Source organism: Oncorhynchus kisutch, linkage group LG30 (genome assembly GCF_002021735.2).
Source record: "Oncorhynchus kisutch isolate 150728-3 linkage group LG30, Okis_V2, whole genome shotgun sequence".
Taxonomy (NCBI): Eukaryota; Metazoa; Chordata; class Actinopteri; order Salmoniformes; family Salmonidae; genus Oncorhynchus; species Oncorhynchus kisutch.
This window is the reverse complement of record NC_034203.2, coordinates 29,842,436-29,986,614: the sequence shown is the minus strand read 5'-3', so window position 1 is coordinate 29,986,614 and position 144,179 is coordinate 29,842,436. Positions and strand designations below refer to the sequence as shown.

At 43.5% G+C, this 144,179-nt stretch overlaps 3 protein-coding genes across 7 annotated transcripts in view; all 3 read right to left on the bottom strand.

The window, feature by feature from the left end:
* LOC116358565 (variant surface antigen E-like) overlaps positions 1-1,935 on the bottom strand; it is a 2,898-nt gene extending 963 nt beyond the window's left edge. Inside the window, exons 1-2 of the mRNA XM_031809791.1 lie at positions 1,236-1,935; positions 1-160 (exon numbers count right to left, since the gene is read on the bottom strand). The exon at positions 1-160 is cut by the window's left edge and continues 963 nt beyond it. Coding sequence (XP_031665651.1) covers positions 135-160; positions 1,236-1,824 — 615 coding nt within the window. The 5' untranslated portion in view covers positions 1,825-1,935 and the 3' untranslated portion in view covers positions 1-134. The remainder of the gene's footprint in view (positions 161-1,235) is intronic.
* A 15,625-nt stretch (positions 1,936-17,560) lies between these two features.
* Positions 17,561-26,055, bottom strand: LOC109874972 (GATA-binding factor 6-B-like). Of its 3 annotated transcripts, none has more exons than XM_020467060.2 (7): positions 25,949-26,055; positions 24,109-25,050; positions 23,105-23,271; positions 22,279-22,404; positions 21,842-21,929; positions 21,640-21,734; positions 17,561-20,361 (listed from the first exon to the last, which is right to left on the bottom strand). In XM_020467060.2, exons 2-7 carry the CDS (start codon positions 24,992-24,994, stop codon positions 20,188-20,190), a joined length of 1,536 nt encoding a protein of 511 aa, XP_020322649.1. In that variant the 5' UTR covers positions 24,995-25,050; positions 25,949-26,055; the 3' UTR covers positions 17,561-20,187. The 3 variants fall into 3 exon arrangements, with proteins under 3 accessions (XP_020322649.1, XP_020322650.1, XP_031666410.1); XM_020467061.2 differs by having other exon boundaries at positions 25,953-26,026; XM_031810550.1 differs by lacking the exon at positions 25,949-26,055 and adding an exon at positions 25,305-25,632.
* Positions 26,056-56,721: 30,666 nt separating this feature from the next.
* On the bottom strand, positions 56,722-136,963 carry LOC109875120 (E3 ubiquitin-protein ligase mib1). 3 transcript variants are annotated; one of them, XM_020467328.2, is made up of 22 exons: positions 135,932-136,963; positions 134,944-135,115; positions 123,742-123,871; positions 119,641-119,745; positions 115,503-115,569; positions 114,819-115,023; positions 114,417-114,603; positions 111,962-112,106; positions 111,640-111,773; positions 103,183-103,290; positions 102,536-102,733; positions 102,142-102,293; positions 67,571-67,703; positions 66,935-67,021; positions 66,409-66,567; positions 64,731-64,912; positions 64,375-64,564; positions 63,917-63,995; positions 63,511-63,663; positions 62,361-62,438; positions 61,715-61,815; positions 56,722-59,435 (listed from the first exon to the last, which is right to left on the bottom strand). In XM_020467328.2, exons 1-22 carry the CDS (start codon positions 136,158-136,160, stop codon positions 59,295-59,297), a joined length of 3,135 nt encoding a protein of 1,044 aa, XP_020322917.1. In that variant the 5' UTR covers positions 136,161-136,963; the 3' UTR covers positions 56,722-59,294. The 3 variants fall into 3 exon arrangements, with proteins under 3 accessions (XP_020322917.1, XP_020322918.1, XP_031665598.1); XM_020467329.2 differs by having other exon boundaries at positions 62,361-62,435; XM_031809738.1 differs by having other exon boundaries at positions 63,577-63,663.
* Between the last annotated feature and the right edge of the window lie 7,216 nt (positions 136,964-144,179).

Genomic DNA, 144,179 nt, shown 5'->3' with positions numbered 1-144,179 from the left:
TCTGATACAGAGCCTGAAAGAATGTGTCAGTCCCTACTGCAGAACTAACATGTGAATTAGGTCAAAATACAGACTTTCTGAAGCTGAAATCCTCCATTAAAGTCCATTTTAACTGGCCCTGCCCTGGTTGGTCTTCACTTTCTCCTCCTTTCCGGTTTCCCTGTGAAAAACAGAGGGTGAGGCAGGCGGGAGGTGAGTTTCAGTTCAGAGTTGAAAAGGGTAATGTTGGAAAACACTGGCAGGTATTCAGCAGGAAAGTAGGCTACAGAGCATTTACGATAACATTGGAGTTGACTTTTTGCCCTTGAACGCTACGCTGTAGATTTACTGTAATTAGAACTGTTGCAGCAGAAAGGGGAGAGGAAGACAAAGTGTGTGTCTGCTGTCAAGGTCGATTTGTCAGGTGCTGGCTGCATGGGGGAGAGAGTCAATGCTTTGTGCAGCAACTCACTTGGCAACAAAGCTACAGTGTAGCAGAATGTGTTGTGAATATCAGGCAGCATATCCGTGAGCATTAGCTGAAGTCATGTTGTGGCGCTGCACTGTGTTTGCAGTGAGTGAGAGGGAGCCAGCCATCATGGCTGCCTAATGGTAATAATGGAAGAATTCACTGGAATTTTGTTTTCATAAAAGAAGACAGGAAAAGCGTAACAGAGGAGGGAATAAATCAGGAGGTTTTTTTTGCTAAACATGTAACAATAAACAGTCAGAGATTGATGGTGGATGATGGGCCTGACTAAGGCTTGTACCAGCTAACCCTGGCATAGGGCAGTGGGCAGTGGCCATCTCAGACAAGCTGCACCAGACTTCTCACAAATTCCCACACTACGCAGGCTAGAAACAGGAAGAAATGACAGAAATATTTTCCCTGTGATCAAACATTGTTGATCTTTACATTAACACAACCTGATGCTATCTGATTCGGACCGGGTGGTACAAAATAATTGAACGTGCTGAAATTAGAGACTATTTTAAGGGTATTTCCTCTGTTTCCAGCATTGTGGCAGATTGGCTTAATTGAAGAGAGAAAAACAGGAAGCTTTAAAGTCACTATATAATTCATTGGCAGGCCCAGCCAAAGGGTCTGCGCTGGTCAGTCTTTCCAGGGTTCAAGGGAGGGATTGAGTTGTGTTCTCTACTGCCAGAGTAGAGACTGTTTCTTGACATCATTGAAAGAGAATTAACAGAGTGTTCATTTGAATGTCAAATTTAGTCATTCTATTTCTCTGATTCACCTCTCAGGCCCTGGGCAGCCCAGAGATTCCTCTCTCCTCTCAGGTCCTGGGCAGTGGGGTTCTTCTCTGGTTCATCTCTCAGGTCCTGGGCAGCGGGGTTCTTCTCTGGTTCATCTCTCAGGTCGTGGGCAGTGGGGTTCTTCTCTGATTCACCTCTCAGGTCCTGGGCAGCGGGGTTCTTCTCTGGTTCATCTCTCAGGTCCTGGGCAGTGGGGTTCTTCTCTGGTTCACCTCTAAGGTCCTGGGCAGCGGGGTTCTTCTCTGGTTCACCTCTCAGGTCCTGGGCAGCGGGGTTCTTCTCTGATTCACCTCTCAGGCCCTGGGCAGCGGTGTTCTTCTCTGGTTCACCTCTCAGGCCCTGGGCAGCGGGGTTCTTCTCTGATTCACCTCTCAGGTCCTGGGCAGTGGGGTTCTTCTCTGGTTCACCTCTCAGGTCCTGGGCAGTGGGGTTCTTCTCTGGTTCACCTCTCAGGTCCTGGGCAGCGGGGTTCTTCTCTGGTTCACCTCTCAGGTCCTGGGCAGCGGGGTTCTTCTCTCGTTCACCTCTCAGGTCCTGGGCAGCGGGGTTCTTCTCTGATTCACCTCTCATGCCCTGGGCAGCCCAGAGATTCCTCTCTCCTCTCAGAGCCCCAACAACATCCTACAGCTATCTGGAACTTCAAATGAAAATTTATAGCGTTTCAAGCCTTCAGTGAGCCAAATTATGTTTAGAGCGAAAGAGAGTGAGAGCCTGGCCCTGCATTGGCTTAATAGCAGGAAGGAGGGTCTGGTATCCCACTAGACTACGTAGCCTGTACTTGACCTGAGTGGCTAGGGCTGTGACTCCACACAGAATATCTACAGACTGAGACATGGAGCCAGAGGACTGATACCAGCCAGGAAGAGGGACGTGTTTTTCACCCACTTCATATGAGGTTAAACACACACACATGCACATTATGGACACATACACACGGATGCGCACGTACGTACACACACTGTGAAGACGTGGGAATGGGTTGACCATCCTTACTTATCCTCCTCACATTGTTCTCTATCTGTCTCTCACCGGATGGTGTGTTTGCACTGCTGCTGGTAGGACCTTGTTCAGATAAGATGCCTTTATTTACATATCAGAAGTGAAAGCACTGGAAAGCCATGATGCTGGCATGTAATAAAGGAAAATAAGTGTGGAACAGTGGACAGGTTGAAAGAGATGAACATTTTATAGTAATATCTTAGACAACTTAACGGTTATAACGGTCTAAGAATACATGTCAACATAATATTGTTTATGTAAAGAGTTATACATTCTTGTAGGCCTATATACGGTGAGCTCCAAAATATTGGGACAGTAACCATTTTGTTGTTGTTTTGGCTCTGTTCTCCAGCACTTTGGATTTGAAATGATACAGTGACTATGAGGTTAAAGTGCAGACTGTCAGCTTTAATTTGAGGGTATTTTCATCCATATCGGGTGGAGTGTTTAGAAATTACAACACCTTTTGTACATAGTCCCCCCATTTTAGGGGACCAAATGTATTAGGACAAATTAATTTATGCGTATTAAAGTAGTACAACATTTAGTATTTGGACCCAAATTCCTAGCACGCAATGACTACATCAAGTTTCTGCCTCTACAAACTTGTTGGATGCATTTGCTGTTTGTTTTGGATGTGTTTTAGATTATTTTGTGCCCAATAGAAATGAATGGTAAATAACATGTCATTTTGGAGTCCCTTTTATTGTAAATAAGAATAGAATGTTTCTAAACACGTCTACATTAATGTTGATGTTACCATGATTACAGATAATCCTCAATGAATCATGAATAATGATGAGTGAGAAAGTTACTGAGGCAAAAGAATTGTCACTGTCCCAATACTTTTGGAACTCACCATAAATTACCTCAAGAGTATGATTGCCAACTGCTCACTCGTCACCACACTAGAATTAGTCTCCCCCATTAAAAGAATGACAGGCATGTTGTTGACACGTAGCTAATTGATTAAAATGTCTCCGCTACGATTTCATATTGTTTTTTAAAGGCCTGGGCTTTGACAGAAATACTTGGGGAAGTATTGCATTTGGCTGCGAGCTGGGTTTCCCATACACACAAGCGCTGAACTTAATTCTAAACCCCTTTGGACGCCAGGCTGACTGTTGAGCTAGTGAGAGAGGAGAGATAGCTGTGACCCGACTCTGAACTCACAAGAATCTTGTATTATGCCTTCCTCTAGGACAGAAAATACTGAAATGAGTTTCATGATTTAAGGGATAGGTTTCAAAGTACTAGCTAGGTTGTTTATTGAGACAAGGAAGAGAACACTCTCAGTCAGAGAGCTTGAGCCATTAGTAGTGACTTTTCCATTGGGGAAGAGAACAGTCTCAGTCAGAGAGCTTGAGCCATTAGTAGTGACTTTTCCATTGGGGAAGAGAACAGTCTCAGTCAGAGAGCTTGAGCCATTAGTAGTGACTTTTCCATTAGGAACGATAGACTAAACTTTCTTTGTTGTGGGGGAATAAATGATCATTTGACAGTCACATTTTGTCAGGCTTTTGTCAATTTTGAGGCAGGAGAACCCTCCCACTCCTTTTGTAAACCACATATTAATCACTGTTAAGCTCAATAATTGATCTGGTTTGGAAGCAGCATCAGTGGACAGAAATATATGTATTCCTCTGTGCTTCTGGGTCAAATGTCAGGATAGAAGGACAACCCTTTACATGCAAATTAAATAACGGCAGGTTCCTATTCTGCCCATGCTGAATATTTTTTTTTAACATAATGTTTATTAGAAGTAGTTGGGAAAGCTGAATCACATATTCATTACATTTAAAAACATGTGTTGTGTCCAGAAAGTAAAGTCCCCTTCACAATGACCTGATGTGGTTAACTGTGCAATGCCAGATCAGTATTGACACGTTTCTTTGGGTACCTGGTGAGAGAACAAAAGGGTTGGAGTTGGACAAACACTTGGTAAGCATGACCAATCTCTTCTCTGCTAGAAATAGGAGTTAATCTTTAGTTCTATTGTTGTGATCAGAGTTCTCAAACAGAACAGGCCTTTTTAATGCAGCAAGGGATAGTCAAAATGAATACCTTCTAATCTACTGTGCTGCACCTAGTACACAATAATAAAGCATGTTATATTTAGGTGCTATAACCTTCAGTGTTATATCAGCACAAAAGCTGTTATTTATGATAAAATAATCAGGTACAGTTGGAATAACTGAAAGAGGAGATTACTAATGGATTTATACTTCAGGGTTAGGGTTGAGATTAGGGTTGGTTCTGAGCCAGGACTGCGACATGAGTCTACGGTTAGGGTAAGGATTGGGGTTAGAGCTGAGCCAGTACTGCGAAATGAGTCTAGGGTTAGGGTAAGGATTGGGGTTAGAGTTGAGCCAGCACTGCGACATGAGTCTAGGGTTAGGGTAAGGATTAGGGTTAGAGTTGAGCCAGCACTGCGACATGAGTCTACGGTTAGGGTAAGGATTGGGGTTAGAGCTGAGCCAGTACTGCGACATGAGTCTAGGGTTAGGGTAAGGATTGGGGTTAGAGCTGAGCCAGTACTGCGACATGAGTCTAGGGTTAGGGTAAGGATTGGGGTTAGAGTTGAGCCAGCACTGCGACATGAGTCTAGGGTTAGGGTAAGGATTGGGGTTAGAGTTGAGCCAGCACTGTGACATGAGTCTACGGTTAGGGTAAGGATTGGGGTTAGAGCTGAGCCAGCACTGCGACATGAGTCTAGGGTTAGGGTAAGGATTAGGGTTGAGGTTATTCTTATTTTTTATTTAACCTTGATTTAACTAGGGAAGTCAGTTAAGAACAAATTCTTATTTACAATGACGGCCTACCCCGGCCAAACCCGGATGCCGTTGGGCCAATTGTGCACCGCCCTACGGGACTCCCAATCATGGCCGGATGTGATGCAGCCTGGATTCGAATGAGGTACTGCAGTGATGACTCATGCACTGAGATGCAGTGTCTTAGACCACTGCGCCACTCAGGAGCAGGTTAGGGTTGAGCCAGCACTGCGGCACGAGTCTGGGGTTAGGGTTAGGGTTGAGGTTAGGGTTAGGGTTGGGTTGAGCCAGCACTGTAACATGAGTCTAGGGTAAGGGTTAGGGTTGCAGTTAGCGTTGCAGCTGTAGGGATATTTGAATACCATTCTAGCATAAGGGTTAGGGTTAAGAATAGGATTAGGGTTGAGCCAGTATGTGGAGCCAACCGTAACCCCACGCCTAACCCTCATATACAGTATATAGTGGTCATATTGGCTCATACAGTGCATTTGTAAAGTATTCAGACCCCTTCCCTTTTTCCATATTTTGTTACATTACAGCCTTACTCTAAAATTGATTTTATTATGTTTCATTATTAATCTACACACAATACCCCGTAACGACAAAGGGAAAACAGGTTAATAGACATTTTATCAAATGTATTAGAAATAAAAAAAACAGAAATAACTTAGTTACTTAAGTATTCAGACCTTTTCCTATGAGACTCGAAACTGAGCTCAAGTGCATCCTGTTTCTATTGATCATCCTAGAGATTCTATAACTTCATTGGAGTCCACCTGTGGTAAATTCAATTTACCACAGGTTAAAAAAAAAACGTCTTGCTCCCGGACAAGCTAAGCACCTTCTTTGCCCGCTTTGAGGACAACACAGTGCCACCGACACGGTCCGCTCCCAAGGACTGTGGGCTCTCGTTCTCTGTGGTCGATGCGAGTAAGACATTTAGCGTGTTAACCCTCATAAGGCTGTCTGTCCAGACGGTATCCCTAGCCACGTCCTCAGAGCATGCGCAGACCAGCTGGCTGGAGTGTTTACAGACATATTCAATCTCTCCCTATCCTGGTCTGCTGTCCCCACTTGCTTCGAAATGTCCACCATTTTTCCTGTACCCAAGAAAGCAAAGGTAACTGAACTAAATGACTATCGCCCCATAGCACTCACTTCTGTCATCATGAAGTGCTTTGAGAGGCTAGTTAAGGATCATATCACCTCCACATTACCTGACACCCTGGACCCACTTCAGTTTGCATACCGCCCCAATAGATCCACAAATGACGCAATCGCCATTGCACTGCACACTGCCCTATCCCATCTGGACAAGAGGAATACCTATGCAACAATGCTGTTCACTGACTATAGATTAGCCTTCAACACCATAGTATCCTCCAAGCTCATCATTATGTCATGAATGTCCTGTGAGGATCCGAATGGGTCAGATCAGCTTGGCAATGGATTTCAATAACCAGATCCCCTTTCACCCACAGAGAGGGGGAGGAGGGAACTAGGCCGGGTTGACAGTTCACGCCTTGTTGTAAATGAAAGGAGAAGACTCTCTCTCCCCCTCCAGTTTAACCAAAGGAATGTTCTTTGTTAACAGACTTTTACGCCGAAACACGTTCAAAAAGTGAATACTGGAACAGTATTTCTAACCTAAAAATGTGAGGAATGGTCAGATGGGATCTAAAGAATAATCGTGTCATATGGTCGTTATTTTGTGATGTCATTAAAAAGGTTATAAAGGAAAAACTGTAACTTGAAAAATATACACTACATGTACGAAGTCTCCATCCTTAACGTTGTATATGAAATATGAAAAATGATTAAGTCTTTTTGTTAAGATATGAATGTGATTTTAGGAGCCATAAGAGATAATTGTCTCCTATAAACTTTGCATAGTAAGTAGCCATGCCCCGAGTGAGGTCAGAGTGCGTGTCAGCCTGACGGAACTGTCCCCTCGACCAGAGTGCATAAAAGGATTGGTAAAGAAATTAACATTTAGACCAGAAAAACGTGACCCGGTAGCTACACGTTTGAAATGGTTGGAACTTTGAACGTCAACACGAGGTGAATAAAATAAACTCACCTCCCAGACCAGGAAAGACAGGTAGCTGCAGCCCATGTCTAAATTGGTTTGAGCTCTAAATATCAACACGAGGAAGAGGCGAGAAGCTCACCTCTCAGACAATCACTGGTATAGCTGATTAGCTGTCTTCAGAAAAGTATCTAGAAAAGCAAATGTATGTGGGACCACTGTACTACTCTTCTCAAATCACCGTAGTATGCTACTCTCGTCACCCAATGGGAACCATCGACACAGCTGGCTAGCCTATCTTCAAAGGAGCATCGTCCAGAGTAAACAACAGACCATTTCGGACAGGTGTGCCGCTGGTTCCGACAGAGATAAACGGCGAACGAAGGCATTCACACTTACATAAATTCATTATTTCTTACATCAAACGGGCGGCTGTTCGTGTGTAAAGTATATGATTACTGTGAGAATCGTTTCTAAAATGTATGAATGATGAGTGTCTCTTTCTCTCTTTCTCTCTCTCTACCTCTCAATGTCGTTGTGTAAAAAGCCACCATATTTTGTCAGTCCGCTAGGGACCTTTTCCTAATGTATTACGTGTGTATGTTTATTCTGTGATATAATTTAGTTAGCTACTAAATAAATAATTAAACCAATTTGTATAGTACTGAATCATAAGTAAGGCTGGGGTTTTCACAGATCCAAGGAGGTTACGACTGTTCAGAATGATGATATGATAAGTGATTAATACATTACCGATCACATCCATAAAATAGTCAAAGACCTTTAGAGTTTAATTTGGGAGATGGCAACTCGTTAAACAACCGCTCTCGCGGTGCCCCGAATTCCTAATGAGTTAATTGTGAAATGATTAATTTAATCAGGTAACAATTAGACATAATTAGTTGATTAGATAAATAACAGTCATCAGATTAATGAAAGTAAAGTCACAACAATTAAGCTCGGGGCCCTGGGTCTGTGCTCCGCCCTGTGCAACTGAGTCCTGGACTTCCTTACAGGCCAGCCCCAGGTGGTGAAGATAGGAAACAACACCTCCACTACGCTGATCCTTAACACAGGGTGGCTGCTCAGCTCCCTCCTGCACTCACCCATGACTGCATGGCCACGCACGACGACAAAACAATAATAGGCATGATTACAACAATGACGAGACAGCCTACAGGGAGGAGGTGAGGGCCTTGTTGGAGCAGTGCCAGGAAAATAACCTCTCCCTCAAGGTCAACAAAATGCAGTAGCTGATCGTGGACTTCAGGAGATAACAGAGAGAGCACTCCTCTATTCACATCAACGGGGCTGCAGTGGAGAAGGTGAATAGCTTAAAGTTCCTCGACGTACACATCACTGACAATCTGAAATGGTCCACCCACACAGACCGTGTGGTGAAGTAGGCGCAACAGCACCTCTTCAACCTCAGGAGGCTGAAGAAATTTTTCTTGGCTCCGAAGACCCTCACAAACTTTTACAGATGTACAATTGAGAGCATCCTGTCGGGCTGTATTACCGCCTGGTACGCCAACTTCACCGCCCACAACTGCAGGGCTCTCCAGAGGGTGGTGTTGTCTGCCCAGCGCATCACCAGGGGCACACTGCCTGCCCTCTAAGACACTTACAGCACCCGGTGTCACAGGACGGCCAAAATATCATCAAGGACAACAACCACACAAGCCACGGCCTGTTCACCCCGCTATCATCCAGAAGGCGAGGGTCAGTACAGGTTCATCAAAGCTGGGACCGAGAGACTGAAAAACAGCTTCTTTCTCAAGGCCATCAGACTGTTAAATAGCCATCACTAGCCGGGTACCACCTGGTGACTCACAACTGCATGTTAGAGGCTGCTGCCCTATGTAAATAGACATGGAACATTGGTCACTTTAATAATGTTTACATACTGTTTTACTCATTTCATATGTAGATACTGTATTCTACTGTATTTTAGTCAATGCCACTCAGAAATTACTCCTGCTAATATTTATATATTTCTTAGTTCCATTATTTTACTTTTAGATTTGTGTGAATTGTTAGATATTACTGCACTGTTGGAGCTAGGAACACAAGCATTTCGCTACACCTGCAAAAACATCTGCTAAATATGTGTACTATTTTATTGCTATTAGTGCTATTTTAGTGCTATTTTATTTTATTTTTGATTGGACGTGATTTGGAAAGGCACACACCTGTCTATGTAAAGTCCCACAGTTGACAGTGCATGTCAGAGCAAAAACCAAGCCATGAGGACGAAGGAATTGTCCGTAGAGCTCCGAGACAGGATTGTGTCGAAGCACAGATCTGGGGAAGGGTACCAAAAAATATCTGCAGAATTGAAGGTCCCCAAGAACACTGTGGTCTCCATCATTCTTAAATGGAAGAAGTTTGGAAGCACCAAAACGTTTCTTAGAGATGGCCGCCCGGCCAAACTGAGCAATCGGGGGAGAAGTACCTTGGTCAGGGAGATGATCAAGGACCCGATAGTCACTCTCTCAGAACATGAGAAACAAGATTCTCCGGTCTGATGAAACCAAGATTGAACTCTTTGGCCTGAATGCCAAGTGTCACGTCTGGAGGAAACCTGGCACCACCCCTACAGTGAAGCATGGTGGTGGCAGCATCATGTTGTGGGGATGTTTTTCAGCGGCAGGGACTGGGAGACTTGTCAGGATCAAGGGAAAGATGAACTTAGCAAAGTACAGAGAGATCCTTGATGAAAACTTGCTCCAGAGCGCTAAGGACCTGGGGTGAAGGCTCACCTTCCAACAGGACAATGACCCTAAGCAAACAGCCAAGACAAAACAGGAGTGTTTTTGGCAAGTCTCTGAATGTCATTGAGCGGCCCAGCCAGAGCCTGGACTTGAACCCAATCGAACATATCTGGAGAGACCTGAAAATAGCTCTGCAGCGATGCTCCCCATTCAACCTGACAGAGCTCAAGAGGATGTCACGTTCTGACCTTAGTTCCTTTGTTATGTCTTTGTTTTAGGTTGGTCAGGGCGTGAGTTGGGGTGGGTAGTCTATGTTATTTTTTCTATGTGTTTGGCCTAGTATGGTTTTCAATCAGAGGCAGGTGTCGTTCATTGTCTCTGATTGAGAATCATACTTAGGTAGCCTTTTCCCACCTGTGTTTTGTGGGTGATTATTTTTTGTTTAGTGTGTTTTGCACCTGACGGAGCTGTTTCGTTTTTTCACGTTGTTCTTTTTGTATTTCAGTGTTCAGTAATAAAACATCCTGAACACATACCACGCTGCGCATTGGTCCGATATTTCATACTCGTCGTCAGACGACGAAGACAACCGTTACAGAGGATCTGCAGAGAAGAATGGTCGAAACTCCCCAAATACAGGTGTGCCAAGCTTGTATTATCATACCCAAGAAGGCTCAAGGCTTTAATCACAGCCAAAAGTGCTTCAACAAAGTACTGAGTAAAGGGTCTGAATATTTATGCAATGTGATATTTCCGTTTTCTTTTTTTCTACATTTGCAAAAATGTAAAAAAAAACTGTTTTTGCTTTGTCATTATGATTGATGAGGCGGGAAACGATTTAATCGATTGTAGAATGGGGCGGCAGGGTAGCCTAGTGGTTAGAGCGTTGGACTAGTAACCGGAAGATTGCAAGTTCAAACCCCTGAGCTGACAAGGTACAAATCTGTCATTCTGCCCCTGAACAGGCAGTTAACCCACTGTTCCTAGGCCGTCATTGAAAATAAGAATTTGTTCTTAACTGACTTGCCTAGTTAAATAAAGGTAAAATAAAAGAATAAGGCTGTAACGTAACAAAATGTCAATGGGTCTGAATATTTTCTGAATGCACTGTATTTGTAATTACTGCATACATTTGAGCATGTTATATGTAAGCAACTGTTTTAGAACTATAGCGTTGTTAGACTCATGGAAGTCTGAGTCACTTCCACCTATCCTTCCATGCAGGGTCAGGGGGGTCACGGTTGTCAGTTATGACTGATTCTCACTCTTCCTCTCTCCTGGCAGAAAGGGCTTGTTCTCTTGCCCTTCCTCCATTCTCAGCCTCCGAGTACATCTCCTCCCATAACGACTGGTTCCTACTACTTCCTCGCATTCCTCACAGTAAAAGAATGAACAAACAAAAAACAGAAAGACAGAAAAGAGAAAACACTATCAGGCGGGCTAGGGTCGCTGGCGAGGAAGGTGGGCTAGGGTCGCTGGCAAGGAAGGTGGGCTAGGGTCGCTGGCGAGGAAGGTGGGCTAGGGTCGCTGGCAAGGAAGGTGGGCTAGGGTCGCTGGCGAGGAAGGTGGGCTAGGGTCGCTGGCGAGGAAGGTGGGCTAGGGTCGCTGGTGAGGAAGGTGGGCTAGGGTCGCTGGCGAGGAAGGTGGGCTAGGGTCGCTGGCGAGGAAGGTGGGCTAGGGTCGCTGGCGAGGAAGGTGGGCTAAGGTCGCTGGCAAGGAAGGTGGGCTAAGGTCGCTGGCGAGGAAGGTGGGCTAGGGTCGCTGGCGAGGAAGGCGGGCTAAGGTCGCTGGCGAGGAAGGTGGGCTAAGGTCGCTGGCGAGGAAGGTGGGCTAGGGTCGCTGGCGAGGAAGGCGGGCTAGGGTCGCTGGCGAGGAAGGTGGGCTAGGGTCGCTGGCGAGGAAGGTGGGCTAAGGTCGCTGGCGAGGAAGGTGGCTAGGGTCGCTGGCGAGGAAGGCGGGCTAGGGTCGCTGGCGAGGAAGGCGGGCTAGGGTCGCTGGCGAGGAAGGTGGGCTAAGGTCGCTGGCGAGGAAGGTGGGCTAGGGTCGCTGGCGAGGAAGGCGGGCTAGGGTCGCTGGTGAGGAAGGTGGGCTAGGGTCGCTGGTGAGGAAGGCGGGCTAGGGTCGCTGGTGAGGAAGGTGGGCTAGGGTCGCTGGCGAGGAAGGTGGGCTAGGGTCGCTGGCGAGGAAGGCGGGCTAGGGTCGTTGGCGAGGAAGGTGGGCTAGGGTCGCTGGCGAGGAAGGTGGGCTAAGGTCGCTGGCGAGGAAGGTGGGCTAGGGTCGCTGGCGAGGAAGGCGGGCTAGGGTCGCTGGCGAGGAAGGCGGGCTAGGGTCGCTGGCGAGGAAGGTGGGCTAGGGTCGCTGGCGAGGAAGGCGGGCTAGGGTCGCTGGCGAGGAAGGCGGGCTAGGGTCGCTGGCGAGGAAGGCGGGCTAGGATCGCTGGCGAGGAAGGGTCAACTCAACTCACACTCTGTGATAGTGTATAGCTATCTCGCTCAAATAATTATATGATAAAGAATCCCTATGGTAAGAGAATTTGAATTAGAGCGAATCTCGTGACTTATTATCATCATCCATATGCAATGGGAGCATTTCTCCAATATCAAGTGAAATTATTTGATGATGAATAATCATTGTTTATGAAGAACTTTATACTAAGGACTTAAGACCATCTAGTAGGCTTTGATGTGTAGTCCCAGCTTCCTGTGAGTAAGTCAGTAAGAGTGTATGTCTGGTGACTGCTGATGGATTGTTTTATGTGTTTTGTTTTGTATTATTACTGTTATTCCCACCACTGAAACAGCTGTGAAAAGATCCAAATACCTTGAGAGTGAAGAAGGCTATGACATTGAGTATGAGAAGTATCAAACACTCAGCAAAACACCACTAGGCAGAATATGTTTTTAATCATTTCAAACTATGCCCCTCGCTTGCTCTCCCTCTCTCTCTATTTAATTAAATTATCTCTCTCTCTCTCTCTGTCTTTATTTATCTCTCTCAATTCAATTATCTCTGTCTCTTTTCTCTCTGTCTTTTCTCTCTCTCTCAATTCAATTATCTCTCTCTCTCTTTGTCTTTCTCTTTCTCAATTCAAATGTTTTCTTTCTCGCTATCAATTAAATTCTCTCTCTCTCTCTCTGTCACTCTCTCTCTCTCAATTTTCTCTGTCTTTATTGCTCTCTCTCAATTCAATTATCTCTCTGTCTGTTTTCTATCTGTCTTTTCTCTCTCTCAATTCAATTATCTATCTCTCTTTGTCTTTCTCTCTCAATTCAATTCTCTCCGTCTTTCTCTCTCTCAATTCAATTATCTCTCTTTGTCCCTTTTCTATCTGTCTTTTCTCTTTCTCTCAATTCAATTATCTCTCTGTCTCTTTTCTATCTGTCTTTTCTCTTTCTCTCAATTCAATTATCTATCTCTCTTTGTCTTTCTCTCTCAATTCAAATCTCTCCGTCTTTCTCTCTCTCAATTCAATTATCTCTCTTTGTCTCTTTTCTATCTGTCTTTTCTCTTTCTCTCAATTAAATCTCTCTCTCTATCTCTCTCCTCTCTGTCTTTCTCTCTCTCTCAATTCAATTATCTGTCCTCTCTCTCAATTCAATTCTCTCAGTCTTTCTCTCTCTCAATTAAATCTCTCTCTCAATTCTCTCTCTGTCTTTATTTATCTCTCTCAATTCAATTATCTCTGTCTATTTTCTCTGTCTTTTCTCTTTCTCTCAATTCAATTATCTCTCTCTCTCTTTGTCTTTCTTTCTCTCAATTCAAATCTGTCTTACTCGCTCTCAATTAAATTCTCTCTCTCTCTCTCTCTCTCTCTCTCTATTTAATTATTTTCTCTCTCTCTCCCTCTCTGTCACTCTCTCTCTCAATTCAAATCTCTCTATCTCTCTCCTCTGTCTTTCTCTCTCTCAAAATTCAATTCTCTGTCCTCTCAATTCAATTCTCTCAGTCTCTCTCTCTCTCTATCTCTCTCTCTCTCGGTGGGTCTGCTGAGGAAACCCAAAAGGGCTGAGTCAGAGATCCCATCTCTTCCGGAGTCAGACAGGGCCATGCAGGCCAAGCCAGGGCAGGGCAGAGCCAAGCGGAGGGAGCTCCCCTTTGAAAACCCTGTCTGTGGAAAGATCAACCAGCAACTCCTGGGGGAGTCACTGTGCTGTCCTAGTCCTGCCCAAACAGCCCCATGGGCTGGGGCCTGGCTGGGGTCATATTTATTAGGCACCAAATGGAAGAAAACGGACTAAGACAGGAACGAATTGCCTGGATTTACTGCTTGTTTTAGTGTTCCATTGAAAACAGTTTGCTACGGTGTGGCCTAATGACGATTACCCAGGCATGCAGCCTCTATGTCCCAATGTAGCTCTACTCTGCTGTGCTGCTGACTGTTTACCTTGGCCCCAGCCCTCCCGCCAAAGGACTTTCAACTCAGCAGCGCTGCCCTCGAGAGTGACACCCTCTCTCTTACTCACTGTCTAAATAAAGCAGTTTTAGGCGTCAGTCGCAGTTTGTCTGTGTCGCTCTCTTGCCTCTCTCTGCCTCTCTTGCCTCTCTCTGCCTCTCTCTGCCTTTATGTATCTCTCTCTCTTGCCTCTCTCTGCCTCTCTCTGCTTCTCTCTGCCTTTATATATCTCTCTCTCTTGCCTCTCTCTGCCTCTCTCTGCCTCTCTCTGCCTTTATGTATCTCTCTCTTGCCTCTCTCTGCCTCTCTCTGCCTTTATGTATATCTCTCTCTTGCCTCTCTCTGCCTCTCTCTGCCTTTATGTATCTCTCTCTTGCCTCTCTCTGCCTCTCTCTGCTTTTATGTATCTCTCTCTCTGCCTCTCTCTGACTTTATGTATCTCTCTCTCTTGCCTCTCTCTGCCTCTCTCTGCCTCTCTCTGCCTTTATGTATCTCTCTCTCTTGTGTCTCTCTGCCTTTATGTATCTCTCTCTCTTGCGTCTCTCTGCCTCTCTCTGCCTCTCTCTGCCTTTATGTATCTCTCTCTCTTGCATCTCTCTGCCTCTCTCTGCCTTTATGTATCTCTCTCTTGCCTCTCTCTGCCTCTCTCTGCCTTTATGTATCTCTCTCTCTTGCGTCTCTCTGCCTCTCTCTGCCTCTCTCTGCCTTTATGTATCTCTCTCTCTTGCCTCTCTCTGCCTCTCTCTGCCTTTATGTATCTCTCTCTTGCCTCTCTCTGCCTCTCTCTGCCTTTATGTATCTCTCTCTTTTGCCTCTCTCTGCCTCTCTCTGCCTCTCTCTGCCTTTATGTATCTCTCTCTCTTGCCTCTCTCTGCCTCTCTCTGCCTCTCTCTGCCTTTATGTATCTCTCTCTCTTGCGTCTCTCTGCCTTTATGTATCTCTCTCTCTTGCGTCTCTCTGCCTTTATGTATCTCTCTCTCTTGCCTCTCTCTGCCTCTCTCTGCCTTTATGTATCTCTCTCTTGCGTCTCTCTGCCTCTCTCTGCCTTTATGTATCTCTCTCTCTTGCGTCTCTCTGCCTCTCTCTGCCTTTATGTATCTCTCTCTCTTGCCTCTCTCTGCCTCTCTCTGCTTCTCTCTGCCTTTATATATCTCTCTCTCTTGCCTCTCTCTGCCTCTCTCTGCCTCTCTCTGCCTTTATGTATCTCTCTCTTGCCTCTCTCTGCCTCTCTCTGCCTTTATGTATATCTCTCTCTTGCCTCTCTCTGCCTCTCTCTGCCTTTATGTATCTCTCTCTTGCCTCTCTCTGCCTCTCTCTGCTTTTATGTATCTCTCTCTCTGCCTCTCTCTGACTTTATGTATCTCTCTCTCTTGCCTCTCTCTGCCTCTCTCTGCCTTTATGTATCTCTCTCTCTTGTGTCTCTCTGCCTTTATGTATCTCTCTCTCTTGCGTCTCTCTGCCTTTATGTATCTCTCTCTCTTGCCTCTCTCTGCCTCTCTCTGCCTCTCTGCCTTTATGTATCTCTCTCTCTTGCATCTCTCTGCCTCTCTCTGCCTTTATGTATCTCTCTCTTGCCTCTCTCTGCCTCTCTCTGCCTTTATGTATCTCTCTCTCTTGCGTCTCTCTGCCTCTCTCTGCCTCTCTCTGCCTTTATGTATCTCTCTCTCTTGCCTCTCTCTGCCTCTCTCTGCCTTTATGTATCTCTCTCTTGCCTCTCTCTGCCTCTCTCTGCCTTTATGTATCTCTCTCTTTTGCCTCTCTCTGCCTCTCTCTGCCTCTCTCTGCCTTTATGTATCTCTCTCTCTTGCCTCTCTCTGCCTCTCTCTGCCTCTCTCTGCCTTTATGTATCTCTCTCTCTTGCGTCTCTCTGCCTTTATGTATCTCTCTCTCTTGCGTCTCTCTGCCTTTATGTATCTCTCTCTCTTGCCTCTCTCTGCCTCTCTCTGCCTTTATGTATCTCTCTCTCTTGCGTCTCTCTGCCTCTCTCTGCCTTTATGTATCTCTCTCTTGCCTCTCTCTGCCTCTCTCTGCCTTTATGTATCTCTCTCTCTTTCTGTCCATTCAACATAACCTTATCTATGTTACTCCATAGTATCTGCTAAGTGACAAATACATCAGCCTATTGCACCATTCACCAAACTCCTAAAATAAGTTTGAGGCTTTGCTTTGTATCACTTGTCAGTTTTTACTACTGATCTTCTCAGCTACAGATCATTTATGGTGAAATAACGTAGGGGGAATGTTGTCATGCATATGACACCCACCCAACCTTAGCTTTGCGGTAAGAGTGGTGGGCCAGTAACCGAAAGGTCGCTAGTTTGAATCTCAGAGCCGGATGAGGTGAAAAATCTGTTGTGTCCTTTAGCAAAGCTCTTAACCATAATTGCTCCATGGTCGCTGCTGATAATGGGTGACCCTAGCAGTGACCCCACTCTCTGAGGGTGTCTCAAGGAGAGTTGGGATATGCAAAAAAAAAAAACATTTCCAATTCACACGTGTATAATGCACACTTGTACATGTGTGAAACAAGACAAATATAAGCCCCATTATTTATTATTATTTTGCACATGAATTCAGGCACGAGTAACAAATGGGAGGAGGACCTCAGTGATGTAATGTGTTGTGAATTCTCCCTCAAAGTATCATGGATACCTTGAAGATATTACCAGCCTGGAACCACTTCATAAATTGATAGACCTATACATATTTTGGTTCTTATTTTAGGTTTCACTCTAGGTTTGATTTTCATATCTGAAGGAAGGTTTGTAATTCGTCTCGGTTGCAGCAGAGCCTATCTTAATAATGTTTGTGTGAGGTCGTCTCTGTTAACATGAATGATGCTTAACAACTACACTTTAAACCAAGACTAGGGGCAAATGAAGCCTGCAGACACGCCAACTCCTTGGGCATAAAATACAAGCGGTGTAAAGTTGGTGACATAATCAAAATAATGGATTAGAATTGTTTTAAATCTACACTGGTCTGCTCAAACGAGTAACATGCAAGGGGACACGTAGGTCAAACCAATTGATATTTTCTTGTACTAAAATTGAAATGACAATGTTGATAATCAACAACATTCATCCCCAAAGGTGTATCTGGTTGATGTGCAGTACAGCCAGTAGGAACACAGCTACACTGACACTCATAAACTCTCCAACATCAACATGTCCAAGTGCAGACAGATAACCTAAAGCTCAGGGATAAATCTAGCCATCTCTAAAATGTTGTTGTCTACCAACGGTATCTTTTCCAAGCTATATTCACTTAAATATCCTTCACACGGTGACAGGTACTCTGTGCAGGTGGAAAGGATACGCTTGGTTTAAACACACATTGAAGACACTGGTGAATCCATTGTAGTGGGTGTATATAAAGGAAAAGGCATAATAAACTGTTGTTGTGTAAGAGGAATGGCTAACTTTAATACAGAATGAGAAAACAACTAGAAAAACTGTCTGGAGATACAAATCACTCAGGGATCCATTACTACTGTCTTTCCAACAGCTTCTCATTACATATTTCTCTTTAAAACTTCAAAATAGTTATATGTACCTTTACAGCACATGAACCCTTAAAATGATATTTGCTGCAAACCTTGGCACAGTATACACTACCAACGATGACAACCACAGTGTGTTGATTTCCTTCAAATATTCTAAGACAGGAGCAATTATTCCAAATCCACATTGATATCATCAGAAGAATTTGTTTCAGAGATTTAAATAAGATCATTAAAAACTATATCAGGAATAAAACAACCAACCAAAGAAATACAAATATCCAAACAAAAAAGTAGGGGAAAACAAAGCTATTAATAAACTTGATATTTCAAAAAAATAAATAAGTTCAGAAAAGAAAACAATTACCAGGCCCTGATTCAGCTGAAGAACCCTGATGGTGAAACTGAAATGCAGTTTAAACGGCAGTTTCACAATAACCTACTAACTCATCAGATTCATTCCACTGAAATGGACATTTCCCAGGGAGCTAGAGGAATTTTTCTGGCCTCAAAATGGATCTACTTAGAGTTCTGGCAAACGAGACGCCGTTCACACCCCTACTGGAGGAGAGGGACACGTACAGTATGTTCTGTGTAATGAATGGGAAAGTCATAATTCTACTTAGAACGTTGAAAGTCAGGAAAATGTACTGTAGACCTTTTGAGTAAAAATACAAGGGCAAATTGTATTAGACCAAAATCAACAGTGATTTGTCATATAAGGTCATTATGTCTTGAAAGCTGTGAAAGGTTGTTTTCAAGCTACATATATGGCATATTTTTTTTCACATCACTGAATCATAAATGGCATACTTCACTCTGTTCAGATTATTCTCCATACAGCTCCAATACATCTCAAACTACAGTTTCCTCACCATGGAGTCAATGTGTGACATTCCTCTCATTGACAAATGTTGCTTTATGACATCGTCTACAACAGGTTGTACAGATGTAGGATCTTCATTGGATCACTCTTTTGTTGCTGAGAATTTTCTGCAAAGCAGGAAATGCAAACTTGTAGTGGTTTTGAGTTTTAAAAAGTCTTCTAAAGTTTGTAATTTCCACTTTTACATTTCAGAAATGATTTTCCCTAACGAAAAATGTATCAACCCCTACAAAAATGTCCATTCATTATAATCCACATAATAATTCAAATTTCCAGTTGCTGCAAGATTACTTTCCTGCTGTAGCAAACTGGCTCAAATTAAGATCCTACATCTGTAAGAACAGCCATTCCTCTTTTATCAACTGAAAACTTACCAGGGGCAATTTATTAATTCCACCTCTATTTCTCCATGTAGTGACATTAAATTAATCTATGTTGACCTTTTCATTTTATTTCTGTCAAATTTTCTCATGAAAATCACATGCATGTATGCAACCGTAAATGTATACAGTTTATATCAGTTAGGTAGTCTTTGTTGCAGACAGAAGATATTGCAGCAGTCCTCTTTTACAGTTTAGTATCGTAACAAAAAGATGCATCTAGAAAATGATTGTGGGTGCCATTTGTTCAAACAGTACTTAGCTAGCTATTGTACATGTGTCAAAAAGTTTGCAAAAATGTCCTAAACATTTTTTGTCCTCACCTTAGAAAAAACAGCTTCTACCAATTTCTTCCAAAATAGTACCATAAATTAACAGTATTTTAATTTCATCTGTAGGATTTGATTATTTAAGAATTGAGTAAATAATTAAAAACAAAAATTGACTGACATAGGATGTCACAGTCTTTGATACCCTGTTTAAAACCATAAGAGTTTCAGTCAGATAGGCCTACAGTAAGAGCTATCAGTGGAAAAACATATTTGCAATAACTAACAACTACTAACTCATCAAGAGAGAAATAAATGAACAATCATATTTAAAATGAAGACATAAGAAATGTTTTTCTTTCAGTTCTACTCTATGTCCATATCTTTATTTAACAATCATACTCATGTTTTCAACAATGGAAGATTAATAAATACTTTATCTTGATTCAGGGAGGTTGTCTTGGTAACTTGATAGCTTGATTCCAGTTGCAAAAAAATATATAATATAAATGTCCTTCGTATGGATAGTGCTTTTATCAAGCACTAATATCCAATTAACCGCTTTTGTCTTGAGTGGGGGAATCCATAGCATTATGTACAGGTTTCTTCATTTCAAACAACAAAGAACATTTGATCCACCTCCATATCTGAGAGAGAGAGATATTGAGTACACACACAGCAGGTCGGTCCAGAAAGCATTTCAACTGCAGATTAACAAGAAGGCATCACCTCTCACTTATTTCCCTTTGTGTTAAGGCACTAAGGTTTTCCCATATCATTCTGGAAATCAATCCCAAATATTCCACAGACATTTCAAACTTTGCAGGGGTGTGAAGGGGCAAAAAGGCTGTCTCTGTCCAACAGTTGTTAGCTGGGAAGTAGGAAACAGGCCAAGAGCCATCGAGGCACTGAATACTTCCACCACTCAGCAGCAGGACATCCAGAGAGAGAGAGGCTAGTGCGTTGAGTCCCGTCCCCCAGCTCGGTGACTCAGGCCAGGGCCATGGGGCACCAGGGCTCCCCTCTGACAGAGCCGGCTACGTCTGCAGACTGGGTGAGGCCCACACGGGTGTAGAGGCCGTCCTGGCCTGGGTACTTGACCACGGCAGAGCCACCAGAGCCAGCTGAGCCCTCCACCGGGCCACTCAGTACAGGGGACTGAACCTGGAATAGGACAGAGAGATGTTAGTCAGATTCAGGAGAAAGGTTTTCTATAGTCACAGCCAGGGCTTATCAACGATAAAGCTTCATCTGTTACTGCTAAGATGGATATATATACAGTGGATATACTGTATGCGGTGGATGTTCTCATTATTATATAGCATGTGTCAAGTGATTGGGGTGGCAGGGTAGCCTAGTGGTTAGAGCGTTGGACTAGTAACCGGAAGGTTGCAAGTTCAAATCTCCGAGCTGACAAGGTACAAATCTGTCGTTCTGCCCCTGAACAGGTTAACCCACTGTTCCTAGGCCGTCATTGAAAATAAGAATTTGTTCTTAACTGACTTGCCTAGTTAAATAAAGGTCAAATTTAAATTTTAAAAATATATATATAACAGACACATATAATTAATTAAATGTACTTGTTGGAAGTAAGCCTATAATAGTGTCTTATTTGGAAAAAAATCAGAGACTACAATGTTTTACAACACAATTCCAAAGAGCATCATCTTTGAAAAATGTAGACCACCTCCCAGAACCTAGTAGAGGCCTTTAAATACCTCTGATGACACTATATACAGTAGATTACACCCCACATATTGTATGATTCAATACGTATGAATCCAATACTATGAGTCCAATATTATTGCTATTACGAACATATCAGATAAAGGTTTATTATTAGCCTGCCTGTATGTCCTATATTTAAGCAATAAGGCCCGAGGGAGTGTGGTATATGGCGAATATACCATGGCTAAGGGCTGTTCTTATGCCTGGACACAGTCCTTAGCCGTGTTATATTGGCCATATACCACAAACCCCAAGGTGCCTTATTGCTATTATAAACTGGTTACCAATGTAATTAGAGCAGTAAAAATACATGTTTGTCATACCCGCGGTATATGGTCTGCTATACCACGGCTGTCAGCCAATCAGCATTCAGGAATTTAACCAACCAGTTTATAATAGTTAACAATATCGAATCAAAATAATAAATGAGTGCAATAAATAAAACGATGAAGCCCCTACAACAAGGTTTTAGATATGTTTTCGTTTGAAAGGCAACGTGGGTCTATTCGACCAAAACCGTGGACCCATATTTGACGCTAACTGAGAATTGGCTGAAGAATTTCCTTACACAATGTATTACACAAGACAGGTGTCAGTTGGCCTGCATGGGACAACATTACCTTAAAACGAGTACGTTTGTACAATATACGGGGCCCGCCTAACCCACACCTGAATATTATTTTTCAAATCGAATAGGCGAAATCATCTTCTTACCCCTGGCACCTGCGTGTTTGGAGAGCTGTTCTTCGAATCTTCAGAGTTGGAAGAAGACGTGGACGTCGGAGTCATGGCGACTGAATTACTAGTCCCTGTGGTAAAATTATAATTCATTATAAATAGGACCTTAACAGCGAAGCATTTCAATGAGAGAGAGAGAAAGACTGTGTGTCATGAGGTTAAAATAGAGGTTGCTTACCTGAGGATCCCTTGGTTTTGTTCAAAGTTTTAGGTTTTCTTTTCCTCGTCTGAATTCCCTCTTTCTTCATTGCGAGGGGCCGAGGTACCTGCAAAAATAAAGAATACATTAATCTTAGTCATGAAATTGTTGGGCGGCGTTCTCTGTCTTGTTAATTTGCTAAACGTTTTGTCAATGTCGACCAAAAATAAAACTAATTTGTAAATTTTCCTTTAAATCTATACTTCATTAACAACTATTATAATTAATTGGACACACTGAATAAACGGATTGTGCTTTAATATTGCTCTCGATATTCAGTGAACAATTAAGCACGGCAATTACGCACGTGCTAGTTACAATACCACGTGCTAGTTACAATACCGCCTGCTAGTTGTAGAACATTACATTTAAAAATCAGTGCCAACTTGTGACATAATGTGAAGATTGTGTCTTACTCCATGTAATTTTGTGTAGAGCCCACATGCGTTGCACACCGGTTCTCCCTCTGCGTTTCTGCGCCATAAGGTGGTTGTGCTCGTCTGACAGTTGGCACAGGAGAGGCCGATTCGCCGGGATGATGACTGGGGAAAGGCAATACATAAACAACAATAAACACACTGGTACATAAAGATTAAAAGCTATGATTAAGCAACGGTGAGTTATAAAAGTGAGATGCAGATATGTCTCAAATCGAGACTAGGCTACGTGACTAATGGAATCTTTGACTGTGATCCAATCCCTTATAATGAATCACTGTATTTTAAGAGCACGGATTCTCCTCTCTTATGACTATATTTATATTATCTGCACTAATTTCCTAACAATAATATTGGTCGTATTCATGTCATCCATTTACAGTAACAGACTTATTTACGTGAATTTCATTGGCAGAGAGTTTGTGGAATCAAGGCATCACTCGTTTGTTAGTGTGCGTAGCCTAATAACTGCGTGATGGCGCTAGGGAAATGTGTCTGAACATTTTCTTTTTCATATTTCATTAATATATTAACAAAATCATTCTGTCTGTCATATAGGTAATTTAATTTGTTGACCCTGATTAAATTACCTATATGACAGCCAGATTTATCTTGTTAATATATAAATGCTGGCCGAACGGAGGGTACAATACAATGGTCCTCCATTTTAGTGAATTGTTGGTAAAATAAAATCCCTATTATTTAGAGAGATATAGGGATCTTTGCCGATAACCTTAAGCCATTGTTTTAAATAAATAGACAGGAAATGTAGTGACTAAGTAGTCCCTGAGCATGTGTTGCTTACCATCCGCTTCTGTGGTTTAATTAATGGCCGGCTGAGTCCATTCATTTTGCTGTACAGGCCGCAGGCGTTGCAGAGAAAGTGGCCCGTGCCATCGCGTCTCCAGAGCGGCGTGGAGATGGAGCCGCAGTTGACACATTCCCTGCTCTCTCCCAGGTCGTCGAGAATATCTGCGGGAAAACAGACAGGCAAAACACCAATCACTTACATGACACTTCAGAGAGGCGCTTGGTCATAAAAGAGCCGTGATTTTTCGTAGGTTTAATTGAGCACATACCTTAAAATATGTAATTGTCTGTTGTAAATTTGTTGGATCCTTTGATGGTAGTTCAGCATTATTTTCCAAATGAGGTCTAGTCTAGGCCTATGAATGTGATATTAGGCCTATACATTCAATACACAAGGAGACTGCTCTTTTGTCTATATTTTAGCTATTTATGTTTGACGTATTGGGTTACTTTTATAAACTCCAATTGTTTCGATAGCCTACTAGTTTTTTTATGCGCAGTCGGAGGATGTAATCTAAAATGTATTTATTTTATTTACACCAATGAAAATGTCAAAAAAGGATATGCTTAGAAGTCGATATATAAAAGTTTCGATATCAGGGATATGCTTAATCTTCAATTCATACCACAAATGAATTGATAATAGCTTAGTTATAATAACTAACCTTCTTAATTTTCTATTCTTAATAGGAAGCAATTTAACGTTCTTTACCATTACTATAACAATTTAGACGTATTTAATCTGTGATAACAATCTCTTTAACTCACTTGAATGTGAACTTATTCGGTCTACTAAACTGTTGTCATCGTAAATGATCATCATATTGCTACACCCAAGCTCTCGTTGCTTTTAAATGTTTTTAAATGGTTATTTGAATGATTGTGCATGCGTAAAACGTTGGTAACCAACAATTATTCAATAGATAAAATAAAGTTGTCACATTGAAGTCCATATCATTAATCATCTTTCATCGATAATATTTGGAATAGAAGGCCTACCTCCGTTAGGTCCTCGAATCGTCAAGGGCGCACCTCTGCTTTGCAAAGTGTGCAACATGGTGTTATCAAACGGTCCTCCGGGCCAAGGCGAGGACAACTGGGATAGCTGCGGTCCAACATACTGGGAGTAGGGGCTGGTGTAGGATCCACTGAGAGGGCGTGAGAGACCGTACTGGTCTCGACTGCCCACATTCAGCGGATTACTGTAGCCGTTATCCCTGGGAATCCCGTTGTTAATGGGCGGACTTGGAGGGTAGTGGAAACGGTTGGAGGTATGAGGACTCCCGGTGCTGTAGGAGGGACTCTCCGGAGTAGACTGTGACCAGACTGAGTGGCTGGTGACCGCATGACTGGGCTGAGACGACCCACTGGCTTGCAAATAAGGAAGGCTGGGTATCATGGGTCCCACCCGCGAGCTCGGTACATACACTGGAGAATTGGGGTTGGAGTGCATATAGCCCCCAGAGGGCGAGTCGTACCCCGCCTGGCTCTGGTGGGCCGCCGCAATGGCTAGTGTTTGATACATGTCGCTGGGGTCAACGATAAGGCCCCCCTTGTGGTGCGGGTGCGCTCCACTGGAAATGATGAGTTTATTGCCCTGGTCTAAATCTGTGAACAGAGTGATGTCCTCAGTGTTGTTGTGATGGTGCCCGTGTCCGAACTGAACGTAGGAGTGTAGAGATGATCTGCCTGGCCCTTCCGCGCGCCGGTGTCCCACTGTGTCAATTTGATCGCTTGGCAGCGGTGACCTGAGCCCCTCCGAGTCGTGCGCGTGGCTGTCCCTCCTACCCTGCCCGCCGTGTAAGTAACTCTGTTCAGCCGGTGACCCGGGGCTGCTGGACACTTCTCGCTTGACCATGGACCAGATGTTTTCGCCCAGGTCCATCCAGGATCACTTTCCATACACCGTAGGACTAGAAAATCGTGAGGGTGTTGTCTGCCCTGGGAATGAGAGAGAAGACATTGTCATCAATATCAAGGCTAAAAGGGTCTATCTTACTGGACATTGTTAACTTAAAACAGGCTCTTGAGCTTCATGCAAATACAATTAGAGTGTAACTACGTCTGGTATCATAAAGGATCTGTAAGGCGAGGCAATCAAATCGTATTACAATCTCTACTACTTTTACAAGAGATTTGTGCCAAAGATTTAGCCTACATTTCAATTACATAATATACATAAACCATGGTGTTACCTTTCATGCGATACTATTGATTTGCAAGAAACATGTCCTCCCCATGATAATAATATCATATCATGGCTTGCCCTCTGAGAAACTACGCAACACAAACCTAACATTGCCCTTGATGTGAGGCTTGGTTTCATTTTGAAACGTGTTGGCTTAATTTTGAGAACACGACACAAAATTATAGCCGGGCTAAAGGCTACTTAACACACAAGACTCGATCCTCTCTATGAAAACTATATGATGGGTATGGACTTCTAGACAATATATTTTTGGTAATAGCGCCTACGGCATTAATCCATTAGACATGTAAGCACAGCGCGCGCTCTGACCGGAGGAGTTGAATCTCTCCGTGTCAAAACCCTGTCCTCCCCTCTCGAGATATAGCCTCTTCATAATTACTAAAAAAAACACACGGTTACAGATAGGAAACAAAACGCAATTTGTCTTTGGCGCAAAAAGATAACCGCTTGATAAGACGCATAACAGATAAGACCCAATAGGCACGGTAATCGAGACAAAACCATTTGGGTTCTGCGCAGCTGGCACCAGGAGTAAGAGCACTGAAACCAGATGTTTTACCAGATGTTTAACCAAGACTGGACTGAAAAATATAAAACAGAACAGGAGAGGAGCGAATATTCACCACATACCTACTAGTTCTGTGCCATCCGTCGCTCGTTGAAGTTTCCAATAGTGTGTGGTTCGTAGCTGGTCTCGGGGAAGATAGGAATGAAAGTGTTACTGCGCTCGTGATGAGGTTTTTAGAGAGGAGGCGCTTCTCGAGGTTGTAGTTGAAATCTGAGGGCGTTCTCTGATTGGATTTCAGTTGAGCAAACAGATCAACTCAATGGGGGTGCTGTACTCTTTGAAATATTTGATCATGTCTAAAACTGTAAATGCAATCAATTCGACGTTTTAAAGCAGTATATGGACTTTTTCTGTTTAAATAAAATCGACGTATTCAAACAGTATATTTCAGAGAAATATTCAGAGAAAAGCTAGTTTTGGCAGTGCACTTTTGTTTACTCACAAAATATTTAAATAACTATTATAATAAGTGCGTTTAATTCAGAGAAAAAAAATCTGGATTTTTCATAATTGACGTCAAGCCTGTTTTCAAAGGGTATTGTGGAAAAATTGTTAATTGTTATAATGTAGAATGATAGGCCTACTATAATTAGTGAGGCTCTGATAGGTTAATTTTAATCATGATAGTTGTCGTCATAAATCTAAGTAGCCTAACATATATTATTCAGAATGTGTTTACAAGTAGGTTATCTGTTCCAGCATAAATTGTAATAATGCAAGATGTTAGAACTATCTAAAAAAAACTGTTGGCATCGAATACAGAGTAAAAAAAAAACATAATTATATGTAAAAACTTGAATCAATTAAAAAAGTGAAATATTAAATAGCTTTATCAACTGCACCATATAACTAACATTGTTTGATATAAAATATTATTATTAGAAAATAAATGGCCCTTAAATACAAACCCCGGGAAATAGGCTATAGGAAAATATAGCAATATTTTAACGTTGGCTTGTTTTGTTTATTTATTCTCCATTTCGGAGTTATGTTAGGGCAGACCATTCACTAATTAGTTTATTTAGAGCTGAGACGCCATCATTTGGAATTAAATGGGTTGAGCCTCAAAGAAGCACAAACTCTCAGCACGCATCTGTTGTTGCAGAGAGGATTTAGTTTGAACTGGTGACGATTCATTCAGTTGGAATATACATTGGCTCAGTGAAATGATCAAAAGTGACGAGGTGTCAATTGAATCATTCATTTACTAGTCTTCTGTATCTTCCAGGGGTTAACAAACAGGCCCGTCGTTCGTCAACCTGGGAAGAATTCAACTGGTATTTCTTTCTATTTACATTTTGTCTGGATAACACTCATAGGCGATACCCGTTTCAGGGTAAATTGTAGGTCACCATTTCGTTGCACAGAGAGAGAGGAGAGCCACGTGTCATTGCAATATTATCTATTCTCTGTTTGACTCCTCTTGTAAAATGAGCTCAAACAATGGCCATTCTTCTTTTACTTTAGATTTTTAACAACTAATAAGTGTTCCAACTCCCAGTTGGATAATACTCATCTTATCAAATCAGAGCCCATAGCTATTTGTCCTTCACTTGTTATTTGCATTCCTTTCACTTTTCGTTGCTTTGCAAAGGGCAAACCTAGGTAGTATTTTAGAAACGTTGTCTATAGAGAGGTATAAGCAACTGCATACCTGTAAAATATATATCAGAACTATGCCTATTAGTTTAATGCGCCATGGATTGATTGGTAGCTCCTCGTGTGTAAAAGGGATAGCACGAACATCTATGTTCTAGGCCTAGGGGCTAGGCTATACTTTAAAAAAAGACAGAATATATAAAAATGGATAGTGGAACATCGAGTAAACAGTCGCTACTGTCTCGGCTGGACATTGGGAGGCCAAGGCAGGCAGACAGTTGTCAGGGAGGTGCGAGAATACATAATCCTGGTTTTACTGTCTGTTCCAATCCGACTTGACGAATGAGGTGTTTTCGCTGTGAAGCCATGACATGAAGTGTGTCTCTCCGACAGTTACCTGTGACGAATCACCACCGGGAAAGTGGCAGGACGCCGCTCAGTCTCAGCCTTTCTATCTTCACACTGTCCAGACAGGGCCTGACCGGGAAGACCGTTTACAATCAACAATAAATAGTCTATATAGCTAACATGGCAATTTAGAACGAATAGTTTATTGTCACTTTACTTGTTAATCTGTCATTCATTAGCCTACACATGTAGAATCATTTAAGGTTTATTATCATTTAATGGCGTCGTCATTAGGACTAGATATATTCGGATTACCTCGCCAAGTTTATAATATTTAATAATAATAATAACTTTTGAAAAGAATGTCCATTATTATTAGTAGTGGTAGTACTAGCTATGATAATTAATGTAATTTAACATTTTTTAGATTTCTTTATTGATTTTCAATATGGCCGTATCTTCAGTCGTATCTCAATCATGTTTGTCTGTTTCATTGCATAATCACCCTCTCTTCTTTAGGTGGCATTTATGTACTGACTTGATATGATTATCTCCTACTACTCGCGTTCTGTTATACTGAAAGACGAGTTTCCTATTATAAAGCAACTATGTACGCCTATTTGAAGAATCATGAAATTATTCCGATAAAAATGAACATGCATTTCATTACACCAATGTATAATAATATATAACAAAAGCCATATTCCTTAACGTTAATATGGAAAGGTTTAGATGCATAATTGTGCGAACCATTTCTGGCAATTATCCATAAATCTACTGCACATCTCTGGCCAAAGAGCCTACGCTTCTTTCTTTCTTACTGTGCGTCATGGTGCATAGGCCCAGTAGTGTTGTGGTCAATGCCCCCAGCTTCCCCAGAGAAATGCAATTCGATATGCAGCTTTAGCTCTATATTTATTATTATTTAGTGGGTATATAATAGGCCTATTCATGTAATGGCAAAAGTTATACTTTAATTGATTTGTCACAATACAAATATCAGCTAAGTTCTTAAAGCCCCCTTGCAGTCTTTGTAATTTTATTTTTAAATCATCACTGTATGTCTAATAAATCACTGTGTGTGTTTATTTAATGAAAATAACTCAGAAATATATTTTTATAATTTATTTCCTGAGCCACCTTTGGCCCTTGGAATGCTCAGTCTGATCATGTGGGAGTTAGGAAACAAATGTGAAGATATTTACATACACATCCTTGATTGGCTGACAGGATGGTTTAGAGCCCATCCCTTTACCCAGATGAACAGTCGTTGGTCTATTATAATCAGATCACATGGTGATGCTATGATTTGGGTCAAAGTTCCATCCCACCTGAACAGGCTGAAATTCCAGGCATTTTTTTCCCAACAGCTTTTACAAAAAAAGGGCATTATCATCATTTTCACAATTCCCGAGTGCCACACAGTGTGGAAATATCATCAAAACAACAGGTAAATCACTTTTTAAACTGCACTTGCCCTTTAACATTAGTTTTAGGTTGTTTCATACACAACGCCTTTCAAAGGTAGGCCGACTAATAATTTATGGTATTATTGAATGGCGTTGAGTCGGTGGTGTAATAATGTCAACAAAGGTGCGAGTTTATGATGAATGAGGAACAATCAGCGATTTGTAAAACATGTCTACCTTGTAGCATTGACTTGCCTAGATAAATAAAGGTTAAATAAATAAAAATAGCATTCAGACATTTAGTCTAGCCTACTCAATTATTTACCTCTGTCTCAATTGCTTCTCAATAGACTGATTAGATCAAGTGGAGTTGTTTTTTCTGTGCTAGCAAATTGGACGAAAATGTTGCAGTTAGTTATTGATGTTTTGTAGAATTGTATTTTAATTGCTAGTAGCAATCTTGTTGAATCCCAAGTCTTTGCCAAGACTGTTATGCTATGACTTTTTAGGTATCGTATAATGTCAATATTCAATTTGATAATCCAGACATATACATTAGAATTATAATAACATTTATTATTATTATTATGATGCTATTACAACAATGATTATGACAACAATAAGATACATGTATCTAGAGGGAATGCAACAAATGTAATACAGCATTTTATCATTACCTTTTGAGTGTGCATTTAATCTCACAAAAGGGTGATAAAAATACAAGATAACGATAAGCAACGGAAGCAATGGGATTTCTCGTTGTAAGTTCCTCTTTCTCGAAATTACTGGACAATTTCTCTCTCGCATTTTGGGAGGTTTGAGAATTCTGCTGGCAGTAAGCTCATTCAATCAAAAGAATGAGACACGCATAGCCTAATGTAAAGAAAATGCTTTATGGCATTAATCGAGATAATCCACAGACGTTAATTGAATATGAGTAGAAAATAAAATGCTATTTAATTTTTATTTTTTTCTCGAAGAAAACCCCATAGTTTGATTAAATCCAAATGACATAATTAATGCCCGCTTATTATGGCTAATTGTTTGCAATTATACTAACTAGCCTATTGAATATTGCAAAAACGAAGAGTGAAAATTAATTCAATCAACATTTTACCTTTATTTAACTAGGCAAGTTAGTTAATGAACACATTCTTATTTTCAATGACGACCACGTGATCAGCAGGTTCTCCCCTCCTCTTGACTGTGGCTGGCAGATATACACATAGTTCTTCTAAGCTTTTTTTAATCTAACCTTTTATTCAATCAGGCAAGTCAGTTAAGAACAATGAATGCCTACCCCTGCCGAACCCCTGCCCAACTACGCTGGGCACCGCCCTATGGGACTCCCAATCACTGCCGGTCGTGATACAGCCTGGATTTGAACCAGGGTGTCTGTAGTGACTCCTTTAGCACTGAGATGCAGCGCCTTAGACCACTGTGCCACCCGGGAGCTATTCAAGTTATTGTCAATATTTCTAGTCAAGTTATGCTGCCATCTTTACATGTACATTTTTCTCATGTGTCATGATGTGTCATGCCCTGACCTTAGAGCCTTTTTATATCTCTATTTGGTTTGGTCAGGGTGTGATGTGGGGTGGGCATTCTATGTTTTGTTTCTATGATTTTGTGTTTCTATGTTTTGGCTGGGTATGGTTCTCAATCAGAGACAGCTGTCTATCGTTGTCTCTGATTGGGAACCATACTTAGGTAGCCCTTTTCCCCTCCTTTCTTTGTGGGAAGTTGACTTTGTTTGTGGCACATAGCCCTTAAGCGTCACGGTTGTTTTTGTATTGTTTTTGTCGGCGTCATCCGAATAAAAAGGAATATGTACGCTCACCACTCTGCACTTTGGTCCAGTTCTTCCTTCAATGACGGCCGTGACATGATGTTAAGACTCAAGACAAATAAATACTGGTCTTCCACATTTGGAAGACAAGTATTCACATTATATTTTAGCCCTGGAGTGTACTATAAAACAAAACATTTCATTTGGCATGTTTAATATGGCTGATAAATGATTGTTAATGAACTGACCAATGACCTTTATGACATAATATGCAGTGTGATAACGCCATTGACAATTTATTGCCTAAAACTGATATCTAACCTCCCATGTCACATACACAGAGCATAGTATCCCCTTTCCTTATTCAGATTCACAGTTACTACAGTGTATAGGTCTGACTCTATGTAAATAGTTTGGACATTGGGAGGAAGAGCTGTGATTTGTTCTGGGAGCCAAATAAAACTCTGTGTCCCATTATGGAGGCTGTGAAAGTCATTTCCTGTATTTGATTAATCTCTTCACTGCCTCTGCAGGATTTGGGGATTTAAAAAAATGAAATTACCTATTTACACATGCTTTATGGAAGGCAGGCACAGCACAATTACGTTTTATGCCTGAGAGTGAGTGAGTGCCTGCCTGCCTGCCTGCCTGCCTGCCCGCCAGCCCGCCTGCCCGCCTGCCCGCCTGCCCGCCTGCCTGCCCGCCCTCGTGGAGTGGAGTTGTTACTATATGGCCAAGCTGCTAAGTCAAAATGGACTTTATTGTGACAATGAATTGAAAAGTAGCGTTTAGGGCTTAATTTAAAGTTAGGATAAGGCATACATTTAGCAGTGTGGATTAAGGTTAGGGATAGTTTTATAATAAACATTTTAAGAGAGAAATTGTAGAACTTCCAGCTTTGCAGCTTGGCTAGTTAGTGACAACTCCCACGGGGGCTGCCCCAGTGGCTGCTGGGATGTGGTGGGTGAGCGTCAGATTGAGGGCTGGGAGGCTGTTTGGAGTGGTAGATGATTAAGCGAGGCAGGCATGTGTGTAAAAGCAACCTTTGTCATTTTGACAGTGTGAACTGTCCTTGCTGCTTTCCAGGGCTCGCCCATGAAACGGAACGCCCTTACCTGTCCGATTGCGAATGTGTCTAAGAGTGTGTGTGTGTGTGTGTGTGTGAGAGAGAGAGAGAGAGTAAGAGTAAGAGGCCAGGAGATTGGTGGCAAGCTAGCTGCGCTGGCTAACAACTTCCCCGGAATTATTGCACAGCCACAGCCAGTCAGCTACACCCTAGCTGGGTCATGTGATGAACCACTGTCTATACAGCGTTTCTCAAACTCGGTCCTCGGGACCCCAAGGGGTGCACGGTTAGTTTTTTGCCCTAACACTACACAGCTGATTCAAATAATCAAAGCTTAATGGTGAGTTGATCATTTGAATCAGCTGTGTTGTGCTAGGGCAAAAAACTAAACGTGCACAAACTTGGCGTCCACAGAACCAAATTTGAGAAACACTTGTCTATGACCAACTACACTCCTCTCCATCTAATTGTACTGAAAAAGAAGGGAGTGTTAGCTGAGCTTAGTGCTGTATTTATGACTCTAGGGGATTTGTGTCACATAGCAAAGTCGTAAAAAACATGGACATAAAAGAAGCAAGTTAAACAGTATGGCCCAATAGGGGAAAAGGAGAACTATTCAAATTCAGACAAACCAGTCTTGCATCAGACAGTGAGGGAAACAGCCAGTCTGTAGTAGTGTCTCCATACATATCAGTCTATCGTAGCGATGGCGTCACAAGTTGGTGACATGGGTGTGTTTGACCCAGTTGCCTCTCATGTCTTGACCTTGGCCCTGTTAATTAATTGGGTTGTATATAATCATAATGATGACATACAGGGTAGATAGGAGTTACAGACGAGCCAGCAACTATATGAGATACTGTGTAGATATTATCTTACAGATGTAAGATCTTAATTTGATCACCCTGTTGCAGGAGAACTTTCCTGCAATGCAGGACATTTAAAACGTGTAGTGTATTCAAGGTTTTAAAAGGCTTCTGAAGTTGGTAATTTCCACTTTAAAATTTCAGGCTTGAAGAATGTATCAACCCCTACAAAAATGTCCATTAATTATAATCTACATTATAATTCACATTTCCTGTTGATGCAGGCACATTTTTCTGCTGTAGCAAAATGGCTCAAATTAAGATGCTGCATCTGCATGCTTATAATAATGTGTAACTTCCAAATGTATATCTGATTATGTAATGTAGGTTAACTCAATGGAGAAAGTGATGATGCATTTTAGTTTGCTTACTTAATTATGATTTTGTCAATTTTACACCTGCCAAAAAGAGGTCACAAAATTGGGCTTAACTGGGGCCAAACTATTCTCCATGACTTCTTTCTTAACCAGCATTTCTTGGGTCACCCCAGTGTAGATCTTAACTCATTTTTTTGCATTTCCTCTCATGTCCTCATAAAGCAAACAAGGACTTGATCGTTCCGTGTAGTTGGAGGAGGGACAGTAGCCTCGCAAACCGCCTGATGTCACAGCTTGTAATCAGACTGGTAATTACGAGGCTAGAGGGACAGGGTATGACACACAAATAAATCTAGTCTGACAGACAATTAGATATGTCTATGTGAATCACTGGTCTTGTCACGGACAAAACTTGACATGGTGACAGAGGTTACTTACGGCTGAAGCTAATCATATAACACGCATTGGTGTAGATTTATAATGGTAGATAGTCATTTCAAGTTGGATGCACATATTTGTTGCAAAGTGAATTTATCTGGGATTGTAGTCTGCATGGTGGCATACCATCTCCAGATATGGTGGTGTTTCTTCTAGCTCTACCTTTCTCTCTCTCTCTCTTGGTTCCTGCCCCTCTAACCTTGTCAGTATGGGGGGCTAGCTCCAGTGGTGGAGGTCCGTGGACATCCAGTTCCTCACAAGCCCAGGCCAGAGAGCTCCTCATGGTATAATCCTCCAAGGATGGGCCCCAGATGAGCCCTCCATCCGACATCCATGTGACTCAAGTGTTTAAAAAGCCATTAGACAACCTAACCAAATAAGCCTGTGTATAATTCAACACTCACACAAATTGAAAGCAATAAGAATGTAAGCACTGTCATTTTGAAGGTTTACAATTTTGAGGGCGGGGGTTAGAATGGGAGACTGGCCGATCCAGTCCAGCACTTACCTGATAGGGCAGCAAGTACCATAGTAGCCAAGCACCAATGAACTAAGAAATCACATTAAAATGATAATTTCCAGTAATAACCCATGAATTACTAATCATTTTTCAGCTGGACACACTTTAAATGAACACTTTGTATTGGGTCTGTGAAATCACAGCTAATAGAGGTTTGGTTTTCCAAGCCCTAGCAACACGGTGTTATTATTTTCACGTTTAACATCCCCGTCATCACCATCCTGTTAGCGCGCCAGCCAGAGCCAGTCCCCCTTTGTGTTTTGTCTTAGCAGAAGGTCAGGTTTCCAGAGCACACTGTGACTTTCCCTGAATCAGCTGTTTTGAGGTTCAGCACGCCAGAGAAAAAGAGCAGCCTTGACAGAGGTGACATCATTAGATAGTGATGGTCTGGGTTGTAGTTGTGTGTGTGTGTGTGTGGGGGGGGGGTCGAGAGTGGATAGGCCGAGAGACAGAGGCAGACCGACACAGGTGCAGAGGAGATGAGCAGCTGCAGATTCAGACCTTGCCATACACAGTGCTCTCGGCTGGTATCAAGGCCTGGGCATTGTATTGTATTATACCTGGTGGATCTACTGCTCATTTGTGAGATACTGTAGGAGAGGGGAGTGAGATTAATGAACTATCCACTTGTCCATTGTTAATTGTTGTGGTTGTAGTGCAGAAAGTGTACATACCTGTATTGTACCTAAATCAGGTGGATTACGGAGATTTGTGTTGCAATTGAAATAGCTGGGGAAAATCTCAGAATCTCAAAGCCTGAAAGAGTAAAAGTATGTAGTACCATAGCTGACATTAGCACCAAATTGGTATTTGGTGTTGTGAGTAAAGCCAATACTTAGTATTAGAGTAAAGCCAATAACATTTTACAAACACTGATGACCAATCCAATTGTAACAAATTGCAAAACTCAAAGGTTTTGCCCTCTTTCACTATTCTGTTGAAATGCAAAACCCTAGCCAAGAGCCTTGACCTTCTCCACAGACATTCACAGAATCACTTTCTTTGTTTCCCCTAGAAAATGTATTCAAATGTGTGTGAAGCTGTTTGAGTGTATAGAACAAACAAGGGCCCGGCAGAACTGATAACATCTGGCTACTGAAAATACAGCAGAGTTCACCCAGCCAAACATGGCCGCCATCACGTGGCGACGTTTCCCCTCGTCATTCCATGACCGTATGACCTCGCCTGAGACACCTCAAACGGCTGCACTATGCATGCACATACAGACACACACACACACAGACGTCTACCCTTCCACACACATGAAAATATAAAACATTCATTCCAACTATCCACATGACTGCAAGGGGTTCTTCCTCCTTACCTCTTTACTTTACCCCCAGTCGCCCAGACAACAAAAACATTGAGGTGCTAATTCAGTCCAGTTTATGGCGTGATAGAGTCTTTGTTTGACTGAAAAGAGTCAACATATGCATTCTACATGCTCCAATTATACTTTTTATCAGATCTCCATCAAACAGACCAATCATCCACCTTCCTTTGTGCCTACGTCTCCATCCTCAGTGTGCTGTACCAGGCAGAGCCATAGCGCCCACAGCTCCCTCTGTTTGTCCGGAACTGTTTGCTCATGGTGGGAGCATTATACCTGCAGCCTGGTTATGGTCCCTACCTACACTACAGGAGAAAAGACATGCAATGACTCCAGGTCTGACTGAAAAACAATATATCACCTCCATTCCACTTCATCGTAACTGATTGGTTTTTAAATTCACAGTCCTTCCCTTTAAAACTGTTCTTTTCTGATTTCACAAGGTTGGGACTGGGGCCTCAGTATAACATGTCTCATTGTATATAGCCATAACATAAATACCATGCAAAGTCAACACTTTAAAAGTTGACTTGAAGCACTGGCCCAACGCTCTTAACCGCTAGGCTACCTGCCTGCAAATGTGTCAGGAAAACATGGTACTGTATGTGTAAAGACAGACTTATTAGAAAATTATATAAATGATTAAAAAAATGATCCTCATGGCCAATATTTAATACAGTTTCATTTATTTCCTGGATTGAACAGAATAGCAACTGAATTAACATTTTGTGAGGTTATATACTTATATACTAAGGTTATATACTTATTGAGTCAGGAAAGAGGAAGACATCACAAACCAGTTCTAAGATCTGGATCATGGAAAATACTAATTATCTCAAAACTATCCATTTTGCTTTGTAGTCCTAAACCCTTGATTATCATCATGGTCCTCTTTTTCAATTCATTCAATGTTTTTTCACCACTTTTTCAGAAGAAAGTAAGCTCTTAATGGTAAACATAAAGAATTAAAAGGTGCCCGTAGAGCATGTTTAAGGCCCTTGGGAGAGGCATTGCTGTTTTTCTCTTCTTCTATATAAATAAATAAAAACACCATGGAAGGGGTATTTCACCAAAATTACAAATGTACCACATTTTATTGATATCTAGCAAGTTGTTTCCTGCCTTTGTGTGTCAGAATAATATATCAGTTTACTCATCCAGAGCTAAGCTTTAGCAATGTTGCTAGTTCTCCATAGGTTATTGTGTATTTTTCATTTTAGGGAACTATCACTTTAAGAAAGAAGATTCACTTCAAAAACATTTCTGAGATCTGGGATGTGAAAACTTTGATGCTCAATATCTCAGAACTATGCTTGGCGCAGATAGAACCTTATAGTTCCAACGTCTCTAAAACCATCCATTTTTGAGTACTTCCATTAATATTCTCTCGTCCACTGATCCACTACCCAGGACTCTTGTTTGACACCCCACCTCTCCTTACACCCCCCTCCCCTACCACTTACCACTTACCACTCTCCCCCTATCCCCCCACCCCCCTACCACCCTCCACAAAGACAAACCTTGGGCATTGTGTGTGATTTGTTTTGATAGACCCAGGTATACAGCCTAGAGGTGCTGACTCACGTAGATAAATGTTTAGAGAACAAGAGAGAACACACAGCTCAGACTCACAGAGCATCTAGATGATCCAGGCGCTGGGGACGAGGAGTGTGTGCGTGTCTACTAAGCTCCAACAACACAGCATGGAACTAGATTACCAAGCCCTGATAATGATGGGAACTGACGGGATAAGAGGAAAATGACAGCATTTATCTGAAATGCTGCTCTTTGACATCCTGATGTGTCCTAGACTGTCCATAACAAGTTGGATAATAGTTAGGATAATGACATATCCGTCGCAACACGTGGGATCAAATGTTATCAATGTTGAGATGATAAGAAGGTGAGTCAAAATCACACTTTATTCCAAAATTAGTATCAAATAATGACTGGCAAAACATGTTACAAAGACCAGGAATAAAAAATACATTGGAGGCACTAATCTTGAGATCTGCTTGAAGTGTTAAAACTATGTTTTCTAAAAGTGATAGATATTATTATTTTTTTTTACAAAGGAGCGGTTTATAGCAAACACATCCCTGTTAACCAGTAAATTGTTTAACAGGGATGCTAACCAATTCACTGGTTGAAATGTCTAAGAACGTCAACAAGCAGAAAAGTTTCTATATTTACGGCACCTGTGTGAGGCTGATAACTCCCAGGGTTGCTATAGGCTAATAAATCATTGACCTCACCTCTCTCCACAGCCAACTGTTGGGAGATGTTGACTAGAACAACAACACATTCTCTCCTCTGGCCCACTTCAAAGCTGCATCACCTAGGAACAATGGGTAAAGATGTAATGACGGTAGGTAGTTCTGAGAAAGTGCTTGTTTGTCCCACTACAGCGTACCAACACTGGTATTCAAGAGAGACATGCTTTCCAAGAATAAAGAGATGGGTTCCGTATAGGTTACCAGCAAGTATATGGCTTATGGCTTGAAGCAAATCAACCAAATACACAAAAAAAACTCCTCATATTTTGTGACTAGATGTTGTAGCAAGTCCATTACAACACAGTGAGAGAGGCAGGTTAATTTAGCTCACAAAAGAAAGTGTGCATTATTTGATAGAGTCCAACTGTATGACACATACACAGTTCAGATGTTGGATCTTAATTTGACTAGTATTGCTGCAACAACTGGATTTGAACGTTTAGTCTATAATGTTGCTTGAGCGGTGATTAGGCTATTAGCTGGCCAAAATTTGGCAACATGAAAAGCGCAATACTGCTCATCTTCATTTCCTGCAGTGCAGGAAATGTGTCAGCAACAAAATACTGATCAAATTAAAATCCTACTGTATCTGTGTGACACATGAACATTGGCCTTCCAGTCGATTACTTCAACCTTTCATCATCTGACACTGACATGTCTCGCCATACATGTGCTACAGTGTCGTGTATCATAGGTTCCCCAGGGAACAGACTTTTGCCCCGGAGGAAAGCACCAGAGGCACTAAATGTCAACCAGGGCTTCCTACACTTTGCACAAGTCATTTTTACGCTTTAGCGTTTTATGGTGCACAGGATAAGAGTCACTTTGAAGGTTGCTCATAGGTTCCAGTCAGTGAAAGACTGGAAAGATGGAGCGAGTCAGAGGACGGGTTAGAGGGGAGGGGAGAAGGAGGGTATAGGGAAGTGAGGAAGAGAGAGTAAGAGCGAGAACGAGAGAAAGACAGAGAGACAGAGAGAATAAAAGAGGCCGGGCCCAAATGGAAGGTTATGCATATACACTTCTGCTCCCTGTAGGGAGAAGTTCCTACTGGATAACATGACTTGTGTGTGGAGGACCCACCGATGCCATGCTGCACAGGTGAGCAAGAGTCCCAAGAACAAGAGGCGTCAATCAGTAACGTGGTTATAGGGCTGTGTTAATAGTTAACACGGCCACTAGACATGTGTCCCTGGTCCAAGCACCTGCAGACCCTTTTTACAGGCATAATCCATGGCAAAAACAAATACTCTATGCTTATTGGACACATTAACAATGCATGTATCACCTTGTTCCACACTCCACAGGCCTCTCAACAGGTGGTTGGGGCATTAATTTTAGGAGTCCTACTAGTGACTTATTATACTGTGGAATTCACACAGCTCCAATAGTGACTTATCATACTGTGGTATTCACACAGCTCCAATAGTGACTTATTATTCTGTGGTATTCACACAGCTCCAATAGTGACTTATTATACTGTGGTATTCACACAACTCCAATAGTGACGTATTATACTGTGGTATTCACACAGCTCCAATAGTGACTTATTATACTGTGGTATTCACACAACTCCAATAGTGACGTATTATACTGTGGTATTCACACAGCTCCAATAGTGACTTATTATACTGTGGTATTCACACAGCTCCAATAGTGACTTATTATACTGTGGTATTCACACAGCTCCAATAGTGACTTATTATACTGTGGTATTCATACATCTCCAATAGTGACTTATTATACTGTGGTATTCACACAGCTCCAATAGTGACTTATTATACTGTGGTATTCACACAGCTCCAATAGTGACTTATCATATTGTGGTATTCACACAGCTCCAATAGTGACTTATTATACTGTGGTATTCACACAGCTCCAATAGTGACTTATCATATTGTGGTATTCACACAGCTCCAATAGTGACTTATTATACTGTGGAATTCACACAGCTCCAATAGTGACTTATTATACTGTGGTATTCACACAGCTCCAATAGTGACTTATTATACTGTGGTATTCACACAGCTCCAATAGTGACTTATTATACTGTGGTATTCACACAGCTCCAATAGTGACTTATTATATTGTAGTATTCACACAGCTCCAATAGTGACTTATTATACTGTGGTATTCACACAGCTCCAATAGTGACTTATTATACTGTGGTATTCACACAGCTCCAATAGTGACTTATTATACTGTGGTATTCACACAGCTCCAATAGTGACTTATTATACTGTGGAATTCACACAGCTCCAATAGTGACTTATTATACTGTGGTATTCACACAGCTCCAATAGTGACTTATTATACTGTGGTATTCACACAGCTCCAATAGTGACTTATTATACTGTGGTATTCACACAGCTCCAATAGTGACTTATTATATTGTAGTATTCACACAGCTCCAATAGTGACTTATTATACTGTGGTATTCACACAGCTCCAATAGTGACTTATCATATTGTGGTATTCACACAGCTCCAATAGTGACTTATTATACTGTGGTATTCACACAGCTCCATTAGTGACTTATTATACTGTGGTATTCACACAGCTCCAATAGTGACTTATTATACTGTGGTATTCACACAGCTCCAATAGTGACTTATTCTACTGTGGCATTCACACAGCTCTAATAGTGACTTATTATATTGTGGTATTCACACATAAAGTGCTGTCTGTGGCATCCAGGCAGGCCTATTAGACTTCCAGGGTCAGAGGAACAGGAGTATGGGCGATCTATCCCCGCCTGGCTCCGCTCCCCCAAGACAGCCTTGTGGCTCCACACAGAAAGAGGCTCAATCCTTGACAGACACCTTTGCTAGATTCTGATCAGCATAGAACTGGAGCTGCTCCCCCTCATCTTACTACACCATCACATACACATACAGAAACAAACACACTTGCACATTTGCATGCACATACGCTCTCACACACAAACACACGCACACACCTCCATTCCAGCTTGTTTACCTTGATACACATGTCCGTCAGAATCCAAACTCAGGTCAGGATAACCTCATGGTGAACCATAAGCTCCATCTCCTGTTGTGACCTCCCTCACCCCGCCTCAAACCCCCGACAAGCTTGCCCCCCCCCCTCCCTCCAATACTGTTCGCACATTATGTCCACCTCACAAATGTTTCTTTATATATTTCATCCAAGCTTTTGGAAGCCAGACAGATGGATTCAGATTTCAAAGTCCTAGAGCCTTAATATGAACATAATCGCAACATTTAAAGAGTGTTAAAGCAATGTAAAATACATGTTAAAGCAATATTGAAGTATTGGTAATGTCTCCATGCAGCCAGCCAGGCAGATGGAGGTGTGTGCACAGTGCAAACAGACCCTTGTACCCAGGAGGGTAAAGAAAAAGCACTCGGCACAGCGAAAATCTGGGTTAATGTCGGTTTCTCGTGCTAAATTGTTTTTTGATAAGGGAATATCTAGAGATAAGTGTTGTCACTATCCTATCTGCAAAGCGGAAGCTATCTCGATAAATACTCTGTAATCTGTAATCCAATACTGGCTGTATTAGGAGTCTGCTGGACTTGTTGGGACACATGTAGTAGATTTTGGTCAAATAAAATAACAGGGTATTATTTCCGACACTTTAAGAGCTCGTAGTGTGACGCTTTCACAACCCTTCACTATATCAGCAGTGACTATCATCTGTACTTTACAGTCAGCGTTGGGTTTGTTGACATTTGTTGACTTGCTCATTGCCCCGAGGTTGTGGCGTCGAGCCATTGGGCTGAAAGTGAAACAAAACCCCAAATTGTGTCTAAGTGTAGCTCCAAACAGTTCACACAAAGTAGCGTGGTGGGAAGATGCACGGGCCCTAAGGTGAGGCTGTATAGTGACTAACAGCCTCATTTGAGACCATCTCAAGGATAGATATGTAGGACAAGGCCTCGTTGTACCAGACAGTGTGAGATAGAGGGCGAGTGAGCGAGAGGGACAGAAACAGCGAGAGCGGCATCATGATAGGACCACCTGGTATAGAGCTGCTGGCCCAGTCTACAGAATGTACCACATCATTTAGACCCAAACATACAGTCTATGGAATGGAGACAGGGCTCTTCACAAGTCCTCTATGCCAGCCCTAGCAATGGAAACACAGCTCCCACAAAATAACATCAGAGCTTACATTCAAATAATCACTGGCAACAAACACACTGCTGCTGAAGTGGAAAAAACCTATTAGAGAGCCTGGGTGACTGTGGACCATGGATCCAATGACTGCATGGATCCCACTAAACCAGCATTTAGACTAGAATGCTCTCTACAGTGCTGCCACAATGAGATGGATATAATACATGTACAGTGAAGGAAAGAAGTATTTGACCCCCTCTCAATCTGAAAGATTTCTGTCTCCCAGTTGTCTTTTATACAGGTAACGAGCTGAGATTAGGAGCACACTCTTAAAGGGAGTGCTCCTAATCTCAGTTTGTTACCTGTATAAAAGACACCTGTCCACAGAAGCAATCCATCAATCATATTCCAAACTCTCCACCATGGCCAAGTCCAAAGAGCTCTCCAAAGATGTAGAAGATTGTAGACCTACACAAGGAATGGGCTATTAGACCATCGCCAAGCAGCTTGGTGAGAAGGTGACAACAGTTGGTGAGATTACTAGCAAATGGAAGAAACACAAAAGAACAGTCAATCTCCCTCGGCCTGGGGCTCCATGCAAGATCTCACCCCGTGGAGTTGCAATGATCATGAGAACGGTGAGGATTCAGCCCAGAACTACACGGGAGGATCTTGTCAATGATCTCAAGGCAGCTGGGACCATAGTCACCAAGAAAACAATTGGTAACACACTACGCCGTGGACTGAAATCCTGCAGCGCCCGCAAGGTCCCCCTGCTCAAGAAAGCACATATACATGCCCGTCTGAAGTTTGCCAATGAACTTCTGAATGATTCAGAAATGTTGTGGTCAGATGAGACCTAAATGGAGCTCTTTGGCATCAACTCAACTCGCTGTGTTTGGAGGAGGAGGAATGCTGCCTATGACCCCAAGAACATCATCCCCACCGTCAAACATGGAGGTGGAAACATTATGCTTTGGGGGTGTTTTTCTGCTAAGGGGACAGGACAACTTCAACGCATCAAAGGGACGATGGACGGGGCCATGTACCATCAAATCTTGGGTGAGAAGCTCCTTCCCTCAGCCAGGGCATTGAAAATGGGTCGTGGATGGGTATTCCAGCATGACAATGGCCCAAAACACACGGCCAAGGCAACAAAGGAGTGGCTCAAGAAGAAGCACATTAAGGTCCTGGAGTGGCCTAGCCAGTCTCCAGACCTTAATCCCATAGAAAATCTGTGGAGGGAGCTGAAGGTTTGAGTTGCCAAACGTCAGCCTCGAAACCTTAATGACTTGGAGAAGATCTGCAAAGAGGAGTGGGACAAAATCCCTCCTGAGATGTGTGCCAACCTGGTGGCCAACTACAAGAAACATCTAACCTCTGTGATTGCCAACAAGGGTTTTGCCACCAAGTACTAAGTCATGTTTTGCAGAGGGGTCAAATAATTATTTCCTTCATTAAAATGCAAATTAATTTCTAACATTTTTTACATGTGTTTTTCTGGATTTTTTTGTTGTTATGCTGTCTCTCACTGTTCAAATAAACCTACCATTAAAATTATAGACTGATCATTTCTTTGTCAGTGAGCAAACATACAAAATCAGCAGGGGATCAAATACTTTTCTCCCTCACTGTACATACAACCAGATCTCCTTACCTGGTTGAATATGCATAACATGCCCTTAGTTATAGTGCCTTCAGAAAGTATTCACACTCCATTACGTTTTCCACATTTTATTGCGTTACAACCTGAATTTAAAATGGATGAAATTTCAATTTTGTGTGACTGATCTACACACATTACTCATTATGTCAAAGTGGAATTACGTTTTTTACACATTTTTACAAATTAATAAAAAAACGAAAATCTGAAATGTCTTCATTTAATAAGTATTCAACCCTGTTGTTATGGCAAGGCTAAATAACGTCAGGAGTACAAATTTGCTTAACAAGTCAAGTAATAGGTTGCATGCTCCCGAGTAGCGCAGCGGTCTAAGGCACTGCATCTCAGTGCTAGAGGCTTCACTACAGACCCTGGTTCAATCCCGGGCTGTATCACAACCGGCCGTGATCAGGTGTCCCACAGGGCGGCACACAATTTGCCCTGCGTTGTCCGGGTTAGGGCAGGGTTTGGCCAGGGTAGGCCATCATTGTAAAACAAGAATTTGTTCTTAACTGAATTGCCTAGTTAAATATAACTATTAATTAAACTTTGGATGGTGTATCAAAACACCCAGTCAAATCAAAGATACAGGCATCCTTCCTAACTCAGTTGACGGAGAGGAAGGAAAACGCTAAGTGATTTCACCATTAGGTCAATGGTGATTTTAAACCAGTTACAGTATTAAATGGCTGTGATAGGAGAGAACTGAGGATGGAACAACAACATTGTAGTTACTCCACAATACTAACCTAATTGACAGAGTGAAAAGAAGGAAACCTGTACAGAAATCCAACACAACACTGAGTACCACTCTTCACATTTTCAAGCATGGTGGTGACTGCGTCATGTTATGGGTATTGTTATCATCGGCAAGGACTTGGGAGTTTTTGTAGGAGAAAAAGAAAAGGAATTAGAGCTAAGCACAGTCCTAGAGGAAATCCTGGTTCAGTCTGCTTTCCACCAGACACTGGGAGACATGTCCACCTTTCATCAGGACAATAACCTAAAACACAAGGTCAAATATACACTGGAGTTACTAACCAAGATGACATTGAATGTTCCTGAGTGGCCTAGTTACAGTTTTGACTTAAATCGGCATGAAAATATATGGCAAGACATGAAAATGATTGTCTAGAAAAGATCAACAACCAACTTCAGAGGTTGAAGAATTGTTTAAAGAATAATGGGCAAATATTGTACTATCCAGGTTTGTAAAGATCTTAGAGAATCACCTAGAAATACTCACAGCTGTAATCACTGCCAAAGGTGATCCTAACGTATTGACTCCGGGTAGAATACTTATCTAATGAAGATACAGTGCACCTGGAAAGTATTCACACCCCACGACTTTTCCCACATTCTGTTGCGTTACAGCCTTATCTTAAAATTGTTTTGTTTTTCTTCATCAATCTACACACAATACCCTGTAATGACAAAGCAAAAACAGGATTTTAGAAATGTTGGCAGATTTATTGCAAATAAAAAACTGAAATATCACATTTACATAAGTATTCAGACCATTTACTCAGTACTTTCTTGAAGCACTAACTACAGCCTCGAGCCTTCTTGGGTATGACGCTACAAGCTTGGCACACCGGTATTTGGGGAGTTTCTCCCATTCTTCTCTGCAGATCCGATCAAGCTCTGTCAGGTTGGATGGGGAGCGTCACTGCACAGCTATTTTCAGGTCTCTCCAGAGATGTTCAATCAGGTTCAAGTCCGGGCTCTGGTTGGGACACTCAAGGACATTCAGAGACTTGTCCCGAAACCTCTCCTTAGTTGTCTTGGCTGTGTGTTAATGGTTGTTGTCTTGTTGGAAGGTGAATCCTTGCCCCAGTCTGAGATCCTGAGTGCTCTGGAGCAGGTTTCCATCAAGAATCTCTCTGTAGTTTTCTCTGTTCATCTTTCCCTCAATCCTGATGAGTCTCCCAGTCCCTGCTGCTGAAAAACATCCCCACAGCATGATGCTGCCACCACCATGCTTTACTGTAGGGATGGTGCTAGGTTTCTTCCAGACGTGACGCTTGGCATTCAGGCCAAATAATTCAATTCTTGCATTCATAAGACCAGAGAATCTTGTTCCTCATGGTCAGAGAGTCTGTAGGTGCCTTGGTGGTTCTAAACTTCTTCCATTTAATAATGATGGAGGCCACTGTGTTCTTGAGGGACCTTCAATGCTGCAGACATTTTTTGGTACCCTTCCCCAGATCTGTGCCTCGACACAACCCTGTCTCGGAGCTCTACGGACAATTCCATCAACCTCATGGCTTGGTTTTTGGTCTGACGTCCACTGTCAACTGTGGGACCTCATATAGACAGGTGTGTGCCTTTCCAAATCATGTCCCATCAATTGAATTTACCACAGGTGGACTCCAATCATTGCAAGGAAGATCAATGGAAACAGGATGCACCTGAGCTCAATTTCAAGTCTCATAGCAAAGGGTCTGAATATTTCTGAAAATAAGTTATTTCTCTTTTTATTTTTAATACATTTGCTAAAATGACAAAAAACCTGCAATGTATATTAGTATTTTATGTTCCATAACGTTCCCTTTACAAAAATAAATTTTTATTCCACAGAGTATTTTGTGTAGATCGTTGACAAAAAAAGACAATTAAATCCATTTTAATCCTACTTTGGAACGCAACAACATGTGGAAAAGGCAAAGGGGTGTGAATAGTTTCTGAAGGCACTGTATATAACAGTTACAGGAGTATATATATTATTACATAGATTAGAGGAATATGAGTATTACCAAAGGCAAATGTTTTGTCTGTGGGTCTGCAGGTTTAGAGTTATGCCAGTAAACAGTGACCTAATGCTAAGCATTACTGTAGACTAAAGAGCAGTGGACTGGTCTCTCCCCTGCCCCCTGGCTGCCCTCTGGCTGCCCCCTAACCTGTACGATCCAGGGGCTTTGTGTAAAGTAAACTGTCTGTCATAGTGACCTCCAACAGAGAGAGAGCTGTCTGTCTGTGGTCATCATGGGTCTCGTCCCCCCCACCCAAACAGGGTTCAGTAACGGGAAGGGGCCCCCTCCACCAGTCAGTTCCAGCCAGTCAGCCAGCATTAGCCAGAGACCCACACCACCAGCCACCCAGCCCCAGTCATTCAGGACCCTAGCCTGGCCTGCACTGTGTCCTAGCCAGCATGGCCTGGTCTGAATCTAGCCTGGCGTCTCGTCGCCTCTCCGTCTCCTCCATGGAGACAGCCTATCAGGGGCTCACGTCATCCGTCTCCTGGACCCGATGGGCAGGGAAACCTGGGCGGATAACAGCCAGGCCCTATCAGTGGGGATGCCTATTTTAAGTGGATGCTCTCTCTCGCTCTCTCTCAGAGTTGTTTTAAAGCAGCTAAAGCGTTGTTGCCAACCAGTTATCTGTCTGGAAGAGAAAATGATATATATATTTTTCTTTAGGTTGACAAACATACAGACACACAGTTTACCAGACAGATTCTGACGTATCTCGGGATAACTACAATTTGGGAAGCCAGTTCCGACACTGAAAGAAAGGGGAGCAAGTAAGGGCAACCTAGCTTGATTGTTTGGGGTCATTTCCCCCGTAAATAACCCGTGAACTATACAGCACCAAGGGTGAAAAATTACACATGGAAATGTGCAAAGCTGACGTGCGCTGCTGTCCAAACCAGGTGGTGTATTCTCAGGGTATGTGGCAATCTGGCCTTCAGTGCTGGAAAATAGAACTGTATACACTTTTCGACATGTCACACAGACAGTGGAGCCCCGTTCAGTTTCAGAACTGGGAAAGGAACAATGGAGAAAGAAAATGCAACAAAGACACTCAGTCAGTTGAGTGTGAAACAAACAACAGTTCCTCTCAGGCAGCTGCAGCAGCAGCAGGTGCTCAGAGTCCTCCCCTCCACCACGCTGTAACCTTGAAGGGAATAGACAGGAATGCTGCCTGCTGGCCGCGCTATCTGAGGAGAGAAATACTGACTGCAAATGCTTTTTTTCTGTGGGTGTGAGGGAGGGGGGGGAGAGAGAGAGAGAGAGAGAGAGAGAGAGAGAGAGAGAGAGAGAGAGAGAGAGAGAGAGAGAGAGAGAGAGAGAGAGAGGACTAGTCAATATTCCAGAGTCCATCAGAGGAACCAGGTTTTTGTGTGTGTGTCGGTAGGTCTATGTGAAACCACACTGTGACCCCTGAAAAAAAAAGTTAATGTCTAACTTCTTTATCTCTCTTTTACAGCCAAGGGTTGTACCCCGAATCAATACACGATGCACAAATATCTCAGAGTTCAGTGTTCTGAACAGAGAGATAGAGAAGTAGGTGATGACGAGAGCCTGAGATTTCCCCATCCGTAGACCACCTGGAAAAAAGGCTCATGTAGAACAGACCTATGATACAGTGTGAATGCAGATTAAGGTCAGACCGTTTAACTCAAAGAGTTGAAAAAGAGTAGGAAAGCAGAAGTCCCTAAAAGGCCAAGCATGCAGTAGAATCATGATTTCACCATGTGCAGGCTGCGTTTCATTGTTATACGGTTTTCCACTGAAAAATCATTCAGTGCAACAGATACTATTCATTGTGAAATGTAACGTTAAAGCAATGAACATTGGATTCAGATATGTTGAAATATTCATAGTCCACAGAGCTTACTCTATAAAATTAAGAAAAACAAAAAAACCTTTACATTATCACACCACAGTGAGTTGACAGAATTAAATGCAGGAATTTTTTCCAATATATTTTGAGCAAGATTATGTGAATCCATATACATCATGATCATTTCTACTTTTGGGGGGTAAAATTCACAACAACAAAAAACACATAATAAATGAAAAACATCCTATGTTATACAGGGAAAGAATACACAAAATAAACACATCATAAATGCAAAGAGGCTCACTCAAAAGTATTTCGTTTTTGTTGCGATGTAACACAGTGCAGGTATGGATCTTGCATCCAACAACAGACCATAGCTACATATAATGTGGTGCATTCTATCTAACCTTCTAATGCTTTTCTCTGGGTTAAAAGTGGAGTGTGATGAAACTGCTCTTATTCACAATGTACCGGTACCACCACTGTGCTAATAACCTGTATGTGTTGTTTGAGAGGCACACCATGATTGGTTCAAGCCAACTGTTGATTAATCACAACTCCTCCATTGTTCTAATGACTTGCAGATCTAATCACCACGATGGAGAAGATAGAGTGACAGTTTGTGTGATGGCTACTCTCTCTGTCTCAGTGTCACCCGATTACACCACAGCTATTTGTTCTGGCTTGTATTTACATTACGACACAAAAATTTGATTGTGCTGAAATGTTCTGCAATATAATGTGATTGTTTTTTAAAGTTTCCTTAGTTGTTTTCCCTCGTGGGATGTGTTTACTACCAACCGGACTCCTCCGCCTGTTCTGTTACTGCTCTTGCCGGAGAAATGCAGTGTTGAATAAACCTATTCCCCTACTTCACACACCTCTAACCTTTTTCATTATTCAACTACATTCTCTTTCTTAATAAACTATATTTTCTCGAATACTTATTTACATAAAAATGGGTACAAAACATTGGAACATGTGCGCTTTCCATGACAGACTGACCAGGTGAATCCAAGTGAAAGCTTGAAGCAGAGAGTGAATGGGCAAGACAAAAGATTGAAATGCCTTGGAAACGGGGTATAGTAGAAGGTGCTAGGCGCACCGGTTTGAGTGTGCCAAGAGCTGCAACGTTGCTAACTTTTTCACACTCAACAGTTTCCTGTGTTTTTCAAGAATGGTCCACCACCCAAAAGACATCCAGACAACTTGACACAACTGTGGGAAACATTGGAGCCAACATGGGCAGGAAGCATTGGAGTCAACATGGGCAGGAAGCATTGGATTCAACATGGGCAGGAAGCATTGGAGTCAACATGGGCAGGAAGCATTGGAGTCAACATGGGCAGGAAGCATTGGAGTCAACATGGGCAGGAAGCATTGGAGTCAACATGGGCAGGAAGCATTGGAGTCAACATGGGCAGGAAGCATTGGAGTCAACATGGGCAGGAAGCATTGGAGTCAACATGGGCAGGAAGCATTGGAGTCAACATGGGCAGGAAGCATTGGAGTCAACATGGGCAGGAAGCATTGGAGTCAACATGGGCAGGAAGCATTGGAGTCAACATGGGCAGGAAGCATTGGAGTCAACATGGGCCATCATCCCTGAGGAAAGCTTTCAACGCCTTGAGGCTGTTCTGAGGGCAAAAGTGTGTGCAACTCAATATTAGCAAGGTGTTCCTAACGTTTTGTACACACAGTGTATAAATATGGTTATAACATGGTGGTACAGCATTTATAGCCTATCTGTATTCTCAGAAGTCTCTCTTCAATCTCTCTCTGCATCAAAAACACTTGAGGCTCTTTAGTTTACTGCCCAGCCAAAGGTTGCACTTCCAGAGCTTTATAGAATTATTAAGTAAGCAATTATGATAACCCACTGTTTCAAAGATAATACAATGATAAGGTTCTGCCAAAGTCCCACTGTAGAGTAGTTTGCTCTATAACACTGTTTTCCCTCTACAGAGGCCATACTGTCCTCTCCTCTTTCAGGTCGAGTGTTTGTTTTGATTTCTGTTGAGTATGAAATGTCCCCCGATAGAGGCATGGTAAAAACCTCTGCCATCCACACTTTGTAATGACCCCGCTTAGCTAGTGCTAGTGGCATTTTATCAGAGCTCATAAACCTTGAATGACTATATATTGATAAAGACTGTTTAAAGTGTCATCTGAACGATAACATTTGCACTGTAAATGTGACCCTACAGGCTTGGGCTCTCAGTACTCCAATCAGGCTGTGGTGGTGATAAGCATGGTGCGTGTAGTGGGCCACAGCCATACACATCAATAAGGTCAAAAGTTACACAACCTTTTGTGGGGATTTATATATACAGCTGAGGAGGCTGCAAGGGAGCTTGTGATGCAATGTGGATTCTCTATGTCAATTCATCGCAAAATGTATATCATTTATTTGCCTCACAACATGAGTTCTGCAAAAAATATATAAATAATGTGGTGAGAAATATTATATGTAAAAATCATTTAAAAAAATTATAAAGCTACAACAAGTTGAAGAGAAAAGAGAGAAAGGTAACCCTTTATTTTAAAGCCTGGTATTTACAAGGCAGTTACTTAGAAAGGACTTGTTAAAACAGTAGCTACCTAATAAGTGCATAGCAATTACACTTTGCTTTCTTTGAGATTCATTGACACAAGCGTCACTATGTACCTTTTGGTACCAGGTAGTTACCAATTATGTTGACATCTTCGCTGAAAGATGGGGAATCATGAACATTTAATGAGGGTTACTGGGATTTCATTATTAAATGTAGAAACCTATAGAAAGATTCTGATTGGCCAATTTTCACACACACCCTATGAGAACAATACAGGCTATCTGCCATCGATAACGAATCATGAATAAATACATCATGCAACAATATCAGTCCCCCAAAAAGATAAGTATTAATAATACTGTAGTATGATATAAACTGTGGACACTGTGCAGTATTGCACAGCGCTAACGCGGTTAGCGTTGGCCAGTAACTGAAAGGTTGCTGGTTCGAATCCCTGAGCCGACTAGGTGAAAAATCGGTCTGTGCCTGTAACGGTCTTCTTCATCCTCTGACGAGGAGTAGTAGGAAGGATCGGAGGACCAATGATCAGCGTGGTAAGTGTTTATGATACTTTTAATAGAACACAGAAAAATACAAAATAACGTGAAATAACAAAACCCGAAACAGTTCCGTGTGGAACACAGAGACACAGAAAATAATCACCCACAAAGCAAGGGTGAAAACAGGCTGCCTAAGTATGGTTCTCAATCAGGGACAACGATTGACAGCTGCCTCTGATTGAGAACCATACCAGGCCAAACACAGAAATACCAACTCATAGAAAAACAAACATAGACAACCCACCCAACTCACGCCATGACCATACTAAAACAAAGACAATAACAAAAAGAACTAAGGTCAGAACGTGACAGTGCCCTTGAGCAAGGCACTTGCTCTCTCTGGAGAAGAGAGTTTCTGCTAAATTATGTAAATGTATAGTCACTTTTTAAATTGTGTTGCAATGGAGACACATGCCAACAAGCTCTCACAGTCTCATTGCAGAATTAGACGTTCATTCACGTTCTGCAAACGCCAAGTTTAGAGGTGTTTTTGTTGCTCTCATTCTGAATTGTTAAGGTAAGGGTTAAGGTTTGGGATAGGGTTAAAAATTAAAAATAAAACAGTCTCCACAACTGGGAACAAACACGCAGTTTTCTGATCAAGAGTCATTGGATCATGGGATTATGCCCATCCACCACCCCAGTCCACAACACCCTAGCAAAACCCAAACCTACTTGATGGTAATAGCACTCACTGTTGCCCCTAGTGGCCGGTTTTTGAAGGCATTTCCGAATGTCCTCAGGACATGGACAGATGTCCAATTTCGACGTCAATATTGAACGATCTCCTTGCACATACAACCATAGGTGTAAACTAATAAAATGTTACTTTAGCGTTCAAACAACAACTTGGGGACACGAGTCACCACATCATTGAGTTGTTCAGTCCTTTATTCCCCCTCCATGTTACATGTGTAATATGCTTCCCACATGAGAGGGCCGGGACTCTTTGCCCTGATCATTAAAGCAATCAGTGTGTCAGTTAGTATAGAGGTGGGGTCGGTGAGGAAGAGAATATAGCTCCTTTATGACTTTACTGTGGAGGTGGGGCGGCCAAACTCCATGAACACACACACACACACCGACTTTTTGGAGGTGGGACTGGCGGTGGTTCCAGGCTGAACTCCATGAACACACACAGCCCCCCCCCCTCAACCCAGTATAAGGCACTCTCTGATCCAAGATGTGCCTGTCCAGACAGAGTGCACTTTGCCCAGGCCAGCCATAAACCCGACCATAAATACAGCTCTGCTTATGAACTGGATGACGTGAGAGGACCTTCAGACCGAGAGAGATCAATGCCTCCAACACGGCACTCAGATTCAAGACAGGCACATACACTGACAAATGCTGAACACGCACATACAGTTATGAAAAAACATTACTCTTACCTGGAATTGGGTTGACATGGGTCGACCTCCCAAATAAAGAGGAAGGATTAAATGATTTCCAACATGGCAGGTTTGAATTGAAACTAACACATAAATAGCACTTATTCTGAACATATCTAGGGGAAATACTATTTTCAAAGATGGTTGCAATTGATTTCCCTTCATAATGTTCTGGCAGGACAATATGCAAGAAGCAGCTCAGAAAGCTATGTCCAAGAGGCCTAAACGCTTACTGGGCAGGGGATATACTGCCACCTTGTGGTTTGTTCAAGAATATGCACGTCAACTACAGTAAAGATACAAAACATTAGGAACATCTGCTCTTTCCATGACATAGACTGACCAGGTGAATCCAGGTAAAAGCTATTATCCCTCATTGATGTCACTTGTTAAATCCATTTCAACCAGTATAGATGAATGGGAAGAAACAGGTTAAAGAAGGATTTTTAAGCCTTGAGACAATTGAGTCATAGATTGTGTATATGTGCCATTCAGAGGGTGAATGGGAGAGACAAAAGATTTAAGTGCCTTTGAACGGAGTATGGTAGTAGGTACCAGGCACACCGGTTTGTGTCAAGAACTGCAACGCTGCTGGGCTCAACAGTTTTCCATGTGTATCAAGAATGGTTCACCACCCAAAGGACATCCAGCCAACTTGACACAACTGTGGGAAGCATTGGAGTCAACGTGCCGGCCTCCCTGTGGAACGCTTGACACCTTGTAGAGTCCGTGGCCGCACAAATTGAGGCTGTTCTGAGGGCAATATGGGGCCTGCAACTCAATATTAGGAAGGTGTTCCTAATCTTTTGTACACTGTGTATATTGTTCTTCTCACCCTTCTTTAAGTTTAGAAAAATAGAATCCAACATTTTAAAGTGATGGGATATTTTCTACACAAAACCCCAAAACACATTCTTTTCAGGATATGAGTTTAGACGGGTAAGCCTTCATCGTGCTCCTTACACTAACTTAGAAGGGAAATCTATTTTTACAAAAAATAAAGTTATAAAGTCTACATTTTTTCTTAAAGGGAAACGGTGAGGCGCTGTAATATTCTATGAGGTTCTGTACCTTACCTTCTTCTGCAGCTTCTCGATCAGAGCAGACGGCTCAGTACTCAAGACATAGGAGGGAAGGACACCAGTTAGTTATATATACAGACCGTCTGTGCGGCGGGTAAAACAGACCACCGTGAGGTTAAAGGGATAGTTCGCAGTTGGATGAACTACCTTTTAAACATAGCTTTGGTGTTTCTATTGTGTTATACAGTAGGTTATGTTCTATGTTATGTGACAAGTCCTAGACAACCAGAGGGGTATACTACCAAGCAGGGTTAGTGAGTTAGCCAGCTAACTGTGATAAACAACCAGAGGGGTATACTACCAAGCAGGGTTAGTGAGTTAGCCAGCTAACTGTGATAAACAACCAGAAATAACTACTGATATTCTGGCTCATAAAAAAAGCTAAACCTGTGTATTTGGTTGTTGTCAATCACACCATGCCCATTTCATTCACATCAGAAGAAGCAAAATATATATTTCAGAATATTTAGGCATGTTGCTTTGTAGTATACCCCCTGGTCCTTGCCCTGATCCATGGGTGGCTGATCAGCAGCAGATAGGCCCCCAAACAGGCAGTCTGCTGATCCCCTACCATGGCTCAGACCCAGCCAGACCCAGTCCATTCCAACATCCATCACCCTGACTGATTGGCTGCAGCCCTGCTGTCCCGTCAGGGTGTTGGAGACAGCACTATCTCCTCTGGCCTGGGGAGGCTGGCTAAGCTGCCTAGGGAGGGCTGTTTGCTGACTGGGCCATGAGGGGTTAGGGGCTGTTACTCCCCCACCAGGTGGTCAATTTGTCAGTTAACCCCTGCTGGGTGTGAGTGACAGCAGCCCATCAGTTCAGCCTGGGGAGAAGAATGGAGATGTGCGTCACCCCAGGACACTGACTTTGACCCCTCATGACTGTGCTGTGACCATCCCTAGAGTCTTATGATTTACAGCGCCTTCAGAAGGTTTTCACACCCATTGACTATTTCCCCATTTTGTTGTTTTTCAGACAGAAATTTTGTCTCACTGGCCTACAAATGATTTACAACATGGCAGGTTTGAATTGAAACTAACACATAAATAGCACTTATTCTGAACATATCTAGGGGAAATACTATTTTCAAAGATGGTTGCAATTGATTTCCCTTCATAATGTTCTGGCAGGACAATATGCATGTTGTTTTTCAGCCAGACATTTTGTGTCACTGGCCTACAAATAATACCCCATTATGTCAAAGTAGGAATTGTGTTCAATTAATTTAAAATGAAAAGCTGAAATGTCTTCTCAATAATTATTCAACCCCTTTGTTATGGCTAACCTAAATAAGTTAATGAGTAAACATTTGGTAAACAGGTCACATAAGTTGCATGGACTCACACACGCTAGTAGTGTTTAACAAGGTTTTTGAATGACTACCTCATCTCTGTGCCCCACACATACAGATCAGTCAAGCAGTTCAACCACAAAGACCAGGGAGATTTTCATACGTCTCGTAAAGGGCACCTACTGGTAAATAAAAAGCAGACATTGAATCTCCCTTTGAGCTTGGTGAAGTTATTAATGACACTTTAGATGGTGTATCAAAACACCCAGTCACTACAAAGATACAAACCGCTTAGGGATTTCACCAGGAGGCCAATGGTGACTTAAAAACAGTTAGTTTAATGGCTGTGATAGAAAACTGAGGATGGATCAACAACATTGTAGTTCCTCCACAATACTAACCTAAATGACAGAGTGAAAAGGAAGCTTTATACAGAATAAAAATATTACAAAACATGTGTAATGGATGTGAAACAGCTAGCTTAGTTAGCGGTGGTGCGCGCTAAATAGCGTTTCAATCGGTGACGTCACTTGCTCTGAGACCTTGAAGTAGTAGTTCCCCTTGCTCTGCAAGGGCCGTGGCTTTTGTGGAGCGATGGGTAACGATGCTTCGTGGGTGACTGTTGTTGATGTGTGCAGAGGGTCCCTGGTTCGCGCCCGGGTATGGGCGAGGGGACGGTCTAAAGTTATACTGTTACACATGCATCCTGTTTGCAATAAGGTACCAAAGTAAAACTGGAAAAATTGTGAAGAAATTAACTTTATGCCCTGAATACAAAGTGCTGTTTGGGGCAAATCCATCACAACACATCACTGAGTACCATTCTTTTTTTCATGCATTGTGGTGGCTGCATCATGTTATGGGAATGCTTGTCATCGACAAGGACTAGAGTTTTTTTTATGCTAAAAAGAAACAATAGAACTAAGCACAGGCAAAATCCTAAAGGAAAACCTGGATCAGTCTGCTTTCCAACAGACATTGGGAGACAAATTCATATTTCAGCAGGACAATAGCCTAAAACACAAGGCCAAATATATACTGGAGTTGCATACCAAGACAACATTGAATGCTCCGGAGTGTCCCATATTTCATGTTCACTAAATGAGAAAAAATGTCCAAAAACATGTTTTCACTGTCATTATGGGGCATTATGTATATGATATTGAATGCTGTCTGAAACACAAAATGTGGCATAAAAGCCCAGGACTACAAATACTTTCTGATGGCACAGTACCTTGGTTTGCAGCCCTTCAGTGTTTTTTTCTGACTGAATGTTTTGAATATTGGTATGTGTAACAGTTTAGCTTCAGTACCTCTCCTCGCCTCTACGTGGGCTCGAACCAGGGACCCTCCGCACACATTGACAACAGCCACCCTCGAAGCATCGTTACCCATCGCAATTACTTCAAGGTCTCAGAGCGAGTGACGTCACCGATTGAAATGCTATTGGTGCGCACCCCGCTAACTAGCTAGCCATTTCACATCGGTTACATATGCTCAGTCAGCCAAATACCTTTAAATGTTTGTAAATACGATGCCAGCCTACACTGCAGGGGCAAGTCAACAACATGCTAATTGCCCAAACACGTTAAACAAACAAGTTGACAATGTCATTCTTCAGTTTGTTTACATTCACAAGAAACAAAGGAATAAAAACAAGAGTGTGGGTAGAGGTCTCAAGATTCATTCAGAACTTTATTTCAGTTACATGGTGCTTTGAAAAGCACTTAAGCAATACAGAGTGACCAGCTTTTATAATACATGTCATACTGCATAAATAAAATATTCATGCCTAAAAAGGGAAAGAATACTATTGAAACCTTTAAATCTTGACGGGTATAATACGTTTTGAACATAAGGTACAAAATAGGCCTTTATAACAACTAACAAGACAATACTACCATAAAGCAATATTAGTGCTTTTAGAATGTTAACGCCATCCGTGAAATAAAAACGGGGAGTAAAAAAGTATGAAGTTACTTTTCGTTCTTTCCTATAAAATTGCTTATTTGTGTGGTCAAGCTGGTCAGCTTATACCGAGGTGAACAGCTCCACACAGACGGATCTGCCTTATTAGTGTCAACTTCACCAGTGGAACCATTTTCTTTCTATCCCCCAAAACACTGGCAGAAGAATACATGTAAAACCTGACAACATTGTCTCCCTCATCACCAATCTCATTATTGACTCTGAACATGTTAGACTTGCAGACAAAACAAGATCAAATAATGCTTAGTGTTTTTTTTGCTTGAAGTCTATCAAACTAAAAGACACATTTCAACATTGATATTGAAGCAGGATGTGTGGTTGAGAGTGGACGGCTACATTACATTATAGCTAAGGCTCTATAGAGATATACTTCTAAATCCTATTTGTGGGCAGGAATACAAAATAATTTACTCTACATTTTATCATCTTGGCTTTCTATTAGATTGTATACTCTAGCTCAATAAATGTGTTTATTACAAAACATTCTGCAAAATACATTTAAATAAAAGCAATACCAGATTAAAAGCACCTTATCCCCAAACAACATTTAACAGGTAAATCATTTTTGGAAGCAATGGCACATGAATAATCAATGGTTATTAGCGATGCTTATAAGAATCATAGGATGGTTGTATACCAGACAGGTAATACCATCTATAGTCTTGGAACAGCTCTAAAACAACTTGTGTCATTCATGATGACATACTCTGTTTGTACAAATGCTCAATAAAGTTCATTCATCCTCAGAAATGTCCAGCAGGTACATGATAGTATTCACTTATAAGTAGGCTGAATGAAACACTGTCTTGACTTGCATCTATACTGGGTCTACTGTACTTAAGTATTAACAATTGCAGACCAAGGGTGTTGTAATGCTAAAGTTGTACTGCCTGTGTTTCTCCAGAGAGAGAGGTTGGTAAACAAGGTACAGGTGATGAGGTGTTAGCAGACGATTGGACTGCAGCGGTATCACCACCTTATCAGTCAGTCAGAGTTAAGGTGGATTTGGACCTCCAAAGTCTAGACAAACAGAACAGCAATTTTGCTTTAGTTCAATCAGCAGTTTTTGTGCTAACCTGCCCTGTGCAGGTCTTAAAGGCATACTTCGGGATTTTGGCAATGACCTTTGTCTACTGCCCCAGAGTCCAATGAACTTGTGGGTACCATTTTTATGTCTGTGTCCAGTATGAAGGAAGTTAGAGGTAGTTTTAGCGATCCATTGCTAACTAGCATTAGCACAATGACTGAAGTCTATTGTATCTGCTAGCATAGTACGCAGACTTCAGGTCATTGCGCTAACGCTAGTTAGCAATTGCGCTAGTTAGCAACTTCCTTCAAACTCCACAGACATATAAAAATGGTATCCACAAGTTCATCTGACTGGGGAAATAAAGGGCCTCATTGCCAAAATCGCCAACATGTCACGACAACCCATCTCAAATATGCACATGTAGCAGAAGACTGGTTGAACTTGTAAAAGTGCTGGACATCGCATTTTTTTTTTCATGTACAAAAATATGTCATCATATTGTAGCGATCATCAAATGTTGAGTAAACTACAAAAGTAGTGAATATCCATGTCAGTAGCTTCTATTACCAATACTCTTGCATAAGAAATACAAATAGAATCAATGATAAATGGGTTTTAAGTTTAGCGACAGGAGAGGCAGCCCTTCGACAGGAGAGGCAGCCCTTCGACAGGAGAGGCAGAGTGTGTCCTAATGAATAGGACCTTGTAAATGGGACTAAGTGGCTCTGACCATATCCCTCAGTCCATATCCCAAGGCCAACATAGGGCAGTGTTGGGATGTGTGCCTATAACCACACTACAATAATAACAGGAAGAGGCGTTCTCACACATAAACAGGAAAACAACAGAGAGGAGGGGGAGAAGAGCGAGAGAGAGATACGAGAGAGAGAGGAGAAAGGATATTCTGGGTAGAAAAGCAAAGAATCAGGCTGCTACAGGCTTTCAGCTGAGCTACAACACCAAAGACCTCTTTCAGTACAATGTTTGATTGTTTTATAACAAAGTTTCCATTTTTAATTCTGATGTTTTTGTTTTTCTGGTGTAAAGACGCCGAGATAGATGGGAGAGCAGCAGCTGGTGTGGCTGGTTGTAGATGGGGGGGGGGGGAGGGGGATTAGGCCGAGACCTGCCTGAGACTCTAGTACAGAAGGATGCGCCTCTCGAAGGGCCTTGACATGGGGGGTGGTGGGGGTGTAGAAGGCTCAGACTGAAGCCTGGGACTCTAGTACAGAAGGATGCGCCTCTCGATGGCCTTGCGGCAGATGGGGCACTCGCTCATGCGGTCACCACACAGCTGGCAGGTGCCGTGGCCACATATGAAGATCATGTTCTTCAGCCGGTCCAGGCACACCGGACACATGGTCTGGAGAGACACACAAAATAACACTTAGTACTCATCTTAGTGGAGTCATCCCAGTTCTGATATAAACACATTGTATTGGAGAAATGGTTGCTTTGAGACATGGCTATAGATTCCAAAATGGTCTACAGCCTGTCTTAGGGCAAGGAAAAGGTGTCTCATATCCACACACTTATTAAACATTATGTAAAAAATGTTAAACCTGTTTTCGTGGTATCCAATTGGTAGTTATAGTCTTGTCTCATCGCTGCAACTCCCGTACAGACAACTCAGGAGAGGCGAAGGTCGAGAGCCGTGTGTCCTCCGAAACACAAACCAACCAAGCCGCACTGCTTCTTGACACAATGCCCACTTAACACGGAAGCCAGACGCACCAATGTGTCGGAGGAAACACCGTACACCTGGCGACCGTGTCAGTGTGCACTGTGCCCAGCCCGCCACAGGAGTCATTAGTGCGCGATGGGAAAAGGACATCCCTGTCAGCCAAACCCTCCCCTAACCTAGACGACGCTGGGCCAAATTATGAGCCACCCCATGGGTCTCCCGGTCGCGGCCGGCTGCGACAGAGCCTGGACTCGAACCCAGAATCTCTAGTGGCACCGCTAGCCCTGCGATGCAGTGCCTTAGACCACTGTGCCATTCGGGAGGCCTTTATAAAAGATTTTATACATATTTCTACACTAGTGGTTGGAATGATACTGTGAAATTGCTAAAATTATGATAATGCCCTTTAAGTGTAAGAGCTGTTTGAAAATACTGCATTACGTTTCTGCCTGTTTTGGTGGGATGGAGTTCAGGCCTGCCTGGTGACATCACCATGCAGTACATTAGTTCATAGACCAATAAGCGAGAGAGTTCCAAATCTCTAGCAGATTTTCAGTTTTCCCCTCCCCACTCAGAGCACTCCCAGACAGTCCTAATTATATTCTTGCTTGAGAAATTGCTCTTTGCTAACAAGCTATGTTTCTTTGTTTTCATTTAAAAAATTGTCAAAATCACAGTACATAATTGTTAACCAGAAATGATTTGATATTGAGATAAAATCAGCTGCATTGGAACTTTAATGTTTATTGATGTGTCTAGCGCACGCACACACACACACACGGTTAACGTTGGTTATTACAATTCAATCTGAACATACCACCATACCATGTTCATACCATGCCGTCCTCAGCACACACCCACCATGCCGTCCTCAGCACACACCCACCATGCCGTCCTCAGCACACACCCACCATGCCGTCCTCAGCACACACCCACCATGCCGTCCTCAGCACACACCCACCATGCCGTCCTCAGCACACACCCACCATGCCGTCTTCAGCACACACCCACCATGCCGTCTTCAGCACACACCCACCATGTTGTCTTCAGCACACACCCACCACGTTGTCTTCAGCACACACCCACCACGCCGTCCTCAGCACACACCCACCACACTGTCTTCAGCACACACCCACCACGTCGTCTCTAGTACATACCACCACGTCGTCTCTAGTACATACCACCACGTCGTCTCTAGTACATACCACCACGTCGTCTCTAGTACATACCACCACGTCGTCTCTAGTACATACCACCACGTCGTCTCTAGTACATACCACTACGTCGTCTCTAGTACATACCACCACGTCGTCTCTAGTACATACCACCACGTCGTCTCTAGTACATACCACCATGTCGTCTCTAGTACATACCACGTCGTCTCTAGTACATACCACCACGTTGTCTCTAGTACATACCACCATGTCGTCTCTAGTACATACCACCATGTCGTCTTTAGTACATACCACCACGTCGTCTCTAGTACATACCACCACGTCGTCTCTAGTACATACCACCATGTCGTCTCTAGTACATACCACCATGTCGTCTTTAGTACATACCACCACGTCGTCTCTAGTACATACCACCACATCGTCTCTAGTACATACCACCATGTCGTCTTTAGTACATACCACCATGTCGTCTTTAGTACATACCACCATGTCGTCTTTAGTACATACCACCATGTCGTCTCTAGTACATACCACCACGTCGTCTCTAGTACATACCACCATGTCGTCTTTAGTACATACCACCATGTCGTCTTTAGTACATACCACCACGTCGTCTTTAGTACATACCACCACGTCGTCTCTAGTACATACCACCATGTCGTCTCTAGTACATACCACCATGTCGTCTCTAGTACATACCACCATGTCGTCTTTAGTACATACCACCATGTCGTCTTTAGTACATACCACCACGTCGTCTCTAGTACATACCACCACGCTTACCTGCTCCTTGATGTCCTGCAGTTGCTGCTGCAGTTTCTGAACGTCAGCGTTGACATTGGTGTTGTCTTTGTCTCTCTGCATGGCTGGGATGTTACCGCTGGCTGTAGAAGGGGAAAACACACACAACATTGAGAAACGAACAAACATATGCAGGTTCTCAAACTAGTGGCCCCCGAGCCGATTTAATGCGAGCGAGAGCGAGATGCCTTCACTGTAAAGTCTACCTGTTGTATTCGGTGTATGTGATCAATAAAATTGGAATAGATTTTAATGACATGATGCTCTAAAGGCCAAACTACTCAAGCAATCATAAAGCCTTGTCTATGTGGGCTATTCTGGAAAGAGTCCTACACTTTAACCCAGTCCGTTTTTAACAAGCAGCAATTTCAGAGTTAGACATGTACGTCCTCAGACAGTATTTGGCTGAAATAGGTCTGAGGCCCTGTGCTTGAGGGCACAACCTATCATTAAACATTTGTATGTGTGTGATTCTGTGTCTTGTGTTGAGGGGTGGGCGAAGGATCGTTGCAAAGGGGGTTTCGGCAGCAGGTCATAGGCCAGGCAGGGCATAGGCCAAGCAGGGAAGACATCACTGGGGATTTTTGGTTTGGGGACTTTGAACCAGGGAAGAGGATGAGATACTTACACCAACTTAGTGCCAGATTGTTGGGCTGGAGCAGATCCAGCGAGCCCCCTGCCATTAGAGCTGAGTTCGAGTTACCTGCTGAGAATAACCAGTCACAGTGTTATAAAAGGAGCCTCTGGTACAACTCCACAAGGCCTGAGGAGGAGGAGTCTACTCACTACTAAAGGCCTGGAGACAGAGGGACAATGAGGTTATTAGATTTAAAACACGTTAGGTGGGAGGTGGTGGAGAGGAGTCTCTTCTAGGTAGAGTGAGCTGCAACCGCGTCCTTCAAAGTCTAAAAATCATACACACTAAGTAGTATTACTAGAAGGAAAGGTACCAGGACAAAAGCTGTTTCGTCATCAGTACTCAGCAGGTAACATGTCAAGAGAAGAGATCTGTGTGTGTGTGAGTGAGTGTTTGTGTGGCAACACACAAAGATCTTTCGACGAGCAAATCTTTGGCAAATCATTATAAAATCTGTGAACCTACAACAGTTTCCCTTTTAACTCAACATAAAATAATAAGGAAAACAAACTAAAGGGAACTGTGGTCATAAAGGTCAGATAATAACGTGATAAGAGTGTGTGCAACTTAAAGACAACACTAGCGATGGTAAACGTAAGCCTTAATACACACTCACACATTGAAATAACCAACACTGTACTGTCACTACTTAGCTAACAGATTGGATGGAGAAATTGGATGGAGCAATGGACTGATGGAGATATTAAATCAGTTGGCCAAATATACCTTTAGGAGCCAGCTAAGGGACAATTAATAGCCAGTTATGGAGGTCAATTTATTTTAATAAAATTTGTGCATGCTGCTGAAATGTTATAACATGTGATTGAATTGCATGTTATGATTAAAATACATTCCCGTCTGATTAAGTTAAAGATCATGCATTATGCATTAATGACCTCAACTAGGGAGGTTTGTTTTCCAGTCTGGGAAAATGACACATTCAACTTAAACACACAAAACAATGACAACATTAACATTAAAATAATGCAGGAGCAAGACAGCTGTGAATCAACAAACCAACACAAACAAACAAAAACACAACAAGTTCATCATGGGGGAAACAACAAGATGGACAGTCATGACAACGAGAGAGAAAGGGGGATAAGGGAATTAAAAGGGAACGTGTGGAAGATTCACTCACTAAGGTCCTCATCATCATCATCATCATCATCATCATCATCATCATCAGCGGCATCACCCTCCATACCTTTCCCTCCACAACAAAGGACAAAGGGCGTGCGGCGTTCCACAACAGCCCGGCACTGTACGCACTTCTTCATGAGGCCGGCACAGTCTGTACGGAGGAAGGGAACACAAAGACAGAATGAAAGGTCAGTATGGCCCACTAGAACGCATCAAAGGTTCTGGAGAATTGTTGCGTTCTTGCAGCGAGGCAGGGTCTTCAGTAGGGCACACCATAGCAAAACATTTTGCAACAGAGAGAGAGAGAAAAAAAAAAGAAAAAAAAAGTTTCAGTAGGCTACCTCCCCACTTCAAAACGGTTTCCCCGTACGAGGAAGCAACCGTAGCTGGTTTAGTGTACTTACTTTCACAAGCGCACATGTGACCGCAGGGCTCGAAAAGCACGGCGGCCTTCTTGTCAGAACATACGACACACTCCTCGATCTGTATGGAGAGACAAACATCTGATGTCAGTGAAGGGAAAGAGAAGAGAAAGTCATACCTCTAATTGGAAGATGTCGTTACACCCAAAACCAATGCAAAGCATCCATTAATGTACTAACTAAGTCAACTTACACAACTTGACACGTCGAGGCACCCCAACAGTTGGCCTAAATCATTCATTGACATCAAAGGAAGACTTGAGCGAAAATATGAGTGAAAAGCATTCAGATCAGAATACCGGACACAGATTAGTCCTGTACTTCAACGTTATATCAATGGAGATTCACAAGTTTTCAGTCCAAGACCAGACTTAATCTGTTTGAGAAACCGTCCGGTAACGTTATTATTTAAACCAACGAGGCCGGGTTTGGTACAATACCTTGGTTCTGGACTGGACCTGGTCCTTGCAGATGAGACACTTCTTGACGCGGGGGGAGCAGAGAGAGCAGGTGGCGATGTGTCCGCACGGTCCGAACAGGGTGTCTCTCTTCATGTCAGAACACACCATACACTCCTCCAGGGTCTCACCGTTACTGTTCAGAGACGGGCTGCGAGAGCCCACCTGGCCACTGGAAGAGAGAAAGGGATAGAGAGAGGGATGCAGAGAGAAAAGGGAGTTTGTGAGAAAGAAAAGACAGGACATATTAAAGGAAGATGGGGAGAAAACAAGTTGAAGCTCACCAGCTGTTTCATCAAAAAGAGTGTAAACCATGTCCTAGACCTGGGGTTTCTTACCTGATCTTCTCCTTGTGGCACTTGGCCAGGGCCTTACAGAGGCTGGGGTCGGGGCAGAGGTCCAGAGGGGACTGGCCCTTCTTGTTGCGCATGGTCAGGTCTGCTCCGTTAGCTGCCAGGAAGCAGGCGATGGACGCTGCACTCTTCTTCTCTGCTCCCTGGGTGCCCAGGCCCATGATCAGCTGTGGAGGACCAACACACACAGGAGTCAATAACACTTTGTCTCCCTTTCTCTTTCCCCCTCCCCCCAGCTCCACCAGACAGAGGAGCACAGAGCAGAATACAGTATATTTGGGACATATGCAGTGTGTTGGGTAGGGCTGGGCTACATATCAAATTAATTTGATTAGCGCGATGTTCCAAATGCCTGTATCGCAAGAATCGAGGTTGTTATTTTTTCCTGTTTTTATGAGAGTTCTGTGTCTTTTTGGTCTCGTCTCCTTCTGTGCACCTTCCCACTCAGACACACCAAGCCCCTCCCCCTTCCACTTACAACAAAAGACCAAAGATAACTTCTTCCTCCCTGAAAACAAGCAGTTTAAACTCACCATTTGCATTGGAGGTGTGGTCCAACAGAATCGGTCGTATGGACACCGAAATGCTTAGACATTTTACTGTAATAGACAATAACTTAACCTTTAAACGACCCCCTTTTATTGTCTCATCTCCCAAAATGTAGAACAGAGCAGACCCTACTAAAACCCGTATCAATTAACATGATTGTGGAAAATGGATGCTCAGTTTGTCGCGCACGGCATTGCGGTAGCCACAGACGGATGTGCAAGCTGTCTAGTCTGTGTTTAATAAAATGTGCAATGAGCATTAAAAAAGGCACTTAAATAAGGAATTGGCAACTTGTTCTCATTCTGAGAAATAAGCATCTTCTCCAGGTAGGCCACGCGATTTCAATATGTAAAGGTTAACCGTCTGCTGTTCAAACAGTTGGAGACAGACAGGAAGGTGTCTTCATAACAGTTCAACTGTTCTAATGGTGGGGAGTAAATAGATCCACGTTGGCGAGACTTGGAATATAAAGTTGGCTACTCACTGGCACGTGGGCTTGGCTTGAGAGATTGTTTCTGAGACCTGTGTTACATTTCTATAATGACTGTTACCAGAAGTTAGTCATTACTGGTGGATGTGCATTGTTCTGGTTAAAAAGGGCGTTTTCATAGATAGACCAAAACTAGATCAGTGATTATTGCAACAACAAAAAGCAGGTTCAACTATTTTGATAAATAATATATACTAGTGGGTCTTATTGTTGTGGAAGGCTTCCATTTATCCAAGCTCTGGATTCATCAGATTATTCCTGACTTGGTGTATTGACCTTTAATTGTGCAACAAAGTTTATTCAGAGAAAACAGACATATTGTGAATGACGGTTGAAAATATTTAGATATGATTTTCAGGCCATATCGCCCAGCCTTGGAGTAGAGCTCTCCCATAGCATCACTTTAGAAAGTTAGAAAGAGTAGAAGACATTTCAGAATAAATGACTGGGGAGACAGGGGCTTTAAAATGGCCCAGCCAGCCGAGTGAGGCACTCAAATGCTCAATCCCCTACAGTATTTTTGGAGGGTTCTAGAGGTATGTGTTAGGTGTTTGTGGAGGGTTCTAGAGGTATATTAGTTGATATAGGATGGTTTTGATGGTATATGTTAGGTGTATTATGTACCGTGTTTTTGGAGGGTTCCCAGGGCTCCACCTTGCTGACGTCTTGCATGTCCTGCAGCTGGCGGAGCTGGGACAGCGTGTGGTGACGCAGCGCCTCGTGGAGAGGAGTGTCCCCATCCTTGTCCTGCACGTCCAGCTTTGCCTCTGCTCGCACCAGCAGCTGGAGACAGACAGGCAGAGAGGCAGACAGGCACACACAGACACAGAGCATTCCAAATTAACATGGTGATCATTTAAAATGAGCATTTATTTGCATAACAGTCCAGTACATAAAAATAAAAAAAGATCATCCAAATAAATCTAGCATGGCATCACAGCTAGAGATCCTGCATATTGACTGTGTTCCTGCACCACTGAAGCTGCACTTCCAAACCACTCCAAAAGATGGCGACGTAACAACTTTGTTGTCTTCATCTTCTCACCAGCCTTTAGTGCACTGTGAGGAGTGACAGACAGATGGGGAGATACCTGCATATAGCATCTTCAGGTAGCTGTAGGAGAGAGGAAGTGAGGAGAGACTGACTGACCCTGACTATCTGTGTGTGCTGTCTCTCCACAGCCAGGTGCAGGGCTGTCTGCTGGTTTACGTTCTGGATGTCCAGGCTGGCACTGCCCTGAGAGGAGGAAAGCGAGGGAACAGATAGAGAAAAGACGGCGTTGGCATTCAAAAAGACCTGTTTGAAAACTGCAGTAGGCTATAACACATTCCTTCTGCAATGTACCACCTCGTGTATTTTGACAACATTTCTGGAATGTTACAATAACATCTCTCACGCCATTGAAATACAGCAGCCTCATTAGCCCAATTCCTGCTCTGCTTGGTGGGACGCTTCTTACTACACTGTGGTCCTGTTAGATAGAGGTCTGCACCAAAACTGTCTCAGATATCTCAGATAGGCCGAGCATGATCCTGAGGAAGCAGGTTATAGGCCAACAGTGCTTGTGCACCACTAGGAACCCAAAGGATAATATGGATTCAATAAACAATTAAAGCAGTTATTGATACCCTATACAGGCACAAACCTATACAGCATTATACAATTAAGAATAAGGCCAGCACTTACTGTGTGAGTGCGAGCCAAGATGGAGACACTAGGGCTGCTATGGACAATCAGTATGAAACCAGGGGTGTCAGTGGTTAGGTTAATGCAAGCGTGTCCTACCTGGTGAACCAGCAGCTCGGCCACCTCTACGTGGTTGTTGAGCGCCGCCAGGTGCAGGGCGGTGTAACCGTCATCTTTCTTCTCATCTACGATCCAGGGCCGCGGCAGCTTGGCCAGCAACACACGCATGGCACTGCTCAGAGAGGGAGGAAGAGAGGGACAGAGGGATGACTGGAAGGTGACTGCAGGTGCATGACAACAGGAACCTATGATGGAAGGAAGGTCATGGCGCAATCAATTAATCATTGTTGGATTTGAGGAGGGATGCACCACACATGGCAGCTGAGCCCCTATCTAGTGCACTAAGTTTGACTAGACTCCTATAGTCAAGGTCAGAATCTATTTTATATGATATAACATCCATCTCAATGCATCTTTAGATTCTATATCTAAAAGTCCAATTGCAAGGCATCACTACACTGAGGACAGATACAGAATGGTGCTGAAACAGCACATTTATTATGACACGTAAATGACTCGCATACTAAATAAACCAAGGGATGGGCTGGTAGCATAACCCGGAGTAGTAGGTTAATGATACAAGCGTTGTGCAATTATAGAAACCCAGTTAAAAGAAGCAGCACAAAAGCCCCAGTTATGGAGACAAACTGGTAATAACACCACAGATTGCTGCATTCAGTCAGCTCTCATGAACTGTGTGATATTGTTTAAACAGGGTTGTTTAAGAGTGCTGTGATGCGAGGCAGCAGCGACTGGTTGTGTTCCTGTTTGAAGGTCATTCGGAGGCTATATACCTTATAGAGAGATGGCTGCTGCATAGGAAACTGCATGGTATGAGAAGAACGCAAGGAGTACAGTGTCTGACTCTGGACTAGAATAAAACCAATTGACAATCTGCACAGCACTTGCAAAGGACAACTGACTGACTATGATGCCACACCAAAACGGGAGGGAGAGCATGGGAGAGAGAAAAATGATCATGTAAACTACCCCCTATAGTACATGGGCAGACCGTATTTGAACGTGGGAGGAGGAGAAAGAGGGGTAGAGGGGTAAATGGCAGGAGAGCGAGAAAGAGAAAAAGAGAGCGAGAGCAGAAAAGAGAAAGAGCGAGAAAAAGAGAGCGAGAGACTGAAAGAGAGCGCTAGAAGGAGAGAGAGCGGTGGAAGGAGAGAGAGGGGGATAGGAGGAGGAAAACATGCATACAACAACCTCCCTGCTGAGCAGACTTGGTCTTCCATCCTGTCCCATCATGGCAACTTCCTCAGCTAGCCAACACTCATCCATTATCTCTGTCTCCTCTCCCCCAACCCAGCCCTGGGTAAGCAGCCTGGGATAGAGGTGAACAGCCCCTGAGCAGTCCAGTGGGTCTCATCCCAACACACACTGCATGTAGTGAGGCAACACTGTAACCTACCTACTACACAGTCAACCAGGTCACTTTTGTAAAAAAAAATACTAAAAACGGCAATATGTAGGTTAATGTCTTCTGACTTTCTGTGGGGAGACTTAGCCGGCACAATGTAATGGCGTAGCCGTAGGGTGCATCTTTGAACTGCGACAGAAAAGCAGCAGCCAATTTCACAAGGGTTTGGACACTGCTGAAGAGCTCTGGCAAGGCACTGGAGCGAGCACACAGGAAAAGAATGCAGTAGTTGCTAGGTAGATGTTAGGCACTTATACACATGTAGTAGTGAAAAAAAAACACTCTGGAGTACTGGCTAGCTGCAGCTCTCTGGAGTACTGGCTAGCTGCAGCTCCCTGGAGTACTGGATAGCTGCAGCTACCTGGAGTACTGGCTAGCTGCAGCTCCCTGGAGTACTGGCTAGCTGCAGCTCCCTGGAGTACTGGCTAACTGCAGCTCCCTGGAGTACTGGCTAACTGCAGCTCCCTGGAGTACTGGCTAGCTGCAGCTCCCTGGAGTACTGGCTAACTGCAGCTCCCTGGAGTACTGGCTAACTGCAGCTCTCTGGAGGACTGGCTAGCTGCAGCTCTCTGGAGGACTGGCTAGCTGCAGCTCTCTGGAGGACTGGCTAGCTGCAGCTCTCTGGAGGACTGGCTAGCTGCAGCTCTCTGGAGGACTGGCTAGCTGCAGCTCTCTGGAGGACTGGCTAGCTTGCAGCTCTCTGGAGTACTGGCTAGCTGCATTGTGGATAGTGATAAACCCACAGTCTCTCTCTCCCTCTGTCCTTAGAGTAATAACAAACTATCCTAGATGTACAGAGCTGGGTCTGGCTGCAGTACTACAGTATACACTGAACCCCAGTCTCTCTCACCGCACAGACCCACTGGATCGAGAAACACCCTCAACAGACAACCTAGCCAATGACAGCCCTGCTTGCGTCCCCAGTCCTGAGTCCCCTATAGTGACTCGGGACTGATAGACTGGCGCCCTCTGCTGTTTCCTAGGTGATACTCCGGCGCTGTGCTGGTCGGGGTGGAGAGGAGAGCCTCTCCAGTAAGAAGAAATCTGACCATAGAGATGGATAGAGGACGCACTTGAACACTGCATGGGCAGCGCCATTGAGAGCTTTCAAGGAAGCCATCAAGGCAAAGAAAGGTGTTCTCTCTTTGACTAAATTGACATGCTCCATGCCACGCTGGGTGAAATGGGCGGACATTAATATTAATGTCCCAGCCACACGGCCTGCCTGGCATGCACTGCTGCAATGCAGTTAGCTATTTGACAGAAATATACAATGAAAAAAAGGGGAAAAGGAAAAAAGAAAATACTTTTCCCTGTCCGTGTGAGAGTGGATTTTTACTGCAAGAAAGGGGCTCTGTGGGAAAGTGGGGAGGGGGTGAAGGCATAGGGGGAGAGAGTGGGGATGGGCAGGTCAGGCTCCAGCCCTTAAGTAGTAACAGGTAATAAACTTGACATGGGCATTAAAACCAGGGAGGCTTGGCGAGAGATTCTGGGGCAAGTGGAGGAAGAGGGAGAGAGAGCAAGTTACAACGATGAGGGAACTGGAGAAATAAAATGGGAGCTCCTCTTGTTACGATTGGTATTAAAGCTTGCAGGTCGCTAGAGAGACTGCCTCAATGCAGAAGGAAGGGCACATAGCGGAGGAAGGAGAACAGGTGGGAGATAGAAAGATAGATCAGAAGAGAGAGAGAGAGAAAGAGGGAGGAAGAGAGGAAGTGAAGACTGAGACGTGATGAACTGGGTCACCCTGAGAGAGATGCCAGGAGTCCCTCAGGAGCACTCCACCAGGGCCTGTTGTCTTGGGCTGCAGTTTGTCCTTGACCAGGAACCTGTATACTATGTGTTTGGGGAAGGGTCGACAGGGCCCTTCTGCTGCCCCGGCCTAGCTGACAGCCATCTGTGTGGTGGTCAGTACCTGGTACCAACCATCCAACGGGAGGGCAGGGGGACAATAACTTTACTAGGACAAAGCTAAATATGAAGTGTCCCATAATGTTTCACTGACAACATTTCTTCCACGTTTGAGCATATTTTGGGTTGTCAATATTTGGGAAAGTAAACAGACAATTTGCCATTTCCAACATGTCTGTCGTGAGTTTTTTTCTGTGACAGGAAAGCCATTTCACTGAATAAAAATGATTAGAAGGAAACATGGCTACTGACTACAATCAATGTGGACTAGTCATGTAGTATTTGTGATGCATGGAGGAGGTGTAGCCAAGCCCTATCAGAACGCCTGTCTCAGATGAGGCTTCCTCAGAAGAATCATGGCTGAGTCAAACTCATCAGGACAGGGCGACAGGATCAATCTTTGAAATAATGACCCGTTCCCAACCAATCATTCACAAAAGCCACCAAGCCAGACTCCTAATGCACTGATTACTGATGACTGTTTTAGCCCTACCATAGAAGGCCAGTCTGTTTTAGCCCTACCATGGAAGGCCAGTCTGTTATAGCCTTACCATGGAAGGCCAGTCTGTTATAGCCTTACCATGGAAGGCCAGTCTGTTATAGCCTTACCATGGAAGGCCAGTCTGTTATAGCCTTACCATGGAATTGGCATTCCAAGTCAATTGAAATAGAATGGCACAGACTACCATACCTTGGCTTCAGTGTCCTTTTATCTGGTATGTGGACTGGGGGGGTGACAGTGTTCAGTGACAGCTAAGCCAGAGGATGTAAATATATGATGATGTAGCCTAGATAAGTAAATAGAGCCCCACATATTGGTCTTGGCTATCAAAAGGGGGATGGATGCGCCCACTGACCGAGTCCCACCATTAAGATGGACTAGAGAAGGGGTATTCAACTCTTACCCTACGAGGTCCAGGGCCAGCTGCTTTTCTGTTCTACCTGACCATTAATTGTGCCCACCTAGTCTCCCAGGTCTAAAGCAGTGCCTAATAAAAAGGGGAAAAATGAAAGTAATTTTTTTTTAAGCAGTTGAACTGGCTTTGAGGTCCAGATTTTAATTTTAGGGGACTAGAAGGTTGGGCACATCCCAATGAGGACTGACAGGGTAAACAAACCAGTGGAGGGTAAAGAAGCACATCAGATGAACTAGGCTCCAGCTTCATATTAAAGCCTTTGATTAGGCTGTCGTGGATGGAATATTTCTCCCTGAAATGTGACCTTCGCTGCCTTTGTTTAACAGAGTAGGCTGTTTGTGCGTGTTTTCATTAACCAAGATGGGAAGAAAGTGACTTGACAGAAGCATTTATATCATGTTTTGGTTAGATAATAAATCACAATGCATATAGCGTGCAGTTGTTTGTGGTGACATTTTTAAAGCAATCCAGCCGGCCATGTCTGGTTTTGTTCATCTGTGAAGTAGGCATACTAATGCCTCGTTTTGAATTAGCCTAAATGATCCTTAAATCACCTTGCATTGTGGAACGTCCTGACACATAGGGATTTATGAAGACACGGGCAGACAGTGATAGTGCTGAATGGCACATTAATGTCCCATTGGTTCTAGATGACCCAATTATTTGCCCACAATGCTCCTCTTCCCCTTGTACATTACTCTCTTCAGCGCCTTGAAAAAAACAATTCTCATCTTACCAACTCATCTCATTCACTAGCCACAACAGCCGTAATACATGCCCTGCCACGACAGCCGTAATACACGCCCTGCCACGACAGCCGTAATACACGCCCTGCCACGACAACGTAATACACGCCCTGCCACGACAGCCGTAATACATGGGCCTGCCACGACAGCCGTAATACACGCCCTGCCACGACAGCCGTAATACACGCCCTGCCACGATAGCCGTAATATACCCACACTCCCAACTCCCGGGTGCACATTAAGGTTTTTGCCCAGGCACTACACGCTGATTAAAATAACCAACTCAACATGCATTCACTACTCTGTCCCTGCCTAGTGATATGACTACGCTTTCTTTCACCACAAGCCTTACCATCATGACTGATTGATTTCCTGACCATTTTCTCACCACAATATCCATGACTCTGTGCATCAAACATGGCATGAACAACATATACAGTACAACATAAAAACCTACTCTTGCCTGTGGGGATTTTTCATGCTATTGTCTCACACCGAGGTAAAGAAGCCAGGCTTCGAGAGGGATTGTTGGGGGTTAGCAGAGCAGAACAGAGCGGTGATTGAGAATTCAGCTGCTCGAAGCGAGGGCCTTCGATCGACGGCCAGGTAGACCAGGCAGCCTCCCGCCTCCCTGCCTGGTACACTGTCACCATATGGGGAGAGCATCTGAGACACCAATGATCTACAGCATGCTTGTAAATCTACCTCTCTAAATCACCGACCGCTGGCTGCCTCGGCCCCAGGCCACACACACACCGTTCACACTCCAACAGATGTCGGAGTTTAGTCTGTAGTAGATGAGCTGTAGGGGTACCTGTTACACTACACCATAATAAACAAACACCTTTAAACCAATAACATAGGTCAACCCTTCATCAGAGTCCATACTGAAGTAAAGTGCAGTAACTGTAGGAAGAAGCTCCTAACAAGAGATTAAGAGGCTGCTGCAGTATTGCGGGGATGGATAAGGTCTACTCACCCGCTTACCTACTACAAATACACAGGGAAGGAATATACACGGGTGGAAGACAGCCCATTTAGCATAGTAAAATGAATCCATTGTTTGCAGAGGAATGATGGGAGTAAAGGGCTCTGTATCAGCCATCGTCTCCCCCTTAAGCTCTGAAATAATGGGGCCACATGGCCCAGAGCAGTAGAATGTATATGGGTGTAGTATAATGGCTTAGTTGTGACTCAAGGGAGCGGGATCATTTAAATGTACATTGTTGTAAAGACAAGAGAGCCCATATAAGCAAGATTAAACAATTCCAACTGTAGCCGACCAGATCCATGTGGTGTGGAGATAAAGAACGACTACAACATGTTTCTCATGTTTTCCAATGTATCCAAACCACAGGCCAAATAATGGACTTTTTGTTGTTAGATTAGTTATGTATAAGGTTTTCCTTATTCATGTTTCTTATTTATATTTGAGTCATATAGCAGACTCTTATCCAGAACGACTTACAGTTAAGTGCATTCATATTAAGATAGCTAGTGGAGACAACCACATATCACAATCCTATTAAGTACACGTTTCCTCAAAGTGTATCAGAAAAGTTTTCAATGGTGTGGAGGCTACATGTGTCGCAATATAATAAGATGGGCCTTAGATGGGGAGACTGTGCCCTACTTGTACGCAATGCAACAAACACACCTTTTACTTCCTTCACCTGTCACACTGCATTTATACTTAGCTGTAACCCACTGAATAATTACACTTACCATGGTAACCCACGGAATAATTACACTTACCATGGTAACCCACGGAATAATTACACTTACCATGGTAACCCACGGAATAATTACACTTACCATGGTAACCCACGGAATAATTACACTTACCATGGCAACCCACAGAATAATTACACTTACCATGGCAACCCACTGAATTATTCAGAGGCGGTCAGATTCTAAACACACGAGATCATTCTGTATTAGATCTGAATGTGCACCGTGCAGTAAAAGGCTGCAGTATTGCAGGGATGGATGAGAGCCCTGGGGGTGACTTTCATCCATTCAGATCTAGTATATTTTTTGTCATTATGTGTCTGCATGCATGTAACATGGACTAGAAAAACAGTGTGGTGAATTTGGGTTCATGTGCACAACATGATGTAAGCTCGATCCCCATTATGAAGCTTTGAGCACAAAACTTCTTAACCTAGCTACAAAGTGGTTAAGTCAGAATTGTATTACCTACAATAATCATGAATAAAATACCAATGATGATAACACTCAACAGTGTCCTTCCACCTCAGACAAGAGGACACGCACCACAACACCACGCGCTGAAACACCATCATTGACGATAAAGCACCATCAAGTTGCGCATGCTAATAAATCCCGACAGCCGTTCCAATACATCAAATGAATATATAAACATTTGTTTTTAAATGGAGTGAGAAAATATTCATAGACCCCTGTCAGCCGTGTAGTGGAAATACATCACTTTCAGCTCCCATATTTATCACATGCATCGCTGAAGCACTTAAAGGGAACTAACACAAATAAATCCTGCTCCTTCTAGGTTTGTCAGGTCAGCACAGACCCTACCACTGTTTCATATATACTGTACAGTAGTGCTACATAATGACAAAGGCTTCTGTCGGTTACGTTTACGAGTGTGTGTGTGTGCGTGAGTATCTGTACTTTATGTAGGTGTGTGTGTGTGTTTGTGTACACGTGCATTGTAGGTGTGTGTCTCACTCCCCCCCCCCCCCCCCCCAAAAGCTCCTGGAGTCGTTGAGGAGGAGAGCAGCATGGAGGCTAGGAACGGATGTTTTCCGCATACCACAGAGAAGGAAAGAGAAACAGAGAGAGAGAGAGAGAGAGAGAGGTACAGCACGGCCAAGCTTATCTATTGGCCCAGAGCCACGATTGGCCCGGCCCCCGGAGGTGGTGTGGGCATTCTGATTTGACAGAGGGGGATTCAGGCTTGTATCGGCTTGTCCTCTGACTGATCTGTTGGACAGATCCCAGTGCTGAGACCGACAGCGAGGTGGACAGAGAGTCTGGACACTGTGGTTGGCTGGGTTTGGTTAGGGATGTTGAAATTTAAGTCTTCTCTGCACGCCACATGGGTTACCTCAAGAGGTTGGAGGTGGATGTCATTTAGCTGTATGGTAAATGTCTAATATAATACAGCAAAGAGGTTTCAAACTAGTACTTGGCCGAAACAGTACCCTGGTTTATTCCCTATTTTATGCACTACTTTTGGCCTGCGCACTATTTGACATTTGAGTCATTTAGCAGACGCTCTTACCCAGAGCGACTTAGAGGAGCAAATGAGTGTTAAGTGCCCATTTCATCGAGTCTGCCCGGGGATTCGAACCAACAACCTTTCGGTTAATGGCCCGACGCTTTCAAGCGCAAGGCTACCTGCCGCGGTTATAAAGGGAATAGGTTGATATTTCAGATTAGGATCTGGACATGAACACACACTGAAAGGTGTTCCTTGAGTACAGCTCATCTCATCTGCATTCCAAAGCTTAACTGGAGTTACGCATCTCTGTGAGATCACTTCTCTTTTAATGAAATACACCAGAGCACTTATCCCGTTCCTCCTCCAGCCACCGTATCGTCCTCAGTATCCTGGAATTAGACCACATCAACTGGGTGAAGAGGGACCGATCATACACACTGCAGATAAACAACAAACCTATCATTAAAAAACACGAACAATGCCTGTTTGTAACTACAGTACAAGTCAAAAGTGTGACACCTTCTCATTCAAAGGTTTTTCTTTATTTGTACTATTTTCTACATTGTAGAATAGCAAAGACACCAAAAAAATTCAATAACACGTATGAAATCATGACGTAACCAAAAAAAAGTGTTCAACAAATAAAAATATATTTTATATTTCTGATTTTTCAAAGTAGCCATCCTTGATGACAGCTTTGCACACTCGTGTCATTCTCCGATTTACCTCAAAAGCATTAACTGCATAGCCTGGTGCCAGTTATGTTTGTGACGTGGTTGTCACCAACAGAGTTGGTAAAATAGCACAAACAGATCTGGAACCACACTCCAAACTGGACTCATTAGAAATAAGAGACTCTTAGCCCTTTATGGTGTTAGCTGATAGGTTGGGATATACAGAGGAAAGTTAGACAGCTGAAAGAAGCCTCACATGTCAGACTTCAACAGCCAGGATCTGAAGTCAGACGTTGAAAAAGCATCAAGATCAAGATCTGAAAGCTCATGCAGTCCTTTAAGTGTGAGAGGATCTCTTTCAGTCCAGAGACGTGTGACCGAAACTGTGGTCAATCACTTGGAAGATCATCAATACAAAAGCCCCCCAAAAAGTAGGGAAGAAATCAGTCCAACCTGACACACTGAAATACGTGAATGATGAGCACATCACTGAAAGTCGTCCACTAACTACAAATATATAATGGTAAATCCAAAGTCTAAACCCAAGATCTTGACTAGAGAGTTAAAGGTTATGATGTTTCTGCCCCTTTGAAATGTTTGGTTCCCGAAAGGAACCACATTGAGAGACAAACCAAAACCGCCGTAATCTCTTATAAAATTGCCCGTCTAATTGGAGCTCTTGTTTGAATGTAGTCGAGGGATTCTAAAAGGGGAAATCTGTAGTTGCTACACTGATTTTTGGACTTGAAATTAATGATATACACTACATGGCCAAAGGTATGTGGACACCTGCTCGTCAAACATCTCGTTCCAAAATCATGGGCATTAATATGGAGTTGGTCCCCCCCTTTGCTGCTACAACAGCCTCCACTCTTCCGGGAAGGCTTTCCACTATATGTTGTAACGTTGCTGCAGGGACTTCCATTCAGCCACAAGAGCATTAGTGAGGTCAGGCACTGATGTTGGGTGATTAGGCCTGGCTCACAGTCAGCATTCCAATTCATCCCAAAGGTGTTTGATGGAGTTGAGGTCAGGGCTCTGTGCAGGCCAGTCAAGTTCTTCCACACCGATCTCGACAAACCATTTCTGTATGGACCTCGCTTTGTGCATGTGGGAATTGTCATGATGAAACCGGAAACAGCATTCCCCAAAATGTTGCCACAAAGTTGGAAGCACAGAATCGTCTAGAATGTTATTGTATGCTGTAGCGTTAAGATATCCCTTCACTGGAACTAAGGGGATTGGTCCGAGCCTTGAGTAACAGCCCCAGACCATTATTCCTCCTCCACCAAACTTTACTGTTGCACTATGCATTAGGGCAGGTAGTGTTTTTCTTGAATAAACCCAGATTTGTCCATCAGACTGACAGATGGGGAAGGATGAGAACGAGTTTCCACAGCTCCAGAGTCCAACGGCGGCGAGCTTTACACCGTCCATCCGACGCTTGGCATTGCGCATGGTGATCTTAGGCTTGTGTGCGGCTGCTCGGCCATGGAAACTCATTTCATGAAGCTCCAGACAAAAAGGTTATTGTGTTGACATTGCTTCCAGAGGCAGTTTGGAACTTGGTGGTGAGTGTTGCAACTGAGGACAGACACTCGGCAGTCCTGCGCTTCAGCACTCTGCAGACCTGTTCTGTAAGCTTGTGGCCGGCTGAGCGGCTGAGCCGGTGTAGCTTCTAGACTTTTCCACTTCAAAATAACAGCATTTACAGTTGACAGGGGAAGCTCTAGCAGGGCAGAAATTTGACAACCTGACTTGTTGGTAAGGTGGTGTCCTGTGACAGTGCCACATTGAAAGTCACTGAGCTCTTTAGTATTCTACTTCCAACATTTGCCTATGGAGATTGCATGGCTATGTGCTCAATTTTATACACCTGTCAGCAACAGGTGTGGCTGAAATAGCTGAATCCACTAATTTGAAGGGGTGTGCTTCATGAAAATGCTTCACGAGCTTAGTTCAACTGTCATACCCCATCAGGTCAGTCCCATGCATTTTTTATTCATTTTTATTTTATTTAACCTTTATTTAACCTTTATTTAACCTTTATTTAACTAGGCAAGAACAAATTCTTATGTACAATGACAGCCTACCAAAAGGTCTCCTGCGGGGACGGGGATACAAAAAGACAATATAAAGAGAGGACCAAACACATCACAACGAGACAACACTATATAGAGAGAACATCTAAAGTCCTGTGTATGAATTTGAGTGTGGTTACAATTCTCCAGACCCATCCCTCACCTTGTTACCAAAACAGTGGCGGGGAAAAGATGTATTATTGTTTCAACTGTGGATTACCCCTTTAATTAAGACAGTAGAGGGAAACCTTTATCTAGCTGAAACCAAACTCATCCATCTCCAGCCCCTTCCTTCTATTATTGATTATCTGTTCAGCTACACATCCAGCCCATACCATTCATCACCCAGGCAGGCAGGATGCATGTGAGGCTGCTGGGTGATGCTGTGGTGGGGCTGCAGAGGCGGATGCCTGTCCGCTGATTAAACTGCTGGGCTTGGTTCAGGTTGGGCTGGGCAGGGTGAAGACTAGAGAGGGACCAGTCAGACAAGCCAGAGTGTTGATCATTAGGGGACACTTTCACGCCACTTCGACAGGAAGTGATTTTCATAGCAGGTTAGGAGAATATTTTTCGCTAACCCTAACCTCAGTCTCCTAACCTGCTACGTTAATTCTCCTAACCTGCTACGTTAATTCTCCTAACATGCTACAAAAAAGTCACTTCGGTATCGAAGTGGCGTGAAAAGTGTTTCCCTTATCATTAGGGACAGAAGTTTATCTTGACCACATGACATCGAGTTTTTCCTCCTGACAATGTGACCTAACCAAGAAAAAACTAAAATCCTGGAGTTAATAAGGAGTTAACAACCCCGCAGGTAAATTCAATTGATTGGACATGATTTGGAAAGGCACACACCTGTCTATATAAGGTCTCATAGTTGACAGTGCATGTCAGAGCAAAAACCAAGCCATGAGGTTTAAGGAATTGTCCGTAGAGCTACGAGAGAGGATTGTGTCGAGGCACAGATCTGGGGAAGAGTAAGAAACATTTATGCATCATTGAAGGTCCCCAAGAACACAATGGCCTCCATCATTCTTAAATGGAAGTAGTTTGGAACCGCCAAGACTCTTCCTAGATGTGGCCGCCCGGCCAAACTGAGCAATCGATGGAGAAGGGCCTTGGTTGGGGAGGTGACCAAGAACCCAATGGTCACTTTGACAGAGCTCTGGAGTTCCTCTGTGGAGATGGGAGAACTTTCCAGAAGGACAACCATTTCTGCAGCACTCCACCAATCAGGCCTTTATGGTAGAGGGTTCAAATGGAAGCAACTCCTCAGTAAAAAGGCACATGACAGCCCGGGAGTTTGCCAAAAGGCTCCTAAAGGACTCTGACCATGAGAAACAAGATTATCTGGTGTGATGAAACCAAGATTGGGTGTCACGTCTGGAGGAAACCTGGCACCAGCCTAACGTGATGCATAGTGGTGGCAACATCATGCTGTGGAGATGTTTATCAGCAGCAGGGACTGGGAGACTAGTTAGGATCGAGGCAAAGATGAACGGAGCAAAGTACAGAGTTTCCTTGATGAAAACTTGCTCAAGAGCATTCAGGACCTCAGACTGGGGTGAAGGTTCACCTTCCAACAGGACAACAACCCTAAGCACACAGTCAAGACAACACAGGAGTGGCTTCGGGACAAATCTCAATGTCATTGAGAGGCCCAGCCAGAGCCCGGACTTAAACCTAATCGAACATCTCTGGAGAGACCTGAAAATAGCTGAGCAGCGACGCTCCCCATCCAACCTGGCAGAGCTCGAGAGGATCTGCAGAGAATGGGAGAAACTCCCCAAATACAGGTGTGCCAAGCTTATAGCGTCATATCCAAAAAGACTCGAGGCAGTAATCGCTGCCAAAGATGCTTCAACAAAGTACTGTGTAAAAAGTCTGGATACTTATGTAAATGTGATAGTGTATGTTTTACACATTTGCAAAATGTGGGGTTTTGTGTGCAGATTTAATAAATTTTTGAATAAGGCTGTAACGTAACATTTTGAAAGTCAAGGATTCTGAATACTTTTCGAATGCACTGTATTTGTCCTATTTCACAAGTGTGTATTAATATGCATGTGTGAATTGGAAATGCGTTTTTTTGAATATCCCAACTCTCCCTGAGAAACCCTCAGATTGTGAGGTCAAGTCCAGGGTCTGCCATTATCAACAGAGACCCTGGAGCAATTAGGGTGAATTACCTTGTTCAAGGGCACGTCGACAGAATTTCCACCTTGTCCCCGAATGATAAGCTGACTTGAACAGCTTGGGTATTTCAACCAGCAACCTTTCAGTTACTGGCCCAACGCTCTTAACCGCTAGGCTACATGCCACCCTTAATGAAGGAAATGAATAGATGTTGAGTGTGTAGGGGTGGCTGAGACTGACTGTGGAGGGATGTAACTACAGAGGTTGAGTGGAGTTAGTTAAGTAAGAAGTGAAGGTCATGTAGTCTAGTCCCAACATAAATGGGCCCTGGTCAAAAGTAGTGGAATACATAGGGAATAGGGTGCCATTTGGGACACACACAATAAACATATGACTTCAAGGGAAGGTGATTGGAGACAAAACCAGTCGAGAGCAGAACAGAACTAAAGCAAAACTATCCCCTACACATATAGCCCTCCTTCTCTCTGATCTGATGACACTAAGTGAGATCACCACTGGGAAGAAATTATGGCTGTGAGCTGTGGAGTTATGGCTGGTTTGATTTAAAGAGGGCCCTGCCTGTGTGCTAAAGGAAAGTGGAGAGACAGACTGCAGCAGAACTACTTTTTAGAGCCCAATAACATGTGACATTCCGGGTCTGCCATTTATACAGTTGCAATTCTGCACTTTCATTGGCCAGGTAAGGTCAAGCTTTGAGCAGACATTAGCCTGGAATGAATCCATTCCAACCTGGCAAACGGTCAATTCTTGTAACAGCCATAAAGATAATGTAATTGAATGGCTATAAATTGCACTGACAATACATAAATTGAATTGCATACTTAAAATCTACGCAAGGATTGCTCTCAACCGCCACATAAAAAGCAAGGGATATCATTTTGCTATTGTGGAGTTGAGGAAGTGATGCAAGTGAGCTTGTTAGTGACGATATATAAATCAATCAGCAGCAGATATGTGGAACGAAGCACATTAGGCTAACGCACGATGCTAGACTAGTCTTTTTGATGACAACACACTTTCCTCACTTGAGCCCCTCTCCATCTCAGCAACTGTGTCTCAGAGGTTCCATTCTCTTTTATGATGACAAATACCTCAGAGACATTTATATATGATTACTTAAAGGGGACATGACAGTAAATAGTGTGAAAAAACATGGACTTGGAATAATGAAATACACATCCTCAGGCAATAAAGTTACAATGTGAGGAGGGGTTGCACAGTCACTAGGGGCAGTAGCAGAAACAGTCAAAGACCGGTACTGAGAGAGAGATGGGAAGGGAAAGGGACAAGCGGAGAGAGAGGACAGAGAGTGGAGGGAACAGAGGACATTCCAGGCAGTACAGTAGATGTGCCCCGTGATGAGACCAACTAATTAAACAGATATTCCTCAGTGGCCACCGTGCCTCGGGAAAGATAGAAAAAGCCACTTGAAAATTAATGAAAGCTCAAAACGAGAGAAGAGAAAGCCCTTGTGGGGGAAAATGTTGCACTGTGCCCTGAGGTGAGACTGGCTGTCTGACGCGCATGTGCGTGCATTGCCAAAAAGGACACACTAGCACTTTGGAAGCGTAATTATATCAGTTGCTCTCCAGTACCCTTTCCACTTCTCACCATCACTCTTTACCTGACTCCTCCTCCTACTCCATTTCTCCAACGCACCGTGTTTCTAAGTATAGAGTTTGAGCAGACATCAGCTCTACCTTAAGCAGCGTTCTCCAGGGAGAGTGAAGGGGGTTCAAAAAGAGGGAGAGAGAAAAAGGGGGAGTTGAGTTGTACAACGGGACGGGAAAGAAAATAATCAGGAATATACATGAAGAACCATAAAAGGGATACCAGTTTATTTTGTGGTACTAAAAAGAGAGCAGAAAATGGCAGCAGCTGGCAGTGTGGGCCTCGCCCTCCCGGGCCGAACCAAACGACACACCTCGCAGGACGGACCAATGGACAGGAGATGCAATCGCTAGGCAGGGGAACTGGATGGAGGCTTACCAGAGGCTGTGGCCAAAAGCTGCTGAGAATAGTTATGAAGGGAAGAGGGGAGTGAAGCGGAGAGGAGGGGGGTGGACTAGATTTTGCACTACTTGACTAAATATGGTCAGAGAGGTGGTGGGTGAGACACACCGGAGCAGCTCCACAACCCAGGACTGATTCTGAATGTGTGTTTCAAATGCTTGGCTAGCCATAAACGAAGAGCTAGCTAACGAATGGTAGCTTCACTTTCTGAACTGTGGGGAGACGACCATCCCTCATCCTCTCTAGACCGTGACCTTCACCCTCTGAAGAGAGGAACCCTGCTGGGTTGGTTTGGCCTTAAGAGGTGTGGTCCCTTCTACTGTAAAGACCAGCCATGAACTATGAATGGCATCAATAGCTCCAGGTCACCCTAGCAAAAGTTGTTTATTTAACCTTACAATTTTACCTGGTTGAAGTTTAGTTTACCTTTGACTGTGTGAAGTAAATGTAACATGCAAAACTCAAAGACGTCCCCATTATTTGGTGGACTCCCTCTCTCTCTCGAGCTGCATTATGAAGTAGTTTACAAGGAGGAGAAGGAGCGGGAGGGAGCAAGAGGGGAAGGAGCGAGAGGGAGCGAGAGGGAGCGAGAGGGGTAGGAGCGGGAGGGAGCGAGAGGGGTAGGAGCGGGAGGGAGCGAGAGGGGTAGGAGCGGGAGGGAGCGAGAGGGGTAGGAGCGGGAGGGAGCGAGAGGGGTAGGAGCGGGAGGGAGCGAGAGGGGTAGGAGCGGGAGGGAGCGAGAGGGAAGGAGCGGGAGGGAGCGAGAGGGAAGGAGCGGGAGGGAGCGAGAGGGGAAGGAGCGAGCGAGAGGGGAAGGAGCGAGCGAGAGGGGAAGGAGCGAGCGAGAGGGGAAGGAGCGAGCGAGAGGGGAAGGAGCGAGCGAGAGGGGAAGGAGCGAGAGGGAAGGAGGGAGCGAGAGGGAAGGAGGGAGCGAGAGGGAAGGAGGGAGCGAGAGGGAAGGAGGGAGCGAGAGGGAAGGAGGGAGCGAGAGGGAAGGAGGGAGCGAGAGGGAAGTAGGGAGCGAGAGGGAAGGAGGACGAGGGAGCGAGCGAGCGAGCTGGGAAGGAGGGAGCGAGCGAGCGAGCGAGCTGGGAAGGAGGGAGCGAGCGAGCTGGGAAGGAGGGAGCGAGCGAGCTGGGAAGGAGGGAGCGAGCGAGCTGGGAAGGAGGGAGCGAGCGAGCTGGGAAGGAGGGAGCGAGCGAGCTGGGAAGGAGGGAGCGAGCGAGAGGGGAAGGAGGGAGCGAGCGAGAGGGGAAGGAGGGAGCGAGCGAGAGGGGAAGGAGCGAGCGAGCGAGAGGGGAAGGAGCGAGAGGGGAAGGAGCGAGAGGGGAAGGAGCGAGAGGGGAAGGAGCGAGAGGGGAAGGAGGGAGCGAGCGAGAGGGGAAGGAGCGAGAGGGGAAGGAGCGAGTGTGGGAGGGAGAACGGGTGCTACACTTTCTGCCTAAAGACCAGGCCATCCCCCCATCCATCTCTCTCCCTCAGAATGCACACGGTGTAAAGGAGAGGAGTGCTGCAGTTTCTCTTCCTCTTTCAAACGGCAGCAAGCTCCTCATGTCAGCGCAATGTCTTTCCCCTCCTAAAGGTATGGGGTGAGTATGTGTGTGTGAGCGTGTGTGACTCTCCCCCTCGGTGACTATGGCAATCCCCACTCACCCCCTCCCCCAACCAGAGAGCTGAATCAGCGAGTCAGGCGTGCACCCAGCACACGATGGCTGCAGTAGCAGCGCAAGCTCTAGGTCAGTATGGTTCTCCTCACTAGGAAAGAGGAGGAGGAAGAAAGGAGAGGAGAAGAACAGTAGCAGCCCCAGATAAGAAACGGATCTGACAGGTAATATATGCTCTCTCTTCTTCATTTGGATGAGGAGTTCACCCCTGATGGGCCCTGACGTCTCTCTCCTCCGTCCTCTTTCGCTCCTCCTCTAGCAGAGGAGCATGGCTTGGCTGTGAGTAGAGCGTCGTCAGTCGGGAGGGGGAGTGGAATTTACTATTCTGCAGTAGCAGCACACAGTAGCAGTCAGCCAGTAGGACAGAAGAGAACTTAACCAACACCTTGGGGCTTCTCTCTTTCTCTCTCCCTCTCTGCTGGGGTCGCTCTCTGCTGGGGTTGCCTGGATAGATCACCAGGAGGGAAGAGAAAGGGAACACCGGCCTGGGAGGAGTGTGGAACAAAAACTAAAAAGGAGTGAAGCAAGGGAAGGTGGAATGAACGAGGGGAGAAAGTTGCTGTCTGTTCAGTTGTACACATGGATCTTTTGCTTTTGCCTTATTCTATCCCCTCTCTGCTTTCTCCCTCTTCTTCTTCTCCTCCTCCTCTTAACTCTCTCTTCTCCTCTCTCTCCCTGCTGTGCTGTGGCTGGACATGCTGCAGCAGAGGTCTCTCTCTGCCTGGCTCATTAGGCATCGCAGTTTCAGCCCTGTCGCTATCTAATGACGGACTTATTAACTCAAACCCGCACCGGCTTGGAGACTGCCTGAGACTGAGCCAAAGACAACCATTTCATTTTCTTTTTCACACTGTCCTACCTTACTGGAAACTCTGTTTTTACCGCCCACTTTTGAGTGTACCCTCTTGCCTTTTCATTCACTGCTCAAGATAAGAGAGAAGACTGCATTTTATAAATGGAGGTCATCAACGTCATCATTTATTTAATCGAGGGGTACGTTTTGAGGACATGTCAACATCAAAGTCCCGAGGACGACTTCTGGATGGACGGTTGGAATGTGGATGATGTCGTCAGGGTTGTGGTGGTGAATGATAACGAGGCTTTAGCAGCAATAAAGAATAGCGTCAGTTTGTGTGGTGAACGAACGAGACATGAGTTTTAAACAGAACATGGGAGTATGGAAGAGCGCAGATTGACGGCACATCGCTTAACACTGAGGTGGAGGGGTGAGGATAAGGGGAGGTGGATGGAGGTTATGGCTGACTGAGTGGATATTTGTCACTGAACCCATAGCACTGGTGGTAGTAACCCAGGTTCTCTCCCTCACGATTTCCCTTTCTCTGAATGCTTGCTAGGGGCAGGCAGGCAGGCAGGGCACACAGTACTGCGGTGCTACTGTATCTCTCAGCCCAGACCAGGGCCAGATGACAGCCACCCACTCAGCTAATTCACTCCCTTCACGCCAGTCAGTCAGTTGCTAGCTAGTCCACCAGAAGGAATTCCAACCCCCTCTCGGGCGGCCGTGACATTTCCTAAATGGGACGTGACACCTCCAACACAGAAGCGCTGGCTTCTGCGCCAGCCAGCACTATCTTTAATGCCGAGAACAACTGGGTAGGACACCTCCAATTCTCTCTCTGTCCAAATCTTCATTAATTCATATTTCCAGAACCATAACCCCCAAATACATTTCACTATATTTGGCATTAACACACATATTAACAAACATTCCAAAATGTCCTAGTGGTAACACGAAGACAAATGTCCCCCTACCCAGCCATAGCCTCGGTTGGTCTGTCAGGTCAATCAGGCAGCACCTAGCTAGCGGGTTGGGGGGGGGGGGGGGGGGGGGGGGGGGGGGGGGGGGGGGACAAGCTGCCACTAGGCAGTGTTGACTTGTGGAATGTGTTGGGCTGGGGTAAAGATTCATTAGAGACTCACTGAACATTTCACACTGCCACATAAATGGCCATCTATCTATCGCCTCCTGCTGCCTCATCCCCTCCAACAGAACAGCTGCTGCCGCCTTAAACACGGGACAAGGAGGAAGAGAGTGATTTGATTTTAAAAAGAGTGACAAAGAGAACCCCCCACAGAACACAGGAACAGAGAAAGAGGGAGAGGTGGAGAAAAGAGCACCACCCAGGGCCAATCCACATACAAGTGCTGAGTGGGCAGGCTAGCAGTATTAGCACTAGCATGTGACCTCTGGTCTGCCTGCCTGTGCATGAGCCTAAAACCCAAATCCTGCTCACAATAGCTTCCTGTTCCACTTGGATAGATACCACCCTCGTTTTCAAACATCAATGGCGGCACCGGGGCAGTAGAGGGCTGGGTGGACACTGGGGGACAGGGGCTGACACTGACACCAGAGACATGCATTGGACAAGAGCAATGTGCAAAACGGGTAAGGGATATGATAAAGAGGGTGGGAGTGAGAGAGAGAGCAAGCGAGAAAGAGAGAAGGGGGAGGATCAGGAATGTGTAACTGTGTACCGTATGTAGCTTCAAAATGCGCCCCTATTCCGATGACAGTAGAATCAAGCCTTATTCAAGACCAGATGCACCGAGGCTAACCATCTACCAAAGACGCTTCACCAACCAGGAACAAGTCCACTACTGCTTTCGAACTTTGACCCCAACCCCTCTACATCTCTCCCCTTCCTTCTTGTTCTGGAAGAATACAAGGACAACCGTCACTTACTGGGGGGGGCGGCAGTTTAACGTCACCTGGTAGCTAAAGGAAAGCGGCCTTGACTGTTGATCCGAACTGAAATCACGCTCAAAGTCACCTTACGGTGCAGACTCACACTGCATTCTTAAGGGGAAAACGGTGAGGAAAAAAAGTGCATTTTCTGTGCTTCTAGTACTACTACTAACGGCTACGTGCGACCTTGTGAATTCACTGGGATTGCCGACTTGGTGTACATACTTCTTTATGTACCCATATGAACATATGATAGCTATGGAATGTAAAGAAGTATGTATTCTTGGTGAGGTGCAGGGCGACGGGGAATGTTTTCTGATTGATGAGTCAGGTATTTTTGACGATCTGTGTCTGTGTGGAGATGATTGTGAACAATGCCAGGATGTAAATGAGAATAGCGGGCGGAGTGGAGAGCGAGTGAGTGGTGTAGGGGGTAATACATTAGCTATACTGTTTCTGGGCAGTCTCACTGCAGCAATATAACTGTTGCAAAGACGTAGTTAACGCTGCTTTCTCCAACTGGCTGATTTAACAAATATTATTATTGCCAGTTGGTTAAGCCGGTGTCTACCAGAAGTGAGATGTAGGGTTAGTGTGCTTGGCTTGTATTACTCTCCTGTGTAACAGAATGAGTTGGTTCTGTCAGTTCTAGTCAGTTAAGGAATGCGTTAGTTCTATTTATTCGGTATGAGTTAGGAATGAGTTGGTTCTAGTCAGGAAGGCATGAGTTAGTTCCGTCACCTCAACAAACTCAGGAGGAATAATCACCCTGGGACATCGCCATACGACAGGGCCTCCTTACATCATTACTGGGTTTTACTGCATTATGGCCTTCTGAATCACAGTCAGCTGCAACTTAGCTCTCCACTTCAGTTCAGGAGAGAAGGGCAGCGAGCGAGAGAGGGGAGAGAGGCAGCGAGTGAGCGGCATGCCAGAGAGAGCCAGGCCAGAGAGAGCGAGGCCAGAGCTCCACAATTAATACTATAATATTTTCTCAAGGTCTCCCGGCTCGGGATGGGAAAATAAGGAAGGTGAATTGTGGCAAACTGCTACCATCTTTGCTTTATCAAAGCAGCCAATGGGATGGAAGGCCAGCAAAAGAGTTGCTAAGGAGGCAGATCAGAAAGGCAGGTGCACAGAGAGATTGAGGGAGGCAAAAACATCGCTGTTTAAAAGGCTGCTGGCTGGCTCTGACCCAATGCTATATCATATGGCTGGTGTGGTGTTAACCCTACTTTGTGTCCTGTCCAGCTACAGCACTAGCAAAGTCTCCCCCAACATAACCCCACCCCTCTGCCTGCCTCCCCCGCTGATTCCTGGCCTCATTGTTCAGTTTGCTATGCTCGCCAAATGCTTTGCTGCGCAGCACGGCAGTCGGCATTGCAGCTTAGGACCATCGAAAAGTGACAATGTAGGATCAGGGCCTGCTTCGGGCCGGTCAGCTGATTCCAATTGTATCACTGCTTCCAACAAATAATAGGCCCATGGGAGAGAGATGGGGGTGGCTGCCCAAAAAGGTGTAACAAAACTAAGAAAGCATTCATTGTTTTGTTTTTCTGCAGTGGAAAACAAAGGCTTGTGGAAGTTGTTGTAGAGGAGCTGAACTAAGTGGTGTGCTAACACTAAGTCTGCTAACAGCAGAACAGCTCATACCACTAGCATGGTGCTCTCAGCACTAGCACCATGCTAGTGCAGAGAGCAGCAGTTAAGCAATGGAAAAGTCTAGTACTCCCTATGGGACAGCTCTGTGATGGCAATATTCTAATGAAATACAACACAAAGACATTATGGTTGGACTAATATGCTAAGGAGGATGGTGCTGCGAAGACATTCCATTTGCTATCCATGAGAGAAAGAAGGTAGAGCAGAAGCAAAATTCTTAATGCGGTCTTCGACAATCTGCACCAGTGTCATTCCAGTGACATCAAGACAGAAAAAAACATAAAAATCACCAGCGTTTTTAGACATCAGAAAGAGAAAAATGGAATTTGTAACCTACTTGTCCCCTTTTAATACATTCAGGTTTATCTTTTTATCTCAGTGCAGTCATATTTGATGCATGAAGATAAAACTGGTAGTAGAGGCACTCAGATTCTCTGTGCTGCTAAACTCCTCTCAGACGCAAGTAGGCTTGCAGACAGACAGACCTGCAATGCTTTTCAATGAAGTCCACGCTAGCTCAGGGCGCAGCTATGCTTTAGGGTAAGCTAAGCTATTAGTGCTTAGAGGGGGTTTATGACTAAGAAAAGGTCAATGAGAGCAGGGTAAAAAGATCAAGCTCAAATGTCACTTCAAGGAACATTATCTGGACAGAAGATTTAGGCTGAAACATGCGCTTTCATTACCCCTTCGCTGTGTCCTAGTCCCTTTTTACGGTCAGTCTCTAACCTTGCTCAGTCTTTCACATCTCCATATGTCTCTCTTTCTCTCCCTGTAAAGACCTATAGCAGCTATTCCACTAACTGTCTACGGGGGCATGGCTTTCTCTACTCCTCCCACCGTTCCCTCCCTCTGGCCGTGACCTGCTGCTTGACTGACACTACACAGCAGATGCTGACATTATCAAATGCTCAGTGCCTGTCTGTCTGCCCGCAGCCCCCCTGCTTTTGCTCTGTTATAGACAGTGGACAGGATGGTGCAACTGGCTGCCACCCGCCCAACCATCGACATTGACTAGTGTGTGCGTGTATTGCAAATAGCCTCTCTCCTGTGCCATATCGACCTGCCCCTGTACTGAACTCTCCTGCTCTACAGCTCCCTCTTGCGCTCCACATCTCCCTCTCTGTTACCTGGCTGGTACACACACACACACACACACACACACACACACAAGGTCCCATCCGTCACAGGCTGTAATTGCTACATGACTCTCAAGTGCACCGCGACAGATTATCCTTTTCTTAGGGAACCATTTTTTTCCCACTCAGAGGTTGGAAACGCAACTTAAAAAATGGCAATGAGGATAAATAGACCGGCTGGAGGGCAGATGGGGGGGGTTAGGCAACAATGACTGTGGTGGGTGAGAGAGTGAGTGTACACTTCACACTTCCCTGTACCATTGTACTGTATATGTTCATGTTTCCAGCTTGTTCCATCTGGGTCGGCTCCACTCCAGTCCTTGACCCTGACACAGTGAACCCCCAATGCTTTGCTAAAGCTGGTAAAAAGGAACCAAATCACCTCTTGAATGGATTTGGTCCCCTTCAACCAGCTGTAGCTATGCTTTGATGACTACATACTGTCCTACTGGAGCTTCTCTCTCTTCCAAAGTGTTCTGACTGACCTGATGACCTCAGTGTCAATGATCAGCTGTAGCGCCGTACCTTGGTGACTTAAGACACATCGTTCACATCTGCTCTTTACATCTCCAGTAAGTGATTATTGATTGTTTCATTGCTGCTAAAATTGTTGCTCTTCCATCATGACTAATAAAAAGGATCCCAACATAGTTTACAACAAAACGGCGTAGCGTCCCTTTCTCCCAGACTCTGAATCAACCGTTCCATTACCATAGAATGCATATATATACACAAGATTGATATTCCAACCAGATACTCAATGGCTGTTTTAAAAATAGCAGGAGACATATGCAGGGCACTTCAGACACACACACACCATGCGGGGCTGAGCTCACGCAAATCAAAATTATTTTTCACATGCACCAAATACAACAGGTATAGGTAGATTTGACAGGGAAATGCTTACTTACAAGTCCTTAACTAACAATGCATGCAGTATTAAGAAAATCTATATGCATAGGTAAAGAGAGCAGTAGCACAGGTAGCAGAGAGAAAAGTCTAGGACTAGGGTGACTGGAGTCTGACAATTTTTAAGGCCTTCTCTGACACCACCTGGTATAGAGGTCCAGGAAGCTTGGCTCCGGTGATGTACTGGGCCATACGCACTACCCTCTGTAGTGCCTTGCGGTCGGAGGCCAAGCAGTTGCCATACCAGGCAGTGATGCAACCACTCAGGATGCTCTCGATGGTGCAGCTGTGGAACTTTGAGGATCTGAGGACCCATGCCAAATCTTTTCAGTCTCCTGAGGGGGAATAGGTTTTTGTCGTGCCCTCTTCATGACTGTCATGGTGTGTTTGGACCATGTTAGTCTGTTGGTGGACGCAAAGGAACTTGAAGCTCTCAACCTGCTCCACTACAGCACCATCGATGAGAATGGGGGAGTGATCGGTCCTCTTTTTCCTGCAGTCCACAATCATCTCCTTTGTCTTGATCACGTTGAGGTAGAGGTTGTTGTCCTTGCACCACATGGTCAGGCCACTGACCTCTCTATAGGCTGTCTCATCGTTGTTGGTGATCAGACTGTTGTGTCATCAGCGAACTTAATGATGGTGTTGGAGTCGTGCAGTCATCAGTGAACAGGGAGTACAGGAGGGGACTGAGCACGCACCCGAGAGGCCCCCATTTTGAGGATCAACGTTGCATATGTGATGATACCTAACATTACCACCTGGGGGCGGCCCTTCAGGAAGTCCAGGATCCAGTTGCAGAGGGAAGTGTTTAGTCCCAGGGTCCTTAGCTTTGTGATGAGCTTTGAGGGCACTGTGGTGTTGAATGCTGAGCTGTAGTCAAAGAATAGCATTCTCACATAGGTGTTCCCTTTGTCCAGGTGGGAAAGGGCAGTGTGGAGTGCAATAGAGATTGCATCATCTGTGGATCTGTTGGTGTGGTATGCAAATTAGTGGGTCTAGGGTTTCTGGGATAATGGTGTTGATGTGAGCCATGACCAACCTTTCACAGCATTTCATGGCTACAGGCGTGAGTGCTACGGGTTGGTAGTCATTTAGGCAGGTTACCTTAGTGTTCATGGACACAGGGACTATGGTGGTCTACTTGAAACATGTCGGTATTACAGACTCGGACAGGGAGAGGTTGAAAATGTCAGTGAAAACACTTGCCAGTTGGACAGCGCATGCTCGCAGTACAGGTCCTGGTAATCCGTCTGGCCCAGTGGCCCTTTGAATGTTGACCTGATAAAAGGTCTTACATTGGCTGTGGAGAGTGTGATCCCAGTCATCTGGAACAGCTGATGCTCTCATGCATGTTTCAGTGTTACTTGCCACGAAGCAAGCATAGAAGTTATTTAGCTCGTCTGGTCGGCTTGTATCACTGGGCAGCTCTCGGCTGTGCTTCCCTTTGTAGTCTGTAATGGTTTACAGGCCCTGCCACATCTGACGAGCGTCAGGAGTCGGTGTAGTACGATTTGATCTTAGTCCTGTATTGACGCTTTGCCTGTTTGATGGTTTGTCAGAGGGCAAAGCGGGATTTCTTATAAGCTTCCGGGTTAGAGTCCCGCTCCTTGAAAGCGGCAGCTCTACACTTTAGCTCATTGTGAATGTTGGCTATAATCCCTGGCTTCTGGTTGGGGACGACGTCCTTGATGCACTTATTGATGAGGCCAGTGATTGATGTGGTGTACTCCTCAATGCCATAGGAAGAATCCTGGAACATTTTCCGGTCTGTGCTAGCAAAACAGTTATGTATGTTAGCATCTGCTTCATCTGATCACTTGTTTATAGACCGAGTCACTGGTGCTTCCTGCATTAATTTGAGCTTGTAAGCAGGAATCAGGAGGATAGAGTTATGGTCAGATTTAACAAATAGAGGGCGAGGAAGACCTTTGTACGCGGCTCTGTGTGTGGAGTAAAGGTGGTCTAGAATTTCCCCCCCCTCTTGTTGCACATTTAACATGCCGATAGAAATGAGGTAAAACGGATTTAAGTTTCCCTGCATTAAATTCCCCGGCCACTAGGAGCGCCGCCTCTGGGTGAGCATTTTCCTGTTTGCTTACGGCGCAATACAGCTCATTGAGTGTGGTTTTAGTGCCAGCCTCAGTCTGTGGTGGTATGTAGACAGCTAAGACAAATAGAGATGAAATCTCTCTAGATAGATAGAGTATCTCATAATAAACTGTAGACAACCCTACATCAGGCGAGACTTCCTTAGATATCGTGCGCCAGCAATTGTTTACAAATATGCATAGGCCCCCGCCCCGTGTCTTACCAGAGGCTGCTATTCTGTCCTGCCTATAGAGTGTATAACACGCCAGCTGTATGTTCTTAAATGTCGTCGTTCAGCCACGACTGTGAAACATAATATATTACGGTTTTAGGATATACGTGCTTTCAGTTCGTCCCATTTCTTTTCCAGCGATTGAACGTTAGCTAGCAGAACGGAAGGCAAGGGCAGATTAGACACTCGTCGCCTGATCCTCACAAGGCATCCTCTTTCCGCGAAACCTGTGTTTGCTTTTCCAGCGAATCACGGGGATCTGGGCCTGGTCGGGTGTCTGTAGTATATCCCTCGTGTCCGACTCAGTGAAGAAGAACTCCTCGTCCAATTTGAGGTGAGTAATCCCAGTTCTGATGTCCAGAAGCTATTTTCGGTCATAAGAGACAGTAGCAGCAACATTATGTACAAAACAAGTTACGAACAACGGGGAAAAAAAGAGAAAAAAAAGCATGGTTGGCAAAGAGCCGATAAGATGGCAGCCCTCCCCTCCAGCACCATCTTTATTTCAATGGCTGTGTAAAGAATGCAGCATCAGACCAGGTGCCACGCGACAACTAACTCCAACTGACTAGCACAGGGTGATATAACAACAGACAATTACAGTGTGGAGGGGTTGAGATGTGGGGAGGCAAGCCAACGCAGCACAGTGGGGCCACATAAAAAGGTTAGAAAGTTCAGGTCTAAGGGAAGGTTTTAAGGAGAGGGGAGTAGTAGAATAACTACTACACACAGTGTGATAGTGTCAAGTAGCCTTGTGTGCGTGAGGCGGTGAGAGGCCAAATGCTCCAGAGGATGGGAGCTGAACACACAAATCACAAGGCGCAGAGCCCTCGCTTACTGACACACCACACATACGCTGCCGCAGTACATGCAGGCAGATCAAACCAAACCCCTTTCTCGCTGCATCTTTCCCTCCCTCTTTCTCCAGTCTCTCACATGCATCACACTTCGCCTTCCCAATTTGTCTCATGCTTAATGCCAATCTGACCTGTACTCTAGCTGAGACTACACACACCCTAAATACTAGGGATGCACGATATATTGGCGAGTATACAGGAAACGTCCGATATTAGCTAAAAATGCCAGCATCGGCCAGATGTCTAGTTAACACCGATGTGCAAGACCGATGTCAAAGCTGATGTGCATACCTATATAAACGTAGGTAGATGGCATAATGACGCCATGAAAAATACAGCGCTACACAGAACAAAAGCAGAAAAATACTAAGCGCACACTTCCAACAACTAAACAGGTTCAAGTCCAGCAATCATTTGAAAGAGTAAGAACATTTCAGCAAGACAACTCAAAGGCGAAATCAATTAACGCCAAGATAATGGTATTCATTGCCCTTGACAATCAACTGTCCTCTGTCGTGCATGATGTTGGCTTTAACCGACTGGTTGAGCCCTGGTACACACTATTTTTCACATGTTGCCCTACTGGAGTTTCACAGTATTGTTGAAAAACTCACATCCATGAGTGTCACTGCTATTAGCTTCATGACTGACATTTGGACCAGCGATGTCAGCCCCATGAGAATGCTGAGTCTGACAGCACAGTGGGTTGATGAGGACTTCCTACTGAGGAAAGCTGTTGACATTTCAATGGCATTTGACAACATGTTTGAAACATGAACACACTAGCTAGCTCCATTCAAACAACTGACTGGAGAAATAAGCTCATCAACTGCACCTGCAGCAGACGTGATACCCTCTGTCATGGCATTGAAACGCCTGTCAACAAAACTGCCGACACAGACCGTGAGGTTAAAACTTACAAAAGTACTTGAGGCTTGTGAACAAGCGAATGATTCGGTGGCACTCTATCTGAGCCTCTCTCCTGTGTCGCCACCATGCTCGATGCTATGTACAAGGACCGCTACTTCGATGCAGACAAGTAACAGGGTTTACGTGAAATGTTACATACACAGCTGGACAAGATGGAAACAGACACAGTGACAGTGCACACTGAGGAAAAGAAGCCATGGACAGACAGAGCTGAAACTTCACCCTTCGATGAAATCCTGGTTGAGAATGAAACGACTGAACAAATGAACAACGAAACAGCACAGAAAGTAAGTGAAAGAAATAGGTTTTGATTATGTTTTACTGGTAATGGGGACATACGTAAATGCCAACAAAATAACTTTTTGGTCAGTGTGGTGTGTGTGTGTAAACTTTATTTAACTAGGCAAGTCAGTTAAGAAAAAAACTTCTTATTTACAATGACTGCCTACTACGGCCAAACCCGGACGACGCTGGGCCAGTTTTGCGCTGCACCATGGGACTACCAATCACGGCCGGATGTGATACAGCCTGGATTCGAACCAGGGACTGTAGTGCCTCTTGCACTGAGATGCAGTCCCTTAGACTGCTGTGTCCATATGTGTGTGTATTTAACTGTACTAGAATGCTTAAAAGGCAGCTAAAATGTTTCATATCGGTTATCGGCATCGGCTAAAATTGTAATATCGGTGCATCACTACTAAAAACATGGATATAAATGACTCAAATTAGCCAAATTCTGGTTGAAACGGAGATCTAAAAAGGGACATGAGGTTAAAAATACAAGCTTATCAAGAACCTGAAGGGTTGCAGGTGTAATTGAGGGGTTATAACAACTGTGCTAATGTAGAATACTTTTATAACCACAAGTCAAGTGTTACATTAGCTTGTATAAAAAAAAAAGTTTAAAAAAAACCTATGGTCAAGTTTTCAGTCTGTCAATTCTTCTTCCAAGGACTATACAGATTTAATTAATTGAAAGTTATCCTTTTTCCTTGAACAAGGCCCAGTAGTAACCTAGTCTGGAAGTAAGGCACTAGGCTTGGGCGGTATACCGTTTCTGATTCTCTTATTTTATTTATTTAATTAACAAAGTTATGCAACATCCAATTCCCCTGTGTGAAAAAGTAATTGCCCCTTTACACTCAACTGGTTGTGCCACCTTCAGCTGTAATGACAGGAACCAAATGCTTCCTGTAGTTGTTGATTAGTCTCACATCGATGTGGAGGAATTTTGGCCCACTCTTGCATGCAGAACTGCTTTAACTCAGCGGCATTTGTGGGTTTTCAAGCATGAACTGCTCTTTTCAAGTCCTGCCACAACATCGCAATTGGGATTAGGTTTGGACTTGGACTAGGACATTTCAAAACTTTAAATGTGTTGTTTTTTTAGACATTTTCATGTAGACTTGATTGTGTGTTTGGGATCATTGTCTTGCTGCATGACCCAGCTGTGCTTCAGCACACAGACAGATTGCCTGACATTCTCCTGTAGAATTCTCTGATACAGAGCAGAATTCATGGTTCCTTCTATTAAGACAAGTCCACCATGCTGATAGTTGGTATGAGGTTCTTACTGTGGAATGCAGTGTTTGGTTTTCACCAGGCATAATGGGACCCATGTCATCTAAAAGTTAGACAAAAAGCACAGGGACGATCATCAAGACTCATTGAAGAATGTTCTATAAACAGATCATTCAAAAGTATAGTCACTTTTTAGTAGTAGTACTACTACTACTTCAGTCAGGGCAGGGTGGTAAAACCCTCACTAATTGCATAATTGCAGCAATGTCTGCCCTGCAGCAGACATCCCAGAAACCCCAAAAACATCCAACACAACCATTTCACAGTAGTCTTCTATACAGTCCCCCGTAACATTAGGTTGTCAGTAATTACAACCCCCGTTACGACGACCAACAATAAAGCCACTTCTCCTCCCTCTAGTCTCTATTAGTTCTGGCAGAGTGAATCATACATTCGATGGAGAGGATTCCTTGAAGGCTGTTTTTCACAATGGTGTGTGCACGCCTTGTAACCCAGCAGGTGAAGTAATTACTACTATATAGGGTGTCCTAACTGTTTGTTGGTGTGTTAACTTCTTGGTGACGGGGGCAGTATTGAGCAGCTTGGATGAATAAGGTGCCCAGAGTAGACTGCCTGCTACTCAGCCAGAAAAGCTAGAATATGCATATAATTAGTATATTTGGATAGAAAACACAGAAGTTTCTAAAACTGTTTGAATGATGTCTGAGTATAACAGAACTCATATGGCAGGCGAAAACCTGAGAAAAATCCAACCAGGAAGTGGGAAAACTCATTGTCATTCCAATATACAGTGTCTGTGGGGTCATTTTGCAGTTCCTAAGGCTTCCACTAGATGTTAACAGTCTTTAGAACCGTGTTTGATGCTTCTACTGTGAAGAGGGGCCGAATGAGAGGGGATTGAGCCAGGTGTCTGGCAGATTGCCACGAGCTTGTGACGCGCAGTCATGTGAAAGTTGGCTTCTTAGGGCTGCAATCCCGTTAACGGGATCGATATGACAACAGCCAATTAAAATTCCTCAAACATACATGTATTTTATACCATTTTAAAAGGTAATCTTTTTGTTAATCCCACCACAGTGTCCGATTTCAAATTGGCTTTACAGCGAAAGCACCACAAACGATTATGTTAGGTCACCACCAACTCACAGAAAAATCTGCCATTTTTCCAGCCAAAGAGAGGAGTCACAAAAAGCACAAAGAGATAAAAATGAATCACTAACCTTTGATGATCTTCATCAGATGACACTCAAAGGACTTCATGTTACACAATGCATGTATGTTTTGTTCGATAAAGTGCATATTTATATCCAAAAATCTCATTTTACATTGGCGTGTTATGTTCAGTAGATCCAAAACATCTGGTGATTTTGCAAGAGAGCGACATCAATTTACAGAAAAACTCATAATAAACATTGATAAAAAATACAACTATTATACATGGAACTTTAGATAAACTTCTCCTTAATGCAATCACTGTGTCAGATTTCAAAAAAACTTGATGGAAAAAGCATACCATGCAATAATCTGAGTATGACGCTCAGAGACCAAAACAGCCAAAGAGATATCCACCATGTTGTGGAGTCAACATTAGCCAGAATCTACTAATAATATGCATATTTTATCTTCTGGGGATGAGTAGCAGGCAGTTGAATTTGGGCATGCATTTCGTCTGGACGTGAAAATACTGCCCCGTCATCAAGAAGTTAAAGCGGATATTGAAAACTGTATTAAAAGGGGTGAGGGGCATGTTAAAAGGTGGCGGTGCAGTCTAGTCTGACACAGCAGGCTCTTCTCTCAAACATGCAATCTTTGGACAATAAAATGGACAAGTTACTGGGAATATTAAACTACCAACGGGACATTAAAAACTGTAACATCTTATGCTTCACGAAGTCGTGGCTGAACGACGACAATATCAACATACAGCTGGCTGGTTATATGATGTACCGGCAGAATAGAACAGCGGCAGGATAGAGGGGCGGAGGTCTACGTATTTTTGTAAACAACAGCTGGTGCACAATATCTAAGGATGTCTTGAGCTATTGCTCGCCTGAGATAGAGTTTCTCATGATAAGTTGCAGACCACACTAACTACCGAGATAATTTTCATCTATATTCTTTGTAGCTGTTTACATACCACCACAGACGGAGGCTGGCACTAAGATAGCATTGAATGAGCTGTATTCCGCCATAAGCAAAAAAGAAAACGCTCATCCAGAGACGACGCTCCTAGTAGCAGGGGAATTTAAATCAGTTTAAAAAATGTATCAGCATGTTAAATGTGCAACCAAAGGGAAAATAACTCTGTAGCGCCTGTACTCCACACATAGAGATGCATACAAAGCTCTCCCTCGCCCTCCACTTGGCAAATCTGACCATAATTCCATCCTCCTGATTCCTGCTTATAAGCAAAAATTAAAGCAGGAAGCACCAGTGTCTAGATCAATAAAAAAAAGTGGTCAGCAAATGTGAGTAAGACCTTTAAACAGGTCAACATTCACAAGGCCAGATGGATTACCAGTACGTGTACTGCGAGTATGCACTGACCAACTAGCAAGTGTCTTCACTGACATGTTCAACCTTTCCCTGTCCGAGTCTGTAATGCCAACATGTTTTAAGCAGACCACCATAGTTCCAGTTCCCAAGAACACTAAGGTAGACTGCCTAAATGACTACCGACCAGTAGCACTCACGTCTGTAGCCACGAAGTGCTTTGAAAGGCTGGCCATGGCTCACATCAACACCACCATCCCGGAAACCCTAGATCCACTCCAATTTGCATACCGCCCCAACAGATCCACAGATGATAAAATCTCTATTGCCCTCCACACTGCCCTTTCCCACCTGGACAAAAGGAACACCTATGTGAGAATGGTATTCTTTGACTACAGCTAAGCGTTCAACACCACAGTGCCCTCAAAGCTCATCAATAAACTAAGGACCCTGGGACTAAACACCTCCCTCTGCAACTGGATCCTAGACATCCTGAAGGGCCGCCCCCAGGTGGTAATGGTAGGTAACAACACATCTGCCACACTGATCCTCAACACAGGGGCCCCTCAGGGGTGCATGCTGAGCCCCCTCCTATACTCACTGTTCATGCCTGATAGCACGGCTAGGCACAACTCCAACACCATAATTACATTTGCCGATGACACAACAGTGGGAGGCTTGATCACCGACAACAACGAGACCACCTATAGGGAGGAGATCAGAGACCTGGACGTGTGGTGCCAGGATAACAACCTCTCCCTTAATCAAGACAATGGAGATGATTGTGGACTACAGGAAAAAGAGGAACGAGCACGCCCCCATTCTCATCGACGGGGCTACAGTGGAGCAGGTTGAGAGATTCAAGTTCCTTGGTGTCCACACCAATTTCCTTGGTGTCCACATCAACAAACTAACATGGTCCAAGCACACCATGACAGTCATGAAACAGGCACGACAAAACCTATTCCCCCTCAGGAGACTGAAAAGATTTGGTATGGGTCCTCAGATCCTCAAAAGGTTCCACAGCTGCACCATCGAGATCATCCTGACTGGTTGCATCACTGCCTGGTATGGCAACTGCTCGGCCTCCGACCGCAAGGCACTACAGAGGGTAGTGCGTATGGCCCAGTACATCACTGGGCCAAGCTTCCTGCCATCCAGGACCTCTATACCAGGTGGTGTCAGAGAAAGGCCCTAAAAATTCTCAAAGACTCCAGCCATCCTGGTCAGACTGTTCTCTCTGCTACCACATGGCAAGCGGTACTGGAGCGCCAAGTCTTGGTCCAAGAGACATCTAAACAGCTTCTACCCAAGCCATAAGACTCCTGAACATCTAGTCAAATGGCTACCCAGACAATTTGCCTGCACTGATCAGTGTGGCTGCCGTGACATCTGATGTCTTAAGCTCACTGCAAGAGACAACACTGCAGATCATATAGCTGAGGGGTAGCCTACTGTATATGGAGGGATTGTCCGAGTGATCATTTGATCCCAGATGACGCACAAGACTTGCAACTTGCATTTGTGTACAATCAATAAAACATCATGTGACAGGCAGTTTTCATCCATAACTGAACATAAATAGCTTGAAGAGAATCTTGAGTCGTATTGTACCATTTAGAGGTACAACTGCCACTTAACTCTGTCCTTTCAGGAATATGACTCACTACTGCAGTCAGAACCTACTCCCTGTCCCAAGCACTCAGTGGGGATGCAAACGTCACTCTAATAAAACACTACTAAAATAAGTACTTTCCCTCCAAACCAGGGAAACGTCATTTTCGTGGGGTTTAAGACGGCGGAAAGCAAGGCAGACTCCAGCACTTTTCACCTTTACTGTACAGTCAATATGAAATTAACAGTTCCCACTGTTGCACACTGGTGATCAAATCAAATGTTATTGGTGGCATACACATATTTAGCAGATGTAGCGAAATGGAGGGAATGCAATGTACAGTACCAGGGTTAGGGTTTTTCTGGATCAAAATGAGGCTTAGGTGGTGGGCGTGGTGGGGACGTGGCCATGGGCGTGGCAAATAGTGCGGTTGCAGACTGAACATTTGACCTCAGCGAAAAAAATGTTTCAGTTTTAAAGCTAATTTCCCATAATTCCACAATTTTTCCATGTGGCGGAGATAAAGTTGTGCATTCTACGCTGACAATCTCAGAGAGAAAATATTTCAGTTTTAAAGCAAATTTCCTATACAGTAAATAGACCGACAATATTTAAAAAATAATAATAATAATAATAATAATAACAAAAGCAGAAACATGCCATTAACTGGTGAAATCACTGCATTATGATGACAAATGACTTCAATGCATCTCTGACTGAGGACATAGGGCTTGTTCAGAAAATAGACTGTCAGGCCGGCACAGCAAGGCAAGCAGATTGCAATCCAGATTATTGTTCAAACTGGCTATCTATCAGTGGCAGGCAGTGTCATAGAGTAGCGATGAAGACTGAGGGGTGTTCCAGTGTTATTCCACTGTGCTGCTGCCGTCAGTGCGTGCCACTGCCAGTGGACCAGGCCGGGCAAGGGTAGCTGAAATAGCAGGTGCTCCAGAGCCCTCTGACCCCAATTCTCTCTGTCCTCATGCCAATGGAATGTGTGTCAGCTAAGGTGAAATGATACTAATGTCCCCTAGCCGGCTCTGACCAGACAACACTACAAGCCAGACCTACAGTCCAGCCAAAAGGCAGCTGCTAATGTGAGTGTGGCGTACACTCCAGAGAGACTGTGGCCTCTATAACCCCAGGATTTTCACGCTGATGGGTATAGTATCGTCTCTCTAAGCTACTAGCCTCATGTATGTATGAGAGACTAGAATAGCCCATCGCAAGAGTGGAGCAGTAGCAACCAGGTGGAGCTAGAAATAGCTGTGGCCAAGGATGAGGACACCGACAGAACTGATGTAGGCTGTAGGCTAGGATGCAGGCTAGGATGCAGGCTAGGCTGTAGGATAGGATGCAGGCTAGCCTTGGATAGAAAGGACCAAACCCATCAACCTCAAAAGCAATAGGGTTCAGTGTTGTCATGAACCATTTACCAGCAGTACCATTCAATTAGTTAACTTGTACTCAATGAGAATAAAACCAGTTTGAAACACATCTACAACTTTGCAAGCCACAAGTCTAACTGTATGGAGGCCAGTTTCCTGTGAAGCCAAAGGCAGATTTCAACATTGTGTGAACAATGAAGTAATTCTCTTTTTCATCACTAGCCCTGGCTTGGCAGTTAGGGTCAGGGTCGTACCTGGGGTTCCCTCGCAGGGCGGCGTGGTGCAGGGCGTTGAATCCATTGTTGTTGGTGATGGTGACGTCAGCTCCCGCCTCCAGCAGCACAGAGAGCATGTCGTCCCTCTTCTTACTAATGGCGTCATGCAGGGGCGTGTCTCCCTCTGAGTCCTGTACGGGGGCGACATACATACCGTTACCACAATATCTAGCAGGAACCATCATTATCAAATCAAAATCATATCACTAACAATATAGGCCTATACTGGTTATGTGAAGGAGATGTTTACATTTCACAAACACTTGAGTGCAGAGAGAGCCACCCAAATATTTTGGTTAGAGTGGATGCTTATATTGTATTTGTCCTGTTTCACAAATGTACAAGTGTGTATTATTTGCATGTGTGAGGTTACCTGGAGGCTGGGGTGGCAGCCAAAGTCCAGCAGGGTCTTGACCACCTGCAGATGGCCTTTGTTGACAGCAATGTGCAGTGGGGTCTGTCTGCGCTTGTTCCTGGCGTTCAGGTCGGCACCGCCCCTCTGCAGCACCTCGATCACAGAGCCCTCGTCTCCGAAGGACGCGTGGTGCACCGCCCGGTCTCCATCCTTGTCCTGGGAGGGATATTATACACAGACTGACCCAATGTCTCTACTGTTTACACCTCAGCGAGCATCCAACTATGACTGATACAGTCAGCTTTTTAAGAGTATGAATTGAGACCAGTATAGGAAGACTGAAAAAAAGAAAAAGGGATTAGTTTCACTAGAGCACAGCTGTTCAGTGTCAATCCTGGAAAGAAACACTCCCGGTTTTCATCCTCTCCTAATAAGGGACTAATTCAGACCTGGGACAGGTGAGTGTAATTAACTACCAGGTAGAAGAAAAACAGAAGTGTTTCGGCCCTCCAGGACTGGAATTTAAACAGCCCTGATATAGCGTCTAGGGATATCATTTCTAGCACTGTTGGTCTTGGTATTTGGGAGGATTTAAATATATAAGTATTGAGAAGGGGCTATAGTATAGACGTTAGTATTGAGGAAGAACTGTTGGCTGTACAAACCTCAGCCTCCAGGTCCACGTTGTGTTTCAACAGCAGCTTGAGGACGTCCACGTGTCCGTTCTGACTGGCCGCCTGCATGGCTGTGTGTCCAGCACACTGCCCGTTCACCTACAAACACACAATGTAGAACTGTTAAGTGGTTTCTTGTATTTTGAGTTCATCCAGTGCACTGCCTCGTCACCCGCATACACAAGAGGGGGTTGTGTGTGTGTTTCATTGCCAACTGAGGTACTGGAATACTTGGGGCATAAATATTAATGTGTGGTACTTTGGGAGTCACAGAACACATCTTGCCCTGGTGGGACGATCACTTTGCCCAGCTCACTGTGCTTTAAAAAGGTCCAATGCAGCCATTTTTATTACAATATCAAATCAATTCTGGTTAACAATTATGTACCTTAATGTGATTGTTTAAATTACAATGGTCAAAAAGAAACAAAAAATGCTTCTTGGCAAAGTGATTTCTCAAGGAAGAATTATGCCAGAACTGTCTGGGAGCAGTCGGAGTGGGTGGCCTAACTGGAGGAGCCTAATGGGAGGGACATGTAAACTGAAAAGTTGCTATTATTGGCAGAGAAGTTTGAAACTCTCTGTTATTGGTCTATTAACTTATAATGCCAGGCAGGCAAAAACTCCACTCATCCAAAACCAGCTGAAATGTCAGGATTTTTTTTTTCAAACAGCTCTTACACTGAAGGGGAATTATCATCATCATCATAGTCACAATTTCACAGTAACACATGAAAATCAAGTTTGACTGCACTGGGCCTTTAAGTAATAATTCCACTGAAAGACACTGAGGAACCTGGGCAACCCTCACCGCACTGAGACACGCGTGCTCACACACACGGTCGCAGAGACAATGCTGCAGAACGCTTACAATGAGGGAGGGAGGCTAAGACGCACTACTCTCTATTCTAAGCAGCTCTCTAAGGAAATAGGAGAGCGCAGAGAGCAGACAGCTCCCCTTAGGGGCAGGTTGTTGGCCTGGTTGATGGAAGGACAAGCATCACTAGGGACAGGAGTTATTCCTGACTAACAACCTGACAAGGAAAAACTCTGTGCCCCACCTATAACTAGGCCGCAAAGTTTTCCTAGTCATGTGGAAAATTGGCTCTAGACCATAAAATGGGGCATATTCACTCGGCTTGGGCGGTATACCGTATATACCGCATACCAGAATATTTGGAAATAGCCACAGTATGTTTTTTTCAATACTGTCAAAATGATTTATTTCACATTTTTCCAAACATTGTAATATTTGTAGCAAGGGTTGCAAAGTATCGGAAACATTCCGGAAAATTTCCCATTGGGAGTTAAGCTCTGGAATTTGGGCATTTTGCTTAAATTCATTAAAAAAAAAGTTTGCTTATAACAGTGAACCTTTTTTGTGAGATAGACACAAGGTAATTCTAGGTCTTGTAGAAGAAAAAGAAACGCACACCTATTAAGACGAGGTGCTGGCTAGCGGAGTAGAAAACTTGAAAATAAATGAGAGACGCACACTCTAGGAGCTCAGATGCAAAAATTGAATTACCAACGTTTCGACATGAAACGAAAAATTGGATCCCCTGAGCTGACAAGGTGAAAATCTGTCGTTCTGCCCCTGAACGAGGCAGTTAACCCCCCAGTTCCTAGGCCGTCATTGAAAATAAGTATGTGTTCTTAACTGACTTGCCTAGTTAAATAAAAGGTATAATTATTATTATATATATATATATATATGTTTTTTTATCGGTGCCCAAAAATACAGATTTCCGATTGTTATGAAAACTTGAAATCGGCCCTAATTAATCGTCCATTCCAATTAATCTGTCGAACTCTACTCTGCATGCACAGTGCATTTTTCCATCACATGTGCAGTGCACTCTTCCTTCACATATTCAGCTGATTCTCAAGATCTTGCACATTAATGAGATGCTATTGAGCCCACACTACTACACTGTCTGAGCCAAGGACAATATGCTTTCTGATAAGTTTTGATGACAATACTGGTTGGGGTGAATACATTTTATATGACACATGATTTTTTGTTAACTAGTAAATAGTAGCCTACAGCAAAGTGTGTTTAAATCATTTCTTACTTGTAAACAATTTCTGCTAGTTAGTTTTTGCTACCAGGTGGGTTTTAACTTGCTTGAGCCTGCTAACTAAGGTGTTAATTCACCTGTTTCCATACACATTTCATTTCAAAACATTTAGTTTACAAAGGAGTTGTTTAATCTAACTGCTTAACTATTTATCTGTACATGGAATTGTATTTGTTTTTTTTAAACTCATTTTTCATAATCTTTACAGGAAAATGCCATGGTCACTATCTGATGTGTGGAGACATTTCACTGCAGCTAATGTAGAAGGAAAAGCGGTGTACATTTGCAAATAATGTGCACAATCAAATGTGAAGAAGGCAACAAAGATGCAGAATCATCTGGTGAAGTGAATAAAGTTCCCTCAGTGCTCACAACAAACAACCTCTGACAAGTCACTACTTCTATTCTGAGGTGAAAATGATGAATCAGACACCTTATCGATAGCAGCAGCTCACGGTCCTCCTGGAATCAAAAGGTTTTTTGACTCAATGGAGTAACATATGTCAGAGAAATGCTGATGAATGTCTTGTTCGAGCTGTGTGTGCAACTGGTTCACCTCTGAAGCTCACAGGCAATGTGTATTGGAAGAGATCTCTGAATCTCTGAATTTGCTGGGGATGCAGAGTTCAACAGAGCTCAAGTGAAGGTCAAGCAAATCATAGAGAAAGCAGACTGCATTGCAATCATCTCTGATGGGTGGTCGAATGCTTATGGGCAAGGAATAATTAACTAAATCATCTCCACCCCTCAACCAGTATTCTACAAGAGCACAGACAATGGACACACTGGTCTCTACATTGCAGATGAGCTGAAGGCAGTCATCAATGACCTTGGACCACAGAAGGTATTTCCACTGGTGACAGACAATGCTGCGAACATGAACGTGGCTTGGTTCAAAGTGGAGGAATCCTACCCTCACATCACACACATTCGCTAGGCTGCTCATGCATTGAATCTGCTCCTCAAGGACATCATGGCACTAAAAACAATGGATACACTCTGCAAGAGAGCCAAGGAAATGGTTAGGTATGTGACGGGTCATCAAGTTATAGCAGCAATCTACCTCACCAAGCAAAGTGAGAAGAATAAGAGCACCACATTGAAGCCGCCCAACAACACCTGTTGGGATGGTGCGGTCATCATTTTTGACAGTCTCCTGGAGGGGAAGGAGTCTCTCCAAGAAATGGCCATATCAGTCTGCCCATATGGACTGCCCCATCAAGAGGATCCTCCTGGATGATGCATTTTGGGAGAGAGTGGTAAGCAATTGAAACTCGTGAAACCTATAGCAGTAGCAATTGCACGTATTGAGGGAGACAATGCCATCTTGTCTGATGTTCAGACTCAGCTTGCAGATGTAAGAGAAGAAATCCGTACTGCCCTGCCCACTTCACTGTTGCTCCAAGCAGTTCTGGAAGACTTCTGCCTGAAGCCCACACATGCCGCAGCGTACATGTTGGACCCCAAGTATGCTGGCAAGAGCATCGTGTCTAGTGCAGAGATCAACCAGGCCTATGGTGTCATCACTACCGTGTCTCGCCACCTTGGCCTGGATGAGGGCAAGGTTCTTGGCAGTCTGGCGAAGTACACTTCCAAGCAAGGGCTTTGGGATGGAGATGCAATATGGCAGTCGTGCCAACATATCTCATCAGCCACCTGGACTAAGGGACTTTGTGGACCCGAGGCTGTTTCCCCTGTTGCCTCCATCATTCTCCAAATCCCACCAACATCAGCCGCCTCAGAGCGCAACTGGTCCTTGTTGAGGAACACACACACCAAAGCACGCAACAGGCTGACCAATACAAGGGCTGAAGAATTGGTGGCCATCCGGGCAAATTTTAGGCTTTTTGAGGCTGACAACGAGCCAACCTCAACATGGTTATGGTGTCAGAGGAAGGCCCTAAAAATTGTTAAAGACTCCAGCCACCCTAGTCATAGACTGTTCACTCTGCTACCGCACGGCAAATGGTACCCGGAGCGCCAAGTCTAGGTCCAAGACACTTCTAAAAAGCTTCTACCCGCAAGCCATAAGACTCCTGAACACCTAATCAAATGGCTATCCACACTAATTGCATTGCCCCCCCCCCACACCGCTGTTCTCTGTTATCATCTATGCATAGTCACTTTAATAACTCTACCTACATGTACATATTACCTCAACTAACCGGTGCTCCCACACATTGACTCTGTACTGGTCCCCCCCTGTATATAGTCTCACTGTTATTTTACTGCTGCTCTTTAATTACCTGTTACTTTTATTTCTTATTCTTACACATATTTTTTAAAAACTGCAATGTTGTTTAGGGGCTCGTAAGTAAGCATTTCACTAAGATCGACACCTGTTGTATTGGGCGCATGTGACTAATACAATTTGAAGGTTGGAAAGTGACAGTGAAGATGCCTCAGAGTCTGATGTTCAAGAGGTGGACATCGAGGAGGTCCAGGGAGAAGACATGGAAGCCTGAGAGGAAGACAACCAAAGCTTTAGTTTCTAGACTATCATTTTACAGATGTACATTGAAAACGTTTTTGGGAAATGCGATGGATCATCGGGAATCATTAAATATTCCCTTTTGTTGTTCAGTGAAATCAATGACTCAACTCATTTAATTAAAGTTCAATTCGTAACTAAATGTTTATTTTATTTCTATTGGAAGGATTTAATCATTTACAATTAGGTCTACTTATGATAAGGCAAAAGGTTTATGTTTCTGTCTCCATATGATATGGTAATTATATCCAATGCAAAAAAACATCTACATTTAAAAATGGTATTAATTTGCATATATTTCCGTTAATGCCCATATATTCCCGTTAATTCCCACAGAAATTTACCACCTCTGAATATTCCCCAAAACTTGCAACCTTATTTGTAGCTATTATTTAAGTAAATACCTGCAGTCAACTTGTGCAACTTCATTTCACCTGTCAAATGATTTTACATTAGGAAGCTTCAGTAGTTCCCCTGAACAGTTGAGCCAGCCACGTGATTATTTGTAAATAGCACAATGGGAGAAATGGGGATCAGGGGAGTCCAGCTGTGTGTATTGACAGGGGTCTCGTTTTATATTGAATGTCAGTGTTTTTTTGCTTCAATAGAATGAGCAGGGACAAGCAATTATAGTTTTCCTAAACAAGAAAATACATTAGTTCAACACAGTCGGCAGAAATTAGCTTAATTTTCATCAGATGAGAAAAGTAAATGAGCTTACAATGAAAAAGAAAAAAGGTATGTTTTTCAAAAACGACACATGGCCATCATATTTCTAATGTTTAGGACTATGCAGTTTATTTATTTTTCCTGGGTGAAAAACTCTGCGTTAACAAGACCCAAGTTTAACTTGCTATCTACAGCGCATTCAGAAAGTATTCAGACCCCTTGACTTTTTCCACATTGTTACGTTACAGCCTTATTCTAAAATTAATTAAATATTTTCCCCACCCATCAATCTACACACAATAGCCCATAATGACAAAGCAAAAACTGCTTTTTATAATTTTTTGCAAAAATACTGAAATATGACATTTACATAAGTATTCAGTCCTTTTTTCTCAGTACTTTGTTGAAGCATCTTTGGCAGCGATTACAGCCTCGAGTCTTCTTGGGTATGACGCTATAAGCTTGGCACACCTGTATTTGGAGAGTTTCTCCCATTCTTATCCGTAGACCCTCTCAGGCTCTGTCAGGTTGGATGGGGAGCTTTGCTGCACAGCTATTTTCAGGTATCTCCAGGGATATTAGATCGGGACACTCAAGGTTCCCACAGTTGACAGTGCATGTCAGAGCAAAAACCAAGCCGTGAGATCGAAGGAATTGTCCGTAGAGCTCCGAGACACAATTATGTCGAGGCACAGATCTGGGGAAGTTTACCAGAAAACTTCCGCAGCATTCAAGGTCTCCAAGAAGAACACAGCGGCCTACATCATTATTAAATGGAAAAAGTTTGGAACCACCAAAATCTTCCTAGATCTGGCCACCTGGCCAAACTGAGCAATCGGGGGAGAAGGGCCTTGTTCAAGAAGGTGACCAAGAACCCAAATGGTCACTCTGACAGAGCTTGGGAGAACTTTCCAGAAGGACAACCATCTCTGCAACACTCCACCAAATAAAGCCTTTATGGTAGAGTGGCCAGACGAAAGCCACTCCTCAGTAAAAGGCACAACAGCCCGCTTGGAGTTTCCAAAAAGGTACTTAAACAATATTCTCTGGTCTGATAAAACAAAGAATGAACTCTTTGGCCTGAATGCCAAGTATCGGGTCTGGAGGAAAGCTGGCACCATCCCTACGGTGAAGCATGGTGGTAGCAGCATCATGCTGCGGGATGTTTTTTTTGACGCAACCCATGTAAAACAACCTGATTTGAGCTCAAATTGATGGAAATTGATTGGGATTTTGTGTTTATTATTAAATATACTGAACACAAATATAAATGCAACATGTAAAGTGTTGGTCCCACATTTAATGAGCTGAAATAAAAGATCCCAAAAATGTTAAACATTAACAAAAAGCTTACTTCTCTAAAATGTTGTGCACAAATTTGTTTATATCCCTGCTAGATTCTTTGCCAAGATATGCCACACCTGACAGGTGGATGGTTTATCAAGAAGCTGATTAAACAGCATGATCATTACACAGGTGCACAATGTGCTGGGGACAATAAAAGGCTACTAAAATGTGAAATTTTGTCACAACAAAATGCCACAGATGTCTCAATTTTGAGGGAGAGCGCAATTGGCATGCTGACTGCAAGACTGTCTGCCAGAGAATGTATTGTTCATTTATCTACTGCCTACAAAGTCGTTTTGGAGATTTTGGCTGTACGTCCAACTGTCCTCCCAACCGCAAATCACATGTAACCATGCCAGCCCAGGAACACCACATCCGGCTTCGTCACCTGCGGGATCATCCGAGACCATCCACCCAGACAGCTGATGAAACTGAGGAGCATTTCTTTCTCTAATAAAGCCCCTTTGTGGGGGGAAAAAAATGCGTTCTGATTTGGGAGGGCCTATGCCCACCCATGGCTGCGCCCCTGCCCAGTCATGTGAAATCCATAGATTAGGGCTTTCTACATAGTAGAATAATAGTGAAGACATCAAAAGTACGAAATAACACGTAGTAACCAAAAAATAGTTAAACAAATCCAAATATATTTTAGATTCAAAGTAGCCACCCTTTGCCTTGATGACAGCTTTACAAACTATTGGCATTCTCTCAACCAGCTTCACCTGAAGTTCCCACATATGTTGAACACTTGTTGGCTGCTTTTCACTCTGCGGTACATCTCATCCCAAACCATATCAATTGGGTTGAGGTCGGATGATTGTGGAGGCCAGGTCATCTGACACAGCACTCAATCACTCTCCTTGGTCAAATAGCCCTTACACAGCCTGGAGGTGTGTTGGGCTATTGTCCTGTTGAAAAACAATTGATAGTCCCACTAAGTGCAAACCAGATGGAATGGCGTATCGCTGCAGAATGCCGTGGTAGCCATGCTGGTTAAGTGTGCCTTGAATACTAAATAAATCACTGACAGTGTCACCAGCAAAGCACCCCCATCCCCCTCCATGCTTCACGGTGGGAACAATCTGAGATGTAGTCAACTCTAATGAACTTATCTTCTGGAGCAGAGGTAACTCCGGGTCTTCCTTTCCTGTGGCATGAGAGCCAGTTTCATCATAGCACTTGATGGTTTTTGCGACTGCACTTGAAACTTTCAAAGTTCTTGAAATGTTCCAGATTTACTGACCTTCGTGTCTTAAAGTAATGATGGAATGTCATTTCTCTTTGCTTATTTGAGCTGTTCTTGCCATATTATGGACTTGGTCTTCTACTAAATAGGGCTGTCTTCTGTATACCACCCCTACCTTGTCACAACACAACTAATTTGCTCAAACGCATTAAGGAAAGACATTCCACAATTTAACTTTTAACAAGGCACACCTGTTAATTGAAATGCATTCCAGGTGACTACCTCATGAAGCTGGTTGAAAGAATGCCAAGAGTGTGCAAAGCTGTCATCGATAGGCACATAACACATGATTCTATGTGTTATTTCAAAGTGTTGATGTCTTCACTATTATTCTACAATGTAGAAAATATAAAAAAATAAAGAAAAACCTGAATGAAATAAATAGTTGAAAAAAAAGAGTTGAAATTAGTTGCATTTATATTTTTGTTCAGTATAGATGGCCGCACCGCTGCATCAATGGACACTTAAGGATTAACTGAGCCCCTGTCGTCATATCATCATTTTGCCATCTCAATTACCAATAAATATATCCTCGAGGGGGGGGGCGCCATGGAACTAAACTATGATAGACACCTACCAAGCTTGAAGCTGTGTTGAATGAAGAGATCACTTACGTCCACGTCAGGTCTCTTGAGGATGTCCTCCACCTTGGCCAGGTCTCCATTGGCTGCTGCTTTGACCAGTTCCTCATTGACATCACCCGACTCCTGGGTCTCAAACAGCTTCTTCAGCAGCTGAGACAGACGCTCTACACACAACGTTACATGGGGGTCATCTTCTAGGTCCAAGGAGTGAAGATTGTGTTTGGTGTGTAAGAGGGGTCAGTGTATGTCTATGCCCACTTATAAACAGGCTAGTAGTAGATATGGAAAAAAATATTGGTTTATGGTTCGTGTATCGGTGTGTACACGCTGTAAATGTGTGTGTTCTGACTACCTCCGGATGCGTTGGTGACAGCCGAGCCAGTGGGGGCCACCTTGGTGACGGCAGCAGGGTTATAGGTCCATGACGTTCCACACACCTCCACCTTCAGGTCGCTGTCAGAGTAGATCTGCTGCACGCGGCCCACCTTGCCCAGGGTCTGAGGAAAACAATACATTCTTTACTATAGCATTTTTTATTACAATCTCAAAAGAGCATAAACATACCATACTGTTAAGAGATTCTGTTACAATCTGTTAAGTACCAAATATTATTGAAGGGAATTCTGAACCTCCTTTCAGAATTCTAGTGTCTCTTACACAGGGAAGTTAAATTATCTGAGATATAACCAAGGTATAAAAAACAAATACAATTTGAGGGGGAACAAAACAAAAAGAGATGCGCATCTGTGTATTTCATTTCTACAAAGCCATTCGTTCCCATTTCAGAAACAGACACGGCCCTTCCTTTCCAAAAACATGACAGGAAAGCGTAATCACAGATGAGTCTATAGCACTGTTCTGATTATTCATTCAAAGGGGAGTTGAAGGGCTGAGTGAGAGCCAGACATTTCTCATCTACACAGCCAATTATCTGGGGCCTTGTTGATGTCCGTCAAGTTTTTGAGCGAGGAAAGGAAAGGCGTTTTGTGGCTGTCTCCCTGTTCTTTGATAAGACTGAGGCTACGTTGCAATATCCACGGTCTCCAGCATACTAGACACATACATTTATTCTAATCAGGAATGCATTCCGAGTACTATGCCAACGTGGATATTGAAACAGACTAACACGTCATTACAATATGTAAACACTAGTATACCAATTAGAATGCATGACCAATACATTGCTTCATTGGCAGCCATCTTTCCTACACAAACTTTTCCAGCCTAGTGTCGCAGAGCGTCATGTGTAATTTGATAACCATTCACTAGCAAGTCTGCAACTTGATTCACTCTGTTTGGAGAGTCAACTAAAGAGCTGAAAAGGCACTACACCTAGCTTAAAGTTGAATCGGGACATCAGTCCGACTCAAGGAGCCTTTCATGGACACTCAAAACTGAGGGGGCAGGCTAAGGGGAGCAGCAGCAACAACAGTAGGTACCGATGAAAGGGTTTTAGGGCTTAGTAGTCATGACATACACCCAGGTGATACGGTCCTTGTTACGTGGGAGATGAGATGTGGAAGAAAAAGGATGTTTTGCTGACAAAGGAAACGCATGTGTGTCTTACAGGCAGCATGGCCTCGGCCCACTCCCCATGAGTGTCTCACAGGCAGCATGGCCTCGGCCCACTCCCCATGCGTGTCTCACAGGCAGCATGGCCTCATCCCACTCCCCATGAGTGTCTCACAGGCAGCATGGCCTCGGCCCACTCCCCATGCGTGTCTCACAGGCAGCATGGCCTCGGCCCACTCCCCATGCGTGTCTCACAGGCAGCATGGCCTCGGCCCACTCCCCATGCGTGTCTCACAGGCAGCATGGCCTCGGCCCACTCCCCATGCGTGTCTCACAGGCAGCATGGCCTCGGCCCACTCCCCATGCGTGTCTCACAGGCAGCATGGCCTCGGCCCACTCCCCATGCGTGTCTCACAGGCAGCATGGCCTCGGCCCACTCCCCATGCGTGTCTCACAGGCAGCATGGCCTCGGCCCACTCCCCATGCGTGTCTCACAGGCAGCATGGCCTCGGCCCACTCCCCATGCGTGTCTCACAGGCAGCATGGCCTCGGCCCACTCCCCATGCGTGTCTCACAGGCAGCATGGCCTCGGCCCACTCCCCATGCGTGTCTCACAGGCAGCATGGCCTCGGCCCACTCCCCATGCGTGTCTCACAGGCAGCATGGCCTCGGCCCACTCCCCATGCGTGTCTCACAGGCAGCATGGCCTCGGCCCACTCCCCATGCGTGTCTCACAGGCAGCATGGCCTCGGCCCACTCCCCTTGCGTGTCTCACAGGCAGCATGGCCTCGGCCCACTCCCCATGCGTGTCTCACAGGCAGCATGGCCTCGGCCCACTCCCCATGCGTGTCTCACAGGCAGCATGGCCTCGGCCCACTCCCCATGCGTGTCTCACAGGCAGCATGGCCTCGGCCCACTCCCCATGCGTGTCTCACAGGCAGCATGGCCTCGGCCCACTCTCCATGCGTGTCTCGCAGGCAGCATGGCCTCGGCCCACTCCCCATGCGTGTCTCACAGGCAGCATGGCCTCGGCCCACTCCCCATGCGTGTCTCACAGGCAGCATGGCCTCGGCCCACTCCCCATGCGTGTCTCACAGGCAGCATGGCCTCGGCCCACTCCCCATGCGTGTCTCACAGGCAGCATGGCCTCGGCCCACTCCCCATGCGTGTCTCACAGGCAGCATGGCCTCGGCCCACTCCCCATGCGTGTCTCACAGGCAGCATGGCCTCGGCCCACTCCCCATGCGTGTCTCACAGGCAGCATGGCCTCGGCCCACTCCCCATGCGTGTCTTACAGGCAGCATGGCCTCGGCCCACTCCCCATGGCCTCTCTGCAGCAACTTGATGCGGTCGATGTCGTAGCAGATCTGGACCAGGTCTCCCACCAGGAACTGGGAGCTGCCTCCCTCTGCCCCCGCCGCAACACCTTCCCCACTACGCACCACGTTGGCCTTGGTCAGCACTGCAGGGTTGAATGTCCACCTGGACACACACACACACTTTGAGGTGGCACCTACATCATCGAAATTACAGTGTCATAAATATCTTTCATGAGGACAAATAGGTTAAGTCCATGTCCTATTCTTGTTATGACAGAAGTTGTTGTGTTATGACAGGACTGTGCTTGTGTACTGGTCTTTATTTTTTTATTGAACCTTAATTTAACTAGGCCTGAATTAAGACCTGATAGAGCTTACCTGTTCCCACTGGGGTACTGCACCACAATGTCGTGGTCCTCGTCGATGCCACACACGGTACCGGTGGTGGTGAGAGTCTCGAACATACCGTCTGTCCAGCCTCCGTGGCCGTGCTGCAGGGACTGGACTATTTCCAGGTCCAAGTCGATGTTGACCAGGTCTCCGATCTGCAAACCGCCTGGGTTTCTGTTGCCATTCTGCTCACCTGTGGGGAGAGGGCAGGTGGAATACATACTGGTTACACATTCTTATTTATTTATTTACTTTATTTCACCTTTATTTATGTAGGTTAGTCTCACTAAGATAAAATAGGGTGGACAAATCAGATCACGGATAGTCTTTTTTGATTACTTGTATTAAACTTGACGAGTTCATTTGGTTGCTGCAGTGCTGCTAAACAAAACCCAGGTATCACTGGCCAGGAATATCTGAGAGAAGACACGATCCTTGAGATTGCGGAAATGCTGTGCCAGTGTGGCCTGTGACTGCACCCGGGCTGTCTCCATGCAGCCTGATACTGCCTGTATTGGTGTGGTGGTGCCACCTAGTGGACACTACCAGTAACAGCAGGCAGGCAGAGACATGCTCCTGATGCCCTTGGACTCAACTGCAGAACACTGTGCTGGGGAAGTATTGGTGCAATAATTACGGCGTAGTGCCATGGTTCACGAGTACTGTACTCACCGAGAACAGGGCAGTGGTCTCTGTAGAAAGAGCCTCCTTTGGCATCCTGGACACATTTCAAATCTGACTGAAAGGGAGAGACAGGGAAAAAAGCATCAGCTAATGATCTACTTAATTCAATCTATTAGAAGTACAGTAGATTAACAACGACGTAAGAGTAAATTCACACTGCAGTGACATGCCGTGTGACATTGTGTTAAAGTTAGGGTGGGGTGGCAACAATGGCATTACCTTAAGGACTCTGGCTCAGCAGGGAAGGAACAGCATCATATCATTTGAAATGACAGATGCGGATGGGCATCCACTGTCAGACAGAGGGCAGCCATGTTGACTAAAAGGCATACTGCTCCTCTGACAGAGAAGGGTTCACTAACAGTGGTTGCGCCCCCAAATTGGACCCTATTCCCTACATAATGCCCTACTTTTGTTCAACGTAGCGCACCATAAGTGCATCATAAACGGGACAGGGTGCCATTTGGGATATTGGCTTTTTGATGTCATTTTGTACAAAACAGATGTGTAAAAAGCAAAGGAAAAAAGAAAACACATTGAGGAAAGTAAAGTCAAGAGACCAGATGGTGGCCTTTTGGTGCTACAGTCAAAGTCGGAAGGTTACATACACCTTAACAAAATACATTTAAACTCAGTTTTTCACAATTCTTGACATTTAATTCCCTGTCTTAGGTCAGTTAGGATCACCACAGGATCACCACAAAAATGTGAAATGTAAGAATAATAGTAGAGAGAATGATTTATTTCATCACATTCCCAGTGGGTCAGAGTGCATACACTCAAATAGTATTTGGTAGCATTGCCATTAAATTGTTTAACTTGGGTCAAACATTTCAGTTAGCCTTCCACAAGCTCCCCACAATAAGTTGGGTGAATTTTGGCCCATTCCTCCTGAGAGAGCTGGTGTAACTGTCAGGTTTGTAGGCCTCCTCACGCGCTCATGCTTTTTCAGTTCTGCCCACACATTTTCCATAGGATTCAGGTCAGGGCTTTGTGATGGCCACTCCAATACCTTGACTTTGTTGTTCTTAAGCCATTTTGCCACAACTTTGGAAGTATGCTTGGGGTCATTGTCCATTTGGACCAAGCTTTAACTTCCTGACTGATGTCTTGAGATGTTGCTTCAATATATCTATATATATTTATCATTCTTCTCCCTCATGATACCATCTATTTTGTGAAGTGCACCAGTCCCATGATGTCAAGCAAAGAGGCATAGTTTGAAGGTAGGCCTTGAAATACATCTACAGGTACACCTCCAATTGACTCAAATGATGTCAATTAGCCTATCAGAAGCTTCTAAAGCCATGACATCATTTTCTGGAATTTCCAAGCTGTTTAACTTCTTACGGGTACGTGGGACAGTAGTGTCCCACCTGGCCAACATCCAGTGAAATTGCAGAGAACGAAATTCAAAAATACTAAATTAAAATATTTAACCTCTCTAGGGTGTGGGACGCTAGCGCATCCAGTGAGATTGCAGAGCGCCAAATTCAAATACAGAAATGCTCATTATAAAAATTCAGAAAACAAAACTTATTTTACATAGGTTTAAAGATTAAATTCTTGTTAATCCAACCACGGTGTCAGATTTATAAAATACTTTTCGGCGAAAGCATACCTAGCCCAGAACATAGCCCAGTTGACAAATTATTACAAACAGTAACCAGCTAAGTAGAAGCATTACAAAACTCAGAAATAGAGATAAAATGAATCCCTTACCTTTGATGATCTTCATATTGTGGCACTCAGAAGACATTCATTTAAGCAATAAATGTTCCTTTTGTTCGATAGTCTCTTTATATCCAAAAACCTCTTTTGCGCGTTTTCTTCAGTAATCCACGGGCTCAAACGCAGTCAAAACAGGCAGACAAAAATTCCAAATTGTATTCGTAAAGTTCATAGAAACATGTCAAACGATGTTTATATTCAATCCTCAGGTTGTTTTTAGCCTAAATGATCTATAGTATTTCAACCGGACAATCACTTCGTCAATATAAGAGGTAAACATGAAATGCACTCTCTCAGGATTGCGCATGAAAAAGCTCTGTGACATATCAGGGTCCACTCATTCAGACTAGCCTTACTCCCTCATTTATAAGAATACAAGCCTGAAACAATTTCTAAATACTGTTGACGTCTAGTGGAAGGCATAGGAACTGCAAATTAAGTCCTACGTCAATGGATACTGAAATGGCATTGAATAGAAAACTACAAAACCCACACAAAAAATACTTCCTGAATGGATTTTTCTCAGGTTTTCACCTGCCAAATCAGTTCTGTTATACTCACAGACACTATTTTAACAGTTTTGGAAACTTGAGTTTTCTATCCAAATCTACCAGTTATATGCATATCATATCTTCTGGGCCTGAGTAGCAGACCGTTTAATTTGGGCATGCTTTTCATCCAAAATTCAGAATGCTGCCACCTACCCTAGAGAGGTTAATGATCTTCTTCTGTTGGCACTCCAAAACATCCCAGTTACATCATAAATGGTCCTTTTGTTTGATAATGTCCTTCTTTATATCCATAAAAACTCAATTTAGCTGGCACGCTTCAGTCAATAATGCACCCAGTTTCCCTCCAGCAAAATGCATACAAAACATTACTAATAAAGTTTTCTAAACAAGTCAAACATTTATAATCAAACCTTAGGTATCCTAATACGCAAATAAACTATTAAATTTAAGAAGGAGAATAGTATGTTCATTACCGGAGATAAATAAGAAAGAATGCGCTTTCCTCCACGCGCTTGGAAACACTACAGCCAAAATGAGAGCCACCTAGAAAAAGTACAATTTCTGGGTCATTTTTCCAAAAACCAGCCTGAAACTCTTTCTAAAGTCTGTTTACATCTAGTGGAAGCCCTAGGACCTACAATTTGGGAGGACTTGGGCTTATAATTATAGTACTAGCCCTTGAAAATAGTGGTAAGCTGATTTTTTTTTGTGTGTGTGGGGGGGGGGGGGGGGGTTTGTCCTCAGGGTTTCGCCTGCCATATCAGTTCTGTTATATTCACAGACATAGTTTTAACAGTTTTAGAAACTTTAGTGTGTTTTCTATCTAAATCGACCAATTATATGCATATCCTAGCTTCTGGGCCTAGAGTAACAGGCAGTTTACTTTGGGCACGCTTTTCATCCGGATGTCAAAATACTGCCCCCTACCCCAGAGAGGTTAAAGGCACAGTCAACTTAGTGACCCACTGGAATTGTGATAGTGAATTATAAGTGAAATAATCTGTCTGTAAACAATTGTTGGAAAATTACTAGTCATGCACAAAGTAGATGTCCTAACCGACTTGCCAAAACTATCATTTGTTATCAAGAAATTTGTGGAGTGGTTGAAAAAGAGTTTATGACTCCAAACTAAGTGTACGTAAACTTCCGACTTCAACTGTATTTGAACCAAACTACCCAGTAAAAAAAAGTGAAAATACATTGATACTGTGCACAAAAATAGTCTTTCACCATGTCCATAGTACTTGTTTGTAGTCTTTGATTTTCAATAATAATATTAAGTGTGTTTGAATTTTTTTTTACAAAGCGTACAAAGTAACAGATTACATAACACCCAGGTTGGCCAATGACCAGGACATCAATATATACCGTATAACAGATGTATTTGGTCAGTTTCTCACAGAGGCTGTGGTTTTTCATTATTTTTGGGGGAGCAGCATATATAATCCATGCTTTACTTAATCCAGAAGCAGATGTCGTCTACCTCAACCCCTCAATCCTACCAGACATATTAAAATAACAAAGGACAAATCTGTTACATAAACCAGCTCTCTGATTGTCAGCGTTCATAAAAAAGCAGGAGTGTTCTCCACCAATCAGCACACTGCCTGTAATTTGTAGCTCTTTGGGACCTTAAGACTCCTCCTCCTCCCCCTGAAGCTGACCTCTGTGTTCACCCTCTTCCACATAAAGAAAGAAGGGACCAGATTGCTTTTCTCATGTAGATTCCCTCCCTCCTTCCAGCTGCCTGCCACAATGGGGCTCTGGCTACTGGCTGGCTGCGTGGCTCTCCACTACAAAGGCCTGGCAGCACAAGAAAGACCCCCAGCTCAGTGGTCAAACAAAGAACACCTGATATTTTGTGTGTGTGTTGCTTTACTCACCATCCCCTCGAAGCCCACTCTGTAGAGGTTCTTGGCCCCATTGTCCCAGAGGACGTAGGCTGCACTGTGGGGGCTGGCTGCACTCCAGTCCTGGATCTCTGTCACCTGGGGAGAAGAAGTAGAGAAGAGGAGAGATGAAGAGTCGAGGAGTTAGCCAAGGCATTCCCATCTAAGAATAATTCTAAAGGCATGGCTCTTGGTTAACAATCTGTTGGCTATAAATGTGAAATGTATTCTGTGTTTCTGGCACATCAACAAATAATGTCACAAATATCATATGTCATTTAATAATATGGCGATGGGACTATTTACATTGACACCACATTCGTTTTTACACTGCTGCTACTTGCGGTTAATTATCTAAGCAAAGTCACTTTACCCCTACCTACATGTAAATGACCTTGATTAACCTGTAACCCTGCACACTGACTCGGTAGAGGTACCCTCTGTATAAAGCTTCAATGATATTTTAATATGTATTTATAAAAAATAAAAAATGTTTTTATGCATTTTACCACCCCTGTGACCTAGTGTTGTAATCAGAGTTTCTATATTTCAACAATAATATTAAGTAAATTGGCAGTTTATTGAGTAAGGCTTTAGAAACAAAAACAGAATAATGAAGTGACCTGTGTGTTTATAGCGAGGTCCAACCAACTTTATGATAAAGGATGCAGTGGTGAATGTCAAAACTGTCAGATTATATCAAATGATAAATTGCGTCCAAGGACTTCAAAACACTGTTAGCTGCATTCATGTATATAATATCACCATAATCTATAACAGGAATAAATGTAGACTGAATTATCTGTCATCTACTATTTAATGAAAGGCAAGACCTATTCCTATAGAAGAAGCCCAACTTAATTCTTAATTTCTTGACGAACTCGTCAACATGCTTTTAAAAAGATAGCTTTTCGTCAATCCAGATGCCCAGATATTTAGAGGCGGGACACGATCAATTGATGGACCATCTAACGTACTTATGCACAAATCATCAGTTACATTATTTGGAAAAAAACATGTACTGGGTTTTACCAGCATTTAGTAACAATTTCAGGTCATCCAAGGCTTCCTGCAAGGTAGTAAAAGCAGATTGAAGAGTCAGAGCCTGAGCTGCCGTAGGGGCAGTAGCATATTGAGTAAGGAACTTCATCTGTACGCAGATGACAGTTACAGTTTTGAACAGATAGACCAATGCTATTAATATAAATAGTGAAAAGAACTGGACCAAGAACCGAACCCTGTGAGACACCTTTTGTTATTTCTAGAAATCCTGATTTAACACCATCAGTAAGTACACACTGTTCTGTTTTAAATCATTCTCAAACAAGGTAAAGCAGCCCGATCTAAGGCAATCATAGAAAGTTTCTGAATAAGTAAGGTGTGATGTTGAATACCTTGGACAGGTCAATGAAATCAAATCAAAGTTTGTCACGTGCGCCGAATACAACAGGTATTACAGACCTTACAGTGAAATGCTTACTTACTTACTCTGACCAACAGTGCCATTTCTAAAAAATAAAAGGTATTATTAGATGAACAATAAGTAAGTGAAGAAATAAAAGGAGGGCAGCACCGTTTCTTTGTATCTAAACAATTAACTATTTTTAAAACCATAGAAGTAGCAGAGATGGTACTATGACCTGGTCTGAACCCTGAAAGTTATATATTCAGAAAATATGTAGCAGTTGAAAGTGATCTAAGCTGAGTATTTCTTGCTGAGTATAATCAATGATTCCAAAGATGTGCTGAAGTTCTGAAGAAAACCAAGAATTGTATCTATTTTAAAGTCTCTATAGCACTGAAAAGGAGCGTGTTTATCTGTGTTATAAAAAGATGAGAAATGCTCAAGAGCTAATTCAGGGTCAGATATACACCTGATGGAGGAAAGTTCATGGTAACGAGTGGAGGACAGAGGAGCCTCTTAAAGAAGAAGTTACAGGTCTGTGAGAGCCAGAAATCTTGCTTGTTTGTAGGTGACCAAATACTTATATTCCACCATAATTTGCAAATAAATTCATTTAAAAAAAATCATACAATGTGATTATCTGGATTTTTTTTCTCATTTTGTCTGTCATAGTTGAAGTGTACCTATGATGAAAATAACAGGCCTCTCTCATATTTTTAAGTGGGAGAACTTGCACAATTGGTGGCTCACTAAATACTTTTTTGCTCCACAGTAAATGGCAAATGGAGAATGCTCAATATTAGGGAAGTTCATTAATAAACACACTAGGCCTAGCCTATAGAATGCTGAATGGATCATCTTTTTAATAGAGGCCATCACTCAGTTCTCAAAATTGCATAGCCTATAAAAAATATTGTGCAACATGAGCTCTCATGAAGTGTTTGATTAAATTTTTGGTTACATTTGCATTGATGTCAGAGTGATTAGAGGGACAATAGAGTGCTGAGTACCAGGCAGTTAGCAAGTTCGGTAGGCTACTAATGACCATTGATTTCATGACTCGTAAGCGCCGGTGTGGCGGTAATACGGTCACCGCAATAGCCCTAGCTATAGGGCAATGATCACTAAGGTCACTTGCAAACACACCAAAATACATGCACTTATGGGGGTTATATGTGAGAATAAAATCTAATAAGGATCCATCTAGATATTTCACATTTTACAGAGTGGCTTTTGAGATTAGCTGCATTAGATTAAGATCAAGACAAATGTTCTTCAAGTTATCTGAGATAGGTGTCAGCCAGTTCAGGTTAAAGTCACCTAAGACCACCAGTTCAGACAATAGAAAGGTTTTAAATGCTCAGCTATGATACTAGTCGCATCAACTAAAGGAGTAGGAGGCCATAACACTCCAGCAACAAATAAATGCCTCTTTTGGCTCATGGTCACATCTACAACCAGGATTTCACAATTATGGAGTATAGTGATATTAAGAGCACATGGATTTCACAGAGTACAAGTCAAAAGTTTGGACAAACCTAATCATTCAAGGTTTTTCCCCCCTATTTTCTCCATTGTATAATAACAGTGAAGACATGAAACTATGAAATAACACATATGTAATCATGTAGCAACCAAAGAAAGTGTGAGTGTATAGGCCTCCTACTCCTTTAGATGATTAAGTACCTTTAGCTACAGTAATATTTCTCCATAAAAAAATGCCCAAAAAATGCTTTTCTGTCATGGTCAAACCATATAGATTCAATGGTTGTAAAGACGGGCAGAGGTCTGTCCGTAATAAAGAGATGTGCTTTTTTGACACCCCACAAAGCAAGTCCTGCATGCTCTAGTTGTCTTATCTTGATAATTGTCCTGCCATGTGGTCAAGTGCTGCTAATAAAGACAGTTAAGCTGCAGCTGGCCCAGAACAGAGCTGCACGTCTTGCTCTACATTGTAATCAGAGGGCTAATATAAATACCCATGCATGCAAGTCTCTCTTGGCTAAGAGTTGGAGAGACTGTTTCTTATAAAAAAGAAGTGATGCAGTCAACGTGTTGAAAATTCCAAATTGTTTGCGAAGTCAACTTACGCACAGCTGACACACACTTACCCCACCAGGAGTCTTTTCACAGTCCATAAATCCAGAACAAATTCACGCAAGGGTACATTATTAAATAGAGCCATAATTGCTTGGAACTCCCATCTCACATTGCTCAAATGATCAGGAAACCTGGTTTCTAACATCAGATACAGCAATACATACATTATGTATTGATATTTAGGCTCTGTGCCATTTTTAAATATATGTAGTTCTGTCCTTGAGCTGTTCTTGTCTATTACTGTTCATTAATGTTCTGTATTATGTCATGTTTCATGTTCTGTGTGCACCACAGGAAGAGTAGCTGTGGCTTACCCAACAGCTAATGGGGAACCTAATTAAATCCCAAATAGACATAGTAATACATTTCATATTTGATGAGAAGCCTGTGTCATCTACAACAGGCAGCTAAATTTAGCAAAAATCTTATTGGCGGTCCAATAAGAACACAGATTTCCATCTTAAATTGCAAAACATTTCCCTTCAGCATGCCCTACTGAACAAGGTACAGGGTCATGATTAAATGGTCACACCATAGCAAATTATATATAGATTTTTGACATGTTATATGTGTTGCAACAGAACGATTACCTTTCCTCTCCTTCCGTTGCCTCCATCCTGATCCTCCCACTGCCAGTCCACTCCTCTCACCACCCGGCCACCGGTGAAGATGCCTCGGGCTGTGATCTTCTTCGACTTACGGCGAGACTCCAACAGGACTCTGTCAAAAAAGACACATGCACATCTACGTTTATTTTACTGACTTAGTGGGTGAATAATAGTAGTTGTCATTTTATGGATGTGAAGGTTGGAAATATATAACCAATACTGGATAAAGTTGGCCATTTATTTTTTGTGGTATTGAAAGACCTACGAGCAAATGATGCAGTTGATGTGTTAGTCAATCTATATCAGTCATTGAAATGTTCATTCATTGTTATTAGCCCAAAATAAATGTTGACATGCCATTTTAGACATTTTCAAGAACTGGACTAGGGATACACGATACATCGGTAAACATATCAGAATTGGCCTAGTTTAATGCTGATGTGCAAAATCTATATAACGTAGGTACATGACGTAATGACGCCACGTAAAATGTTGCGCTGTACGTCCAACACAGCATTCCTAAACTAGCCCACAATGTCTGCTGTGTGGATCGAGCAGTCATTTGAAAGAGTAACAACATTTCAGCAAGACAACCTAAAGCCAAGATAATGGAATTTCATGACCCGTGACAATCAAGCGTTTTCTGTCATGGGTGATGTCGGCTTTCGCCGACTGGTCGAGCACCGCCAGGTTGCCACTTGTTGTTCACCTATTGAAATTGAACTTCAGTTCATGAAAATAAATAGCTAGCCAGCTACTTAACCCTGTTGCCCAGAGCTAACGTTATATCAGCAGGCAGCTAGCTTCATCTGGCTAGTGAGGCTTGACCACACTGGGTTATGTGTTGTGAAGCTAGCCACAATAAGGATTAGGCACAAACTCCATCCGGCGCCGACAGAGATGGCCGCCTCGCTTCGCGTTCCTAGGAAACTATGCAGTTTTTTTTTTTTTACGTGTTATGTCTTACATTGGTACCCCAGGTCATCTTAGGTTTCATTACATACAGTCGAGAAGAACTACTGAACATAAGAGCAGCGTCAACTCACCATCAGTACGACCAAGAATATGACTTTCGCGAAGCGGATCCTGTGTTCTGCCTTTCACCCAGGACAACGGAATGGATCCCAGCCGGCGACCCAAAAAAACGACTTCGTAAAAGGGGGAAACAGAGCGGTCTTCTGGTCAGACTCCGGAGACGGGCACATCGTGCACCACTCCCTAGCATTCTTCTCGCCAATGTCCAGTCTCTTGACAACAAGGTTGATGAAATCCGAGCAAGGGTAGCATTCCAGAGGGACATCAGAGACTGTAACGTTCTTTGCTTCACGGAAACATGGCTCACTGGAGAGACGCTATCGGAGTCGGTGCAGCCAACTGGTTTCTCCACGCATCGCGCAGACAGAAACAAACATCTTTCTGGTAAGAAGAGGGGCGGGGGCGTATGCTTCATGGTTAACGTGACGTGGTGTGATCATAACATACAGGTACTCAAGTCCTTCTGTTCACCTGATTTAGAATTCCTCACAATCAAATGTCGACCGCATTATCTACCAAGGGAATTCTCTTCGATTATAATCACAGCCGTATATATTCCCCCCCAAGCAGACACATCGATGGCTCTGAACTAACTTTATATGACTCTTTGCAAACTGGAATCCATTTATCCGGAGGCTGCATTCATTGTAGCTGGGGATTTTAACAAGGCTAATCTGAAAACTAGACTAACTTCCGCGACGCATAAAGGCCCTGCCCCGCCCTCCTTTCGGAAAAGCTGACCACGACTCCATTTTGTTGATCCCTGCCTACAGACAGAAACTAAAACAAGAAGCTCCCGCGCTGAGGTCTGTTCAACGCTGGTCCGACCAATCTGATTCCACACTCCAAGACTGCTTCCATCACGTGGACTGGGATATGTTTTGTATTGCGTCAGACAACAACATTGACGAATACGCTGATTCGGTGAGCGAGTTCATTAGAACGTGCGTTGAAGATGTCGTTCCCATAGCAACGATTAAAACATTCCCAAACCAGAAACCATGGATTGATGGCAGCATTCGCGTGAAACTGAAAGCCCGAACCACTGCTTTTAATCAGGGCAAGGTGACCGGAAACCTGACCGAATACAAACAGTGTAACTATTCCCTCCGCAAGGCAATCAAACAAGCTAAGCGTCAGTATAGAGACAAAGTAGAATCTCAATTCAACGGCTCAGACACAAGAGGTATGTGGCAGGGTCTACAGTCAATCACGGATTACAAAAAGAAAACCAGCCCCGTCACGGACCAGGATGTCTTGCTCCCAGGCAGACAAAATAACTTTTTTGCCCGCTTTGAGGACAATACAGTGCCACTGACACGGCCCGCAACTAAAACATGCGGACTCTCCTTCACTGCAGCCGACTTGAGGAAAACATTTAAACGCGTCAACCCTCGCATGGTTGCAGTCCCAGACGGCATCCCCAGCCGCGCCCTCAGAGCATGCGCAGACCAGCTGGCTGCTGTGTTTACGGACATATTCAATCAATCCCTATCCCAGTCTGTTGTTCCCACATGCTTCAAGAGGGCCACCATTGTTCCTGTTCCCAAGAAAGCTAAGGTAACTGAGCTAAACGACTACCACCCCGTAGCACTCACTTCCGTCATCATGAAGTACTTTGAGAGACTAGTCAAGGACCATATCACCTCCAGCCTACCTGACACCCTAGACCCACTCCAATTTGCTTACCGCCCAAATAGGTCCACAGACGATGCAATCTCAACCACACTGCACACTGCCCTAACCCATCTGGACAAGAGGAATACCTATGTGAGAATGCTGTTCATCGACTACAGGTCGGCATTTAACACCATAGTGCCCTCCAAGCTCGTCATCAAGCTCGAGACCCTGGGTCTCGAACCCGCCCTGTGCAACTGGGTACTGGACTTCCTGACGGGCCGCCCCCAGGTGGTGAGGGTAGGCAACAACATCTCCTCCCCGCTGATCCTCAACACTGGGGCCCCACAAGGGTGCGTTCTGAGCCCTCTCCTGTACTCCCTGTTCACCCACGACTGCGTGGCCACGCACGCCTCCAACTCAATCATCAAGTTTGCGGACGACACAACAGTGGTAGGCTTGATTACCAACAACGACGAGACGGCCTACAGGGAGGAGGTGAGGGCCCTCGGAGTGTGGTGTCAGGAAAATAACCTCACCTCACACTCAACGTCAACAAAACTAAGGAGATGATTGTGGACTTCAGGAAACAGCAGAGGGAACACCCCACTATCCACATCGATGGAACAGTAGTGGAGAGGGCAGTAAGTTAAGTTCCTCGTCGTACACATCACAGACAAACTGAATTGGTCCACCCACTCAGACAGCATCGTGAAGAAGGCGCAGCAGCGCCTCTTCAACCTCAGGAGGCTGAAGAAATTCGGCTTGTCACCAAAAGCACTCACAAACTTCTACAGATGCACAATCGAGAGCATCCTGTCGGGCTGTATCACCGCCTGGAACGGCAACTGCTCCGCCCACAACCGTAAGGCTCTCCAGAGGGTAGTGAGGTCTGCACAACGCATCACCGGGGGCAAACTACCTGCCCTCCAGGACACCTACACCACCCGATGTCACAGGAAGGCCATAAAGATCATCAAGGACAACAACCACCCGAGCCACTGCCTGTTCACCCCGCTATCATCCAGAAGGCGAGGTCAGTACAGGTGCATCAAAGCTGGGACCGAGAGACTGAAAAACAGCTTCTATCTCAAGGCCATCAGACTGTTAAACAGCCACCACTAACATTGAGTGGCTGCTGCCAACACACTGACACAACTCCAGCCACTTTCATAATGGGAATTGATGGGAAATGATGTAAAATATATCACTAGCCACTTTAAACAATGCTATCTAATATAATGTTTACATACCCTACATTATTCATCTCATATGTATACGTATATACTGTACTCTATATATCATCTACTGCATCTTTATGTAATACATGTATCACTAGCCACTTTAACTATGCCACTTGGTTTTCATACTCATCTCATATGTATATACTGCACTCAATACCATCTACTGTATCTTGCCTATGCCGCTCTGTACCATCACTCATTCATATATCTTTATGTACATATTCTTTATCCCCTTACACTTGTGTGTATAAGACAGTAGTTTTGGAATTGTTAGTTGGATTACTTGTTGGTTATTACTGCATTGTCGGAACTAGAAGCACAAGCATTTCGCTACACTCGCATTAACATCTGCTAACCATGTGTATGTGACAAATAAAATTTGATTTGATTTGAATAGTGGAATTTGCGGTTTGCCTTCAAAATAAGTGTGTTATTGACAGTGATGCAAATGAATACAAACAGTAGAATTATGCCATACTTTTATTTTGAAGGCTAACAGCAAAGTCCACTATTGTGGCTAATCCTTAGTGACTAGTTTCACATAGATGGGTCCGACCACCATTAATCAAATAAGAACTGTCTTCTAAATTAGCATTATTTTAGATGACACTTAGCTATATAGTTAGATTGCTAACTATAGCTACTGAAACAGATCTCGTTTTGCTGTTTTTGGGGAAGAACATTTTTTTGCATCCATGAGCTAGAAAGCTTATTTTTATGACCAGCACTGTAAGTGCGCAAGACAACTTTACCAGCATCATAGCATGAATCGTTGTGACATATGAAATAGGAGTAATAGTGTAATCAATGTGTAATAACAAAAAATTATGAAAGGTTAAATTGTGACGTACAGTCATATTCAGGTCCTGATTGATCAACAAACATATTTGACACGTCAAATAGTGTTATTTGACACTATATTATTTGACACAGAAAGACCCAAACGGCATTCCATAGCCAAGACCCAGACGACGTTCCATAGAAATCCTGGTTGAGAATGAAACGACTGAACAAATAAACAATGAAACAGCACAGAAAATAAGTGAAAGAAATAGGTTTTGATTATGTTTTACTGGTAATGGGGACATACGTAAATGCCAACAAAATAGCTTTTTGGTCAGTGTGGTGTGTGTGTGCGTAACCTTTATTTTAACTAGGCAAGTAGGTTTAGAAAAAAAATATTATTTACAATGAATGCCTACCCCGGCCTAACCCTGCGTCACTACTGTGAACCTTTGGTCAATAACGATAGCTTGGTAGAATATTTCAAGAGGTGTCAACAACCTCAAATCAAAACACTCCTCAACTCCATCTCTTTTGATGAAGAAGTTGAGCTGCTAACTGAATTTCAGAGGAGCCTCTAAACGAGCATGGCCCTCACTACATAGTCGTTGCCAAACCCACTGGCTCCAGGTCATCTATAAGTCTATGCTAGGTAAATTCCCGCCTTATCTCAGCTCACTGGTCACCATAGCAACACCCACCCGTAGCACGCGGTCCAGCAGGTATATTTCACTGGTCATCCCCAAAGGCAACACCTCCTTTGGCTGCATTTCCTTCCAGTTCTCTGCTGCCAATGACTGGAACGAATTGCAAAAATCTGTCTACATCTCTTCTTTCCAGCGGTCGTTTGGCGTTGGAGCAGCTAACCCGGTACAGGTGCAGGGGGTGTAGAAGCACTCGTCTATAGGCTATGCACGTTTTCATTGCTTGCTAGTAAATAAATTATTTTAAAACAGGTTGGATGTGTCTGAACTCATTAATTATTCACCAGGCATCAACAAGGTTCTTCTGGCTCCGATGAAAAATGTGTCAAATGAACAACGAGCCAATTCTATCCAACCCACCATGGTATAATTTGATAAAATATTTTCTTCATTTATAGACTAAATCAGCACTGATAAATAGTATATGGACATGTTGCTTGTATTTGTTTCTATTTTAATGATTATCAATTTCATATTAGCTGTCTCTCTCCCCATCAATTCATTATCTTTCGGAAAGCCTAAGGTAGGCCCAGGTTTTTGTAAGGACAAATAGTCGTGTCTGACACAATGTAAAAAACATTAAGGACACCAGCTCTTTCCATGGTGGTCCGACCAGGTGAAATCACCGATTAAATCCACAATTGAGACATGGATTGGGTTCCATTCAGGGGGTATGGTAGTCCGTGCCAGGCGCATTGGTTTGTGTCAAGATCTGCAAAGCTGCTGGGTTTTTCACGCTCACACAGTTTCCCGTGAGTATGAAGAATGGTGCAACTCAATATTAGGAAGGTGTTCTTAATGTTCTGTACACTCAATGTATGCTGGTGGCCTTGATTGACAGGTCCTTTTACAGGGGTGAGCAGGTATGAGTTCGCTGATTCTCTCTACAGGCCGATAAAACCCATTCAGAATGTTTCTTAAAGTAGCCTGTCTGGATGATCTCTAATTAGAATTTAACGCTCATGTCATGATTTAATCTTGTAAAAGGCCTATTTTCAGTAAAGGCCCTATCTCACCAAGTCCGTTATTTTTCATCTGAATAATTTGTCCGAAAAATAAATAAATACGAACACGTCTTGTTTATGACGCCGTTCAAACCAATTGTGAAATATCGTCCGGCCACAATCCGTAAATGATTTATTGGACCAAAGTTTAACTATTTAAAGGCAATGCTACCAAATACTAATTGAGTGTATGTAAACTTCTGACCCACTGGGAATGTGATGAAAATAAATAAAAGCTGAAATAATTCATTTTCTCTACTATTATTCTGACATTTCACATTCTTAAAATAAAGTGGGGATCCTACCTAACCTAAGACGGGGGATTTTTACTAGGATTAAATGTCAGGAATTGTGAAAAACAGTTTAAATGTATTTGGCTAAGGTGTATGTGAACTTCAGACTTCAACTGTATATACAATTATTTGTGTCAAACGTCATCTGTGCCAAATTCCACCAGGTAAACGTGTCTGGTCTTCTTTGACCTGAATATCACCAGCACTTCAAAATAATAAATAGGCTGTGGCTCCTTGTCTCATATGGGGGTCTAGGGACGCTGTCTACTTGGTCAAGCAGGTGTCCTCATACATTACATATCCAAAAGTATGACGACACCTGCTCGTCGAACATCCAACTCTCGATGGGGTTGAGGTCAGGGCTCTGTGCAGGCCAGTCAAGTTCTTCCACACCGATCTCGACAAACCATTTCTGTATGGACCTCGCTTTGTGCACTGTGGTATTGTCATGCTGGAACAGGAAAGAGCCTGCCCCAAACTGTTGCCACAAAGTTGGAAGCACAGAATCATCTAGAATGTTATTGTATGCTGTAGCATTAAGAATTCCCTTCACTGAAACTAAATGGCCTATAACGAACCATGAAAAACAGCCCCAGACCATTATTCCTCTTCCACCAAACTTTACATTTGGCACTATGCAGTCGGGGCAGGCAGCGTTCTCCAAGGCATCCGCCAAACCCGGATTCGTCCATCAAACTGCCAGATGGTGGAGCGTGATTCATCACTCCAGAGAACGCATTTCCACTACTCCAGAGTCCAATGGCGGCGAGCTTTACACCACTCCAGCCGACGCTAGACATTGCGCATGATGATCTTAGGCTTGTGTGCGGCTGCTCAGCCGTGGAAACCCATTTCATGAAGCTCCCGATGAACAGTTTGTTGCTTCCAGAGACAATTTGGAACTCTATCGTGAGTGTTGCAACCGAGGACAGGCGATCTTTACATGCTTCAGCACTCGGCGGTCCCGTTCTGTTAGCTTGTGTGGCCTACCACTTGGCGGCTGAACCGTTGTTGCTCCTAGACATTTCCACTTCATAACAACAGCACGCACAGTTGACCGGGGCAGCTCTAGCAGGGCAGAAACTAGTGGAACTGACTTGGAAAGATGGCATCCTATTGTTTGTTCCATAGCACTGGCATTACTTGACCGACAACGCATGCATCCATGCTCCTTTACTGGTAATTGGTCAAGAGAGAGGCCAAAGCCTCATGGCAGTGGTCTAACTAACCACAGTAGAGCCCTAGAGGCTAGACAACTAGACAGAGCAGCTGGACACTGTAGGCCTAACCAATGTAAACAGACTGCTGTCTTGGGGACACTCCCCCCCATCCCCTCCCACAGTCAGTGAAATAATCTAATGTGGCATAACAAAACAGTCCACCATGCCTTCAGTTGAGAGCAGTGTCTGAGGAAGGACAGGGACCCCCCTGCTGCCTTTGTTTGCAGTCATGAAATAACTGTCTCAGGGGAACTGAGGTCATATGTACTTGAAAAGGTGCCAGCTGTTGCGCCATGCGTTTTGTTTGTCCCTTTGAATCTCACAAAGGCCTTGAAGCGGATGGAGTGACTGCTTTAGCAAGCAAACATATTGTTTGCAATATAGGGCTGTCCCCGACACACCCAAAAAATATTTGTAGAGCGAAAGTCGTTTGTTCTTTCGACCAATCAATTGGTCAACATTTTTAAACGTGTATTTTTCCATTTTTTCCCATATGTCTTTCCATGTTTTAATAAAATCAACTATATGCATTGAGCTTCTGACGCTTTAAGCTTACTGTTTGATGAAAGACACAAATGCCTCAAGGGAGCCAGAGATCTCGATAACCAGAAGAAGAAAACCTGACAACCATTTCCCTCTTTCTCCTGCTGGCTTTTGCAGATTCTGCCTCTGCAACCTTTCTCATGTGGAATGCCAATTTATCATACCATTTCTACCGATTTGCGTGCCAGTTAGGGTTTTCATATGCACATTTTTGTGGAACTGTTTAATTTAGAATAACGTTTTCATATCTCAAATTCATTGTCATGTGGGTAATCCAAATCTGAAATGAGACAAACCTAAAAATGTATATTGCCAACTATGTAAAAATAGCCTACAGAAAGCAAACAAATAAAAACATTACAGCCTGCAGGTAGAAAATATCCTGATAAAAATCATATTGGCTATGCATGGCCTGTCTGCAAGGAACTTGAAACATTGTATCAACTATTAACTTAGTTGCTAGCGAACTTGCAACATTGTATTAAATATTCTGGGCCCTGAAAGTTTCCTGTGCCAGTGAGCTCAGTACAAACAGCTGTAGGCTATTTACGCAAGGGATAAGAAGCAGCGCTTGACTTGGGCAGGAGCTCACCGGAGCTGAGTACCAGAAACTCAAAATGTTATATTCCTCTTATAGAGTATTAACTCAAGTATTGTGGAGCTCTTGCACCTAAATATAAAACAGTACCAGCACCCAAAATAAGTACCGGAACCTATTTCACTCCAAGTCAAGCACTGATGAGAAGTAATCAGGTAGGCCTTTTTTATGACATTTCCACTGGATCAGAGAATGACGTTTTTCCCTTTCAAGTGGTTATCAAACGGGAGAGAGCTGGAAAGATGTTTTCAAATACATTGATGAACTCTTGTAATTCTCAATGGATGTAAAAGCAGACTGTTTGCTTGCTGTTTGAGGTGAAGAAAAATGTATTTTGAGAAGCTCCACAGATCATTAGTAGTTGTGCGTTAAGCCAATCAGAAATACTATCAGATCCCCAAATGGGCACAATTATATGCCTACATTTGTGCGCAGGCCAGGTAGCCTATAAGCCTACTTCTATGCGTACTTACTCAACATTGACAGGAGCACTCCAAATAAAAAGACAATGACTAAATAGTCAACTTGTAAATGGAATGAAATAAACCAAAAATGTGTTATTCACAAGTGTAGCATAGGTTGTGCGCACTGCAAACAATCTGTCCACTCTGACAATGAGAACGGTAAGACTGGAATAATAATATTGAATGCATTAACAGAAATTACCGTAACCAAAGTAACATACATAGATTAGAAATTATAGGCATTAACAGTAAAGGTAGTACTTGTGATATATGTAATGGGGAATTGATATACACTAACAATTTACACAATGAAGTTATGAAACAATGAATGTGCACACATTGGCACGAAGGAGAGTATTCTGGAGATAGAAGTGCATTATGTATGTGGGCGCATGGTCAATCTGATGTCTGCATTTGCCATGCAGCATTTACAGTGAGTCAGCATCAGCAGAAATCAAGGGATTCATACTTCTTGCACTTCGCTGAGCAGTGCTGTTGTGAAGGAAGTTGTCAAGGAACCACCACCTACCTTCAACAAATCATGTCAATGCGGAGCTATACAGAGCCCTCCACATTGTTAAAACATTTGGGAGGTGCATGGCGATGCAGTGCGGAGCTCGATTTGGCCTCTGGAGGCTCCGCAATTGCATCACACCCTCCATATGGAGCCTCTGACCACATTTCTCGGATCAAGCATAAATTGGCTTTTAGTCTAGGCCTCTGCAATGGATTAGTTCACCGAGATGGCCGCGTATACATGTGTTGTTAATGCTCGACTAAAACAAAATCTTGGTCAACCAACCGCCTATGACCAAACAATCGACCAGTTGACTAATTGGGGTCAGCCTTAACGCAATAAGGTGTCTTGGTTGCACTCTCTGCAGGTTGTTTCAGTCAGTTGGTTAATTTTGAAAACCTCTTACATGCAACTTATTCTCAGCACCTTTTATTATTATTTCAAACTATTACATTCCTTTCCCATCATAACATTCTCAGAAAGGCTGGTTGTTTTGATTTTTCAATTGTGCTTGGTCTTTTACTTGTAAATCTTCAACGGAAGCAGAAAGAAACAGACATGGCCAGTAACATGGGATTGGCTGAGGGCCCAACAACATCACTGCTTCTGAAAGAGAGGCTGAGCGGTCGCCTGGCAACAAAGAGCCAGGATCGGTTGCCACATGTTGAGTCTGCCTATCAGGCTGGGCTCAGGAATTACAACTCAAATATCACAGAGAGACAGCCAGGTAGCAACAGAAAACAGAAGGGAGAGTAAAATTGGTGGTTCCTCAACATAACCAACCAAAGGATGTAGATAGGAACTGCTATCATTAAACTCATCACTAAACCATAGATTTTGTCAGAGGTGGGGCTTAGTTGACGAAGCACCCCTACGCATAGGGCTTGTGTTCCATGTTAGCTTTGTTGCGGTCATACTGTGAAGATAATCAGAGTTGCATTCATTACATATTGCAATGGAAGTCGTTTACCGTTTAAAAACTAAACGGAAGCAAACTGCAAACGGAATGAAACATGGAGGGACTCACATTTTTGTTGCAAAATGTTTTACAACTGAATCTGTATAAGGAATACACCCCAGATCTCACAACGCGTAATGTGACTGCATTAAAGAGGTCCTGGAATGCAACCATTGGCTTCACGGGGCCGTGGACAGTACTCACCTCTCGCTACCAGGGGTAGTGATCCTGTAGAAGCGATGTCGCAGGTGGTGCTTGTCTCCATGGTAACAGGTGGTGCAGAGGTCATAGTTGTTGCATTCAGCACACTTCCAGCGGATCCCGATGATAGGCTGCTGACGACAGGTGTCGCACATGGTGCCGTCATGCTTGATACCTGAGAGGGAGTGTTAATAAGGCAGTTAGGAAATGGTAAGAGGACCTGAGGCTCTGGGGAGGCTCTGGGGTTGCTCAACTTGCCATCTTCATACCATCATTCACAAACTCTAAATCAAATCAAAGTTTATTTGTCACGTGTGCCGAATTCACCTTACAGTGAAATGTTTACTTACAGGCTCTAACCAATAGTGCAAAAAAAGGTGTTAGGTGAACAATAGGTAATGCACAGAACAAAAATATAAACATGTAAAGTGTTGGTCTCATGTTTCATGAGCTGAAAAAAAAAGATTCAGAATGTTCCTTCTCCCAAATTGTGGGCACAAATTTGTTAACATCCCTGTTAGTGAGCATTTCTCCTTTGCCAAGACAATCCATCCACCTGACAGGTTTGGCATATCAAGAAACTGATTAAACAGCATGATCATTACACAGGTGCATCTTGTGCTGGGGACACAAAGTGATTATATAAGATCCACAGATTAGGGCCTAATTAATATATTTCAAATGACTGATTTCCTTATATGAACTGTATTAACTAACAGTCTGTAATTCAGTAAAATCTTTGAAATTGTTGGATATTGCATTTATATTTTTGTTCAGTAAAAAAGTGGACATGCCACATGATCTGTATGGAGTTCAGTTTACCCTGTTAGGCTCTTCCATGTCGCTAACGCTTGGTGCATTACAATACTTGAAATGCGGTTGCGAAATAACTGTGTAGCGTACACATCAACACTCAAATGCATAAGCTAAATCTAACACGAAAACAGGAAACAAGATGTTTAGGATCGCAGTACCAGAAGGCAAACATTACCTGTGGGAGCACTATCAAATATCCTCACGTCGTATGCACCAGAGCACCGGTAGTTGGCTGCAGTCCCGTTATCCCAGACAACAACCACTTCTTCCGGACTTTCAAAACTCCTGACGGTGCCTACATGTCCCTCTCCACCATCCTGTTTACCCCATTTCCAATCGGGTCCGCGGATCACTCTTGCACCAACTCCTTCCATCATCACACGGTTATTCCTGCCGGTAGTCATTTACGAAAAGGTGTCGCAAATTGCCAGCTAGCAGAATATGCTAGATTGCTAACTAACGTTAACTGTGTTCGGCAGGATAATTTTGCGATGCAAAATCGGTCTGTTGTCCAGAAGAACACAATTCAGCAATATCTTGTTAGTTTGCAAGTAGCACGCCGAACTGTGTGGCTAGCCTGCTTACTGTAACGTTCAAAAACAAGATAGCAGAAACACCCTAGCAACAAATGTGTTAGTCAAATGTATCGTAATGTGAATGTTATACGTTAAGTTAACCAACTAAAAACAACAACAACGCAGTGAACTGGGAAGCAAAGCCAAGATAGCTTAAATGCTAGCTAGCGAGTTAACGTTAGCTGACAAAGTAAGCTGTTGAATGGCACGCACTTTCCACTCCACAAGCTGTTCTGTAACGTTGTGGAAATAACTGATACGTCTCAGTATCCCCTTCAAGTTGGTTTTCGTCCCAAGACCACAAGAAAGTGTCACCCCAAGAGCTTGTAAAGTAGCCACATCGTCACGAAATTGTAGACCTTTGTTAGCTGCTAGCTAACGTTAGCGCTTGTGCCTCCGCAAGAATGCCACCTCCACAACTTAAGTAAACACATTAGCCAGGTAGTGTAGTTTAGTCCTTTTTTTGTTGGAATAATTGTTTCCTGCTACGTTTATTATCATATGTATTTGATTGTTCTCCTCGAATGTATTTATTTTGTCAAATGGCTTGCAGAAGTACACTCAGAATAAAAGCGTCGCCATTATTGTAAATCATCAAGCAGACGGAGGTGGACCAGCGGTCAATGAAGATATTTGGAAAATGAGGGTTTGGCTAGCTCGTAGCGTCATTTGACAAATAAAGCACTAAGGCGAGGCTAAACAAAATGTTTTAAATGCAAAATGACTGGTTTTATAAGTAATTTGTTTCTTGAATTGAATACCTATAATTCCTTGCGAAATTAACTTTTTGCCAAATTTTGTTGCCCTTTTTGAAGCAGCATAGGCCTGGCCAAAAGACTGCACAGGTGATGTTGGTTTCAAGCACCGATTTTCACAGGGTTTTGGGTCAACAGTTTACTATGATAATTCAAATATAATGTCTTCCCAACCTGCTCCCATATGCAAACACCAAATCTAGGGACCACATTTAAAATAGATACCCAAATGCGGTTTTCAAACATTTAAAATAGCTACACACACACACACAAATCCCCCTCCTGTTCATGGTAAAGTGCAAACATTTTAAGAAATCTAATTTAATTATAGAATATGCATAAAATTGGAGCGTCTGCCTACTGTCTCAGTAACATTTAAAAAATGTAATACCCTCAAATACCAAGTGAGGCGTACCTAATTTAGAAATAGGCCATGGCATCGTTACTGTCAATCGCGAATGATAATTCTAAAGATTTAGGCAGTGAAATGTCTGAACCTCGTCTGTCTGCATGCCAATCATTTGATCTCCATCAGTTTCATGTGAATATGCATTTAGATCTTATTGAATTAGTGTTTCGTGAGCCAGTTAGAGCAGATAGTGTCAACAATCTATATAGCCTTCCTGTATTTTTGTTTCAATCAAAGTACATTCTGCCTAATGGCGTGCGCGGTGAGTTTTTTTTAACTATTCAGATAGCCATCTCATAAGAAATTATGTTGTTCTTTTTGGTGCAACAGTAACGTTTTATTATGATATTATATTTGGTTATTTTATGTAGAATACCAATGAATCATTATGTGATCTTCCAGGACATCGATTCAGCTTTTATCTAACTTGACAAGACAAGCACCATTGTGAGAAGAGTCGGAGCGACGCTGCACTGAACGAGCAATTACAGCGTACACAACTATTTTGTATTGCGCAACATTTGGCGACGCAGAAACGAGATAACACATATGTGTCTGTTTTATGAAAATCGGGGAATATTTGGCCAAGGAAACATTTCTGGTTGGTCTCAGGGAATGAATGAGTGTACACCAGTTAGGATGGGATACTTTTAAAACGGGATTGAGTGAAGTAACAGCAAACACGTTGAATGAGCAACTAATGAACATGGAGAGCCTCACAAATTTGACGAAATTATGTAATATCTTTCAGTCTAATATAATATGGATATTTACTTACTTTTGGAGCTCTTCGACAGATGCACGCTTTTGTAAATATACTGAACATGCAATTTCAAAGCGTTTACTGAGTTACAATTCATATAAGGAAATCAGTCAATTGAAATGAATTCAATAGGCTCTAATCTATGAATTTCACATAACTGGGAATACAGATATGCATCTGTTGGTCACAGATACCTTTAAAAAAGTTAGGAGCGTGGATCAGAAAACCAGTCAGTATCTGGTGTGACCACCATTTGCCTCATGCAGAGCCACACATTTCCTTCGCATGGAGTTGATCAGTCTGTTGATTGTGGCCTGTGGAAAGTTGTCCCACTCCTCTTCATTGGCTGTGCGAAGTTGCTAGATATTGGCGGGAACTGGAACACGCTGTTGTACACGTCGATCCAGAGCATCCCAAACATGGTCAATGGGTGACATGTCTGGTGAGTATGCAGGCCATGGAAGAACTGGGACATTTTTAGCTTCCAGGAATTGTGTACAGATCCTTGCGACATGGGGCTGTGCATTATCATGCTGAAACATGATGTGATGGTGGCGGATAAATGGCATGACAATGGCCTCAGGATCTCGTCACGGTATCTCTGTGCATTCAAATAGCCATTGATAAAATGCAATTGTGTTCGTTGTTCATAACTTATGCCTGCCCATACTATAACCCACCCGCCACCATAGGACGCTCTCTTCACAACGTTGACATCAGCAAACCGCTCGCCCACACAATGTCATACATGTGGTCTGCGGTTGTGAGGCCGGTTGGACATGCTACCAAATTCTCTAAAACGATGTTGGAGGTGGCTTATGGGAGAGAAATGGACATTCAATTCTCTGGCAACAGCTCTGGTGGACATTCCTGCAGTCAGCATGCCAATTGCACACTCCCACAAAACTTGAGACATTGTGTTGTGTGACAAAACTACACATTTTAGAGAGGGTGTTTATTGTCCCCAGCATAAGCTGCACCTGTGTAATGATCATGCTGTCTTGATATGCCACACATGTCATGTGTGGCATATCAGAAACATTTGTGCACAACATTTTAGAAAAATAAGCTTTTTAATTTAATTTCAGATATCTTTTATTTCAGCTCATAAAACATGGGACCAACACTTTACATATTGTGTTTATATTTTTGTTCAGTTCATGATAGGCCTCTGACATCGACTCACGCTACGCAGAATATCAGATCTCAGAGATTGGAGAAGTGTTTAACATCTCCATTAGACTTAGGCTACCACATCCTTATGATATACAGTACCAGTCAAAAGTTGACAGTTTGGACATGTTCTACATTGTAGAATAATAATGAAGACATCACAACTATGAAAGAACAAATATGGACTCATTTAGTAACTTAAAAAGTGTTAAATAAATGAAAATATATTTTAGATTTTAGATTCTTCAAAGTAGCCACTCTTTGCCAAGAGTGTGCAAAGCTGTCGTCAAGATCCTCAAATATAAAATATGCTATGATTTGTTTAACAGTTGTTTGGTTACTACATGATTCCATATGTGTTATTTCATAGTTTTGATGACTTCACTATTGTTCTACAATGTAGAAAATAGTAACAATAAAGAAAAACCCTTGAATGAGTAAGTGTGTCCAAACTTTTGACCGGTACTGTATATATATTCATTAGTGCAACGTGGCTGCAGTAGGGTTAGGGGACAAATCAACTTTTTTTTTCTAAATTGGTGGTGTTTGAATTTATTGATAAAATGCACAAGCTAATTGTTTTGGTTGTAGGACGTGGGGCAAAGGGCCAAAATGTGGGACTTGTGGTCACCCTACCCAAATCATCAAGGGCTATTTGCAAGTACACATCCTAGGCGTATGGACTATAGTCTACATTCCATGGACCTATGATATGCACATGCAAATAGGCTAGCCCTTGATGATTTGGGGTTTGCATTCATTTAGGCCTATATATTGTGTGTGTGTGTGTGTGTGTGTGTGTGTGTGTGTGTGTGTGTGTGTGTGTGTGTGTGTGTGTGTGTGTGTGTGTGTGTGTGTGTGTGTGTGTGTGTGTGTGTAGTGGAAGCAGGTGCATAGGGAACAAGCAAAGAAATGTAAGCCCACAAGCTACTTTAGGCTGCTTGTCACGGTTGTTGAAAGAACAGAACCAAGGCACAGCAGATGTTGAGTCCCACATATTTATTGCAAAGTGAAACTTAAAGCAAAAACAATAAAACAACTAAACGTGACTGTGTGGTGCAAATACACAAAACAATATCCCACAAACACAGGTGGGAGAAATATCTACTTAAATATGATCCCCAATTAGAGACAACGATTACCAGCTGCCTCTAATTGGGAATCATATAAAACACCAACATAGAAAATATAAACTAGAACACAACATAATTTTTTAAAACTAGAATACCCCCTAGTCACGCCCTGACCTACTACACCATAGAGAAACAAGGGCTCTCTATGGTCAGGGCGTGACACTGCTATGTGTGCAGAAACACATATCCTGTTGTAAAACATTGATCATAGGCCTATTGTTTGGTTGTTTTTGGTGTTTTGAGCAGCATCTTTTCTATTGTATTCTATTGTGTTATATTCTATTATATTCCAGTGACCTGTAGCCTATGATACATCTCAATATATTTGCTTCCCTGGGATAATGTACTCACAACCTATTTAGGAAAACAACTTATATTCACTGGTTTTCATTGAGGATCCTGTGGCCCTTATTTAAATTATCCTTCCCTTCTTTCTCTCTAAGATATCTCTGATCTGAATGATTGTGATAAGATCAGGGATTTAGACTGAATGTGAAGGTGCATTAGGCAGGCTATGTGCACACTGATTAGATCTAATTCATTGACTGTAAAGACTTACTGGACTAAAGGATCTCCTAAATGTTAATGGTTTCCAAAGAATATGACAGACCATTATTTATATTTATTAAGGATCTCCATTAGCTTCTGCCAAGGCAGCTACTCTTCCTGGGGTCTAAACATATTAAGGCAATTACATTACACATAAGACAAAAGATAAAACAGTACATCATACAACATTATTACACCACTACATACCTACAATTGTCACACCCTGATCTGTTTCACCTGTCTTTGTGTTTGTCTTCACCCCCCTCCAGGTGTCGCCCATCTTCCCCATTACCCCCAGTGTATTTATAACTCTGTTCTCTGTTTATCTGTTACCAGTTTGTTTTGTTCGTCAAAACTACCGGTTTTCCCCTTGAGCCTGTCTTTTTCTAGTACCTGTTTTCTAGTTTTCCCGGTTTTGACCATTCTGCCTGCCCTGAGCCTGCCTGCCATTCTGTACCTTGTCACACCACCCTGGATTATTGACCTCTGCCTGCCCTGACCCCGAGACTGCCTGCCTTTTTGTATCTTATGGACTCTGATCTGGATTACTGACCTCTGTCTGCCCTTGACCTGTTGTTTTGCCTGCCCTGGGTCTTGTCCTGAAACCTGATAACAATACAACATTTATAATTCCCAGTGGCGATTTTAGCATGTAAATCTTGTTGAGGCAAACAATTTTTTGTTGTTGTTGATGTATGCCAGCAAAGCCACAACACAACACTAAACAATGCATTAATTGCACTATAACGGTGACAAACGGTTCCCACAAACTTTCAGCACCATGGAGTGAATCCTTACCACTGCTAGTGTAACTGATGTGAAACGGCTACCTTAGTTAGCGGTGGTGCACACTAAATAGCGTTTCAATCGGTGACGTCACTTGCTCTGAGACCTTGAAGTAGTTGTTCCCCTTGCTCTGCAAGGGCCATGGCTTTTGTGGAGCGATGGGTAACGATGCTTCGTAGGTGACTGTTGTTGATGTGTGCAGAGGGTCCCTAGTTCGCGCCCGGGTATGGGTGAGGGATGGTTTAAATTTATACTGTTACACTACACCTGGCTATCAACGGAGCCTTGTCTGGCAGCAAAACTGTTCATTCAGTCTCATTTACTGCTTTTTTAAAACCATAGCTGATATGGCCGACTTGCTTAAACAAATTCCGTTACGACTGACTCCTTGTGGATCTGTGTAAGTCGATAAGAACCACATTCTCTTTCAATAATAACAAACGCCAAAATGAGTTTTGACATTTGAACCATACACAAACATTATTACAGTTATGTTCAGTAAATTCACAATGGTTATTCTTATATCATTAACACTTAGCTCTAAGTATAAGCAAACGTGCTGTGTCGAGGTAGGCCTAGTCTTTCAGTACTTTCAAAATGGACACAGACAGAAATTCAGATGTTAGTTCAGATAAATTCAGCAAGATGTTGAGGCCTTAACTTTAGACTTTAAGGTACCACCGAGCGAGAGAGAGAGACTCGGTTTGCCTACCATTTGAAGTATTTTATTAGACCTATTATGTGGTCTAAAAGGAAGGAAAATACAATCATGGAGATCCACTTTTATATACAATATATCGATTCACAGACAGACAGCACATTGCGCAAACAAAACAACCCTTGCAATATCAACTGGAATTACATGGGTTTATTTCTGAACTTTTTGTTTAAAACAAATATTTGTATTGGAAGAGACTGTCACTGGAAAACAAAGTTACAGTCCCAACAACATTAGATAGTATCTCCTGCTCATCAATAATATTTTGTCATCAAACTTTGTTATCAAAGTCTGGCATTCTCTGAATTTGTGGTGCTTTCAAGATCAACTGGGAGCTGGTTGAATCATGATGTCAGTGATCTTCAGGTTGGAGCTCAAGAAAGAGGCCCGAGGTCCCGACATGGAATTCCGGATTGGATGACCATTCAAAACGTAAATTCCTGGTCGGAGCTTGTTTTTTTCAGAGTTCCTGGTTGTCTTGAACTCACTGAAATCTGAGATTTCCCAGTTCCGAGTTTCCATTTGTTTTGTATGCGGCAGAAGTCATGCTGGATTGACAGCATGGCCAATTTATTCAAACTTTTCTGGCCCATGGTGTTGGTGTGAATCCTTTCAAGCTTGGGAAAGGGACCCGTTCAGATAGATGTTTTAAATCCTTAAACCCAGACTTGGACCACACACCATCTCCACCACCGGATAGCAGACAAGGGAAGCGAAATAGTGATTGCTTTGCAACGCTTACAGTTGTCCACTGATTCCTACCAAACCACTTATTGTTGAATTTGCAACTTCTGACTTGTTGTGTAATGTTTATGTCCAATGGCCGATGAGCATCGATAATTTTATCTATAATGTATACATTCATATGACAAGGATTTGCCAGTATATTGTCAACATGATTTATGATGATGACTGCTTGTCTAGCTAAGATTTTGACATGATAAGTCCAATTTTTATTTTACTAGGCAAGTCAGTTAAGAACAAATTCATATTTTCAATGACTGCCTAGGAACAGTGGGTTGACTGCCTGTTCAGGGGCAGAACGACAGATTTGTACCTTGTCAGCTCAGGGATTTGAACTTGCAACCTTCCAGTTACTAGTCCAACGCTCTAACCACTAGGCTACCCTGCCGCCCCAATCACAGCTACAGTAGATATAATGTGATTTGACATCATTTTTTCTGTGGCCAATGACATTGAGCCTTCTTCTAATGTAAATCTATGGCAGCACCCAAGAGGCCTTGAACTGCCTATCTCCCCCTGTAGATTCTGCGGTGACATAGTGTCCCCATGAGTGACAGAACACTGAGACAATCACTGCACAACTAGAGAACATTACCAACGCCTGTGCTCTGTATTTTCCGCTGGCTGCCCCTCCACCACAGAAAGCACTGAGCTAGGCTGAATGAAACACCTTAATTGTGGAGAAAGAAAGAAAGAGACCATGTTTGTATACAAATTTATTCTCTCAAAAAAATGTGTTTTTACATTGTTTGCAAACTGATATGTGACACAAATTAATGCCAAAATAACATGCAAAACAGGCACACACAAAAAATATG

Bases quoted from the DNA above. Each gene is read 5' to 3' on its own strand.
- LOC109875120 (XM_020467328.2), bottom strand. From the start codon at position 136,160: ATGACTACCGGCAGGAATAACCGTGTGATGATGGAAGGAGTTGGTGCA. The intron at 119,746-123,741 runs GTAATCGTTCTG...TCTTCTCCCCAG, and splicing joins GCAACGGAAGGAGAGGAAAG to GTGACAGAGATCCAGGACTG. The intron at 64,565-64,730 runs GTAAGAAACCCC...TCTCTCTTCCAG, and splicing joins TGCCACAAGGAGAAGATCAG to TGGCCAGGTGGGCTCTCGCA.
- LOC109874972 (XM_020467060.2), bottom strand. From the start codon at position 24,994: ATGGACCTGGGCGAAAACATCTGGTCCATGGTCAAGCGAGAAGTGTCC. The intron at 21,930-22,278 runs GTAAGACACAAT...TTATTTTTGCAG, and splicing joins TCTACACAAAATTACATGGA to GTACCTCGGCCCCTCGCAAT. The intron at 21,735-21,841 runs GTAAGCAACCTC...ATTTTACCACAG, and splicing joins CAAAACCAAGGGATCCTCAG to GGACTAGTAATTCAGTCGCC.